The 144,179-nt window shown below is 35.9% G+C and overlaps 2 protein-coding genes and 5 long non-coding RNA genes across 8 annotated transcripts in view; 4 read left to right on the top strand and 3 right to left on the bottom strand.

Annotated features, from left to right (window-relative positions):
- The first annotated feature begins 18,586 nt into the window (after nt 1-18,586).
- Nucleotides 18,587-21,737, top strand: LOC119083044. The gene is made up of 4 exons (XM_037192666.1): nt 18,587-18,871; nt 19,007-19,136; nt 19,228-19,380; nt 21,201-21,737. The coding sequence occupies exons 1-4, from the start codon at nt 18,753-18,755 to the stop codon at nt 21,576-21,578; spliced, it is 780 nt and encodes a 259-aa protein (XP_037048561.1). The 5' UTR covers nt 18,587-18,752; the 3' UTR covers nt 21,579-21,737.
- A 12,929-nt stretch (nt 21,738-34,666) lies between these two features.
- LOC119083058 lies at nt 34,667-49,186 on the bottom strand. Its single transcript, XR_005088792.1, has 3 exons — nt 49,175-49,186; nt 48,782-48,784; nt 34,667-34,701 (listed from the first exon to the last, which is right to left on the bottom strand). It is a non-coding gene; the product is annotated as an uncharacterized LOC119083058 (long non-coding RNA).
- LOC119083057 (ALX homeobox protein 1) lies at nt 45,869-62,842 on the top strand. Of its 2 annotated transcripts, none has more exons than XM_037192679.1 (4): nt 45,869-46,824; nt 60,819-60,954; nt 61,021-61,421; nt 61,486-62,842. In XM_037192679.1, exons 1-4 carry the CDS (start codon nt 46,217-46,219, stop codon nt 61,718-61,720), a joined length of 1,380 nt encoding a protein of 459 aa, XP_037048574.1. In that variant the 5' UTR covers nt 45,869-46,216; the 3' UTR covers nt 61,721-62,842. The 2 variants fall into 2 exon arrangements, with proteins under 2 accessions (XP_037048574.1, XP_037048573.1); XM_037192678.1 differs by having other exon boundaries at nt 61,477-62,842.
- Nucleotides 62,843-86,867: 24,025 nt separating this feature from the next.
- LOC119083040 lies at nt 86,868-107,433 on the bottom strand. The gene is made up of 3 exons (XR_005088785.1): nt 107,236-107,433; nt 94,990-94,992; nt 86,868-86,880 (listed from the first exon to the last, which is right to left on the bottom strand). It is a non-coding gene; the product is annotated as an uncharacterized LOC119083040 (long non-coding RNA).
- On the top strand, nt 89,484-114,247 carry LOC119083042. The gene is made up of 3 exons (XR_005088787.1): nt 89,484-89,727; nt 108,965-108,972; nt 114,237-114,247. It is a non-coding gene; the product is annotated as an uncharacterized LOC119083042 (long non-coding RNA).
- A 1,338-nt stretch (nt 114,248-115,585) lies between these two features.
- On the top strand, nt 115,586-117,074 carry LOC119083041. Its single transcript, XR_005088786.1, has 2 exons — nt 115,586-116,487; nt 116,558-117,074. It is a non-coding gene; the product is annotated as an uncharacterized LOC119083041 (long non-coding RNA).
- A 23,988-nt stretch (nt 117,075-141,062) lies between these two features.
- LOC119083045 overlaps nt 141,063-144,179 on the bottom strand; it is an 11,787-nt gene continuing 8,670 nt past the window's right edge. Inside the window, exon 3 of the long non-coding RNA XR_005088788.1 lies at nt 141,063-141,351. This is a non-coding gene — a long non-coding RNA (uncharacterized LOC119083045). The remainder of the gene's footprint in view (nt 141,352-144,179) is intronic.

The following is a 144,179-nucleotide window of genomic DNA, read 5'->3' as shown; positions in this document are numbered from 1 at the left end:
GATATTATTTTAGAAACCCAACATTTTTTGCCAACTTTCTATTAGGTATTCAATTATCTCTCAAATGAAACAAAAACTAGCAAAATCGGATGAGATTTACTCGATTTATGTGCAAAAAGCACTTAAAGCCGAGTAGCGGCCTTAGTCCAAGGGCCCAAATTTGAAACTTTTTTCGCCACGTGCTTTTCGGTATTCAATTACCTTCCATAAAAAACTAAATCTAGCAAAATCGGATGAGATTTACTCGATTTATGTGCAAAAAACACTTAGGGCCGAGTAGCGGCCTTAGTCCAAGGGCCCAAATTTGAAACTTTTTTCGCCACGTTCTTTTCGGTATTCAATTACCTTCCATAAAAAACTAAATCTAGCAAAATCGGATGAGATTTACTCGATTTATGTGCAAAAAACCCTTAGGGCCGAGTAGCGACCTTAGTCCAAGGGCCCAAATTTGAAACTTTTTTCGCCACGTTATTTTCGGTATTCAATTCCCTTCCATAAAAAACTAAATCTGGCAAAATCGGATGAGATTTACTCGATTTATGTGCAAAAAACACTTAGGGCCGAGTGACGACCTTTGAACCCTCCCAACAAGCTCGAGTTGCATCTTACCCAAAAACAATGTTCAGCAACTTTGTTCTACTCGTCAATACCTTTCATTTGATATATCACAAGCAGCTATTGCGTGATTGCGTCACAGACGGACGGACGGACATTTTTAGCCCCGTACGAAGTACTGGGGGCTTATAAGATTAATATGCCGTTTGTAACACGTCGAATTGGAAGCAGACAGTAAGGGCAAAGCATTTGGTTATGTTAATAGATGACGAATCCGCAATAAAAAAAATGTCCGTCCGTCCGTCCGTCCGTCTGTGACCCCTCTAGCTTGAGCAAATCACAACCTTTTTTCAAAATTCTTTTTTTCCCCGATTGGTATCGACAAAAGTAAGGTCAAGTTCGAAAATGGGCATGGTAGGGTCGGCCCTTCCAGAGCTAGGGCCCTATAGGTGTTTTTCAGTCTTTCGACGATATCTACCGAAATACGCACGCAATAGCTGCTCTTGATATATATTAAATGAAAGGTATTGACGAGTAGAAGTTGCTGAACATTGTTTTTGGGTGAGATCCAACGTGGGCTTGTTGGGAGAGCTCAAAGGTCGTTACTCGGCCCTAAGTGTTTTTTGCACATAAATCGAGTAAATCTCATCCGATTTTGCTAGTTTTTGTTTCATTTGAGAGATAATTGAATGCCGAATAGAATGATGGCAAAAAAAGTTTCAAATTTGGGCCCTTGGACTAAGGCCGCTACTCGGCCCTAAGTATTTTTTGCACATAAATCGAGTAAATCTCATCCGATTTTGCTAGTTTTTGTTTCATTTGAGAGGTAATTGAATACCCAATGGAAACATGGCAAAAAATTTTGGGTTTCTAAAATAATGTCGTAAATAGTTGGTTTCATTTGAGAGGTACTTCGTACGGGCTTTCGTAATTGCGCTATGCGCAATTTAAAAAATGAACACTTTTAGTAAATTTGACCATGCCCAACTTGATTTGCATTTTGGTAACAGACGCATTAGAGGGTTGTAGACGTATTAGGGTTCCGACGTATTACGGCTACGGACGTATTATGGTTACGGACGAAATAGGATTACGGGTCGTACGGGGCTAAGTCGCAGCAAACGCTCCGACTGTTCTGATGCCTTGTTTTTATTGCGGATTCGTCATCTATTAACATAATCAAATGCTTTGCCCTTACTGTCTGCTTCCAATTCGACGAGTTACAAACGGCATATTAATCTTATAAGCCCCCAGTACTTCGTACGGGGCTAAAAACACAATAAAACGAGTATGTGTGTACTGAAAACTTTGACAAATACTCTTGCAATCAATTAAGCCTCGTTAAGATCAATTTAAATCCCGCATGTTTTTCAACATATATCTGTGTATACATCCACAGTTCGAACAATGTCATACACCATTTATTTATGTATACACATTTAATATAGAATTGAGTTGCAAGTACACCATTCTGTGTGAACGGCATACACAGAGTGCCAGTATAATATAATATCTCAAAAGCAAAACCATGAGAATCAATGAGAAAATCCATTCATAGGTTTGTTGAATAAATACATAATTCCATCCAAACAAAATTGCTTAGAATCATCACTTCTGAACAAATTATCGAGCAATTCATGTTTTGTTGCTATATACGATTGTGACGTGCATTTTATTGAGCTGTGCAGTTGGACAGCGTTCCATAATAACGTTTTGGTTCGAAGATTTTTTTCCCTGTTCTTTCAAGAAATCACTTGCAACATATAGCAAGTTGTAAACGAAAATGAATCCAATGAATGGGAAAAATGCATTCAGCAAAGAGAATTGTTTAGGGGTTGATGGATTGGTTCAAGTTTGTGTTTGTATAGTTTCACCTTTACCATAGAACGGAAATATCCACGTGGAAAAAAATTGGTTAAAATATAAAATCATTTACTGTTTGAGAGAGAATGACCGAAATACATTATTGCATCAAAAGGAGTTCCTGAATCGGTGGTGGAAAACATAATTTTCCCTCTATTTATTGCGAAAACCGTTGTCAGAAGACTGCGATATGTTTTGGAATGCAATTATCTACTTCGATGTCAACACCAATACGGCAACGCCAGTTCTACGTTCTTTATTCACGAACAATGTCACGATCAATTGGATTCTTTCTCTTTCTCTCTCACCAAAACAGCTCATCAGCTTGGTCGTACAAAATAAAATTCTTTCCAAGAGCTCGTTCAGCAACGATTTTTTCTTCACTCAGTGAAGATTTGACGATTCGTTTAATGTTACACTGACAGTTGTCTGACGTCTGCCTTTCAGATACGTTAGTGAAAGTTACGAGTTAATTAGACCCGTACGAAGTACTGGGGTCTTATAGGTTTACGCATACGTTTGTAACACGTCGAATTGGACTACCTGAGTAAGGGGAAACCTATTGTGGTTGTCTAGAGATGCCAAATCCGCGAGAAAAAAAATGTCCGTCTGTCTGTCCGTCTGTCTGTCTGCACGATAACTTGAGTAAAACGCATCCGATTTTGAAAATTCTTTTTTTTCCCGTTTGGTAATGTCAAAAGACAGGCTAAGTTCGAAGATGAGTGATTTTGGATCGACCCCTCCCGAGCTGTGGCCCAATAAGTGCTTTACGGTTTTTCGAAGATATCTCCGGGCATTTAAACGTTAAACTTGTAAGTGATACGTCAAATAAAAGGTATTTACAATACCGATCGACAAAAAAAAAAGTTTATGGAAATCGGATGACCGACTCGTGAGTTAGACCCCTTGGTGTGGAACAGGCACAGGGCGGCAAGCAGTTTTTGCTTGTAGGTCGGCCACATTTGAACATATTTCGTCTGTTTTAGCTTTATTAGATAGGTATTGACCGTACCAATCAGGGAAAATTTTATGAAATTATGTTCTCCGGAGCGTGAGCTAGGTCTCTTGGAGTGAGCTCTTATCTGGCTACTCGGAAGTACAGTGAACGTGGTGTATTTTGACAATATCTCGAGTAAATTTTGACCGAATTTCATGAATTTTTTTTTGTTTGAAAGGTATTAACGAATGTAAAGCGTCGGTACTATTTCCGGTCTCCTAACAAAATGGCTGTCGGCGGCCATATTGGATTTTAGTAAAACGATATAAAGTGGGAAAAATGATGCTTAGAGAGTTTCTGTTAACATGGAAATAATGTGTTAAGTGTGAGGAGTTTCAGGGATTCCATATATGGACATCTATATATACCTATATACAGATATATTGAGCTTTATACAGGCATATAGAGCTATATAATAGCATATTCCTCTGTGAAATGTTTATTTACAGTGAAATATAGGTAAATATAGCGGTATATAGCTGTTTAAATAGGAATTTATGAAATTTGACTTCGTACGGGGCTGTCTATATTGCCTCCGGCAATTTAATTGTATATGATAACAAGGCAAAGAGTGGATAATGTAAGTGATTTAAAAGGAAGAATAGTTTTTCAGCAGAGAAGAAAATGAAGTAAGAGAAATGAAGAGTTTCACATTAAAGGCTTTTGATACGAATAGGTGTTTCGTACGGGTCGGCGTTAGCTATGTTTTTATGTTTATGTTTACATTCCCACAGAGGGATTCTTTTGAATTTCGACTGACCGAAATCGGCGGGACTTTTTTATATATGCCTAGTTAGGCCTTGGTGCCTAGGCCCCAAAACAAGTCTCAGATTTTTTGATCTTCCATACCTGGCTGGTGGTAATCGGCCAAAAGTCGAAAAATGGGGTTTCGTAGTCCGGATTTCATTTCCGTAAGGAGGCGAGGACACGAGCCTGTATGGGTTCGTTGGAAAGCTGAGGTCGAGTACTCTCGGGGCAAATATTAATTTCAAAAAATTGTATGATAAACGGCCGAATGACTTCCGAAAAATTTCTCAGAATCGATGTAACGTAGGTGACCTTTGACGAGGGCTGTGACCTCCACCTCACTAATGCAATTATTTGATTAAATTATTATTTTTAGCCCCGTACGAAGTACTGGGGGCTTATAAGATTAATATGCCGTTTGTAACACGTCGAATTGGAAGCAGACAGTAAGGGCAAAGCATTTGGTTATGTTCATAGACTGCGAATCCGCAATAAAAAAAATGTCCGTCCGTCCGTCCGTCCATCCGTCCGTCTGTGACCCCTCTAGCTTGAGTAAATCACAATCTTTTTTCAAAATTCTTTTTTTCCCCGATTGGTATCGACAAAAGTAAGGTCAAGTTCGAAAATGGGCATGGTAATGTCGGCCCTTCCAGATCTAGGGCCCTATAGGTGTTTTTCAGTCTTTCGACGATATCTACCGAAATACGCACGCAATGGCTGCTTGTGATATATCAAATGAAAGGTATTGACGAGTAGAACATTGCTGAACATTGTTTTTGGGTAAGATGCAACGTGGGCTTGTTGGGAGGGCTCAAAGGTCGGTACTCGGCCCTAAGTGTTTTTTGCACATAAATCGAGTAAATCTCATTCGATTTTGCTAGATTTAGTTTTTTATGGAAGGTAATTGAATACCGAAAAGAACGTGTGGAAAAAAGTTTCAAATTTGGGCCCTTGGACTAAGGCCGCTACTCGGCCCTAAGTATTTTTTGCACATAAATCGAATAAATCTCATCCGATTTTGCTAGTTTTTGTTTCATTTGATAGATAATTGAATGCCGAATAGAATTATGGCAAAAAAAGTCTCAAATTTGGGCCCTTGGACTAAGGCCGCTACTCGGCCTTAAGTGTTTTTTGCACATAAATCGAGTAAATCTCATCCGATTTTGCTAGTTTTTGTTTCATTTGAGAGATAATTTAATGCCGAATAGAATGATGGCAAAAAAAGTTTTAAATTTGGGGCCTTGGACTAAGGCCGCTATTCGGCTCTAAGTGTTTTTTGCACATAAATCGAGTAAATATCATCCGATTTTGCTAATTTTTGTTTTATTTGAGTGGTAATTGAATACCCAAAGGAAAATTGGCAAAAAATTTTGGGTTTCTAAAATAATGTCGTAAATTGTTGGTTTTATTTGAGAGGTACTTCGTACGGGCTTTCGTAATTGCGCTATGCGCAATTTTAAAAATGAGCACTTTCAGTAAATTTGACCATGCCCAACTTGACTTGCATTCTGGTAACAGACGCATTAGAGGGTTGTAGACGTATTAGGGTTCCGGGCGTATTACGGCTACGGACGTATTTTGGTTACGGACGAAATAGATTACGGGTCGTACGGGGCTAAGTCGCAGCAAACGCTCCGACTGTTCTGATGCCTTGTTTTAGAATGAGGACCTAAACTTTACAGCGATACTCACTTGCGTCGTTAACTTCCCTTAACGGATAAGCTTACTAGACCGAAAGTGGAGAGGAACAGGACTTATATACAAAATGAAGAGAAAGGAGGTGCCACAAACAACCGACAACAGAACTGTTTTGTTTCTTAGAAATTTATTTGACCATGACGAACATCATTCATCCATCATATCATTCGACGCAATGAAAAGTCAGAAAAAAATATTTTCAATATCTCCAGTGCGCTTTTCTAAGATCGACCATCCAGTTCGACCATTTCTTTGATCATCTGAATTGCATCAGGCGTCTCCTCATATGCCTCGTAAATTGAACGGTTAACTGGGCATGATTTTCACTTCCTTAACTGTACCGATACGCTGTCATTGCGTCCAAATAGTCTTACGGATCGATGAGACCGGGCCAAATGTCCTTATTCCCCATCTGGCCGAAGTCGAACAGTTGCTTCATCTGTTTGAGCAACGTTTCGATCAAAGGATTCTGATTTTTACTGATCAACAGATCCTTTCGCTTCGCCACAATGTTGCCGTCGATAGCTTCTTTGCGGATGCGATCGGCTAGTTCCGTAGGACGCGATACTTGGCCGTACATAAAAAACGAATGTTGCAGCGTTCGTAGGTCCTGTAAAAATTTCGTTTTGACCAGCATCAATGCTACAGCATATTCTAAGTAAGCATTGTAAATAGCCAGTTCCGAAACGTCGGCATCTGTAACATCGGGAAATGATTGATCCATGTCATCCCAATATTAATCATCACTTGTATCGATAGTTGCGTGCCATTTCATGAAATCGTAACACTCCTGATCGTTTCCCTGTCGTATGAATAGTGCTTTGCGACAAAATCGCAACATTTCCAGTGCATTATCCAGTGCAGCTTTGACAGCATCGTAGGTCTTGATTTTAACCAAATAGTTGACGAGAAGATATCTTGTTCGCATAAAATTGCAGCTCGTATCCAAGATTTCCAAAAGCGCCCACTCCCGTTTCGAACACATTCGCCGGCAACATGAAATTTGGTGGTTCTGCACGCAAAAACCTCTCTTCCATTTGATGGACGTTTCTGGCATTTTGCACTTGGATGCACTTCAACAACAATATAGCAACCCCCGACTCGTACAGGATTGCTTTTAGCACAACATCTGTTTCATGTAAATCCGTTTCTATGAAAATGTTCTGTTAGGTTGTTCTTGAACTGTCGACGCTGGCATATCGATTCATCAAATGATCCACAATAACCGAAATGGCAGCCAATTTTTTAACAAACTAAAATTCAAACCACAACACATCCATTGTAAATTCACTTCATCGAAGTTTCATGACATTTGGGTAACATTTCACGACCAAAATACATCGTGAGAAGTCTAACCTCACAGTTACACCTGTCATCGTTAACTGAACGAAACTGAGTGAAGCAAAAATCGTTCCTGAACGAGCTCCACAATATTCTCATAAACTTGAAGATGTTGAAACGGAAATACCATTTTTCGTCGCCCAACCATTTCAATATGTATGATACAGACCCGCCTTACACGCCGAAATCTATCACGATATACATTGACAAATGTGACTGCAAAAACTGAAATGCAAAGTGTGTACGGAAGCTCCATTGATTAGAGCATCACCCCTGGCATTTTGTTTGATCGAAATCCGTCGCGTAAAAAATTTCATTTTTCTGAATAAGGCGGTTGTCAAACTCATGTGACTTATACTCGATATACGGAATATACGAAGATATACTCGATATACTGGATATACTCAAAATATACACGATATACTGGATATACTCAGCATATTAAAAATGACGGGAAGAGCCCTATTTAATTATTAAAGTGACAAAAACGAGCGCTATTATATTCCCAGATTCAAAAAAAAACTTTTTCAATAACAAAATAGCAAACAAAATTCTCTACTCTACCAAACCGGGCGGCAGCGTTGCGGTAGGTGTGTAGTTTAAATGTACATCAAAAAAAAAATCTCGCTTGTTTCAAATTTCACACAATGTATGAGCACGTTTCAATCTGTTTGGCTGTTTAAATTTTTTAAAACACTTTGGGGACTTTTCGATGTTGATCGATCGTATACCAATTTAAAAGTTAGAAAGGATATGCTTGTCGCATTGAACGGTTTTACACACACGCTGTACAATTTTTAGACCCGTACGAAGTACTGGGGTCTTATAGGTTTACGCATACGTTTGTAACACATCGAATTGGACTCCCTGAGTAGATTAAGGGGAAACCTATTGTGAATGTCCACAGATGCCAAATCGACTGTCCGTCTGTCCGCACGATAACTCAAAGTATATAATGTAAGTCCACAGTTACACACGGATCCAAACTTTCAGGTGAATTTTAGTTCCGTCATGTTGCACACTTATTGAATTCGTTTGCGTCAAGTTGCATCTAGTGGTGAATTTGGAACGATTTAGCGGCGTTCTGTTAAGTTAACAACAAACGAAAATGAATTCACCAGAAAGTTTGGATTTGTAATTTCTCTGATCCGCTGAAAGTCTGCGATAACTTGAGTAATACACATCTGATTTCTAAAATTCTTTTTGGCCCCGCTTGGGAGTAACGTCAAAAGATGATAAGTTCGAAGATGGAAGATTTTGGGTCGACCCCTCCCGACCTGTGGCCCAATAAGTTCTTTAGGGTTTTTCGAAGATATCTCCGGACATTTAAACGCTACACTCGTAAATGATGCATCAAATGAAAGATATTTACAATAGATCATTTTCATTATACGGTACTTGTCAACGTAACTCCACTTAATTTTTCGTCAAGTAGTCCTTAACCTCAATCAATTGACGTTAACTGCGTTCAATTTACTGATTTTTATATGAAAATCGTTCGTTCAATTCGTTCGATATTTTTCGACATGTCTGACAGTTGGGATCGTGTCTGACGCTTACAAGGTCATGAAAATGATCTATACCGATCGGCAAAAAAAAAGTTTGTAGAAATCGGATTATCAACTCGTGCGTTAGAGCCCTTGGTGTGAACCAGGTACATGGTGCCAAGCAGTTTTTGCTTGTAGGTCGGCCAAATTTGAACAGATTTCGACTGTTTTTGCTTTATCAGATACCAATCAGGGGAAAATTTGAATTTTGGATTACCGGAGCGTGAGCTAGGTCCCTTGGAGTCAGCTCATGACCGTCCGTACATTGAACGTTGTGTACGAATTTCATGGATTTTTGTTTGCTTGAAAGGTATTAATAAATGTGAATCTTCAGTACTATTTCCGGTCTCCTAACAAAATGGCTGCCGTCGGCCATCTTGGTTTTTAATAAAAGTGTGGAAAATAATACTTAGAGAGTTTCAGTTAACAGAGAAGTAATTAGTTACGTGTGTGTATTGTGTAAGGTGCTTCAGGCATTCCATATATGGACATATGTAATAGGGTCGATCGATTTTTGAAAAATTTCAAGTCGTGCTTCTTGACCCGGTATTCGGTCAAAATAACCCCACCAAAATAACGAATTGTAGTAATAACTAATGTCAAAAAAATTATTGGAAAAATGACGAGATGACCAGTATATCTACTAAATTCGAGGATATCGACAGAATTCGAGGATATCGTTTATATTCGAGTCTATCGATAGTATTCGAGTCTATCGACTATATTCGAGGATATCGACTATATTCGAGGATATGACTATATTCTAGTGTATCGACAGAATTCGAGGATATCGTTTATATTCGAGTCTATCGATAGTATTCGAGTCTATCGACTATATTCGAGGATATCGACTATATTCGAGGATATGACTATATTCTAGTGTATCGACAGAATTCGAGGATAACGACTATATTCGAGGATATCGACTATATTCGAGTATATCGACTATATTCGAGGATATCGACTATATTCGAGGATATCGACTATATTCGAGGATATCGACTATATTCGAGGATATCGACTATATTCGAGGTTATCGACTATATTCGATTATATCGACTATATTCGAGTATATCAACTATGAGATGACCAGTATATCGACAAAATTCGAGGATATCGACAGAATTCTAGGATATCGACTATATTTGAGTCTATCGATAGTATTCGAGTCTATCGACTATATTCGAGGATATTGATTATATTAGAGGATATCGACTATATTCGATTATATCGACTATATTCGAGGATATCGACTATATTAGAGGATATCGACTTAATTCGAGTATATCGACTATATTCGAGGATATCGACTATATTCGAGGATATCGACTATATTCGATTATATCGACTATATTCGAGGATATCGACTATATTAGAGGATATAGACTATATTTGAGGATATCGACTATATTCGAGGATATCGACTATATTCGAGGATATCGACTATATTCGAGGATATCGACTATATTCGAGGATATCGACTATATTCGAGGATATCGACTATATTCGAGGATATCGACTATATTCGAGGATATCGACTATATTCGAGGATATTGACTATATTCGAGGATATCGACTATATTCGAGGATATCGACTATATTCGAGGATATCGACTATATTCGAGGATATCGACTATATTCGAGGATATCGACTATATTCGAGGATATCGACTATATTCGAGGATATCGACTATATTCGAGGATATCGACTATATTCGAGGATATCGACTATATTCGAGGATATCGACTATATTCGAGGATATCGACTATATTCGAGGATATCGACTATATTCGAGGATATCGACTATATTCGAGGATATCTACTATATACGAGTTCGACTGTAATTGGAAGATATAAAAATTGTGGCTAGAACTTGTACAGAATTCAATAAGTACAACATCGCAAATGCAAATACAATTATTATTTTTAGGGAAGTTAGCGCCGCAGGCCTAAAAAAAAAAGCAGGGTCGAGGGGCTGCAGCCCCCGCATAGGGGGTCTAAGGGCGGAGCCCCTAGCGGGGTCTAAGGGGCGGAGCCCCTAGCGGGGTTTGGGGCAGAGCCCCATTAACGTCTGCAAAGTATGAAAAAGCTCGCCGCTTTTAAATTATAAGAAAACGAGTTCGAGACTGACCCTAAATATTATGGGTAATTATCAGTGTTTTGTCCTCTTTTTTTTCACCGGGGTTATTTTGGTAGTAGTTATTTTGTCTCGTCGATATTTTATTGGGGTTATTTTAACCTAGAGCTATATTTAGCTATATTGAGCTATATACAGGCATACAGAGATATTTTCAGCGATATAATAGTAAAATGTTTATTTATAGTGAAATATAGGTAAATATGGTGTTATATAGCGGTTCATATAGGAATTTATTAAATTTGCCTCCGGCAATTTATTTGTACATGATAACAAGGAAAAGAGTGTGTAAATGATTTAAAGGGCAAATAGGTTTTCATCAGATGAGAAAATGAAGTGAGTTTCGTACGGGTCGGCGTTAGCTTATGTTTTTTGTTTGTTTCTTGTTGTATAACACTAAAACGAGGTAAAACTTGATCAGGGAAGTATTACATGTAATGTGGCTTGAACGAGTTTGAATGACTTCTGAATGTTATTGATAACAACAATACATCATTCTGTTCGGCTTATTAACTTTTGAGGCGATAGGATTTTTTGTTGCCGTGCCATTCGAAATAAATCCAATGATTTCTCATGCAAAGTAGAATCATTTCCATATAATGACATGAAGGACGTGAGTTAATCAACGGAAGAATGGAAAGATTTAGCTTGGTTCAGTGTGTACATCGCTCTTAACCTCTCACAAATACGACGAGCATATCACGAGTGAAATAATTGGATCTATCACTGCTTTCGAACCAATTTCTTTTAACGGATTCCATTATTTCATTAGTTTACATGCTTGCGGGTTGAAAATCGTGCATTACATAAACTACACGAACTTTCGACGGCCTTAGCAAAATACTATGCATAGAGAGTAAAATGAAAAGTCAAGTCACGGTTGCATGTCATTATGGACCACGGCTCAGCCTCGTAACCTTGACTTTTCACTTTTCCTCGCTAGTTCTGTAAATGCCTATTGCTTTTGTTACTATATAACCGATGAGAAGGCATAACTAATCTGTCTATAGCAATATTATAAAACCAACACAACCGAGTAAAGACGACCGTTCTTGATCGAGAACGTCATGAAAGTTTGATAAGTTCGATAAGATTGACAAGATCACAATCACCTTATCACCTTGTCAAAATCCTGAAGTTCTGCGACTGGGAAGATGCTTGACCATGCGAAGTGAAGTAATTGCATGAATCAACCAACTACCACCCCAAAAGACCCAAAAGGTTAGGAAGGAACTAAGAAAAACGGTAAAAACTCCACCAAAACCTGGAGTTGTATAAGTGGGAGCGGTGGATGAGGAAACGTTTTTCGACAGTTAATCCCTATTCTCTTTTTCAACTCTATTCTCTGCTGTAAGACCTATAGTGTAAGTGCAGGATGATGAGCTAGAACTCAATTCCTTTGGCAAGTTTGATCCTCTCGACGAACTCTGAAATCCCTGCTGCCCGACAAAAGCTGTGCAACACGAACGCATAGTTATCGAGGTAGAAAGAATCTGAGAATTCATTCGCTGATATCTCGGAATTTTACAAACAAACTTTTTTCAGAACACACATTTCAGAAGACCAGGTATCTCTTGATCTACCTAATTTACCTAATATCTGAAATTCAGATAAAGTTCAGCCTTGAGTTCAGCTAATTCTAGTTAGATTTCGGGTTTCCCAGATATACCTAAAATCTGACCTGATCACCTGATCTCTGATTTTCAGGTAACAATTTTCTATTCAGGTCGACCTAACCTGTCAAAACATATGATTGCCCTCCAATAGATTTCTTTCGATGTGAACAGTAATGACGCGTTTACATTAGCATGCAAATGTAAAGTTACAAATCAATTTTGTTGTTCATAAGCCTTTACTTGCTACACAACAATGCAATGTCATTTTGTGAGACAAGTCAAGTCGAAAGGTTTAATTCAAATTGTCAACTTGTTCCGAATGCACATAATCGTTTATATTAGGTTGTTGTTTCAGTGCATTTATTAGTCATCATGAACCGAAGCGATAGCGGAGGTTCGTGACGCTAGTCGACTCCCTAAGAAAAGAAAACAACCAACGGGAGACTAAGGAACCTATATATAGGCGAACATTTTAACTTTTTCATACTGAACCAAATAAAAAAAAATTATGTTAAAACGAAAGTGCTCGTCAAACGAGTTCAACGAGCTATAGATCATTAAAAACGGTGGTCCACATCCGGAGAAAACACCACTTGAAAACCACTTGAAATGAGGCATCTTCACACATTTTCAGCACATTCTCCATATTCGAGTTAATAGAAATGTTTCATGTGGGTTTGATATACGTATCGAACCACTACATCTGTTTGCGAAAACTGCGCTGGCACTTTTGCTAAAACTTATATTAATTCAATCTTAACACTTTTTCATCGGCAAATGAATAAATTTTATTGAAGTTTTTTACTTAATTTCTGTAAATTTAATTAAAACATTTTCATGCAAAAAACCAAAAAACACACTTAAAACACACTTAAATGAAAGCCATTATTTCATTCATATGACAAAAATATGACAGCTACATTTCTATTATAATGATTGTGCAGAGGTATTAGACAGAGTAGACGAATCGTTTCGCGCTACTCTTGAAGTTATTACGAACACGAAACTCGGAGATGTTTCCTGGCATCTCTCCCTCTTTCTTTCGGTGGTCTTGGAATTAGGAAATCCTCAGAGTTGGCCTATCCTGCATACTTGTCGTCTATCCATCAGTCTTCGAAATTGTCGGATGAGATCCTAAGCAGGTTTGGTTTGAAAGTGTTGAACGATAACGTTTTGTCGGTCTTACGAAGTCTTCCTTCGGAATACTCTTTGTTAGGTGAAAAAGATAAGAGTATTCAAAAGAAATGGGACTTAATAGGTGTGCGAAAGGTTTTTGACGGGTTATTGGCTTCCAGTTCTCCAGTGGATCGTGCTAGGTTGCTTGCATCATCAACAAAAGAATCTTCAAAGTGGTTGCAAGTAGTACCTTCAAGTAATCTGGGGCTACTTTTAGACAATAATGCGGCAAGAATAGCCGTAGCACTTAGGTTGGGCTGCAAAATATGTGAAGAACACCGTTGTGTTTGTGGGAAACTGGTCGACGAATATGGTCGTCATGGGCTGTCTTGTAAGAATAGTAAGGGATGGGTTCCGGGACACGATGATATCAACAATATATTCTCACATGCTTTTTCTTCAGCCGGTATCCCTAATGTTTTACAACCGCCAGGAATTTCGAGAGACGATGGAAAAAGGCCAGACGGAATGACGTTAATACCGTGGAGTAGAGGAAAATCACTGATATGGGACGTGACCGTTCGAGATACTTTAGCTCAGTCTTACTTATCTATTTCGACAACTAAAGCTGGAGCTGTGGCTGATCAGGCAGAGCGTAGGAAACATAATCATTACGTCAGTCTGAAAGAGAATCACTTGTTTAAGCCAATAGCATTCGAAAGTTTAGGTAGTTGTGGTCAAGAGACAAAAGCTTTTCTCGTAAGTTTAGGAAAGATGATGAAGAAGACTTCGGGAGAGAAGAAGTCTTTAGATTACTTGCTTCAGAAGGTTTCCATATCAATACAGAGACGCAATGCGGCTTGTATATTAGGAACTTTTGAAAAGAGAGTTGATGATTTTTATTTGCTCTAGCTATAATTTCTTTTTGTTTTGTCTGGAAACATACTAATCATTTTGTTTTCTTTTTCATGTTTTTCGGTAATTAACTCGAGCACAAGATATTAAATTCAATGATCGATGACGACGTCAAACAAACATTCGAATCAATAACCAATTGCCGTTTGAACGATGAGAAATGGTCCAAGGTTTCAATGCCGATTCGCTTTGGAGGAATGGGAATTAGAAAATGTGAGGACATTGCACTTCCTGCATTTTTGAGCTCAATTAATTCAGTTATTAATCTCGTCACACTCATGTTGCCAAATATATCCGATGAGACAATGATAGCCGATTATACCGACGCTCTAAATGAATGGTCGCTAGTGTCCGAATCACTTCCAGATGTAAAGATTTATCAAAATGAATGGGATGATTTACTTATGTCAGACAAAATGGAATCATTCAATTTTCAATCGAATAAAGACAAGGCAAGACACCTAGCATCTTTACACAACGAGTCAAATGCATGGCTGTCAGCTTTACCTTCCAAATTCGTTGGCACGTTTTTGGACAACAACACGTTCCGAATCTCTACAGCTCTTCGTATCGGTTCCGATATTTGTAAAACACACAAATGCATTTGTGGTGATATAGTATCAACCGATGGAACACAAGGACTAAGCTGTTCAAAAAGGGCAGGCCGTCTACCTCTTCATGCAGATCTGAACACAATCATACAAAACGCTCTCCATTCGGCTATCATTCCTTCGAGAAAAGAACCACCAGGAATGTTTCGTGATGATGGGAAGAGAGTTGACGGAGTAACCCTTGTGCCATGGAGTCGTGGTCAAATGCTCGTTTGGGATGCTACATGTTCCGACACACTTGCACCATCTTATTTGAATATGTCATCTTCTAAAAGTGGGTCGGTCGCAGAATTAGCAGCAAAAAATAAACATCGAAAATACAAAGGACTACTGGAGCAGAACTTCTTGATCCTTCCATTTGCTGTGGAAACTTTGGGGGTATGGTGTTTAGAGACGATAGATTTTATCAACAAACTAGGCAAAAAAATATCACAAGCAACGGGAGAAAGAAAATCAAAGACGTATCTAAAACAACGGATAAGTTTAGCCATTCAAAGAAACAATGCTGCGAGTGTAATGGCTACATTCGATACGTCGGAAAATATGAACGAGATATTTTATATTTTGTAAACGCTTTATTTCTTGTAAAAAAAAAACGTTTTGTAATAATAAAAAAATTTTATATGTAGTGGTAGCAACAAAAAAAAAATGCAATGAAGAACTTTTATTCAATCAATACTCGTTACTTTTACTTAGTTTTTTTTTTCTAGATTTATTTTAATTATTTAAATGAAATGTTTTGTAATGAAACTTAATTGTAATATTTAATTATATTTTTTTCGGAGTTTTAGTGCGGGAGAAAACGCTTTCTCCGACAATAAAAAAAACTTAAAAAAAAAAAAATTGTGTAGTAGATCAGTGTTGCCGTGCTTCATTTAAAATGTGCGCGAAATTATGAATTTGAAAAATTTGTTTGTTTGCAAAATTTTTTAGATCATTTTGGAATTTCAGGTTTCAATGTGGAATTTGTTTTAGGGTTAGAATGTCCAACAAAATGGTGGAAAGCAGCCATCTTGGAAATTCTTTGAATTTTTTGTATTTATGCCTATATGGCACATACCTAGTTGCAGTAAATTGATAATCATAGAGTTTCGTTGACGGATAACTTTTTCCGGCATTTCAAGATAACAGCGGCCATCTTGAAATTTCGTATTTTTGAGATATTTTCGGCTATACAGAGTTGGGAAAAGTAACGCTTGTACAGTTTCGTTGACGGAAGACTTTTTTCGATATTTCAAGATCATGGCGGCCTTCTTGAAATTTCGTATTTTTGAGATATTTCCTGTTGTACGGCATGTAGAGAGTTAGAATAAAGTGTCACTTGTACAGTTTCGTTGACGGTAAACTTTTATCGACATTTCAAGAATACGGCGGTTATCTTGAAATTTCATATTTTTGAAATATTTTCGGCGATACTGCATATTCAACTTAAGAAAACACAATTTTAGATCATTTATCAGAGTTTTAATGTCCATCGACGCATTAAGTGATTTCCAGTGTTTGATAACTTGGCGCAAAATATCATAAGTGGAAACAACTTAATTGACTAGGAACATCGATGACTGTTAAAATTCGAAAATGTCTCAAAATGTTCCGAACCAAAAAAATCCCACTGTAATTGTACGGTATGTAGAGTAGACTTGGGATAAATTGTCACTTGTAGAGCTTGCTTAACTCTATGTATTACCCAAAACTTCCAAAACAACTGATATCCCACAAAAACCTCAAAGAGGAAAAGGTGACGCTAGTGTAGTAAAAATTAAACTTCCAAAACATTTGATAACAGTTTTGGTGACGCATTCTGCGCCTTAACTTAATCAATTTTTACCAAGAAAATTTTAACAAGAAAATATGTCAACGAGAAGTTTACTGATGAGATTTTACAACGAAAGCTTCACAAAAAAAATGCGTCACAAAGTGGCAGGTGATTATTGTCGTATGAGGGGTTTCCTCAGCATCTGCCACTTGTGACGCATTTTTTTGTAAAGCTTTCGCTGTAAAATCTCATCGGTAAACTTCTCGTTGACATATTTTCTTGTTAAAATTTTCTTGGTAAAAATTGATTACGTTGAGGCGCAGAATGCGTCACCAAAACCAATATCAAATGTTTTGGAAGTTTAATTTTTACCACACTAGCGTCACCTTTTTCTCTTTGAGGTTTTTGTGGGATTAGTATTTCTAACAATTTTTTTTTTCTTAATAGCGGAAGATGGGGTCTGAGGCCTAATGGTATTTTATGCTAAAAGAGCTGTAAATGGTAAATGTTTCGAGGCGAAGCCGAGAACCTTATTTTTCATTTCGAGAACATAAATTGTCCGTAACAGTTCTTGTAGCATAAGTAGTAGTAGTATTTGTCAGCAAATTTTCTGTAGCTGAGTATGGCGCTGTTGTAGTTTTCAGGATAAAACTTCAAGAAATGAACGTATTCAGCTATGAAAACAAGGATGTCTCATTTGTAGTTTTTAGGATATAGTAGTACGTCGTCCCATGCCCTTGTAACAACGCATCTGCGTTTCTTTCCTGATACATATTTTGCTTTAAAAACATGGCGAAAAAGTTGACTTTTGTTGCAACTATCGCTACATCACGGAAAATCCCAATATACGTGTGAGATCTATATTATAAGTTACACAGCCTTTATCGAAATCTACAGATTTTCCGTGAGTGATGTTTCTTCGGCTGTAGCTACGTGGTCACATTGTCGAGGGAAGCCATTCCAACACAAATTAGCTTAGAATTAGTCCCTCTATCCGTGGCGATAACAATCTGTATTCAAATTTACTCGTCGGTTCCGCACGGCCATGAGTGCCGGTTCTCCGAAACGGCTGGATAGATCCGCGAACTGAATGTGGTTCCCTATAGTACTCGAGTCCCTCAATAAGAATAAGAAAAAAAAAAATCAGAGGTGGTGTCGCGACTTTATTTAAATTTTGTTCAACCCCACCGTGGAAGCCGAGGTCAATAAGCACACGAAAATGAGACTTTTCAACTTTTTATCCCGAGCTATGTAATGTCATTACTAATAGATCTTACAAGCTGAGGGCGTTGAAAGTGGTGCCTGAAACATGAAAACTAGTTTTCAACGCATGTAAAATACTATTTTATCCGTGTGTGGTGTGAATAACCGGTTTTATACAAGTAACATCAATTTTTACACCATCTTTCAAAACCAAAACAAAGTGTCAGTTGCAAGGAGAACTCTTGATCACTCGATGGGATTAAATAAGGTTATTCTCGCCGCACGCGCACAGATTCTGATGTTCTGTACACCTCGCATTAAAAAAAAAATTATTTCATGTGACCCAACAATCCCCTAAAGAAACAAACGAAATAATCTTGCAACTCTAAAGAAGTTGTTTTTTATAGATACTTAAATCGAGAAAAAAAATTGTTAATCCAAGTATATTTGTCTTGATAATTGGCAAATAATATCATTTTATACGCGCGTACAGAGAGAGAATTGATGTGGTATACACATCAGAGAATTAAGAAAATGGTATTGGTATGGATCAAGGCTTATTAAAACAATGTGAGCGATTTGCTCAGATTTTAAATCTGAATGAAAGTGTTGCGTGAATATTTACTTTTTTTTTATCTCCGACTCGTGAATGTTTTTACCTGTTTGTATACAATTGCAATTACATAACAACGACAAAATGTTTTGGGTCTTGATAGTTTTGGTTGTGCTTAGCGAATATAGTTGGTCTCAGCAGTTAGTGGACTATGAGTGAGTGTGACTATACAATTTTCAATTTAATTTTCTTTGGTGAAAACTTTTTGTGTGGTTCGGAAAAAGGGATTAAATTTTACCAAGAATAGTCTCCCATTTCTGGTGCTTGAATGCATAAAATAAACTTTTCAGTGAAGACGATAAACAACCGACAAATATCAATGAAAGCTTTGACGTTGCCCTTGAAGAACTTTGGCCGCTGGTAATTAAAAATGGATTGGATAAGACCATAATTCCCGACATATCCGAAGGATTTTCTTATGTGTGATACAAATTTTCCTCTTTTTTTTAATGCATTTTACACCAAACCAAGCCGTAAGAGTGAATTGTGATTTTTAAACTTGTTTTTGTAGAGGCCTTTGTTCATAAATTACAATGCCGGAGTTCTGCTAAGTAATGGAATGGTTTGGAATATCCGAAAGGTTGTACGGTATGGTGATGTATTCATGATATTGGATAATAAATCCCTTCGGCTGGGTGGAAGTGTTCTAATCGATAAAGTTGATGTAAGTCTGTTGTTGTTTTGTTTTTTATATTCATTAGTTTCACACTAAGGACATAATTCCATAAATTTCGGTCCGCTCGGGTCTGACGCCTAATGGAAAAATATTGATTTTTGACATGAAAATAGAATCGGAAAAATGAGCACGGAATTAATGACTGTTCCCTCACAAAAAAAAATCGCCACCGAATTCTCTAGATAACATTCCATTTATGTTCGTATGACCCTTGAAGCAAAAATAAATATTACTTTGAATCCAAAGTTAATTAAAGCTGTAGCGGTGAACGAGATTTGGTTAAGGAAATGTAGTTTTATTATACGAATTGTTTAACGATTTTGTTTTTGGTATATACGTATACGTAACCGGTATTGCTTGAACTTAACCTTGAACTTTTTTTTCTTCTTTTAACGTTTTGTATTTTGCATAATGTGAATTTAATTCAAATTCGTAATTGAAAGACTTTGAATGTTGACAATTACTGTGAGAGGAATGTGAGAGGACGTTTGTTTTTCTGATAATTATTTTTGATTGATTGGTTTTTGGGACATGATTTGTTGTTGGTGATACTTGACACCCGAGAGACCATTCACAAAGTATACGTTCTCTATATGAGGTGGAGGAGTCAGAGTCAGACAAAACTGTAATGATCATAAATTTTCACAAAAATAGGAAAATCCATTTTTGTGCAGCGGTAAGGAACGGTCTGAAGGTCGTTTTGCATAATATTTTATTACAATGAAATTAATTGCTTTGTTTTTCCGCTCAAAAATTACGAACGCGCTGAGGGGGTAGGAGTCCGTAAAAAGCTTTGGAACCTTTTCGAAATTCAAAGATCCAAAATCATACAACGTTTTATGGAATTCAGTGAGTGAATTCGATATTTACGCCGACTGTGTTCAATGTCACATGAACATATTTTATCGCACTAGTGCGTTAAAAAGGATTTGCAGCGTTTTCATTGCATTGACTGAACAAATATTTTATCAATTGTCAAACCGAGGCGACGCCGATTCGTGTTTCACAAACAACTATTATGTAACAGATGCATCTACAGTTCCCATCTACAGTTGCATACGAGTGGGTCAGAAAACAGTGTTTTCGAAAGTGCGTGCACTATTTGAATGAACCTTTGATGAATTCTACCTACTATACACAATTCCGCATCTGTTGAATCAAAGTATTTCAATGATGAATATGTTACTTCATACTTCCGTAAATACGTATTCGTTCACACATCACTAACGATAACTGGATAGTTACTTTATATACGTGCACTGTGCACGTAACCAAGCGAGTCTTTTTCTGTCAACCATTAGAGGTTAATATGACCTCCTGAGATACGGATGTATAGATGTCACTACCTGGTTGTTATACGTCCGTTGCTAGTTTAGTTTACTAATAATTTGCATTTCGCAACAGCTTCTCGCTTCGCTCGTTGCAAATTTAATTTGTTTTGGGTGTTATCCGCGCATGGATGTATACCATATGACAAATCTGCTAGATGGTAGATGGTATAGTACTGCTCCTAGCATTTTGTCAGACGTCAAAAAGTCTTCAAATTTTCATACATGTATGGACGTGTGCACTTGTATGTGTTGTTGGTTTTTAACTGACACGAAGAAAGCATGACTACTGTCTGCACGAAAGAAATGCACAGACTTATTCTGGTACATACCATCAGCATCCAAATATTTTTTATGCTAATGCTAGAAGCAGTGCTAGATGGTAATTACTTTAACGGTATAAGGATAACTGTTACACGAAGAGGACACAGTAACGGAAGAAAGATTATCTTAATGGGTCTCTTATTACTTCAATTTTAGTTCAGCTACGACTTCAATGCACGTGTTATGGGACTGGGCGCTACTGGTACGGTTATCGGAACCGTCACCGATACCATAGTAACGGGCGAATTTTCCATTAATTTAAATGACACGAATGTCATTCTGAACGATATGCAAATTACGTCATTCGGTGATATTGCCGTGCAACTCAAAAGTAATGTGGTTCTGCGCTGGATGTCCGAACCGTTCCTCCGGACCATTACCCGTTTGTTTCAGTCTCGTATTACGACAACGGTATCCGATGGTGTGCGAGATTATACGAGAAAGCTGTTGAATGATATCAACGACAATGACCGATTGAATATTAAAAAATATTTCCACAGCATCATCCCCATATTGAATACGAAAGATCGATGAATTGGGTCGACCGTTGCAGACATTTTTATAACATAAATCGGGGGTCGTATTTCTTCTTCGGAAGCAAGGGTGTAATTGTTATGTTGTGAGGAAAATAATATGAAAAAAAAAAACATTTTTTTTGTCATTTCTTTTTAACCAATAAAGCCATATTAAGAAAACGAGGCTTTCTTCTTTCTTCTACAACAACATCACTACCAATACCCTCTCCAGCAACAAAACTACTTTTATTAAGGTGGTGAAAGAATCAAGTAGCCTTTGGAATTTACATGTACATCATAGTCAAGTCAGTCAAAATGTAGAATAGTGTTTGTAGTGGTTTGTAGAATACAAAGAAATAAGGTGTGAATTTGACACAGAGAGCTGAGAGTTTGTTTGCTAGAGAGTGTATTTTGTCACTACCCTCCAACTCCAAAATAATATGACTACTTGAACTTAGAAGCAAAAATTTTCCCAGTGATTTTGGAAAAATATAACAAATTTAAGAGAGGAAGAGAGAGAGGGGAGCCAGAAAAATGGCCGATGCTAATGGCACGCGCGTGCGAATAGTGTATAATAGACTATTTGCACGCGCGTGCAGACGGTATTAGAATTCTAGTTTATTTTGCATATACAATGTGTTGCAGCACAGCACTGCTACTAGCATGAACAGTGTTCATTGAACACTCATTCTTCCAACGACAAAAAGCCTTCAAATTTTCAAATATATCTATTGCTTGTGTTCTGCTGCAGAAAGTACTCTATTTTACATGAAAATATTTTTCCGGTGTTTTTTAGTTGTGTGACATATTGTGAAGTTTCAGTACCCTATTCAGAGTACGACTCACGCTTGAAGTGCGTTGATGTGTTGTGCGTTTTTATTTACACTCCAAATATTTCTTATTTTCATTCTAGTAGCAGAGTTGTGGTTGTAAACGCACGTTAAAACTTTGTTTTCGAACAATTGTCCCTATGTTGCAGTCACAGATGGTGCAAAGTTCGGAGCAATTCTGAAGATGTAGTATTCAGTTATATTTGGCATTACCTGAGTAGGGGGAAACCTTACGTGGTTGTCCAGAGATGCGAAATCAACGAGAAAATAGTTCCTTCTGTAATGTTTGTCACCGCTCTAACTTGAGTAAATCGATTCAGATTTTGATAAACTGTTTTGCTCCGGTTTCGTAATCGTAAAATTAGAGCTATTATGGGGGACTGGTTTTTCGCATATAAATCTTCGGAGCTATGCAACCAACGGCATCGTTAGGCACAACTGACGAAATCTATACCTCCCCTAACAGGGGAAAAAATTGTCAATATCGGATGATGGGATCGGAAATTAGGGTTGCTTTTTTTTGCTTCTATCTTGTGTAAACATCTGATTTTCGTGAATTTTTTATTTTAGTTTAAAAGGTATGTATGACTGTAAAGCAAAGGTATTGTTTTTAGAGCACTAATAAAATAGCTGCCGCCATATTGGATTTTAGTGTTTTTGCCCACTTCTTTGAGTCATTTTCAAGCGATTTTCATTAATTATTTAGAGATGCAGTTTTACATTGTACTATTGTAATATGATTTGATTGAAGCTTTGACACTGATAGGTGTTTCATACGGGTCGACGTAGCTTATGTTTTTGTAAAAATAGTTACTACGTGACTTTGTTTTCTTTTGTAGAAGGATTCAGTAGTTGTATCACGGTCATTTTGTAAAAGGAGTCATTAGATGACTTAGCTTTATTATGTAAAACGGATCAGTAATTGTGTCTCAGTCATATTGTGAAAGGAGTTACTTTTGACTTCGGTTTATTTTGTAAAGGGAATCACTAGGTGACTTCGTTCTCTTTTGTAGGAGGAATCAGTGGCTGTGTCTCGGTCATTTTGTAAAAGGAGTCACTAGATGACTTCGTTTTGTTTTGTAAAAGGGATCAGTAGTTGTGTCTTAGACATATTGTAAACGAAGTCACTGTTGACTTCGTTTCGTTTTGTAAAAGGAATCATTAGGTGACTTCATTGTTTTTTGTATGGGGGAATCATTAGTTGTAACTCGGTCATTTTGTAAAAGGAGTCACTAGATGACTTCGTTTTATTTTGTAGAAGGGATCAGTAGTTATATCTCGGCCATTTTGTAAAAGGAATCACTATTTGACTTCGATTTGTTTTGTGAGCGCGTGCAATTAGTCCATTATACACTAATCGCACGCGCGTGCGAAAAGTCTATTAAACACTAATCGCACGCGCGTGCACTTCGCAGAAAAATTACCAATTTTACCATTACATGATAATTTGACTCTGCGGAAATAAAGACGCTTGATGACACCGATTCGACGCGACAGACCTCTAGTTCCTCCCATGTCAGAAACTGGTCTAAAGTAAGACCTTGGAATATACATATCCGAAGTAACGCCAGCCGTTAGAGGAAATTTACCCCAAAAATATGTGGAAATCAGCTTTAACCGACTGCAGATACACGTATTCATTGTAAGAAATGCTTCAAATAACTTAAACCACTTATTTATGAAGAATGGATAACAAATTCCGCTCATCCTAAAGGAACGGGCACTTGAAGGCAGATGATAAATTGAAAATTTTGTCGTAGAAAAAAACAAAATGTCTTAACAGATACTTGTTGTGAGGATGGTATTGCAAGTTTGGTATCGTTGTAAAGCTTAGACTGCAGGCTGATCAGGCATTATTGTTTTGTTGCAAGAAGGGTCTACCTGTTTTTCAAATATTGTACAATTCAGACAAATTTTGTAACAATCATTCACGGTGTGCAATAGAGCAACCAATCCTCTACCAATATCGCCATTCAAAGAGTTTCAAACTCTCTTCATCTTGGACATATCACCATTTAAAAATGTCGAATTTTCAACTTTAGCTGGCTGTAGCTACGTGGTCTTAGGTTGTCGAGGGAAGCCATTTCAACACGAATTGGCTTAGAATTAGTCCCTCTATCCGTTGCGAACAATCTGTATTCAAATTGACTTGTCGGTCCCGCACGGCCATGAGTGCCGGTTCTCCGATACGGCTGGATGGATCCGTGAACTGAATGAAGTTCCTCATAGTACCCGAGTCCCTCAATAAGAACATGAAGAAAAATGAGAGGTGGTGTCGCGACGCTATTTAAGTTTTGTTCAACCCAACCGTATCTTGCTGTAATCATGTTCGGAGCGATAGCGGAGGACTTGACGCAGCCTAACTTCCAAAAAAAGAACGAAGAAAATTTTTGAGACGCGGCAACTATGTATAGGCGAGATTTCTACTTTCGCCAAAATGCCCAGTATCGTAACCAAATTATTTTTAAAACATTCTCATTGGAAGTAATGAGCTATCACATGCCTACCAAAGTGCTCGGGAACCGGAGATATTGCGTTTTCCAAGTCGTCATATTCAGTACAAATCCATGAAAAATGGCATTCTCCAAACAATCAAAATCTTTCAACTCACTCTGTATGTTTCTGTCCATCTATCTATCGATGGTCGATCGGAAAATTCGCAGCCAATCTTCATGAAACTTTGCAGCAACCTTAGTCAGGCCATTAGAACTTAAGTTTCATTCATCATTATCCCAGGAAAAATCAGAATTTTCAAGAATTAATTAATTAATTTTCGGAACAATTTCTCTCATATAAAAATGTACAGCCATTTTGTGTTGATAGTGTTGTGATGATATAGTGTTGTTATGATTGTTGTGAAGTTGGTTGTAATTCGGTCGAAATTTCAAAATTCAAAGTTTATGAACATTACGGTTTACATGGTGGGCAATTTGAAAAATTTGGGCACTTTTGGGGTATGTTGTGTAGCTGGAAATATTTGGTTACTTTCAGGGTATATTGGGCAGCTGGAAAAATTTGGTCACACTCAGTGTATGTTGGGCAGCTGGAAATATTTGGTCACTTTCGGGTAGCTGATTTTCGTCAAATTTTCGAACTTCGTCAAATTTTCGAATTTCGACAAATTTTCAAATTTTCAAATTTCGTCAAATTTTCGATTTTCGTCAAATTTTTGATTTTCGTCAAATTTTCGATTTTCGTCAAATTTTCGATTTTCGTCAAATTTTCGAATATCGTCAAATTTTTTAATTAGAACTGTTAAATTTTTAATTAGAACTGTTCTAAAAAGCAGTGTTGACTACACTTCTAAGACGACTGATATCACAGCAAAAATCTCTTCGAGAAAAGCTCGACGCAGTCTTTGATGTACAATTTCTAAAATGAATGATATCGCTAGATTTGACGCTTTCAGCTTCGTTTCGCAAAAATTAAATTTTACACCCAATTAGTTCAAACAAGCTGGCTTAGTTTTTCTCATCATCTGTCAAAAAATTTTTACAAAAAAAATTTGACTGGAAACAACCAAAATTTTACCAAACAAGGCATCAGAACAGTCGGAGCGTTTGCTGCGACTTAGCCCCGTACGACCCGTAATCCTATTTCGTCCGTAACCATAATACGTCCGTAGCCGTAATACGCCCGGAACCCTAATACGACCCTCTAATGCGTCTGTTACCAAAATGCAAGTCAAGTTGGGCATGGTCAAATTTACTGAAAGTGTTCATTTTTAAAATTGCGCAGAGCGCAATTACGAAAGCCCGTACGAAGTACCTCTCAAATAAAACCAACAATTTACGGCATTATTTTAGAAACCCAAAATTTTTTGCCTACTTTCTATTAGGTATTCAATTATCTCTCAAATGAAACAAAAACTAGCAAAATTGGATGAGATTTACTCGATTTGTGTGCAAAAAACACTTAGGGCCGAGTGGCGGCCTTAGTCCAAGGGCCCAAATTTGAAACTTTTTTTGCCATCATTCTATTTGGCATTCAATTATCTCTCAAATGAAACAAAAACAAGCAAAATCGGATGAGATTTACTCGATTTATGTGCAAAAAACACTTAGGGCCGAGTAACGACCTTTGAGCCCTCCCAACAAGCCCGCGTTGCATCTTACCCAAAAACAAAGTTCAGCAATTTTGTTCTACTCGTCAATACCTTTCATTTGATATATCACAAGCAGCTATTGCGTGCGTATTTCGGTAGATATCGTCGAAAGACTGAAAAACACCTATAGGGCCCTAGCTCTGGAAGGGCCGACCCTACCATGCCCATTTTCGAACTTGACCTTACTTTTGTCGATACCAATCGGGGAAAAAAAGAATTTCGAAAAAAGGTTGTGATTTGCTCAAGCTAGAGGGGTCACAGACGGACGGACGGACGGACATTTTTTTTATTGCGGATTCGTCATCTATTAACATAACCAAATGCTTTGCCCTTACTGTCTGCTTCCAATTCGACGTGTTACAAACGGCATATTAATCTTATAAGCCCCCAGTACTTCGTACGGGGCTAAAAATCTGCGTCGCATGTGGCAGATAAATTTTCTTGCTGGTCTGTTGCTGATAATCTGCTACTTTGCGACGCAGATTTTTTTAGGGAAAGTTTCCAGTCAATTTTTTTTTGGTAAAAATTATTTGGCAGATGGTGAGGAAAACTTATCCAGCTTGTTTGAACTAATTGGATGTAGAATTTAATTTTTGCGTAACGAAGCTGAAAGCGTCAAATCTAGCGATATCATTCATTCTAGAAATTGTACCTCAAAGACTGCGTCACACTTTTCCCGAAGAGATTTTGTTGGGATCGTATATTCGCAGTGTAAAATAAAAGACTTCCCTACAGATCAAAGTGACAGACAAGAACTTACATAAAGACAACAGAACAAGCCTAAATCAAACGTCCATACGACCAGTACAAATTACAATTCCAAGATAATAATAACTGAATTACACTTGGGGAAGGCGAACACACTCAGATTTAGTTATTTGCTAATTTACCTTACAACCTGGAACGCAGCATTTCATATCCATTGTTTCAAATTGAAAACAATTGTTCGATTGATTTCTGAGGTTAAATTATTTTCCATACCAAATTTTGCCAGAAAATTGTATTAATTTGTTGTAACAGTACAAAGCTTGTTAAACAACGTTGTCAATGCTATGGTTACAGTGTTACCGTTACACTAACAGCCAGTGGATGATTTAGATAGAAATGTCACTTGTAACGAACTTACTGTCAAATTTCAACTCTCGCTCCAAAGACAAAAGAATTGCATTGAGATCCATTTCGCTCAAATAAATTTTATTGCTCGGTCAGACTTCACACTCAATCATATCCGCATCCGATTTTGTATTTTCCGTATTCAAACGTTATTGATAAAATCATCAAAACAATTCTCGTACAATGCGTGTACAATGGCCTTTGCGTTGATTTTGTGTAAATATTTTACATCGCATTTTACATTCATTGCACCATGCACCACTTGTAAATCCAATTGGAAAACGTAAATTTATCACTTCATTTCTAAAACTGAATCGACGAAATTTAAATGAAAATCTCTAATCGAAATGTGTGTATATTCGTTCAATTGAACACTCTCGTCGAATAGGGCGGAATGAATGTATATATGGGGAAATGTAACAGCAGATACTTAAGTTAAAATAAATATTATTTCTGTGAAATTATGCAATACAAAGTGATTTTCAAGTCTTTGTCTACCGATAATGAACTGGAAAATGATATTACAATCCAAGTAAAACTGGAGTAGTCACTCGAAACCGACTTGACATTTAAGAGTGATTCCCCTACGAGACAGAAGGACGGCAACATTGAGGTTCGATAACAATTTCAACTAAAATATAACCTACACTGTTCAAAGTACTAAATATATTTGAATGTGATCATGTCCGGAGCGATAGCGGAGGACTTGACGCAGTCTAAGTTCCAAAAAAAGAACGAAATTTTTTTTTTGAGACGCGGCAACTATATTTAGCCGAACATTTCAGTTTCTACCATTTGGTTTATATCACCACAAAACATATTCTCTCATATTCTCGCTTCAAATACGAGCAAAACGAGCTATCTCTCGACTATGTAGGTTTAAAATTGCCGGAGATACATCGTTTTGAAATTGGTCACTTTTCATACAACGACCACGATAGAAGTTTATGACTCCATACAATCTTTTGCAAATGGTTCAGCATCTGGAATAGACGGAATACGACTTCAACATTTGAAGGATTTGATTGCAACATCCAACAGTGACGCTGCTCCAAAGTAATTACAATCAATAACGAACCTGATGCTATCAGGAAAAGTTATATCATCGATTTGTCCAATCATTTACGGAGCAACATTATGTGCACTATCAAGGAAGTGCGGTGGACTGAGACCGATCGCTGTTGGTTCTGCCTATCGAAGACTGGCTGCGAAATTAGCATGCAAGCTTGTTCGAAATGAAAGCGGTGACTATCTCCGACCAACACAGATAGATGTCAATACTCCTGGCGGGTGCGAAGCAGCAGTGCACGCGACCAGAACGTATTTGCTGCTGAACAGGAATTCAAGTAAGATTTTATTGAAAATCGATTTTGAAAACGCTTTTAATTCCGTAGAAAGAGACGTAATGCTCAATGAAATCAAAAAGCACACACCCAGCATTTACCCTTTCATGTGGCAGTGCTACTCGAAACCTTCATTCTTGTTCTTCGGAAACGATATCATTACATCACAAGTAGGTGCTCAGCAAGGAGACCCGTGCGGTCCGTTGGCATTTAGCTTGAGCATACAACCAATCATCGAAGGAATGGCTTCAGAGTTGAATTTATGGTATCTGGACGACAACACTTTGTGTGGAGAACCAGAATTAGTTTTGTCAGACCTCAGCAAACTCATAATCGAATGCAAAAAAATCGGCCTGAATGTGAATCCATCAAAATGCGAATTGTTCTTCTGTTCGACACCGGAGGACTCAATAATAGCGAATTTCAACGAAGTAACACCAGGAATAAAAATCGTAACTGAAGATCTGGAATTACTTGGAGCACCTCTGACAGAAACTGCAACGAGAAGAATTCTGGCGAAAAAGAAAATTGAGTTGTCGACATTGATTGAACGTCTCAGTAATTTGAAACATCACGTCGCTTTCTATATCCTGAAACACTGATTCACGATACCGAAATTAACGTACTTACTGAGAACAAGCTGCTGTTTCAATTTTGAAGAACATCTTTATGACATGGACAATATGATTAAGCTTGCTTTAGAAAAATCAATAAATTCTTGTCTAAATGATGAACAGTGGACAATTGCTAGTCTTCCAATACAAAATGGAGGCCTTGGGATCAGAAAAATCAAAGATATCGCACTACCAGCATTTCTAGCTTCCGTCAATTCGGTGGCCGAACTCGTCAACATGATGTTTCCACAAATTTCGGATGAGTCGGTCATTGCAAGTTACACGGATAGCTTACGCTTGTGGTCAGCGATATATGACAAAAACTTACCAGAAAACAAAATGATCCAAAAAGCATGGGACATCATCTCCATTGAAAAAATCGTGAATTCATTAACGCTGTCAACAGAAAAACAAAAAGCACGATACAACGCTTTAATTGCAAAGGAATCTAGTGCCTGGTTAACCGTACTGCCATCACGACAAATTGGAAGTTTACTCGACAACAATACTTTTCGTATCTCGGTTGCGTTGCGTTTAGGATGTGACATTTGCATACCACACAAATGCAAATGTAGAGCCCAAGTAGACAAGAATGGAATTCACGGCCTGTCCTGTAAATTTAGTGCTGGAAGACACGCCTGTCACAGCGACATGAACAACATTTTGTGCAGAGGTCTTCGGTCAGCCAATATCCCAGCAAGACTCGAACCGCAAATTTTCAGAGACAGTGGAAAAAGAGCAGATGGCGTTACTTTGGTCCCATGGTACAATGGTAAAATGCTCGTATGGGATACCAATCGGGAAAAAAAAGAATTTTGAAAAAAGGTTGTGATTTGCTCAAGCTAGAGGGGTCACGGACGGACGGACGGACCTTTTTTAGCCCCGTACGAAGTCATCTGGCAAAATCGGATGAGATTTACTCGATTTATGTGGAAAAAACTCTTAGGGCCGAGTAACGACCTTTGAGCCCTACCAACAAGCTCGCGTTGCATCCTACACAAAAACAATGTTCAGCAACTTTGTTCTACTCGTCAATACCTTTCATTTGATATATCACAAGCATCTATTGCGTGCGTATTTCGGTAGATATCGTCGAAAGACTGAAAAACACCTATAGGGCCCTAGCTCTGGAAGGGCCGACCCTACCATGCCCATTTTCGAACTTGACCTTACTTTTGTCGATACCAATCGGGGAAAAAAAGAATTTTGAAAAAAGGTTGTGATTTGCTCAAGCTAGAGGGGTCACGGACGGACGGACGGACGGACGGACATTTTTTTTATTGCGGATTCGTAGTCTATGAACATAACCAAATGCTTTGCCCTTACTGTCTGCTTCCAATTCGACGTGTTACAAACGGCATATTAATCTTATCAGCCCCCAGTACTTCGTACGGGGCTAAAAATAATTTAAAAAATCGGGGCAGATTCGTTTGAGCTAGAGTGATTAAGGAAAGCACTAATATTTTTTTTGGGTTATGAGAGATAGAGAGTTACTTTCTTCGGCAAAGTCTCAGAGTTTTACGAGTAGAACATAGGGGCATATGTAAAAAATGTCGAAAGTTAGAAATGGGTGGGTCAATTAGGGTTTTAGAGTTATTTTGTGAATGGTGGCAGATAGAGAGTTGCTTTCTTCGGCAAAGTCTCAGAGTTTTACGAGTAGAACAGACTGGTATATGTGAAAAATGTCGAAAGTAAGAAAAGGTTGGGTCAATTAGGGTTTTAGAGTTATTTTGTGAATGGTGGCAGATAGAGAGTTACTTTCTTCGGCAAAGTCTCAGAGTTTTACGAGTAGACCAGACTGGTATATGTGAAAAATGTCGAAAGTTAGAAATGAGTGGGTCAATTAGGGTTTTAGAGCTATTTCTTGAGTTGTTGCAGTTAGATAGTTGCTTTCTTCGTCAAATTTTCGATTTTCGTCAAATTTTCAAATTTTGTCAAATTTTCAAATTTCGTCAAATTTTCAAATTTTCAAATTTCGCCAAATTTTCGAATTTCTGTTATAAACTGTTATAAAAAGCAGTGTTGACTAAACTTCTAAAACGACTGATATCCCAACAAAAATCTCTTCGAGAAAAGTGTGACGCAGTCTTTGAAATACAATTTCTAAAATGAATGATATCGCTAGAATTGACGCTTTCAACTTCGTTACGCAAAAATTTAATTTTACACCCAATTAGTTCAAACAAGCTGGCTTAGTTTTTCTCAACTGCGTCACACTTTTCTCGAAGAGATTTTTGTTGGGATGTATGTGTTCCGTGAAAACCATAATGTGAAGGTTGATGAAATTTACGTATAACTTTTGTGGACCTATGGGACAAGTGGGTTGGCCTGTAGAGGCGCCACATTTTTTTCATAGTACTTCATTCTCAGCGGCTTATTTTCATGTGAACCAACCGAACCAACTTCACATTTGTCATTACAGAACAGATGTCACCATGGTTCACATGAAAATAAGCGCAGTGACAGCAGTAATTTTATGACAGAATGTACTAGAATCTGCGAAAACTCTATTACATTTCTTCTTAGTTTCTAAACATAATTCCCCTATATAGGGAAATGCTGTTCGTATATATATTTTTTTTTTTGTTCGTATATTGTATATTTCGTCATAAGATTACTGATGTCAGCGCTCCATTTTTTTGTGAACCAACTATGACATTTCATGGAAATTTACCAGAGAGAAAATTTATTTTTGCTTCACGAGTGGGGACCGAACCCACAATCTGGACATCTTCTTTTCAAACCTAATTTTGAACCGTTCTTTCAAATACTATGCCACAGCTCATATCGTGTGTTACACGAAAGCTGATCAATTGTCAAACTTTCTTCAAGACAACACATACTAACATGTAACGCTGTCGCTTTCCGTGTATACGTACATTTTCAAATTTAATTTCACTCCAATACGATTTACGGTTTCTGATAATTATTGTGCCAGATCTAGTTACTTTAACTAACCATTAGTCAAAATACCAGAGAGAAGTTATATCACATGAAAATATAGTGCAAAGAATACTATATATGAGTCCGTGTCGTGATGATGTTTTTATGTGCAATGAATGGAAGTAATTGGATTGAAGTTGTATTTTCCTTAACAGCATAACTTTCAAATTTTGCGCGTTTTCCATATAAGTGTGGTGCGTGACCTGCGTGAATTTATACATCAAATCGGAGAGATTTCACACCGCAACAAATCGTTAAATCTGTTACTTCATTTATGTAAATTCAATTGCCTTACATTTGATAAAAACTCTAACAACTCAATATATTTTAGTCGTAAAGGTCCTATTCGCCAATTGTGCGAGTCTTCAGCTGATAATACTTCGGCTATTCGAACATTGTGCGAATAGCCAAAGTACTATAAAGTGGATATTCACCGAGGGGCAAACCACTAAAAAGAGTTGGATGCGAAAAAAATAGTTATCGGAGTTGCACGCCTAAAATCTGAAATGAGTTGCAAAAGAGTTGCAAAAGAGTTGCATTCGAGTCGAGAATAAAAAAAAGAGTTGCACGTGGAAGAAATGAATTCTAATGTTTCTCAAGCGATAACTTGACCTACAAATGGTGAACACTATTCACTGAACAATGAACCACTTTATTATATTGGTAAAAGAGCGGAAAAATAGAGATACGATCCATCAGAATAATAAGTAGGATGGCATAGGGATGGCAACAATATTTTTCATTAAATTCTATTTATAAAAAAATTAAATATTTCTTTCAATGGTCTATTGAAATTGCACACTCTTTTTGAAATTCTCTGTTAACACTTTATGGGGCCGTCAATGCAGAGCGTCATAATCAATGCAGAGCTTCAGCCGCACCGCGACTAATAATTAAATTAAATTATTCCACCCTATACACAACGCTGAAATCTAACAGGATAAATGACATTACACCATTTCGATTGCATCTCTAAATTACATCACATCACATTCATATAAAATACACCCATCAGTTTAGCTACACAATCCAATCAACAAACAACCAAATTCAATTACATAAATATGCAATTAAATGATTGGCTGTACAAATTAATCGTTACAAAATAAACGATCGAGATTATTGTTCTGAGTGGTATATTAAACGTTCAAACAAAACGAGAGAAAAAAAAACTTGAAATCGGAAAAGATTAAATTTCACTTTTAAATTTAAAACAATTGAAAACAATAATAAATAATCTCTCGCACACATATCTATCACTCCTCGCTCGTCTATCCCAGCTCCATTTATTAATAATGTGCAGTGCAATAACCAAACCTATGAACCGATTCGATGATATGCGGTGTCGTATATATGGTGTGGCTGCGAAAGAGTAAATTATCTTTTAACGAACTTCTAACAAAGTACTAATTTAAGTTGATAAAAATGTTAAACCAAAAGTGAGTGAATTTGTTAATGCAATTACCCGAATTAAGTCAATGTTATTGTACATACCCGCACAACATTTCCTGCTACGTCGCCTTTCGTTAACATGCTGACACCAAATAATCTTAAATTTCTTGTTCGCGTAATAGTCGAAATAAATTTGGAGATTGAAAATCCCACATCCTTAGTGGATGTTTTGGTGTGGAGCTGCTTCCAATGGTAACGGAAAACCTCTTTTGCCTTTGAGTATTAGGGGTGTTAGGTCAAATCGACCGATTTTCAAAGTGAAACTTTTTTCGTTAGGACAATCCAAACTGACAAAAATATTTCGTGCTCTTCAAACTACTATTTCTATTGGAGTTTGGAGTCCATTTGTGCTATATTTCATTTTTAATTGCTTGGCGATATTGGCTTTGTATTAGTTTCGAAATGTACTAGATTTATATACTAGAATAACATACTTTAGTACACCTGAGGGAGCTGCGGGAAAAGTAGGAAAATATGCAGTTTTGCTTGCTTTCTCGCCTATAGCTACCGTTGTACAAACCCGATTTAATGAAAAAAACATTCTGTTTCGTCTCGGCAATACCTTTTGTTGTACACATCGCACACCATTTTTGAGCGCAAACATCCAGTGCCATCATATCTATCATATAATAGCAAAAATCGTGTGCGATATGTCAAATGTAAGGTATTGACGAGACGAATCTGATATTCAATTTTTTTTAAATCCAACTTGTCGATCAGTAGCTATTGGTGAGAAAGCAGGCTAGTTTTGCTTGTTTTTCATTAATATATAAAAGATATGCTGGCTTTGGATGTTTTCGCTCAAAAATGGTGTGCGATATGTGAAACGAAAGGTATTGACGAGACGAAACAGAAAGTAAGTAAGCAAAACTGGCTAGTTATCAGGCGACTCATCAGTAATCAGAGATTATTTTTGGGAAAATAGTTCTCCAAATTTTCTCCTTTTTCCTAAGAATTTGTAATTTGTAAGCTGACAACACCATAGATCATTGTCAAAAAGTATTTCTCTCCTCAAATAAGCGTCAATTTTATCCAGCTAACCTCAAAAAATTTTATAGAAATTTTTAGAAATTTGAGGTTAGCCTCATGAAAATGGCAATTTGTTTGACATCTCAAATGATACTGACAATGATCTCTTAGCGAAGGTGGCCTCAGAGTCATCCGTTTTCATTCCGCTCTGCTTCCGTGTACGTGACAGTTGGCATTGCATACAATAGAGCATATTGTTTGAAATGACAATTGTCACGTTCACAGAACGGAATGAAAACGAATGACTGTGAGGCCACCTCTTTAGACAGAGAAATCTTATCTTATCTTTGCTTTTTCATAGAAAATTGACGCCATCTGTGGGACGTGCCAATAGATTATGATTTCACAGTCTCAAGGTAAAATCGTAGAATTGTTGACCGGGTTGTCGTTCGTTCGTTTCAAATCAAATCGAATCATTTCAGAGTAAATTGTTAATCTTTGTCAATTTCATTAACAAAATTGTGGTTCCGTCTATTAAGATTGTAACAGGCAACGCTCAATTACTCGTTATAATCATCTTGCCAAGCATTAAAGTGTCGATTATGAAATTAGCTTCCCCAAAATAGACAACCACAACTGCTCTAATTTACGCAACCCATAATTTACTAGGTCCCACCTTTTGGGCGTTCTGGTCCCTTGACTGATAATTTTTCCAAAATAATTAATCAATTAAAGTGAAAGCAAAATAAAATTATCGAGTCTCATTTTTTGTCAATTGAATGACAATTGTCAAAAACCAGACTAGATCATTTCATTTTGCTTTTACCTTATATTACACACTATTATAATCAAGGTTCTGAAAGATTGTTTTTGTGTGTCACCGCCTTCGTGATCAACTCAGGGTTGTCTTAACCTGGTTGTTTCAGAACCTTGATTATAATTATCTTAATTTATTTTAACTGATTTTTTGATCTGGGTGAGAATGAACAATTCCTGAAGTCCAAGCCTTTTTGTCACGGTATGGATGTAATAATGTAATAATGTAATATCACAATTCTCAATTTGACACATTTACTTCTACAAAAATGAAATGTTGTCACTTTGTATTAGTTCAAATTGTGCAATAATCCAATAAGACCCGAGTTGTTAACTAATGCAGTAAGATACCGCAACTCGTGTTAATTACGGCTGTCTAATATTGCAATACGATACCGCAACTCGTGTGAATTACTTCACACTCGTACGAGTTGTCTAATATTAGGTTTGGCCTAGCCGCAAACTTCTCACTCGTACGAGCTGTCTAATATTGCAATATGATACCGCAACTCGTGTGAATTACGACCCTCGCTTCGCTCGGGCTGCAACTTCAGACTCGTACGAGTTGTCTAATATTAGATTTGGCCTAGCCGCAAACTTCACACTCGTCGGAGTTGTCTAATGTTAGAATTGCTTGACTTTTGTAATACTATATGCTCACTGTATATGTAATTTCAGGTACAGTGGCCAACATTTCAAATGTCTTTTTTGTTAGGAATTTGACGTTTTCAATGAATTCCACTCAATCCACACAGCTCACACTCTGTATCAGTATGATCCGCTGTGGTTTCCAAGGCTGTATTCCACGTCGATTAAAAGAAATTTTATTAAAATCGGTTTAGAATTATTACTCAAGTTATCGTCATGAAAAAAAAGGTTACAAACAATTACGTTTTTGATAACATTTCATACAATATCGCCACAACACATTAAATTATCACAATATCAATTATCAGCGGTGTATTATCATGTATTATCAAGTATCAACAGAAATATCGTAAACACAATAAGAGCAAACAAGTTTAGAAGCCACTGGCTTACTATCCCCACTTGTCGTCAGGCAAAGAGCTGTATAAGAATCAGTATAAGAAACTCTAAATTTCTACTGAACGTCAGCCGAACGAGACTAAAAATATTTACTGGCGGAACCACGGGACACTTCGGTTTTAACAAGCACTTAACTACAATAGGAAAGAGAACTGATCCAAGCTGCGATCTGTGTGGCCATCACACGGATACAGCTGAGCACTTCCTCTGCGAATGTCCGGCTTTTATAACAAAAAGAAGGATTCACTTAGGTGGGTACACTATCAGGTATGACCTGATTAAAAACTTACATCCAAAGGACATCCTGAACTTCATTGCAAGTACAGGGAGGTTCGAACCAACAGTAAATGACTAACCCAACGTTACAGCTAGCACAATGGGCCCAAGCGGTGGCCCCCGTGCGTGTTTTACTTAGTAAAACAGCTGCATTTAATAAAAAAAAAAAATCAACAGAGTAAAATCCTGTTTTCTGGAATAGTTTCCAGAACCTTATCCCGACATAGCCCATCTTCGAACTTAACCTCAACAATCCCATTCCTCGTCGATTAAAAAAAAATCATCAAAGTCGGTTAAGAATTACTCAAGTTATCATCATGACAAAAAAAAATGGTTACAAACAATTAAGGTTTTGATAATTTTTCATACACTGTATGGTTACTAACATTTTAGGGTATTTTCTGGCGTAAGACCCTTGACTTCAGTCAAGAGGACAATATTATTATTATCAATTATTATCAGTTACTTATTTTTCTGAAATAGTTTCCAGAACCTTATACATTGCCCATCCTCGAACTTAACCTCAGAAATCCCATTCTTCTACGTTTTTAATAACATTTTATATAATATCACCACAACACATTAAATTATCATTAAATTATCATTATCACAATATCAATTATCAGCACTGTATTATCAATTACAATTATCAATAAAATCATGTTTTTCTGGTATAGTTTCCAGAACCTTATCCCGACATGGCTCATCTTCGAACTTAACCTCAAGAATTTCATTCCTCGTCGATTCAAAAAAAAAACATAGCTAACGCCGACCCGTACGAAACACCTATTCGTATCAAAAGCCTTTAATGTGAAACTCTTCATTTCTCTTACTTCATTTTCTTCTCTGCTGAAAAACTATTCTCCCTTTAAAATCACTTACATTATCCACTCTTTGCCTTGTTATCATATACAACTAAATTGCCGGAGGCAATATAGACAGCCCCGTACGAAGACAAATTTCATAAATTCCTATTTAAACAGCTATATACCGCTATATTTAACTATATTTCACTATAAATAAACATTTCACAGATAAATATATGCTATTATATAGCTCTATATGCCTGTATATAGCTCAATATAGCTGTATATAGGTATATATAGATGTCCATATATGGAATCCCTGAAACCCCTCACACTTAACACATTATTTCCATGTTAACAGAAACTCTCTAAGTATCATTTTTCCCAAGATATTTCTATTTTACTAAAATCCAATATGGCCGCCGGCAGCCATTTTGTTAGGAGACCGGAAATAGTACAGACGCTTTACATTCGTTAATACCTTTCAAACAAAAAAAAAATCATGAAATTCGGTCAAAATTTACTCGAGATATTGTCAAAATACACCACGTTCACTGTACTTCCGAGTAGCCAGATAAGAGCTCACTCCAAGAGACCTAGCTCACGCTCCGGAGAACATAATTTCATAATTTTTTTTTTCCCTGATTGGTACGGTCAATACCTATCTAATAAAGCTAAAACAGACGAAATATGTTCAAATGTGGCCGACCTACAAGCAAAAACTGCTTGCCGCCCTGTGCCTGTTCCACACCAAGGGGTCTAACTCACGAGTCGGTCATCCGATTTCCATAAACTTTTTTTTTGTCGATCGGTATTGTAAATACCTTTTATTTGACGTATCACTTACAAGTTTAACGTTTAAATGTCCGGAGATATCTTCGAAAAACCGTAAAGCACTTATTGGGCCACAGCTCGGGAGGGGTCGATCCAAAATCACTCATCTTCGAACTTAGCCTGTCTTTTGACATTACCAAACGGGAAAAAAACGAATTTTCAAAATCGGATGAGTTTTACTCAAGTTATCGTGCAGACAGACGGACAGACGGACATTTTTTTTTCCGCGGATTTGGCATCTCTAGACAACCACAATAGGTTTCCCCTTACTCAGGGAGTCCAATTCGACGTGTTACAAACGTATGCGTAAACCCATAAGACCCCAGTACTTCGTACGGGTCTAATCATCAAAATCGGTTAAGACTTACTCAAGTTATCGTCGTGACAAAACAAAATGCTTACAAACAATTAAGGTTTTATTTTTCATACACTGTATGGTTACTAACATTTTAGGGTATTTTCTGGCGTAAGACCCTTGACTTTCAGTCAAGGGAATGAGTACTAAGCAGCCTATCATCGCGTGTATTTCAATGTTGTACATGTATTATATGCGACTGCTAACAATAAACTAATATTCTATCCGAATTGATGAGATTTAAACGATAATTGGGTTCGATTAAAATGCTTGCGGTCGCCAATCACATTCATTAAAACTACACCACTAATAATCGTTGATAAATTTGTACGGAATCGAAATTGTTTACTTACTTTTCGATCATCATTTCACACACGGACTAAATTATAGGCATTATGGAATCTAATGTTATAGTTAACGTTCCATAATGTTTACGCCAGAGGAGCACAGTGTGGAACCGCGTATATAATGTGCAACAACACACACTATCGTTATCAATAAAATGTGATTAATTCGAAAATTATTATTGGTTTTCAGGAAGTAGGGTCTCTACTTCAAACATTATACCCTTATATGAATGTTGCTGTACTCATACAATCGTATCAATATTTGGTTACAATCCCCCCTTCTCCTTACCTGTGTGCAAAACATTATGTGGAACATTTATTGATTTTCCATAAAACCTTTTGCGTGAACTTAACGACTAATTGAGTGTAATGTGTGCTATTGACTGTTATTTGTTTCGGTTCCATTCTATTTATTTACAGTAGTTATAACCACCTGTAGAACGGTATGTTTTTCGGAGAAAAAAGAATAGAAATACGAGAAAGAAATTATGGGATGGAATTTTTTAGTATTTCTTTGGGTGCGCATAGGAAAGAAGAAGTTAGTTGAATTGGAAGAAGAAAGAAGTTGTAGCAATAATGATGTTACGAGTGGTTTCTATCACGTGATACCACGCGAAATCAATCAAGTCCCACCGCTTTACCGCATTGTAATTGTTAAGATCAAGATTTTTAAAGAACAGGTTAAGGCGCCAATAAAGGCGACTCACACCCAAATGTTAACACGGTTCATTGGATATTCTTTGTTAATAATGTTTAGGACATAAAACGTTCTCTTTTAAGGTTAATTCAGTCGTCACACTTCTTTCGTGATCAACTGAGATGAGTCGTAACCTGTTCTTTAATCTTGACTAAAAGGCGTACAGTACAAAAACGAGACGGGATGTTTGTAAGGACGGCTGAAAAATTGCTTTGAAATAAATTAAAAGAGTGTAAACCTCTCTCTTAATAGCCCCTTATTTTGTATGGAATGTCCATAACACAATCGCATTAATATATAGGTTCGTTCCAAATAACTTTAAACCCGAACACGAACGACGACGATTTCATCCACAGAGATGAACATAACCTAAACGTCAACATTCTTTGTAAATTTTTCGTTAAAATTATCGTCAATCGGAAAGTTGAGGTTAAGTTGTCCTCTGTGGACGAAAAACTGAAATATGAGAACTTTGGACTACTGCACCGAGAAGGCTTCTTATTAAACTATCTGACATAGTGTGACAGTGAGGACTTAATGGGGTGCTTTTCTTGTTTGATGCAAATCGCTGCGAAAACTTTTTTACTGGAAACATAACACTAATATTAAAGGTGCTTTCAGTCTAAAAAAAATTCATCCGTTTAGAAGAAAAATTCATCCGTTTACAACAAAAGTTCTTCCGTTTACGTAAACTCCGCCTACATTCTATTGTTTGAACACATCTGTCAAGTACACGGATGAACTAATCGGACGACTCTAAATTGGGCTTAAGAACACTAAAGGTTGTTTGTATAGGCAACTACCTCAAAATCAGTGTTCCCAATTCAGGTTCTTTTCCAACTTTTTAGTGGCCCGAGAAGATTGGGAAGCATATCAAGTGGAGTGTCTAAAAGCTTCTCGCAAATAAAAAAGTTTTCGTTGATGGACTGCTAAAGTGCTCATACCAATAATAGCTAAAATTATTAACTTCATACTGCATTATCGTCGAAGCAACACTGCTATACATAAGTACATTGTTATTGTTCTCTCGCTACTGCACCAGGACTCGCTCAATTTATTTTTATCGTCCTTATCGGCAACAATCTGTGCGAACACAGGTGCAACATTCCATGTATCCATTCAAAATGTAATGTGCAATATTCGATTTCAACAGACTTGGGCCATAAGCACACACGGAAAATGGTCGATATCATCGAACAAAAATTGATTTGTTTACTCGAACACTTTAAGCCAGGATTGTATGCTTGAAAATGGGACTTGTTTGTTGTGCTGTAGGAAATAGAGTAATCCGTTAGATGTATGGATTCGAACGTGCCACGTAAACATACTAACTTAAGTTTACCCAAATAGGGTTAAAGACAAAGAATGATTCGAATTGCGAATTCAAAGTGAATCAGATGCATTCACACTAGCAGAAGGCGCTGTAACTTGTATCAGTCAAAAAAAAAATTGACCCAAAAAATTTGTGAAAGAAAAGTTTACAAAAAGAAATTTGCGTCACATGTGGCAGATGATTCGGTTTTCTTCCGTTTAAATTCTTTCAGTCCATTTTTTAACCATATTCCTAACAATAGTTTCCTCAACATCTGCCACTTGTGACGCAAATTTATTTTTGTAATTTCTTTCACAAATTTTTTGGGTCAATTTTTCGTTTATAAAACTTTTGCGTACGGCGCACAATGCGTCACCCTCAGCAGTACCAGTTATTTTGTAAGTAAGATAAAGGACTTGCGTCACATTTACACTGAAAAAAAAAAGTTTTATCGACAATTGCTGTGTGCCGGATATTGGAACTGTATGCCTTATAATATAGGTAAGAGATCCATAATATTATGGCAACTGAGCCCATATTTGCTTGATATGGTTAATGTGCCTATAATATAAGCTGTATACCCATAATATGGACTAGAAACACATATTATCGGTACATTACGCATAATATAGCTGTATGCTTTATTGTGAGGGTACAGGCCCCATATTTTAGAAGTAAAAAATATAGCTGTGTGCCCCATATTGAGCAATTGTATGGGACTCATATTCATGTGAAAGGAACAAATCTTAAAGTAAGTGCGACTAAGTCTCGTACATATCTTTTCTTGACTTTTTGAAGGAAATGGAGGCTAGCTCCAGCCAACGAGGTGTTTTGGTAGTTCTTTTTGTTGATTTGATCGATTTACTGGAAAATACACCACTTCCTCGTAGTGAGCCAAAAATGTGCTAAAAATGTGCAACAGAAATGTTGGCTTTTTCTGTAAAGTCTCATGAGAGTTTTGCGAGTCGAAGTAAATAGTATTCGTTAAAAATGAAGAACAGTTAGTGAAGTAGAAGTAAAAGTGACTAAAATTCGTGAAAACCGTCGGGCACTAAGAATACATAAGATGACAGTTCCTAGTCGGTTCCTAGCTTTTTCTGAGAACGCGGCTTTTAAAAATCATAATCTTTGGCTTCGTTGGAAATTCTTTTGATATTTCTTTTCAAACTTTTTTTTTTCGCGACTTGTTTACCGCTTCATTTTGATTGTGATTTTTAGCCCCGTACGAAGTACGAAGGGGCTTATAGGATTACGATGCCGTGTGTAATTGATGGAATTCGAAGCAGACGGTGAGGGCAAAGTGTTTGCCTATGTTCATAGATAACGAATCCGCAATAAAAATTTTGTCCGTCCGTCCGTCCGTCTGTCCGTCTGTCCGTCCGTCTGTCACGTCGATATCTTGAGTAAATCAAATCCGATTTTGGGTCGACCCTTCCGGAGCTGGGGCCCAATAAGTGCCTAACTGTTTTTCGACGATATCTCCAGACATTTAATCACTACACTTGTAAGTGATACGTCAAATGAAAGGTATTTACAATACCGATCGACAAAAAGTTTATGAAAATTGGATGACCGACTCGAGAGTTAGACCCCTTGGTGTGAACTAGGTACAGGGCGGCAAGCCGTTTTTGCTTGTAGGTTGGCCAAATTTGAACGTATTTAGATGGATTTTGCTTTATTAGATAGGTATTGGTAAAAGTTTATAAGTAAGCTCTTGGAGTGAGCTTATATGTGGCTACTCGGCCGTACAGTGAAGGTCGTGTTTTTTTGTTAATATCTCGAGTAAACTTTGACCGAATTTCAAATTTTTTTCTTGTTTGAAAGGTACTAACGAATGTAAAGCAGCCGTACTACTTTCCACCTCCTAACAAAATAGCCGTCGGCCGCCATTTTGGATTTTTGTAAAATCAATATAAATCGGTGAAAATGATACTTACTTAATTTTAGGTCAATTCGAAATTTGTGTTACATTTGAAAGGAACGTCGTACGGGGCTTCGTAATTGCGGTATGCGCAATTTTTAAGACGTACACATTTTATAAGAATTTAACTTTACCGACGTTTACGGGCGCAGTAGGCTTACGGTAAGAGTAGGGCGACGAACGAACTAGGGTCACGTACGCAATAGATGTACGGGTTTGTACGGGGCTCAGTCGCAGCAAACGCTCCGACTGTTCTGACGGCTCGTATTAAATTTGCTTATCAACATACTCTTAAACCAAAATTTTTAAAAAAGAAATGTGCTACCGTTTTTTGCAAAAAACTGAAAACACTCGGTGTTCAAGATTTCGATTTGGGATCCCAGAAAAATGGTGTCAAATTTTCGGTCGTTTTTCTTTCAATTTTTAATTTTTCGGTTTTCCAAAAAAGACTTGAACAAATTTTGTTGGTTTTTCTTTCCCTCAAAACAATTAAGTTACCAACCATTTGGTTGTTTTTCACTATTTCGAAACAATTATGACAACCAAAATTATTCCATAAAATGACTAAAAATTCTGATTAGAAAAAAATTACTTCTGACACACACACACACATACAAAACACGCTGTTGAATCGAAAGCTCAGACTAATTTTCAAAAGCAAAATGAATAATAGTCTGAAACGCAAAGTTTTCGACACTTGTGTCCTTCCAGTGCTCACTTATGGAGCCTAACGTTAACTTTAACGAAAGCATCCGAAGATAAATTGAGAGTGACACAAAGAGCCATGGAACGGAGTATGCTTGGAATAACACTCAGAGACAGAATGACGAATCAATGGATTCGACAACAAGCCAGGGTCGTTGATGTCATGGAAAGAATAGCATCTCTGAAATGGAGCTGGGCGGGACATATTGCAAGAAGGACAGACGAACGTTGGACCAAAAAGATCATGAACTGGCGACCATATAAAAGACGAGCTATAGGTAGACCACCAGAGAGATGGACAAACGGAATTAAGAATATTGCAGGTACAAACTGGCAGCAAATGGCAATGGATCGTACGAAATGGAAAGAAGTTGGAGAGGCCTACATCCAGCAGTGGATAGAAACAGGCTGAAAAAGAAGAAGAAGAAGATCAATATTTCAAAGTTCAATATCTCGGCCAATTTTGAAGCTGCAGTAACGTGAGATAGCTCGTTGAACTCGTATGGATTCAAAGATTATCTAAAGGTTAAGGGTTATGGGAGTTAAGGGGGATAAATCAAAAAGTTGCTGTAAATATGCTCCGCCGGGCCAAAAAAAAAATTTAACATTTTTGGTAGTGGAAATTTGAACGCACATCAACACAGAATTCTAGGAATCAAAACATACACTTCAATAATCCAAAATTTACAGAAGGGAACCCAACAAAACCCTCAGAACTTCTGAGTCAGAAGCACTATAACTCCTTGAGTTATCGCCCTGGGAAGATAATAGACCATTAGACCATGGAACTTTACCTCTACCTGGGAGCGGTAAATAGCTGGAGAAATTATTTTGTGGCATTCTGATCGCTGAGATTCCAATTTTTTGTATCATGTCTGACGCTATTTCTCACTGTATTAATCCTCTGCCTGCTTGAAGAGGAAAAAAACTTTGTTCTCCTCAACAAACTCGACAACTTTTCTTCTAAATGCGATTGGAAAAGTGATCTGCGTGCAATCCAAAAACCATTCATATTTACCCTTCAAATTTTCCCCGGTGATTATGTGCAGAAGACCCCACAAAAAAAAATGAATTTAAAATCAGAAAGCCATGCTGGTATTTTATGCGGAAATGACTCAAATGTTATCATCAATTAAAAGTAGACAATTTCAAGAAAAACATTATGCATCCAACGTAGTACCTTCTGTCGTTGCTAAAAAAAATTCTCCTCTGTTTGTGATCGCATGCCCACACGAAAAATAAAATGGTTAAGAAGAGTCATTTAAAAACAGAGAGATAAAAAAAAGTATTGAAATGAAATAGTCCATACACGTGACCCCTATATGAACTTATGGTTTCTCATGAATGTAACGCACATTAAATATCAAAAAAATATTGTTCGTACGGTTCTGTTTGTTTGTTCGACTGAGAATATAATACGTCCTATAGTCCTATACCTACTATAGAGATTATAATAGTGGTGATCATGAAACGATAGAGAGCGATGTAAAGTAGGAATAAATGGATGAGTGAATGAATGAATGAATGGAAAACAACTCGAATACGACAACAACAAAAATAAAGAAATAAGTCCATTGTGCTGCACTTCACACACAAAACCAAAAGTATGACTCCGCCTCTCTCATCACACTGACAAAAGAGACCAGCGTGACGCTACTGACGTATAGCCATTAACAATGTCAAAAGTTCTCATAAGTACCCTTTAATCCGTCGTCTGATTGGTTGTTAGGGAGGAGTTAGACAAAGCGACTTAATTGACTATAAAATGAATAGAATTTTGAATTTACGGGTCATTTTCGAAAGTGGCGTTACTTGTTACGCGTGTTATTGTCCTGAAAAATATAAGATTTTTTTCCTGTAACTTTTCACTCCTGTTGCTCAAATTATAGCACTTTTAATATGTTGTGTGTGGTGAATGGTGGTTACTGAATTAATAATAAAAAAAAATTATTTTTATCTCGTGGATAATTGTGTTGGGTGCAATTGATTTGAAATAATAATTAAAAAAGATTAGCAATGATTTAAGTGAAAAACTGAGAATGATTCAATTAATCAATTGTTACTAATTGGATGGAGTAGAAGTGATTCGTTGATTGTTGTTTTTTTGTTGTTGTTATTGTTGCTTTTCGTTCAAAAAAATTTCCGAAAGTGAATGAACGCGTAGAGTTGATTATGGAACCGCCACCATTTGACGATCAAATATTCGGTGATTTTTCGGGACCACTCAGTCCACTGGGCCCCAAGCCATTAACCCAGAGCGGTCACAGCATACAAGTTATGCTCGGAATGTCTCAATCGTCCACATCCGATCTATGCAATCAGCGACTGCCCGAAGTTCATAACCTATTACCCGGATCGCCGAAGATCGACCACTACAAAAATATGGATTATTCCAACAGTAAAATCGATTACGGCAATAAAATCGGCTCCTATTCGCCGACGAATAAATACGATTATGTGAACGGTAAATTAGACCATTATTCGTCGTCGCCGAAAATGGAATACGGCAAACCGATGGATTACAATTCGAACGGCAAAATGGACTATTCATCGTCTCCGAGTAAAATTGATTATGAGCATAGTATTACGATGTTTCAACAGCCGTCGCAGACCATGGACTCGGTGAATGCAATGAATGGCAAGAAAAAGTCGGACGAAGCTGTGACGCCAACAACAACCACATCTGGGTCGATTAGCACCGATGCAACCAGTACGGGGACCGCTAAGAAAAATGACAAAAAGAAAGGCGATCCAAATGGCGCAAAGAAGAAGAAAACGAGGTGAGTTTTATGCTGGGTTTTTCTAGTGGAATAGAATAGGCAACATCAAATTCGGCAATTTTCTGAACGGTTCGGCAATTTTTTGAACGGTTCCTATGAAGTGGAAAATTTTGTGTTTTTTTGCGGGGAAATTTTTCATTTTTATTAAATTCTTTCGTCAAATGATTTTTTAAGTCATGCCAAAACGTGCCAAGTTTACCCTTGATTTACATAGCAATGCAAACATTTCCTTTGTCTTCAGCTCTTTTCACATTGTCTTAAACACGAGACATCGAAAACGTGTTTCGATCAAAATTCTCTGTGTTTTAGTTTCGTTAAGCATTAAAGAACAAAGAAAATTTTGGTCGAAACACGTTTTCGATTCCTTCGTGTGTTTTGAACTTTAAAATGTCAAACTTGCATTTACTGCCAAGTTTCATTGATTGATTCAATTGAATTGAGAACATTTAGCAGCAAATGCACGTTTGACATTTAAGACAATGCGAAAGGAGATGAAAACAAGAGAAGTTTTTCATTTCATTTCATTTCTTTATTTAACAAAAAAATCCAAACTGAACCTAAAAACCGCATAGCTCTAGTATGCTAATTAACAATTCAAAGGAGCTATTTTCGTAAACTTTCCATTGCTATGTAAATCAGCAGTTAAAGATGAACAAAATCAATTCTGACGAAATGTGTGAAAACTTGTGCTTTTGATCAGGAAGTTTGTTTCTGTCACTCTACGTACATCCGGAACCTCTGAATCGATTTTCACCTTTTTTCGCTGCTTTTTCGCTACTATTGATCAGAATATTTTTTCAAAACAGCTTTTTATCCAGGAGAAAGTTAGTTTCTATTTTATACACTGACGTTAACTTTTGCCGCTCAGTAAATCCTGTCGAAGTTGACTGTACTAAGGACCCATTGAAAATATATGTCATTCACTGACGTTAACATTTGCCGTTAAGTTAATACTGTCAAAGTTAAATTTGAGTGAGGCTACATTCTTCACAACCGATTTTGTTCGGGAAGAATTAACTTGTCAGTTTAAACTGACATTAGAGTTGTCAATTAGTTTGGGTTTGGATCGATAAATCGTGTTGAAATAGTGAAATGAAATAAATTTTGTTCACATCGCCATGGGAGTTGTCACAATTTAGTTTTATTAACTCACTAAGCGACAAATAAATAGATTTTCTGTACAAGCTCCAAGAGCGCGCACAAGAATTTTTTTTTCATTAACTGAAGTTAACTTGCACGGTTAAGAGTGTCAAAGTGTGAGGTTATATTTTTCACGACCCATTTTGGAGCACAGACAGAAAATTTATTTTTCCGTCGCCCAGTGAACGCGCTGAGTTAGTACAACTTTCTGATAAATAGTTAGTTAATTCTTCTCGATCAATATCAGTATGACGAGAATATAGCCTTACAGTTAATTTTGACATGTTAAGGAAGCGACAAAAGTTAAAGTGAGTGAATGATCTAGAATTCTTTTATATGTACGCGCTCAGCATTAAATCGCTCCATTCTCAAAGCATTTAAATTTACTTCCCGATTAATTTTTTATTCATTTGTTCACTTAAAATTCAAATTCTGACTTACTTACGACTTGAGTTGTCAAATAAACTTTTAGTTTCATTAACCCTGTAGGTTCACTGGGCGACGAAATAGTTATTTGTTCAACTGCGTTGTGAAAAAATAGATTTCTGTACGTGCTCCAATTCATAGACGATCTACAAAGTACGGAACCAACTGATCAATTAGTGAAAATTTTGAGAGAAATACGATTTTTAGGGTATCACAAGCCTCTGACACACACCTATCTACCCTAAAGTATGCTTTGAAATTTTGGACACTCTCTGATTTCGCTGTAGAATTGTCGACCAACATTTGTAACAAAAGAATCTTTTCGATTTTTTTTGCATATCGAAATATCTGTCTCATTGTTCGAACTATTAAAGCGAAATGCACTGACAACCAACTAAAATCCGAAACCAAACTTCATTATGCAAAAGTAGATCTCAATTTTACGCATTCTCTGGTATATAATAATCCGATTTGCAAATTATTCTGATAATATTACAACGTTACCAGGGCCGTAGCTACACAGGGTATGAGGCATGAGGGTTTGGAATTGAATACGCTAAAAAAAGACTTTTCGTCCGTGGTACGAAATGTACCATTAAATTAAATTTGTAGTCCGGGGTATTTGTACAAGGGACATTCCATCAGTAGGTGCCTTGTGCAAATACCCCGGGAATGTGAACGAATTACTGGAACTGAACAGTCAGACCGTTATCTGGCTACAGAACTTAAAGCTTTGATTACCAAAATGTTTTTGTTTGTTTTTGTTTAGCTTTGTTTTGATTACAACAGTGTGTTTGACGTGAAACGTCATTTTTTTCGACAAACTTAACAAGCTTTCTTTTTAACAGACTCTTTTTTCGGCTTGTGCCCTGAACGTTACTGAGAGAGAAAGAGAGAGTGCATGGCATAATATGCATTATTCTGTGTGCCATGAATTTTCATTCACAGAAAATAATCGGTTTTGTGTCGACAGCATGAATTTAATAATACACAACAATCAAAACGAAATATACACAAAATAGAGGAAGGGAGGTATTACAAATGTGGAAATTAAAACAAACAAACAACGAAAAAAAAACTTTGGCAAAATTTTCCGTCATAGATACTAATGAGGGTTGCATTATAACGAGAACAATTATTTTGATAATTAAAGTTTTTGCCATTTTTTTCCGTTCTTTTAATAAACTTTTGCGAAAAATTTGAAAAGTAATTTCGGTCTACTTCCACAAAGCAGCTGTCCCAATTGGGTTGGAAGTGAGACCAATACTGTACTTCTTGCGTGACAGTCACGAATTTAGCAGGCGAAAAATTATGCATTTTCCTCCGGGCATGGAAATAATGTGGGAAATTCTGATTCGGCCATCGGAAAGAAAACATTATTTCCATGCCCACTCAACAATGGAAAAAAGCCTGTACCTCAGAGGTTGTTCACCAAAAACAACTGATTTTAAAGTGAATACAAATTTTGACTCGTTGATAAAAATGTCCTTCTCCCGGTACATCCGTTGCCTTCTAACTGAGTAAAACGAACAAAGTGAATCCGAAGTATTTCTTTCAATAAATATAATCACAGAAAAAATGACGAAAGTTGTGACGGTTTATTACGGTTTTCCTTCCTTTATTTTAAAGTAATAAATGTGAACGTTTTTCAACGTCTTTCCGATTCGTTTTTGTCGGATTATACGATTTCCCCACAAAGGGAGCAATTTGTTCAATAAAAGTGGAAATGTTGTGATTTTTGAAAACTAAGAAAATTAATCGAAATTTCCGAAAACGTTGGCACGCACTCCAATCACAGGTACAAGAACAGTCCGTAATGCAGTGGCCTATACCAACATAAAAAATGGAATTTATATGAGAATTTTAGACTACTGCGTCGTGGAGGCCTTTTATTTAATTCTGTCAACGCACTCCAAGAACAGGTAACAAAATTTAAATAAGAAGCCTCTACGACGCAGTAGTCTAAAATTCTCATATAAATTCCATTTTTTTATGTTGGTATAGGCCACTGCGTTACGGACGTTCCATACAAAATAAGAGGCCAATTAACGACCGTTAACAAAATCTGTTCTTGTGCCTGTTATTGGAGTGCATTGATTCTGATCTCGTGCCTGTTCTTAAAGTGCTGTAACGTACTTATTTAGTGCGCTATGTACCTCAGTGACCTCAGGGTACATACATCAGATTTTTTTACGCTAAATACCACACACTAACGCTAAGTCCGTAGGGTAATGGCAAATGTCAACGATAAAGGCAAATTCAGTAGAGGACAGAAAATAATTAAATTTTCAATCGACGGATTTTGATAAAACACCTAGCCTGCATGTAGCGCATGATCTCAGGACTCCGGTAAAGTAATTAGTTTTTGAAACAGACTTATATTTGATAAACTCTGCTTCCACCTAATATGTATAACACACATACTAGGTGAGCCAATCTTAATAAGAAATACGATGAGGTAAAATTCACCACCATTAGTGTCGTTTTAGTGGTAGAGCTGTTTGACAAACAGTGTTTGTAAACCTAGTAGTTCCAGGTGGTATTTTTCCTCTATTCTTATATCTTCGGTGGCAAGCGGTCGATTCCATTCTTTTCATTTGTAGGGCTAGACTAAACCAATCCTACAAGATAACAAGAAAGGTTCAACCGCTGATTGTATCAGCTTCAGTGTCTGTAAAAAGAAAATGACTCTTTGTGAAACAGAAGAGTTGGAGTTTCCTATTTCTCCCAGAAGTAATCACAACGTTTTTCATGCGTGCATCATGTCCGGAGCGCTAGCGGAGGATTTGACGCAGTCTAACTTCCAAAAAAAGAACGAACAAATTTTTTTGAGACGCGGCAACTATATATAGCCGAATATTTCAGTTTCTACCCTTTGGTTTATATCACCACAAAACATATTCTATCATATTCTCGCTTCAAATACGAGCAAAACGAGCTATCACTCGACTATGTAGGTTTAAAATTGCCGGAGATACATCGTTTTGAAATTGGTCACTTTTCATAGAAAATACACCAAATTGAATTTTCCCAAACAATCAAAATCTTTCAACTTACTCTGTATGTTTCTATCTATTTATCTATCTATCTATCTATCTATCTATCTATCGACGGTCGATCTCGGAAACCAGTCAGCCAATCTCCATGAAATTTTGCAGGAGTCTCAGGGTGGGCATAAAAATGAAAATGTGATACGCCATTACACCAGGAAAAACCAGAATTTTGTTTTATTGGCCTCGAAGTGGTTTCTGAGTGTGGTTTTCGAGGGTCGGGAACGCGTTTTCGGCTGTAGCTTAGCTGTATTGAAACCTACAGAGGCGCGCGACCCATCAAATGAAAGGTATTCGTAACACGATTCGAACAAAAAAATAATTTAAAATATCGGGGCAGATTCGTTTGAGCTAGAGTGATTAGAGTGACCAAATTTTGAGCTACTCGAGCGTAGGATGAAAGGACTAATATTTTTGGGATTATGAGAGATAGAGAGTTACTTTCTTCGGCAAAGTCTCAGAGTTTTACGAGTAGAACATAGGGGCATATTTGAAAAATGTCGAAAGTTAGAAATTAGGGTTTTAGAGTTATTTTGTGAATGGTGGCAGATAGAGAGTTACTTTCTTCGGCAAAGTCTCAGAGTTTTACGAGTAGAACAGAGGGGCATTTGTGAAAAATGTCGAAAGTTAGGAATGGGTGGGTCAATTGGGGCCGTGGAGATATTTCTTGAATGGTGGAGAGAATTACTTTCTTCGTCAAATTTTCGAATTTCGCCCAATTTTCGATTTTCGTCAAATTTTCAAATTTCGTCCAATTTTCGATTTTCGTCAAATTTTCGATTTTCACACAATTTTCGATTTTCGTCAAATTTTCAAATTTCGTCCAATTTTCGATTTTCGTCAAATTTTCGATTTTCGTCAAATTTTCAAATTTCGCCAAATTTACGAATTTCTGTTATAAACTGTTATAAAAAGCAGTGTTCTAAAACTTCTAAACCGACTGATATCCCAACAAAAATCTCTTCGAGAAAAGTGTGACGCAGTCCTTGAAGTACAATTTCTAAAATAAATGATATCGCTAGAGTTGACGCTTTCAGCTTCGTTACGCAAAAATTAAATTTTACACCCAATTTTAGTTCAAACAAGCTGGCTTAGTTTTTCTCATCATCTGCCAAATAATTTTTACCAAAAAAAATTGACTGGAAACAACCAAAATTTTACCAAAAAAATCTGCGTCACAAAGTGGCAAATGTTCAGGAACAGACCAGCAAGAAAATTTATCTGCCACATGCGACGCAGATTTTTTTGGTAAAATTTTGGTTGTTTCCAGTCAAATTTTTTTTTGGTAAAAATTATTTGGCAGATGATGAGAAAAACTAAGCCAGCTTGTTTGAACTAAAATTGGGTGTAAAATTTAATTTTTGCGTAACGAAGCTGAAAGCGTCAACTCTAGCGATATCATTTATTTTAGAAATTGTACTTCAAAGACTGCGTCACACTTTTCTCGAAGAGATTTTTGTTGGGATGTTCTATTTTGCCATTTCTCACCACCAAACAAAAACATCTGTTCGCCATACCATTTTCGAAAACATAAACAAAGTGACAGTTCGAATGAGAAAAGACCTATTTTCTCCACACGGGAATGAAAGTGCTGCACACAATTTTCTCATGGCCTAGAGTCGAAAAAATAAAGTAAAACACAACGCGCTCATGAAACAACGTTTGCTAGTTTCATCATATCCTTTTTTAAGACTCTTATCGTCAAGCCGATATTGTTCCGATTTAAAAACTAATTACTGTTCCTGTTCCAGAGTGCTGCTACACTCAAAGTATATAAACATTGAAGGTATCGCAGATCATCAGGGAATAGCAAGAAATACGGATCCCGACTTTCGGGTGATTATTATGTTGCATCTCTGATGTTTGACGTAATAATGTTGTCAGAACTGCGTTGCTCAGTATAAAATTTTCTATGTTGAGTATTGCAAGGTTCTGAAAGAACAGGTTAAGACAACGCTGAGTTGATCACGAGGGCGGTGACACACAATTGCGCCAACGGCTGTGAAGTTTATATGTAAAATAAGACTTAGCAAAACAAAATTCTGAATTTTAGAGAAAAATATTTTTTTCAAGTTGATTTCTCACACTATCTGTTTATAAAATTTGGTGTCACCCGCCTTCGTGGTTGTCTTAACCTGTTCTTTCAGAACTTTGGAGTATTGAGCCGCATTAGATGCAACCTAACAAAGTGACTTTTTCTCGATTTTACTTGTGTCCAACGTTATGAAAATTATATTCACCCGAAAGTAGGGATCCGCGTGTTTTTGCGGATCTGCGGTACCTTCAGTGTTTACATACTTTGGCTACACTGAGTTTATTTGACTAAATCCATCGAGTGAAAAAATAATTATTTTTCTGTTGACATTGACTTTGTTGCAGTGAAATAGTGAATCGTAATCTATCGATTTAGTTGACATAGAGGGAAGAGAATTGATGCCGTAATCTAACTCGAGGCCGAAAACTTCAAGGCTGTATACTTTGGGGAGGTCACGCAGACCACCATTTTATTAGATACGCGGGAACACACCACTTCTGATGACTTTACATATACAAAAAATTCACCACATCATCAAGACGACGAGAATCATCGAGTAGGTGAAGTTTTGTATGAAATCGGCCATTTTATCATCAACTGTGGTGTGTAACCCGCGTATCTGTATCTGCGTGACCTCCCCAAGTATACAGCCTTGGAAAACTTTTGCTCTGGTTGGAATTTCCCATTTTCTCCCCTTGGTAAACAAAGGACGATTTAAAGTTCGCAGAACAGACAACAGCCATATCGAAAAATGGTGATGGTTAAACCCAGTAGAACTGTTTCGTCCTGAATTTCAGACAGAGGGATTCTTTTGAATTTCGACTGACTGAAATCGTCGCTATTTTTTCCGGGACTTTAAATATGCCTATTTAGATCTTGGTGCCGAGGCCCCAAAACCAGTCTCAGATATTTTTGATCTTCCATACCTGGCTGGTGGTAAGCAGAAAAAAGTCGAAAAATGGGGTTTCGTATTCCGGATTTCATTTCCGTAAGGGTTCGAGAACACGGGTGTGGAAAGCTGAAGTCCCATGAAAAATAGCGCCGAAATCAGTCGAAATTCAAAAGAATCCCCTACAGTTTTTATAAATAGAATGGCCCTTTAACCATCGATTCATTCTATTTATTGTATCATATCCACTCATGAAAAGGAAAGAAAAATACCTTAGACAAAACCACATGCAAAGACTAAGACCTCATATAGCCAGTTCATTGATAGGTATTTAATATTCATCGTGAGCATAAGATAATGTAAATAATTTGATTATTGTGTTATATCATCGGCCAATACAATATAATCCAATCAATAACGAGCATTTCCAAAATTCTAATGCAAACGAGAGAAAAGAAATGAAGGAAATTCCGTGTAACTTATAGACATCTTTCATGAATTTAGATGAGATTTTCTTTTCTTCATTTCGGTGGAAACAATGAAACAAAAGGTATTTGTATATAATATACACATCCACGTAGTTCGCTTGTATATATATTCCCAATATGTGCCCCCGACATTATACTCAACAAGTCTCAGCACATTCATACGTTTACAATAAATGATTTTTTGCTTGGTTTTCTTTTCTGTTCAATTTTTTTCTTCTTCGCGCGTTCTGAATCTATGCCTTTATTAGAGGTACAGTCTAACAAAATCTGTTATTCATTTCAATTTAGATACGAAACGATTATTTGATGATGAGGAGTACGATTTCTTGCTTCTTCTTCATTTCTTTTCTTTTTTTTTAATGAAACGTAGGAAATAATCAAATTGAATTCAGCTGTTGTTCTCCGAGTGAGAAGACGAACACGAAATACAAAATGGGTGTACAGTGTACACACAATTTACGAATTGAATTGACATAATTTTCATTGTCGTCGTATTGTAATAAGCAAGTTATATTGAGTTATTGAAATAAATCCGCGCATCACAATCGTATTTTAGTGAAAATATGTTGACTGCCATTTAGATGGCCACAAATTACGTACGCACCTGGGTGAAGGGGGTGTTGTCGAAAAGCGTATGAAAACGTGCAAGGGGTCGGAAGTTAGACCGAAAGCTTACGCACTCGTTTTATGGTATTTTTATTAATAAGCGATCTTCGTCAAAGTGTGACCGCCATAGTGGAAAAGTGCGGACAAAAGGGGGAGGGGGTCTCAAATTCCAGAAAAATCGCGAACGTCCTCTATGGACGGGCCCTGTACAACAAATGGAAAATACCAGTCAACTTCTGTGACAGTAACCCTTTCCATGCCTTGTTCGTGATCGCTTCCGTAAACCTAATATCTAGCTATCCCGAGTTCCTTTTTGTATTTTACGCTCTTATCACTTTTTTTTTCAAATCTTTTTTATTGTTTGTTAATTCGCTTTTAGCGAACTAGACGAACAATGAAGCATACGAGGGGTGTCAGTAATGGCTGCAACCTTCAATCCATCTTTTCTTTGATTGATTGATAGGCGTCAGAAAACCATAAGAGGCAAAACTTAAACATAGAGAGCTGTTACTACTTGCAGCACTTGATGTCAAAGCATTTTAAAATTTGAAATAAATATTCTGACTAAAACAAATGTTGGTCGCTTCATTTATCATCTTTCGAAATAGGCAACGTTGGACTTGTTGCTAGAGTCTTCTGGCTCTACGTACCTGATCTATCTTGAAATTCATGCCGTAAAAGTGCGCTTCAGAATTTTTGAAGAATCGATGGACGATCAAATAGCTGCCATTGATTCGGTTGTTGTGTGTTTCATCTGAATTTGCAACGTACTTACGTGTGCGTTGACACTTGACAGTAGTGCTTGAAACATGAAAAGTACTGTTTCTTTTTTTTTAAATTATCTGACTTTCTCTCTCATAGGAGCCAGCTGTCATTCACATGTTCCTTCTATATCGATGTCTGTGAAGTACCTGCGAACTTGAACCTGCGAATTCTACATTATAGTCCGGTCGTTGTGACGATAATTTTACATGAATTTTTAGTGATTTTAGAAATTGCAAAAAATTCGCAGGTTTGAAACTGCGAAATAAAAAATTCCCAGGTTTGAAACTGCGAAAAACCGTAGTGAAATTGGAATTTTTGGTAAAAAATTCATATGTTCCCAATTCGCAGGTTTCAACCTGCGAAAAACAAAAACACAAAATTTGCAGGTTTCGGCCTGAGATTGGGTGGTTTAGTTAAAATCCGCGCGTTCCAAATTCGTAGGTTCAAACCTGCGAAAAAAAATCGCAGGTTTGAACCAGCCAAAAATAATTGGGCTTCCGGAAAAAAATTGTATGTTCAAAAGTTTAATTGGGAGATTTGAAAATACATTCCATTACCGTAAAGTTCCATTCCATTACCAAAAAATTCTTCTCGAGTAAAGTCCAACGCGTATGCAAATTATGTTTGCTTCCCGGTATTTGAGTCGAAATTTTCGAAATTTCCCGGTATCCAAAAACATAAAATTAACTTCCCGCACATAAATTTCCCACTGGTTTGTTTAGCTATCTAGAGATGTGCAGGCCGAGGTATTTTCAAAGCCCGACCCGACCGGACCCGACCCGATCGCTGGTTTTCAAACCCGAACCCGATAACTTTTTAAGGCCCGAACCCGGCCCAATCCGCAATTTTTATCCTGAAGCGAAAACCCAAAATATACATTAAAATCGGAGAGTCGTTCGTTAAATTTACTTTAAAAATTACCTTTTAAGCATTTGATTCATTACACTAGTGAATGTGTACATTGTTACTTCATTTTACAGTAACCGAAAAGGGCATTCAGGGTTAGCATGTAAAAAGCTTTCATACTCTACAAAAAGTAGTTCCAGGCCAACACCTTTCAAATGATGTAAGCTTTAGTTCCTTTGTGCTCTCTTTTTCAGTTTATCAGTTTATCACGACTAAGTTAGTTAAGAGCTCTGAGAAATAAAATACATTTTTTATGATAACTTTATATAAATTCGAACTTTTTAGAAAAGTAGCTACATCTTTTGGTGCCAAAATATATAAAGTTTCGATAGCCACTCGAATTTTTCGGGTTGATGAGTTCCCTCCGAGAAAACTCAAAAGTTCAAAAAATGTGGTAAGAAATCACAAATTGATTGACTATTGACTTTTCTCACGAAATGGCTATCGAAACTTTATATATTTTGGCACCAAAAGGCGAAGCTACTTTTTTCAAAAAATTCGCATTGACACAAAGTTATTATCGAAGATGTATTTACTTCGCGGAGCAGAGTGTATCTTAAGTAGGTGATAAAGTCGTAATTGTTTTTCTCGGGCCGAGTAAAGTGTATTCTTGAAACCCGACCCGACCGAACCCGGCCCGAATCGTTGACTTTGAAACCCGGACCCGATGAATTCTTGAGACCCGAGCCCGAACCCGGTCGGGTCGGGTTGGGTCGGGTCGGATCGTTGTGTCTCGGGCGGCCCGCACGTCTCTAGCTATCATTCGATTTACCGGTTTCCAATTTTTTTTCCTAAAAATTTTCCGGTATCCTGTGGTCCAAAGTTTACAGCCTTGGTAATATCAAGTCTTCGTCGAAGAAAAACATGTTTTCGGTAGATAAATTGCTTGAATACTTTCATTATATGGTCAACCAAAAAGTGGAGTCTGATGATGATGAGATGGAATGTTAAGTTGATGATTTGATGAGATGAACAGATATTTTCTTATCACAGGTCAACTTTGACATAAAAACTGTAATAAAATATTACAAACTTTGCGTTTACTGTAATTGACCATTTACATGGTCTCTCCTGTAATTTACTATTAATTCGTAAGCGCGAGCTCGAAAAATTTAAAAACATGACATTTTGAATGAAGTAAGATGATGGCATATGTTATTACTTCGCTTCAGGGTTGTATTACATATGAGGACATTCTTATTGAAATTAAGCGAACATGATTTTGATGATGTTATCACTCACTGTTCACGTTCCTCGGGTATCTCCCGACTTCCCAGTATAGCCAGTGCGGCAGTGTATCAAGTGTTTAATAGCATATTATAATCATATTTTCTACGTTAGCCACTTACCGGAAGAGTTTTTACAAGTCCTACCATTGTAATTTTTTTTAAACACTCTCCAAAAGTTAGAAATTTTTTCCCCCAAAATAGCTACTGCACCAAATACAGAAAAATTGAGAAATTTTTAAAAGGTCAACATATGCGTCCTCAACACCACTGCCAACCACCATAATTTCAGATAAATGCGTTACGCATTGTCGGTGATATGCAACAAATCTATTTTGGTCACCCTAGTGCAGACCATTTTTTCATGATTTCTGGCGTGAAAACATAATTACTTCGAGGATTTATGAAAATAAGCATATTTGGGTGTACCACGTACCACTCCTGATAGGTGTTTTAGGGTTTTTCGAAGATATCTACGGCAATTTAAACGCTACACTTGTAAGTGATACGTCAAATGAAAGGTATTTACAATAACAATCGACAAAAAAAAGTTTATGGAAATTGGATGACCGACTCGTGAGTTAGACCCCATGATGTGAACCAGGTACAGGGCGGGAAGCAGTTTTTGTTTGTAGGTCGGCCAAATTGGAACGGATTTCAAATATGTTTGATTTACTAGATAGGTATTTAAGGTACCAATCAAGGAAAAAAAAAGTTTATGAAATTTGGTTAACTGGAGCGTAAGCTACGTCCCTTGGAGTGAGCTCATATCCGGCTACACGGCAGTACAGTGAACGTGATGTATTTCGACAATATCTCGAGTAAATTTTGACCGAATTTCATGAAATTTTTTTTTTGTTTGAAAGGTATTAACGAATGTAAATCGTCAAAACTACTTCCGGTCTCCTAACAAAATGGGCATATTGGATTTTAGTAAAAGTGATGTATCTTGGGGAAAATGGTACAGAGAGAGTTTTTGTTAACAGAAAAGTAATTGGTTATGTGTGTGGGGTGTTTCAGGCATTACATATATCACTCATATGGACATGATAGAAAAAGTTTCAAATTTGGGCTCCTAAAATTACTTCGAAAATTTTTGTTTTATTTGAGAGGTACTTCGCACTGGCTTTCGTCATTGCGCTATGTGCAATTTTTAAGATGAAGATGAATACTTTCATTAAAATTGCACGTGCCGCACTTGGGCTAGGTGGGAAGCATTATGGTAACGGGCTCATCGGGTTATAGCTGTATTATAGTTGTGGACGTATTAGGGCTTCGGAAAAATTAGGATCACGGACGAATTGGGGCTACGGATACACCAGGGTCACGTACGTATATGTTTACGGGTCGTACGGGGCTCAGTCGCAGCAAACGCTCCGACTGTTCTGGCGGCTTGTTTTTTTTTGAAATTACTCAGGAGGGTTCCCTGATTCAATTACTGTATACTCTAAAAAAATCGCCGATGGCTTGTTTTTAAGTTGTTCGAAGTTTTGGCAAATTGGCTCTTAAATATTATAAATCGAAACAAAAAGCCTCAAAGTTGATCACAAAATTACGATTTTGAAAGAGAACATTCTGAGTAATAAAGATTTTATAACTTATCAAATTTTTGTGCCGGCTTAACATGTCCTCTCTGGACCTAGAAATATATAACAATGAGGCTACCAAAAAGGTTGTCAATGTTTAAAAAAGTTTCAATCCAGACCTTCCAACTTCGCTTTTGGTCCTGCGATGGTCTTTTGGCAGGTATAAAACTGCGACTTTGTATTTTTTTCCGCAGGTTTAAACCAACGAATTTTTTTTCGCTGGTTTGAACCTGCAAATTAATCCAAATGTGTGAACGAACGAATTTTTTCCGAAGGTTTAAAACTACGATTTTTTGACTAAACCTCCCAATTTCCATTTTGAACCTGCGATTTTTTAACCAAAGCTCACAATTTTCATTTGGAACCTGCGAATTTTTAACCAGACCTTCCAACTTCGCTTTTGGTTCTGCGTTGGTTTTTTGGCAGGTTTGAAGCTGCGAATTTGAGCTTGTGAATTTTTTTTCGCAGGTTTGAACCTGCGAATTTTTTTTTCGCAGGTTCAAACCTGCGAATTCTCGAAACTTTCATCAGTAGAAAGTCATGTAAAATGATCGTCACAACGACTGGACTATAATGTAGAATTCGCAGGTTCAAGTTCGCAGGTACTTCACACACATTCTATATCGCCACAGGCGTACCAACTTAACATTTCTCTATTCTGCACTGAAAACCGTTTATTGAAATATTTTTGAAATATTTCCGGTGTTTTGTGCCCTTTTGCAATGCTGACGTGATCTGGTTTTTTCGGGTCCGACCTGCTGTCATCTCGGTGTGTTTCGGTGTGAGAGAGACACCCAAACACACCGACGTTGCCAGTATTCGCTGCTGGATGAATTTTTTCGACGTTTTGCAATTTCATAAATTTAATAATTTTCAGGACGACATTTACTGCATACCAATTGGAAGAACTTGAACGGGCATTCGAACGCGCCCCATATCCAGATGTCTTTGCTCGTGAAGAATTGGCACTGAAGCTTAATCTAAGTGAAGCACGCGTACAAGTTTGGTTCCAGGTCAGTTAAATTTTCGGTGAAGAAAAATTTATCGTTCGATTGATCAATTTCCATTTTATCGAACAGAATCGCCGGGCGAAATGGCGAAAACGGGAGCCGCCACGAAAAAACGGTTATGTTGGCCCGAATAGTCAAGCAGCCAATTTAGGCACCGCACTCGGTCCACCATTTGCCACATTTTCACAAAATTCAACCGTCAGCCCGCCGGGAAGTGTAGACAGTTGGACGAGTTATCAACCGCCGTACGAGTTAAGTTCCCATTTCAATTTACTGTCACCGACAGCCAGCCCATACGGGACATTTTCGGGCCAATACAGTCCGTATGTGCATGAGAGTCAACTGTTTCCGGTGCGTCAACATTTCGAATACGGCAGTCCACCGCGAGGTGCTGGCAATGGTGATATTGATGACAAAGCCGAACACTATGCGACGATCGACGACAAATTTGACAATCATTGCACGGACGGGTTAGTAATGCACACAAAAAATGGGCGCCATTCGGTCGCATTAATTCGCTCTTAGTATTTACAGAGTTCCGAATGGGAAATACTTGGACGAGGCTAAGTACATGCATTCGACGGTGGCTGCGTTAGACGAACCGAAATACAACAGTTGCCACTTGGACGACCAGACCATCAAACAACAATACTCGTCGAATATATCCGTTGGTGGCTGTCATCCGGATGAGTGCGACAACAATATGACGGTTATCAAATCGGAAGATGTGGTCACACAGAGCTATGTGCTGCCGCCTTTTTTGCATTAAAGCATAGACTGTCGTCGGTTAAGGCTGCACAGTCTAAATCATTCGGAAATTTATTTGAGAGATGAGAATAATGACGACCTAGAATCAAACGATTGGGAAGTTGTGCATATACAAGTCAGAGACGTTGTGTTGAGGACACGGAGAATACAGGTGAGATCAGCGACAGTTTTCATCATCATTTCTCCGATAAAATTAGGACGATAGATCGTCACAAACAATGTAAATTTTGTGCTTTATTGTGCCTGGAAAAAGCAATAACAAAATCCAAAGTCTTGCCAAATGTTGAATTAAGTGAAATTTAGACAAAGTTGTTTTTTATATATATTATATACCATACACATCCTAGACTCTCGATATAACGAATTAGGTTTAAGTTTGGATTTGTGTCGTAAACGGTGAACGTTATGCATTCCATATGTGCCTTATACATTTTTGAAGTGAAATACGGAGCCAGGGAGCTTGAACTTCGGCTTGAACGCAATTCAAACTGGGGAAGATGCTCCAGACGCAGGTGTCACGTGACTCTGTGGGACTGGTGGTTTTAGGTTTTTCGTGTATTGATTCTGGTATCGAAAGTTGTGGAACTAATTCTTTTTTGAGTCCGGTATGCGGCAAGACCTGGGGATTCAAGAGTTGCCAAAGATGTCGGAACTTTTTTTGACAGTTGGTAAGATTTGTACTGCTAAAAGCACCTACACCTACACATTAAAACACGTAAAAAGGACATCAGCTAAAAATGGTGACAAAGTCTTAACTTTCAATCCCAGAATCAATTCAAAATGATCTTAAGAGCAATGGACCCTTAACAAATTCGTAGCCTAGATTTAGTCGGACAAATATTCGTTTTTTCATGATTTCTCTGAACCAAAATCTTTTTTTTTTAAAAGTAAAACGAACCATTAAAGCACCCAAAAATGTGTTACTTTTAAAGGAAAAATTGGTTTGTGAGTTATAACCTAACCTAGTTGGAGAAACCTGCGCAGATTACATACGTTTACACAATCTGTAAAGGTTTCTCTAAGTGGCATAACAAGTGGGCCTTTATGGTCTTACTTTTTCAAAAAACGATTTTGGTTCAGAGAAATCATAAAAAAATGAATATTTTTTCGCCTAATTGTAGGCTACAAATTTGCAAAGGGTCCATTGCTCTTAAGAGTTATCGGTGCTTATTTCATTTTTGATGATATCTTTTCATCAGAATCCTTTTCGAAAAATGTGCGACCGCAATAACGACTACGAATGTGCTAGCTTTGAGTAAAAATTAGTTTTGGTCGAAGAGAAGTTTTAACGAATTTTTTCAGTCTCAGTTTTCTCAGAACAGGTTAAACTGCTACAACCGAATCTATTTTCTGTTGAAAAATAACACATTCGTGGTCATTATTGCGGTCCTATATTTTTGAAACAGAATTCTGATGGAAATGCATCATCAAAAGTAAACTAATATTTAAAAAAACGCCCAAATGTATTCTTCTCAGCAAAGCTCCGATGCTTCTTAACACCTCGAATCCCAAAGAATGACACAAGGGTCTGGACTAAAGAAGCGGGTGGATCGGCACGCATCGAACGATTATATCGGCGCCTTTTCCCGTGTTCAGATTTTGTTTGCGCTCAGTCTCGTCAAATCTCTTGACTCCGATATTTCTTTCTGTTCGAACATTTCGTTTTTGTAAATAAATTTTTAAATAAAACTTTTACCAATTAGAATATGTTTCCTTCAACTGTTGTGCCATTAATACAATAAAATGTGTAAATAATAAGGAACTTAGAATACAACAAACACATTGAATTGAATGATAAGAAATGTTAAATTATTAAATTGTTAAGACTATGTTTGTCTCCTCTCTATGATCATCGATAATTACATTTTGCATTTTAACCAGAGGAACGAATAATTTTGTATATTATAAGATGCGGAATAGTGAAATGGGAGCGAATACATAAATTAAATTTATAGAAATAATGCTTTTTGGTTTTGAACTTTCTGACTGACTGAGATAACTAACTGAACCTCATTCTGTCCCATAAGTAAGAGCTGCGGAAATACAGATGGCCAAACAAGTCAAATTTTTAATGAGTGATAGCTCGTTGGATTCGTCAACAATTTAACAATTTATTTAGCATTAATTAGACTATGTAAACGAAATGCCAAGAGGAAGATATATCAGAAGGTATTTCCATATAAACAAGGCATCAGAACAGTCGGAGCGTTTGCTGCGACTTAGCCCCGTACGACCCGTAATCCTATTTCGTCCGTAACCATAATACGTCCTTAGCCGTAATACGCCCGGAACCCTAATACGTCTACAACCCTCTAATGCGTCTGTTACCAAGATGCAAGTCAAGTTGGGCATGGTCAAATTTACTGAAAGTGTTCATTTTTAAAATTGCGCATAGCGCAATTACGAAAGCCCGTACGAAGTACCTCTCAAATAAAACCAACAATTTACGATATTATTTTAGAAACCCAAAATTTTTTGCCAACTTTCCATTGGGTATTCAATTACCTCCCAAATGAAACAAAAACTAGCAAAATCGGATGAGACTTACTCGATTTATGTGCAAAAAACACTTAGGGCCGAGTAGCGGCCTTAGTCCAAGGACTAAAATTTAATACTTTTTTTGCCATCATTCTATTCGGCATTCAATTATCTCTCACATGAAACAAAAACTAGCAAAATCGGATGAGAATTACTCGATTTGTGTGCAAAAAGCACTTAGGGCCGAAAAGCGGCCTTAGCCCAAGGGACCAAATTTGAAACTTTTTTCGCCACGTTCTTTTCGGTATTCAATTACCTTCCATAAAAAACTAAATCTAGCAAAATTGGATGAGATTTACTCGATTTATGTGCAAAAAACACTTAGGGCCGAGTAGCGGCCTTAGTCCAAGGGACCAAATTTGAAACTTTTTTCGACACGTTCTTTTCGGTATTCAATTACCTTCCATAAAAAACTAAATCTAGCAAAATCGGATGAGATTTACTCGATTTATGTGCAAAAAACACTTAGGGCCGAGTAGCGGCCTTAGTCCAAGGGCCCAAATTTGAAACTTTTTTTGCCATCATTCTATTCGGCATTCAATTATCTCTCAAATGAAACAATCTTCAATTCCAGCAAGCACGTATCCTACCCCGTCGGGCACTGTGCACTTTGATAGGCACTGTGGTCCCGGAACGTGCAGAAATGTGCGGGTCAGAGCTCGGGGATTACCGGGGGCGAGCAAAGTAAAGCTTTCATACTCACCAACCCGCAGTACCAAGCGTGTTGTTTTAATGCTAAAAACCTTCAAACGAAGCCACAACGAACTATACATTGCCACATATAATGCCAGAACATTGTCGTCAAGACAAAAAATGCAAGAAATGGAAGAAGAACTAGAAAAGATAAAATGGGATGTGGTGGGAGTGAGCGAAGTGAGAAAACCTGGAGAGGAATGCCTGAAATTACAATCAGGGCATACATTCTTCTATCGAGGAAGTGACAGTCAGATGCTGATGCACGGTGTCGGATTGTTCATACATAAACAATGGTCGGATCGCATAACTCACACGAAAAGCATATCTGATCGAGTGATATACGTAAGCCTGAAGATAAATAACAGATACAGTGTCAAATTAATTCAGGTTTACGCACCCACGTCCACCCATGATGACGAAGAAGTAGAAAGATTCTATGAAGATGTCGAGAAAGCTCTGGACGAAAACCCATCACATTACCAATATCTAATCGGTGATTTCAATGCGAAGCTGGGAAAACGAGAAGAAGACTCTCAAGTTTCTATTGGTAGTTTTAGCAACGACCAAAGAAATGAGCGTGGAAATACTCTACTCACCTTCCTACAGCAACACAATTTGTACGCAATGAATTCATTTTTTGCCGGAAAGCCTCAACGGAAATGGACTTGGGCTAGTGCAGATGGTGTAACGAAAAATGAGATCGATTACATCATAACTGGCTGTAAGTCAACCGTTAAGAACGTTACGGTCCTAAACAATTTTTCAACCGGTAGTGATCACCGAATGGTTCGTGCAAGAGTCACGTTAAATACCAGATTTCAAAGATCACAACTAGTTCAAAAAAGTGAAAGGATTGACGTACAAAGGCTTTACACACAAAATGAAGAATTTGCTGCGAAAATGACTGCCGAATTAGATAACGTCAACAATCAATGTGAAACATTGGACGAATTGAATACCAAAATCGTCGATACAATAATGGGTTTCATGAAATCCAAATGCAAATCCGTCCAAGGGAAAGAATCAAAACTCGGCAGAGAAACATTAGACTTCCAATGGGAAGAAGTACCAGAAGCCTGGGAAAATGCGGTAATTACATTGCTGCATAAAAAAGGAGACATAACTGTTGATGAAGTCAAGGCCGCAGTAGCCGAGATGAAAAACAAAAAGTCTCCCGGAGAAGATGGTGTTCCAGTGGAAGCCATTAAACTGGGTGGAGACTCCTTATTAAAGGCAATCACGGCTTTGTTTAATCAATGTCTCCAATGGGAAGAAGTACCAGAAGCCTGGGAAAATGCGGTAATTACATTGCTGCATAAAAAAGGAGACATAACAAAGCTGGAAATCATTACGAAGAGGAACACTAACAAGTTCGACTTCTACCAACCTGTTGAACAAGCTGCTTTCAGATCTGGTTTCAGCACAAACGACCATTTGCAGGTGATGAGAACGCTTATTGAGAAGTGTCGTGAATACAACATCGACATAGTCTTGCTATTCATAGACTTCGTAAAGGCTTTCGATTCAGTGGAAACATGGTCGATATTGGACGCATTAGACGAATGTAGAGTAGACTCAAGGTACTCCAACACAATTCGATATGTGTACAAAAATGCTACTTCATGTATAAAACTTCATAAGAGCACGGAGAAATTCAGAATCGGCCGAGGTGTAAGGCAGGGTAAGACACTATTTCACCGAAATTATTCACGGCGATTCTGCAGAGTGTTTTTAGGAAGTTAAACTGGAGTAAAATGGGAATAAAGATAAATGGAGAGTACCTGAGCAATCTCCGCTTCGCTGATGACATTGTACCGATAGCAGCGAATATAGGTCAGGCTCAGCTTATGCTACAACAGTTAATTGAAGAGAGTTGTTAGAACAATCATACTCAATAAGAGATTCAATAACTTTATCTGATTTGTAGCGATAAACAAGCCTCTACCCCTATCGCTTAATGCAACATTTTTATGGATCTTTTAATATGAGAGTATTACTTTCAGAGTAAACCACCTCTCGTAGTTTTTGATGGATTGCTAACCGAAATACATGACTGGTTCCAAATTTTAGGAATAAACTAGCTCAAAATTGTTGATCAGTTGAAAATTAAAAATATTCTTCAGATATGCTAGAGCCCTCACAGTCCCTCTATCCTTTATCTCTACGGCTAGATTAGAACACAATACTACCAAGTCGTAACTTATTAGATATGGAATAACTTCATCCGCTAAGCGACACAAATTCGTTCTGTAGTTTTAGAAGTACTAGAACAATCATAACTTAGTTTATGTCAAAGTTTTAAGAGTCATATTGCCCTGAAATCTTGGCGACATTCGTACAACATTCCAAAAATTAAAATAATTTTTTCTTGAGTTATTGGTTACCCTCTGACATGTCTTTACTTTTGAACGCTTTTCACAGAAAATAATTTTTTTCGAAAAATGAAAGATACGTGTTTGCTATCACTCATTAAAATCGGAGACCGCTTGTTCCATAATCGCCCGAAGTCTTGGCGATATGACTCTTAAAACTTTGACTTTGGTCTTAGTTTTCGAGAGGAGAAACTGTTCAAATAAAATAAATATCGTAGTTGCTCTTGAAATAATGTTGAAAAATACCTCAGAGACAACGATGGATTCACGTCATAGACTTGAAATCTGATCATCAGATATCTTGAAAATTTCCAATGGAACAGTTGATGGGTGATAACTCGAATAACTTTGCTCGTTCAAGATCCCTAGACTTGAGGTCGGATTCAATTGTCAGCCCTAAATGAGCCCTAAACGTGAAGCTATGATTTAATTAAGAAACACATTGTATATCAACAAAACGCCCATTATGACATGCTTTTTTTCTTAATCAACGGATAACTTTGGTCACTGAGCGGCTCCAAACTCTGGACCGGTTTCAATCATCAGCCCTAAATGATCCCTAAACGGTAGACTATAATTTTAGTCAGACGCTTTTTGAATATCGTTGAAAGAGCTAATATGACATGTTTGTGTTTAGAGAAAGCTGAATATCATTGGCGGGATAGCAGCCCTAAACTCAGGATTGGCTTCAATTGTCAGCCCTAAACTAGCCCCAAACGTTAATATATACTTTCAACTAGGAACACTATGAATAACATCCAAAACTGCCAATATGACGTGTTTTTTCGAGAAAAAATTGAATAACTATGGTATTTGAGCAGCCGTAAACTCGGGACCGGTTTCAATCGTCAGCCCTAAACTAGCCCCAAATCATAGATTGAGTGGAAAGTCAAAAACCTATTCAGTTTATGACAAAACACTTAAGTGACATGCTTGAAAACTTCAAAACGGTATAACTCACGTAAATCGACAGCCCTAAACTCGGGACCGGTTTTATTCGTCAGCCCTAAACGAGCCCTTTAAAATGAGCCATAACTCGACACAGCCCTAAATGGTGGCGGTGCCAGCAACATGTACCTACTTTGTGACGCAAAATTTAAAAAAATTGAAAATTGTTTAAAATTTAGAAATTTTTTTAAAATTTTGAAAAAATTTTCAAATTTTGGAAAATTTGCAAAAATTTAAAAAAAAATTAAAATTTTAGCTATATACTAACTATATAGGTCAATAAAGCTATATATAGGTCAATATAGCTATATACTAACTATATATAGGTCAATGTAACTATATATGTCAATATAGCTATATACTAAATATATTCACCGAAAGTGACCAAATTTTTCCCGCTGCCCAACATACACCAAAAGTGACCAAATTTTTCCCGCTGCCCAACATACACCGAAATTGACTAAATTTTTCCAGCTGCCCAACCATACCACACAATTTCCAACAAGAAACACATCCCAAAACAACACACATGGCCATCAATTTCATGTGCCAAAATATACAAAACACACACACACACACATATACAAATTGGCTTTTATATGACATTTGTATGGAGACTTTGGGGAGCTCCAGCTCCCAAGATATGGGTTTTTTCCAACTTTTGAAAATTCCATTCTTATTTTTGGGCCATTATTAGCCTATAACCAAAATTTCAGGAAAATCTATAGAAACGTTTAGGAGTTCCTGGATCCTGGAACTAACTAACTAACTAACTAACTAACTAACGTAGGCGATTTCAGTTATCTGAAAATTCGAAATTTTGCTTATTTTCATACAAACATCAATATTTCGAAGTTCAATATCTCGGCCAATTTCGAAGCTGTAGTAACGTGTGATAGCTCGTTGAACTCGTATTGATGCCCAGATTCCAAATATCTAAGTTTTAGGGTCGTTGGAGTTAAGGGGGAGAAGTAAAAAAGTTGCTGTAAATATGCTCCGCCGTCCTCAAAAAAATTTTGTTAAAACATTTTTGGTAGTGGACCTGCGTCACGCCCGCTAACTAACGTGCGGGCATGATTAACGTCAAGCTAAGATTGTACTATTCATACCATAAAAGATGTTTTTTGAAAAGAAAAAAAAAACCCCGAGAAAATTTTTTGATATTACTAACACTGGATTGATATATTCGCGACATAGCCGAGCGTTTTTCTATTGATAAGGTAAAAGAATAGAAGACGATAAAAAATGACTGCTGTATAGTGCCGTTCCAGACACTGTTCCAGAAGTTAAGCCCCCAGAAAGTAGGAAAAAACTTGCATTTTGGCACCAACTTTTTTTCCAAGACTTCTGTACGCTTGCAGCACAAAAGTACTGGGTTGATTTACATGTGGAAAGTTAGTGGGTATGCCAGCTACAAGACCCCATACTTAGTTCCGTGGAACATCGATGCTGTAGGTAAGGCGGACGCCCAGAACATCTACTATATACAGAACTCTCTCGTATATACACGCACCAAGCAGTGCGTGTACTCTACCTGCAGGTCTTTCCAAGGCCGACATTCGTACAACGTTACAATAATTTAAAATAATTTTTTCTTGAGTTATTGTCGAAAAACTGTTTTCGGAACTCTCTGACATGTCTTTACTTTTGATCACTTTTCACAGAAAATAATTCTTTCTCGAAAAAGTGAAGGATACGTCTCTTCTTCTTCTTCTTTTTCAGCCTGTTTCTATCCACTGCTGGATGTAGGCCTCTCCAACTTCTTTCCATTTCGTACGATCCATTGCCATTTGCTCCCAGTTTGTACCTGCAATATTCTTAATTCCGTTTGTCCATCTCTCTGGTGGTCTACCTATAGCTCGTCTTTTATATGGTCGCCAGTTCATGATCTTTTTGGTCCAACGTTCGTCTGTCCTTCTTGCAATATGTCCCGCCCAGCTCCATTTCAGAGATGCTATTCTTTCCATGACATCAACGACCCTGGTTTGTTGTCGAATCCATTGATTCGTCATTCTGTCTCTGAGTGTTATTCCAAGCATACTCCGTTCCATATATCTAGGACATAAACTGAAGTTAGGTCTCGACAACCAGACTGCAGAAATAAGACGTAGGATTGGTCTTGCATGGGCAGCGTTCGGAAAACTCAGACTAATTTTCAAAAGCAAAATGAATAATAGTCTGAAACGCAAAGTTTTCGACACTTGTGTCCTTCCAGTGCTCACTTATGGAGCGGAAACGTTAACTTTAACGAAAGCATCCGAAGATAAATTGAGAGGGACACAAAGAGCCATGGAACGGAGTATGCTTGGAATAACACTCAGAGACAGAATGACGAATCAATGGATTCGACAACAAGCCAGGGTCGTTGATGTCATGGAAAGAATAGCATCTCTGAAATGGAGCTGGGCGGGACATATTGCAAGAAGGACAGACGAACGTTGGACCAAAAAGATCATGAACTGGCGACCATATAAAAGACGAGCTATAGGTAGACCACCAGAGAGATGGACAAACGGAATTAAGAATATTGCAGGTACAAACTGGCAGCAAATGGCAATGGATCGTACGAAATGGAAAGAAGTTGGAGAGGCCTACATCCAGCAGTGGATAGAAACAGGCTGAAAAAGAAGAAGAAGAAGAGACGTATCCTTCACTTTTTCGAGAAAGAATTATTTTCTGTGAAAAGTGATCAAAAGTAAAGACATGTCAGAGAGTTCCGAAAACAGTTTTTCGACAATAACTCAAGAAAAAATTATTTTAAATTATTGTAACGTTGTACGAATGTCGGCCTTGGAAAGACCTGCAGGTAGAGTACACGCACTGCTTGGTGCGTGTATATACGAGAGAGTTCTGTATATAGTAGATGTTCTGGGCGTCCGCCTTACCTACAGCATCGATGTTCCACGGAACTAAGTATGGGGTCTTGTAGCTGGCATACCCACTAACTTTCCACATGTAAATCAACCCAGTACTTTTGTGCTGCAAGCGTACAGAAGTCTTGGAAAAAAAGTTGGTGCCAAAATGCAAGTTTTTTCCTACTTTCTGGGGCTTAACTTCTGGAACAGTGTCTGGAACGGCACTATACAGCAGTCATTTTTTATCGTCTTCTATTCTTTTACCTTAGCAATAGAAAAACGCTCGGCTATGTCGCGAATATATCAATCCAGTGTTAGTAATATCAAAAAATTTTCTCGGTTTTTTTTTTTCTTTTCAAAAAACATCTTTTATGGTATGAATAGTACAATCTTAGCTTGACGTTAATCATGCCCGCACGTTAGTTAGCGGGCGTGACGCAGGTCCACTACCAAAAATGTTTTAACAAAATTTTTTTGAGGACGGCGGAGCATATTTACAGCAACTTTTTTACTTCTCCCCCTTCACTCCAACGACCCTAAAACTTAGATATTTGGAATCTGGGCATCAATACGAGTTCAACGAGCTATCACACGTTACTACAGCTTCAAAATTGGCCGAGATATTGAACTTCGAAATATTGATGTTTGTATGAAAATAAGCAAAATTTCGAATTTTCAGATAACTGAAATCGCCTACGTTCGTTAGTTAGATAGTTAGTTAGTTCCAGGATCCAGGAACTCCTAAACGTTTCTATAGATTTTCCTGAAATTTTGGTTATAGGCTAATAATGGCCCAAAAATAAGAATGGAATTTTCAAAAGTTGGAAAAACCCATATCTTGGGAGCTGGAGCTCCCCAAAGTCTCCATACAAATGCCATATAAAAGCCAATTTGTATATGTGTGTGTGTGTGTTTTGTATATTTTGGCACATGAAATTGATGGCCATGTGTGTTGTTTTGGGATGTGTTTCTTGTTGGAAATTGTGTGGTATGGTTGGGCAGCTGGAAAAATTTAGTCAATTTCGGTGTATGTTGGGCAGCGGGAAAAATTTGGTCACTTTTGGTGTATGTTGGGCAGCGGGAAAAATTTGGTCACTTTCGGTGAATATATTTAGTATATAGCTATATTGACATATATAGTTACATTGACCTATATATAGTTAGTATATAGCTATATTGACCTATATATAGCTATATTGACCTATATAGTTAGTATATAGCTAAAATTTTAATTTTTTTTTAAATTTTTGCAAATTTTCCAAAATTTGAAATTTTTTTCAAAATTTTAAAAAAAATTCTAAATTTTAAACAATTTTCAAAATTTTTCAAAATTTTCAAAATTTTCAAAATTTTAAAAATTTTCAAATTTTTTAAATTTTGCGTCACAAAGTAGGTACATGTTGCTGGCACCGCCACCATTTAGGGCTGTGTCGAGTTATGGCTCATTTTAAAGGGCTCGTTTAGGGCTGACGAATAAAACCGGTCCCGAGTTTAGGGCTGTCGATTTACGTGAGTTATACCGTTTTGAAGTTTTCAAGCATGTCACTTAAGTGTTTTGTCATAAACTGAATAGGTTTTTGACTTTCCACTCAATCTATGATTTGGGGCTAGTTTAGGGCTGACGATTGAAACTTTAACAAAAGCATCCGAAGATAAATTGAGAGTGACACAAAGAGCCATGGAACGGAGTATGCTTGGAATAACACTCAGAGACAGAATGACGAATCAATGGATTCGACAACAAACCAGGGTCGTTGATGTCATGGAAAGAATAGCATCTCTGAAATGGAGCTGGGCGGGACATATTGCAAGAAGGACAGACGAACGTTGGACCAAAAAGATCATGAACTGGCGACCATATAAAAGACGAGCTATAGGTAGACCACCAGAGAGATGGACAAACGGAATTAAGAATATTGCAGGTACAAACTGGCAGCAAATGGCAATGGATCGTACGAAATGGAAAGAAGTTGGAGAGGCCTACATCCAGCAGTGGATAGAAACAGGCTGAAAAAGAAGAAGAAGAAGAAGAAGATTGAAACCGGTCCCGAGTTTAGGGCTGCTCAAATACCATAGTTATTCAATTTTTTCTTGAAAAAACATGTCATATTGGCAGTTTTGGATGTTATTCATAGTGTTCCTAGTTGAAAGTATATATTAACGTTTGGGGCTAGTTTAGGGCTGACAATTGAAGCCAATCCTGAGTTTAGGGCTGCTATCCCGCCAATGATATTCAGCTTTCTCTAAACACAAACATGTCATATTAGCTCTTTCAACGATATTCAAAAAGCGTCTGACTAAAATTATAGTCTATCGTTTAGGGATCATTTAGGGCTGATGATTGAAACCGGTCCAGAGTTTGGAGCCGCTCAGTGACCAAAGTTATCCGATGATTAAGAAAAAAAGCATGTCATAATGGGCGTTTTGTTGATATACAATGTGTTTCTTAATTAAATCATAGCTTCACGTTTAGGGATTATTTAGGGCTGACAATTGAATCCGACCTCAAGTCTAGGGATCTTGAACGAGCAAAGTTATTCGAGTTATCACCCATCAACTGTTCCATTGGAAATTTTCAAGATATTTGATGATCAGATTTCAAGTCTATGACGTGAATCCATCGTTGTCTCTGAGGTATTTTTCAACATTATTTCAAGAGCAACTACGGTATTAATTTTATTTGAACAGTTTCTCCTCTCGAAAACTAAGACCAAAGTCAAAGTTTTAAGAGTCATATCGCCAAGACTTCGGGCGATTATGGAACAAGCGGTCTCCGATTTTAATGAGTGATAGCTCATTGGATTCGTCTTTCAATTCTAGCAAACACGTATCTTTCATTTTTCGAAAAAAATTATTTTCTGTGAAAAGCGTTCAAAAGTAAAGACATGTCAGAGGGTAACCAATAACTCAAGAAAAAAATATTTTAATTTTTGGAATGTTGTACGAATGTCGCCAAGATTTCAGGGCAATATGACTCTTAAAACTTTGACATAAACTAAGTTATGATTGTTCTAGTACTTCTAAAACTACAGAACGAATTTGTGTCGCTTAGCGGATGAAGTTATTCCATATCTAATAAGTTACGACTTGGTAGTATTGTGTTCTAATCTAGCCGTAGAGATAAAGGAGAGAGGGACTGTGAGGGCTCTAGCATAGCTGAAGAATATTTTTAATTTTCAACTGATCAACAATTTTGAGCTAGTTTATTCCTAAAATTTGGAACCAGTCATGTATTTAGGTTAGCAATCCATCAAAAACTACGAGAGGTGGTTTACTCTGAAAGTAATACTCTCATATTAAAAGATCCATAAAAATGTTGCATTAAGCGATAGGGGTAGAGGCTTGTTTATCGCTACAAATCAGATAAAGTTATTGAATCTCTTATTGAGTATGATTGTTCTAACAATGCTAAAATGCACTTAAGACTAGAGAATAGCACTGCCTTTGGTCTTAGTTTTCGAGAGGAGAAACTGTTCAAATAAAATTAATACCGTAGTTGCTCTTGAAATAATGTTGAAAAATACCTCAGAGACAACGATGGATTCACGTCATAGACTTGAAATCTGATCATCAGATATCTTGAAAATTGAACAGTTGATGGGTGATAACTCGAATAACTTTGCTCGTTCAAGATCCCTAGACTTGAGGTCGGATTCAATTGTCAGCCCTAAATGAGCCCTAAACGTGAAGCTATGATTTAATTAAGAAACACATTGTATATCAACAAAACGCCCATTATGACATGCTTTTTTTCTTAATCATCTGATAACTTTGGTCACTGAGCGGCTCCAAACTCTGGACCGGTTTCAATCATCAGCCCTAAATGATCCCTAAACGATAGACTATAATTTTAGTCAGACGCTTTTTGAATATCGTTGAAAGAGCTAATATGACATGTTTGTGTTTAGAGAAAGCTGAATATCATTGGCGGGATAGCAGCCCTAAACTCAGGATTGGCTTCAATTGTCAGCCCTAAACTAGCCCCAAACGTTAATATATACTTTCAACTAGGAACACTATGAATAACATCCAAAACTGCCAATATGACATGTTTTTTCGAGAAAAAATTGAATAACTATGGTATTTGAGCAGCCCTAAACTCGGGACCGGTTTCAATCGTCAGCCCTAAACTAGCCCCAAATCATAGATTGAGTGGAAAGTCAAAAACCTATTCAGTTTATAACAAAACACTTAAGTGACATGCTTGAAAACTTCAAAACGGTATAACTCACGTAAATCGACAGCCCTAAACTCGGGACCGGTTTTATTCGTCAGCCCTAAACGAGCCCTTTAAAATGAGCCATAACTCGACACAGCCCTAAATGGTGGCGGTGCCAGCGACATGTACCTTCACAAAAAGGCAGATGATTCGGACGTATTAGGACGTATTCTTGCCTATTTTAAAAAAATTCTTAAAAGTACTTTCCTCAACATCTGCCACTTGTGACGCAAATTTTTTTTGGTAAAATTTTGTTTCTAGAATTTCTTTGGTCAAATTTTTGCTGTTACAGTTTTTGCGTACAAGCGGAGAATGCGTCACCTCCAGCGATATCAGTTGTTTTGGAAGTATGCACAGGGACTTGCGTCACTTTTACTCTTTTGATTGTTTTTGACTGATTTATTACTACTGATGAAGTGTACTAATTTCTTTACGAATGCATCGAAATTAGTAAAACGTGAGCGGGTTGACGATCCATTGACCGGGCCCAAATGAAGTGTTCGGATTCCTCATTACGTTAATTCGTGTGGTTTGAGTCGGTTCAGCCTCCTTACTTCGCTTGTGATGTCGAGCAGGAGAGAGAATGGCTTCTATGTTGGTGTGGTTTAACAGTCTCGTTTCGTGCTTGATGACATATTCTCGAATTACTTCGGCTACCCATTTTATTTCTAGATCTCTGTGTATTTCTTTGTTCGTCACAAAACGGTATGCGTTGGTGATAATTCGTAGAAATTTGTTTTGGCATGTTTGGATGACTTCGATGTTTGATTTTTTAGCGCAGCCCCAGAGTGCTGCACCGTACATCCAGATCGGTGCTAATATTGATTTGTAGATCAATCTCTTGCAATACAGGTTCAGTTGTGAGTTGTATCCAACTAGCCAGTACATTTGTCTTGATTTCAGTTTAATTTGTTGAGCTTTCTGTTTCACATGATGTTTCCAGTTTAATTTGTTGTCCAAATTTAGTCCCAGATATTTTGCTGACTCTGCCTGTGGAACTGGATTTCCATTTAGGAAGATGCGGAGATTGCTATTTATGTGACGCAATGCGAAAGTGACGTGATTAGATTTTGACTCATTGAGTTTTATTTTCCAATCGATGGTCCACTGATTTATTTTATCTAATGATTCTTGCAGTTTTTTAACAGCCTCACTATGATGATCCGTTGCCATAATCGCTGTGTCATCAGCGAATGTGCCAATGAAAGAGTTCTCTGAGACGGGTATGTCGGCAGTGTATATCGTGTATAGGAGAGGAGCTAGTACGCTTCCTTGTGGTACACCTGCCATGATTGGATAGTAGTTGGAATAAGTTTCTTCGTCTTTCACTCGGAATTTCCTTTCCGACGTATATGATTCAAGCAATTTACAGTAGTTTTCTGGAAGTATTTTGCTCAATTTGTAAATGAGTCCTTCGTGCCATACTTTATCAAATGCCTGTGATACATCTAGAAATGCTGCTGGGCAGTATTCCTTATTTTCGAACGCTCGTTCAATTGTAGTAGTCAATCTATGAATTTGCTCTATTGTTGAATGTTTGTTTCTAAACCCAAATTGGAAATCAGGGATTTTCACAAGAGATTTTATACGTTTGATCAGTAGTTTCTCGAAAATTTTTGAGATTGTTGGTAGGAGTGAAATTGGTCGGGGGGTTTTAGTCAAAAAAAAGTGTTAGCGTACAGCACATGACCTCAGGAGTCCGGAACAGTAATTAGTTTTACCGCATACGCGGTGTGATTCCCCGAAAAAATTATTCATCTAGGATATATAAACAAACATTATACTTCTGTAAATTGTCAAAGTGTCATTCGCATATCTTGTTGTCTCGTTTTCGCTTATGCGATAAAAAAGAATATGCACGTATGACAAGCCGTCTCGGCAAGCCTCGACCGCTTTGTCATACGTGCACAATATTTATTTCAATTGGACCAATATTTGCTACGCGACAGGAGTTTGGAAATTCGTTTGCTCCCACTTGATTATATTGTTTTTTCAAACTCCTGACGCGTAGCAAATATTGGTCCAATTGAAAAATTATTTACTGTTCCAGGGGTCATGTGCTATACGGTAACACTTTATTTGACTAAAATCCTCCGAGAAAATTTTTCGAATTTTTCTCTTGAAATTACTAACATTGTATCTGTTGTAACGATCTATACTCGCGACATAGCGTTTTTCTATTAATAAAAAATACCTGCCGTAGTACCGTTCCAGACGCTGTTCCAGCAGTTGGGCCCCCAGAAAGTAGGAAAAAACTTGCATTTTGGCACCAACTTTTTTTCCAGACTTCTGTAGGCTTGCAGCACAAAATTTCTGGGTTCATTTATATGTCGAACGATGGTGGGTGAGGCCAGATATAGCGCCCCATACTCAGTTCCGTGGAACATAGAAGCTACAGGGAAGGCGGACTCTCCGGACATTCACTATATTTTTAGTCATAACTCTCGTGTATGTACTCGCACAGCCAGTGCGTATACTCTACAGTTATGTTAGTTATTGTTCTTAAATACTATAATAAGAGAGTATATAGTACGGAGGTACGTTACATGTAGGTCTTTCCAAGGCCGACATTCGTACAACGTTAGAATAATTTAAAATAATTTTTTCTTGAGTTATTGCCGAAGAACTGTTTTCGGAACCCTCTGTCATGTCTTTACTTTTGAACGCTTTTCACAGAAAATAAATTTCTTTTCGAAAAAGTGTAGGATACGTGTTTTCTCGAATTGAAAGACGAATCCAACGAGCTATCACTCATTAAAATCGGAGCCCGCTTATTCCCCAATCGCCTGAAGTCTTGGCGATATCACTCTTCAGAGTTGATGCAGGCGACGGTTCTTACAAGAATAAATCTAATTAAAAAAAAGGTTCAAATGTTCGAAAATAATGGCAACATATTATTCGGTTTTTGTTATAATAAAAACAAATCCTCTGCGAGCTCTCCGAATTATTCACATTTTCTTTTGTTGCCGCTGAAAGTCATTACTTTCATCAGCATCAGCTTATACATTCGAAATTGACACAACCAAAATATTCAGAAATTATCTATTTGTTTCGTAAAAAGTTTTATTACAAAAAAATATGTCAAACTTGTCAAACTTTCCGATGTTCAGTCGCTCTACTCCAGTTCTGTCGTTTCTTCGTTAAGTCCCAGTACAAATAACTGATCAATAGCGCTGCATTTTTCAATCATTTTGCAAAGTGTCGATGCAAAGTGTGTACTGTGTAGGGTAGACGTACTAATCACCGGACGATTAATTTTTTTGTAGACTTCGTGCACGTATTATACAAGCACAAGCTATTATTTTGGATAGTTTGTATTTTCGGCGTCGGGGAATCTCGCACAGTGCGAAATTCCCCTCTATAAGGGAATCTTGCACACGTGTGCGAGTTTATGGAACTGGTGTGCGAGATTATGGAACTGGTGTGCGATTTTATGGAACTGGTGTGCGAGTTTATGGAACTGGTGTGCGAGTTAATAGAACTGGTGTTCGAGTTAATAGAACTGGTGTGCGAGTTAATAGAACTGGTGTGCGAGTTAATAGAACTGGTGTGCGAGTTTATAGAACTGGTGTGTGAGTTTATAGAACTCGTGTGCGAACTATCTGGACGATAGTGCAACCTTCGTGTTGAATGCACAATACACCTAGACGACTGTGCAACCTTCATGTTGAATGCACAATACACATAGACGATTGTGCAACCTTCGTGTTGGATGCACAGTACATCTAGACGTTTGTGCAACTTTCCTGTTGAATGCACAATACACCTAGACGATTGTGCAGCCTTCGTGTTGGATGCACAATATATTAAGATGTATTGTGCATTCAACGCGAAGGTTTTACAATCGTTTGAGAACAGTGAAAACACGTCCTTACTGCTTGAAGGCAGATTTATTATTATTTCTTTATTATTCTTTATTCTTTAATTATTAATCTTAACTATATTAGTATATGGAGAGAGCGGTGCACTCATTCTCTCATTTACAGCTATGTTAGTTATTGTTCTTAAATACTATAATAAGAGAGTATATAGTACGGAGGTACGTTACACCACCGACCTTTTTTTTTAAAAAAAAAAAGATAATAATAATAATAAAAAAATTTCATATTTAAGAAAACTAATACTATGATAACATATTTTCTCCTTATCTTTTTTTTATTTTTTTTTTAATAATTATAAAATAAAATTCAAACATTTGCCAAGAATTTTCAATTTATCTTTATAAATTAATTTTTCTTTGTTCGTTTTTCAATAATTGTTGATCAATAATTACTGCATTTGGTCCTTGAATTTCTTTTACTTTGAATGGTCCAACATACATAGGATCAAATTTATGACGTTCTTCGTTTTCAATTAAAACTAAGTCATCAATATTTATAGGTAATGGTCTTGCTGTTTTATCATATCTTGTTTTTCTATCGGTTTTAAATTTTTGTAAACAGTTTCTTGCAAGTGCATTAGCATATTGTAAGCGATATTATAATAATCATCATAATTGTACACTGGATCTATGTTATCTGAATTCAAAAATTCGTGATTTGGTGGCAATTTACCAAAAATTAAAGTGAATGGACTATAGCCATAGAGAGATGTGGAAGGTGTCGTGTTAAAACAATAAGTAAAGTAACTTAGCCATTGATCCCAATCGGTTTTATTTTGATCAATATAAGAACGTACGTATTCATTGAATGTACGGTGTGATCTTTCGACTGTACATATGCTTCTGGAATGGTACGGTGTGGATGTAGTTCTTGATATATCGAATAATTTACATAGTTCATTCAAAATTTCATTTACATATTCTGAACCTCTATCTGAACACAAAACTTTCATGGGTCCGTAAATTAGTATCATATTTTCAAAGATTGCTTTTGCTATAGTGACTGCAGATTTATTTGGAATTGGAATTGAAACAAAATATCTGGTTAAACCACATACTAATGTTACTGCATAAATATTACCTTTATCGCTTTTAATAAACGGTCCTATTGTATCTACAAAAACAACATCAAACGCTTTCATTGGCGTTTCTGTAATTTGTAATTCTTCTTTGTTTTTAAAGAAAACTTTATTTTTCTGGCAATTTTCGCAATTTTTAATGAAGTTATCTATATCATTAGTCATATTTTTCCAGTAATAATACATTTTCAATTTCAAATATAATCTTTTTTTACCGCAGTGTCCTCCAGTGCCTATATTCGCGAAAATATTTTCTTAATTTTCTCAAATTTTCACAAATTTCATATATATATATTAACTGGGATATGCGAATCTCTAAATTCTGAACACGAATGAAGAAATCAAAATGTTTTTGGAAAGTACAGGGTGGGTATTTTTCATGAAATCTTCGATTTCGCTGTTTTCTTTCCTGTTTTTTCAAATTTTTTTCGTAGACTTACTAATTATTTGATGGATATTTAGGAAATGCGGTCTTTCGAACCTTTTTTCTTATTCGTAGTTGTATGAATGCCAAATATTGTAAGATCCGTTCAAATGCTGACGAAAATAAATAACTTTTCTTATTCTAACTGAAAAGTGCCCAGCTCACCTACCAAAAGAGGTTCACGTTGGTTTAAAACGCACGAAAACCGCTTGTAAACCTATTGCTACGTTGTTTAAATATGGTGCATACGTGCAATTTGATACGTCAAGATATTCATGCTCTTTGTTTTATACATATGACCAAATTATGTGATTAGGAGCGAATTGAAACAAAAAACGATTACGGCCTCGTACTCGTATCAAACAAATATATACATTTATATCCCGATACGACGAAGAGAAACTAGTTCTGAGTTACATTTGTTTCTGTTTCGATAAAGTGCTACGATTTTCAGTTTTCAATATTACTATCCTATTACTTGCATCCATCATTGTAATTTATGCAACAAGTTGCGAAAAGTAGTTGTTTTTGTCACTAGATGTGATGTTATCAGACGAGCGTAGCAAGTTTGATAACAACATCGTGTGACAAAAACAACCACTTTCGCAACGTGTTGCATACAACGTTTTATGCAATTTTGTCGCAAAATCACTTTTTCATGTATTATTTCAAGGTATATTGATTTACTTTTTATCACTAGTGACAAAAAGTTATATGGAAGTCCTTTTTGTCACTAGTGATAAAAAGTAAATCAATATACCTTGAAATAATACATGAAAAAGTGAACATTTTGCGACGGAATTGCATAAAAGTATTTTTAATCGGTTGATTTCAAATCTTGTACTTCAATTTTTTTAACATGCATTTTACTACTGAAATAGTAAAATCATACTACACAGAGCTTCGATAACAGATGAATATAATGAAAATAATGGGGAACTATAAATTGGACAAATTATTTTTAATTGTTGTTAAACATCATAATAAGCAAAAACTGCTCCAAAATGGCTGATCTATATTTTCAGCCAAAGATGTCAATACCCATGTAATTCTTGTTGCAGACAACCCTACATCTACTTTGATAGTCCATACGAAAATCGATTACGGTGGCCTTTGCGAGTTGCTTTTTTTACTTCTGTGACGAAAGAAAAACCTCCAAGTCGGTAGTACTGACTCAGTGGAATAATGCGTTGCGTCAAATTAGTTTAAAAAACGATTATTTAGCAAAAAAAAAAAAAAACAAACGACAGCATTTACTAAATATCCACAAATAATTAGTAATGTGCGTTTTTTAATTAGCGAATTCAAACGCCAAAACATCATAGACTGGGAAGCACTTAATTGACTGGGAACATGGATGACTTTTAAAACTCTGATAAATCGAAAATTGTGTTTTTTAAAGATGAACAAACTGTAAGTCTAATAAAAAAAAATTGAAAAAAAACGAGAAAAGCAACGATATAGAAAATTTTATGAAAAAATAAGTAATTTTCTTTAATTTTCCCAAATTTCATAAATTTTCACAAATTTCATAGACTTTCACAAATTTTCGTGAATTTTCATAAATTTTCTCAAATTTTCACAATTTTCATGAATTTTCTCAAATTTTCACAATTTTCTTGAAATATTTTCGCGAATATAGGCACTGGTGTCCTCTGACCACTGGATCATTGTGATATTTTTTTAATAATTCGTATTGTTCATTGGAATCTGTAATTATTTGTATTTTGGGTAACAACCCAATTGATATTTTCTTTAAAAATTTATTCCCTAAGGATTTAAATTCGTTTGTTGTTATTTTTTAAAATAGTTCATCGTACCCTTAGGAGACGTGTTGTTTTAATACAACAATTTCAATTTTGTACTGAAATACAACAAAAATGCAACAATGCAACACTTTTGGTCTACCGTTAGTTATCATAGAGTTAATGCAATTACTAAATTTTTGGAATTTATTTTATTCATTTCATGTTCTACATTAATAACACTTGGCCTAAGTCGAGGGTGTTCTGTTCATACACAAAATTCTTCATATTTATTATACGTTTCTATTCATTTTTCTTGTTTATAACATATTTTGGTGACTTCAAATTCAAGTCAAATTTAATTATCGGGTAATTTTCTACTTCGGCTGGATTAATTATTTCATAGACTGGTACGTACCTTACTTCTTTATCATTATTATTTTCATCAATACTGAAACTATCAGCTTTTTGTTCATTATTGTTCACATCTTGAACATGTCGTCGCTTTTCGTCATAATTGTCATAGTCATTGTGTTTGTTTTTATTTTTCTTTAGTTCGTCTCGCTTGCGAGATTGAAATTCTTCTTTAATTTTACGAGTTTCACTCCTAGTTTGAACTCTTCTTACAAAATCGCTTTCACTTTAAGAATTCTCTCTAATATCCTTAAAATCTATATGTGATAACGCGTCCGCTATTACGTTGTCCTTACCCTTAATATGTTCTATGCTAAAATCGTATTCTTCTAAATCTAAACGCATTCTCATCAGCTTTGATGATGGGTCCTTCATTGAATAAAGATGGACTAAAGAACGGTGATCGCTTTAACTAACTAACTCTAACTAAAATTTTTTTCCAAAAATATAAGGACGGAAATGCTTTATAGCCCAATGAATGGCAGTCAATTCTTGCAATGGAGTAGATTTATTGCGTTCCCCAGGCGTGAATGCGTAAGCAATTGGTAATTGTATTCCATCATAATCTTGGGAAAGTACGACCCCACAAGCAATTTTGCTTGCATCAGTTGTTACGCAAAAAGGCTTCGCGATGTCGGGATACTTCAAAATTGGTGGATTAATTAAAGAATTTTTTAAATGTTGAAAAGCTGTTTCACACTCATTGCTCCAAGTGAATTTAACATTTTTCTTATTCAATTTAGTTAGATGTGATGAATAATGCGCGAAATGCTATATAAATCGTCTGTAATAATTACAAAATTGAACAAATCTATGAGCTTCTGCTCCATTAGTGGGTCTCGGGTAATTTAAAATTTTGTCATATTTGGATTCATCGGGAGAAATACCATGCTCAGTACATTTATGACCTAAATAAGTTACTTCGGCTTGGACAAATTCACATTTATCGGGACTCAGTTTTAGGTTAACTTTACGACAAATATCAAACACTTGCTTCAAATTTTTAATCATTTGCTGTTCTGAAATAGCTATCGGAATTAAATCATCCATATAAATGAATCCATGGTTAGGTGGCAATCCTGAAAAAGCTATTGTCATCATTCTCTGGAATGAATTTGGACCTATTTTAAGACCAAAAGGTATTGAATTGAATCTAAATGAACCTTTGTCAGTAGAAAAAGATGTAATGTCTTTAGAGTCTTCGTCCAATGGGATTTGATGAAAACCATTTAGGAAATCAATACAAGAAAATATGCGCGCTCGTCCCAACTGATCCAATATATCATCTATTCTAGGCAGTGGGAATGTGTCTGATACAAGTTTTTTTTATTTATAGCTCTATAATCTACACAAAATCTCCATCTTTTCTCAAGACTGTTTGGAAGTGATTTCTTCGGTACTAACAGAATTGGACTGTTATATTCAGAACGAAAGGTCTATCGTTCCATTTCTCTGCATATTGTCTACTATTTTATCAATTTCTTATTTATGAGCATAGGGAATGCGATAATTCTTAATATATACAGGAATGTCATCTTTTAATCGTAGTTTCTGTTTGTAAAAATTATTCATACTAATTCTATCTGTCGCTAAGGCAAATAAATCTAAATATTGCTTACATAAAGCATATTCTGGAAAATTCTTTTGAAGTTTCTTTAAAATTAAATCTTTATTCGTATGTTCATGAATACTAGTATCAAAAACATCATAGTCAGAAAGATTTTCTACTTTTATATTTGCATCTTTAATAACTATATTCTCATCATTAGTGTTCAATATTCTGACATAAGTATTGTAATTATCCACTATTGTTCGTTCTATAAAAACACCGGGTTGAATTTCCTGATTTGGAATAACCTTATCGTCGTCACCTGCATTTAAAATTATTCGTCTAATAACTTCACAACGCGCTGGTATTCCTAAAGCATTCATATAATAACACGTATCTTCAGATGGTTGATCGTGAATTGGAATTATCAACTTTTCATGAAAATCATTTCTTCGGATGGTAAGCCTCCATTTAAAGAAATCTAACTTACATCTAAACTTACGTACAAAATCCAATCCTATTATACCATCGGCTGGTATTGGAAAATGATCATCTACTACATGGAAAGAGTGATTCAATGTGCAACCATCAATCACTACATCAGTTTTTGTCAATCCTAATGTCTGTATATAGCCTTTCTTAATACCTGATATAAAACTAATCGTACTGAAGTCAATGAAAAAATCATTAAACATTGAGTTGCGGTTTACAAGCGAAATAGTTGCTCATGTATGTATTAAAAAAATGAGGGTTCTTTTGGACATTTGACATGTCAATCTAATAAAACATCCCAATTTAAGTCTCATACTGTAAACTCTCGACAAAATTAGTTCCGTTGGTTCGCTTGGGTAGTGTTGCATCTGTCCCCCAGCACTACCATCTGAGGATTCGGTCCGTTTCCCTGATCGGATACGTACCTAACCATCGCCCTGTCGTCATTGTTAGAACCATTGTATCCTCCCCTACGATAACCGCCTCTATTTCCTCTATTTCCTCCCCGATTATAATAAGAATTATTGTACGAACCATTGTACCTACCACGACTATTGTAACCGCCTCTATAGTTCTTTCTATTGTGACCGGAATTGGAGTTAAAGTTATTCGAATTGAAGTTATTGAAATTTCCTCGTCTGTTAAATCGTCCTGTATTACGACTATCATTCAAATACATCACCGAACTATGCGAAGTAGACTCGTTGCTAGTGCTAACAAATTTCGCAACGGCGTCATTTACACTCTCAAATTTTCCTGCTTCCATAACTAGCTTAACTTTATCGGATGAGGCATTATGCTTCATAGCTATAACAGATTGCTGTGTAGTATATTTACTAGCTAAAGCGGGAGTCAGTCCTTCGGAAATGAAAGCTGATTCTAAGGATTCTGCTAATTCTTCAATCTCTTTCGTGTATTTGTTCGCAGACTTATCCTTTTGCTAAACATTATGGATTTTTGCAATCAACGATTCAGAGGTCTCTCCTTTTATAGTAATTTTGAGCATGTCAATAACGTTTTGAATCGTGTCGTCGCTGGCAAGAAGGCATGACCTAGCTTTCCCTGTAAACTTAGATTTAATTTGCTTAACAGCAATAACTTCATGGGTCCCTACACTCTCAGCTAGCAATTCTAAAGAATCAATAGAAGTTTGTAATTTATCAGAACTTCCATCATACGCGGGTATAATTCTTGACGCTAGCGTCATAAATTCAGAAGGTGTCGTCATATTAACGTTATTGTTATTAGCGTTTCCGTTATTCTGATTGTCTTGGTCGTTGTCTTCCATATGAAATATATTTGTCAGTAAGTCATCTTCAGGGTTATCAAAAAAATCGTTCAAATTATTTTCGTTCTCTACGTCATCATCGTCAGTTCTTGTCTCTGTTGTCAAGAGCCTTATGTCTACTCGCTGAAATAATTTATGGTCAGAAAACACATAGCTTAATCTAAGTCTTTTCAAACATTTAATAAACTTTTGACGAACCCTTTGTGTCGTTAATATGTACGTTTCTTTCAAGTCTTCCTCTTCTTGTGTCAAATTGATCACTTGCGTAGTCACATAATCTATAAAAGTATTATACGCCTGGAATTGTTTTATATTGAGCTAAAGTCTGAAGATTATTACTTAGTTGCTTTTTATCAATACGTTTAGCTACCAAATTAAAAGCATCAATTGCGTCTTTTAACCTCATAAGTAAGCATGTGAGTTAATGAAACATTTAGTAAGTTCACTAGAGTTCAAGCTACGTTACACCTTATTTTATATCATTATAATTCGCAATCATCTTCAAAAAAAAATATTCAATTACATTTTCACAACAAAATATTTGTTTTAATTTAATTTGTCATCACTTTTAATATTTTATCTTCTCTGCTTCGAAGAAATGTTTTTTATTTCAAGAATAAAATTTCAATTCTAACCTGTGTGAATCGCTTCTGCTATATTTTCTCAGCGTCGAGTTGTTTATTGTAATACGATCGGATGAATTCCACAACAGCTTGGCTTTGTTTTCCTTATCTTCGTTCGTTAAATTCTAAACAGCTTGGCTTGGCTTGGTTGTCGTTACATTGAGTGTTGTACGCGAAACCATTTTTTAGCCCCGTACGAAGCACTGGGGGCTTATAAGATTAATATGCCGTTTGTAACACGTCGAATTGGAAGCAGACAGTAAGGGCAAAGCATTTGGTTATGTTAATAGATGACGAATCCGCAATAAAAAAAATGTCCGTCCGTCCGTCTGTGACCCCTCTAGCTTGAGCAAATCACAACCTTTTCTCAAAATTCTTTTTTTCGCAATCGACAAAAGTAAGGTCAAGTTCGAAAATGGGCATGGTAGGGCCTGCCCTTCGAGAGCTAGTGCCCTATAGGTGTTTTTCAGTCTTTCGACGATATCTACCGAAATAAGCACGCAATAGCTGCTTGTGATATATCAAATGAAAGGTATTGACGAGTAGAACAAAGTTGCTGAACATTGTTTTTGGGTAAGATGCAACGCGGGATTGTTGGGAGGGCTCAAAGGTCGTTACTCGGCCCTAAGTGTTTTTTGCGCATAAATCGAGTAAATCTCATCCGATTTTGCTAGATTTAGTTTTTTATGGAAGGGAATTGAATACCGAAAATAACGTGGCTAAAAAAGTTTCAAATTTGGGCCCTTGGACTAAGGCCGCTACTCGGCCCTAAGGGTTTTTTGCACATAAATCGAGTAAATCTCATCCGATTTTGCTAGCTTTTGTTTCATTTGAGAGATAATTGAATACCCAATAGAAAGTTGGCAAAAAATGTTGGGTTTCTAAAATAATATCGTAAATTGTTGGTTTTATTTGAGAGGTACTTCGTACGGGCTTTCGTAATTGCGCTATGCGCAATTTTAAAAATGAACACTTTCAGTAAATTTGACCATGCCTAACTTGACTTGCATTTTGGTAACAGACGTATTAGAGGGTCGTATTAGGGTTCCGGGCTATTACGGCTACGGACGTATTATGGTTACGGACGAAATAGGATTACGGGTCGTACGGGGCTAAGTCGCAGCAAACGCTCTGACTGTTCTGATGCCTTGTTTTCATTGAACTTGTGTCAGTTATTTTGTAATTAATTTTTTTTTCACAGGATAGTTAAATTTTAATTTTTAGTATTGTCTTTATAGTTTCATTTTTGACATAAGTGCATGTGAATTTTGTCCCTTTTTGTTTAAACTGATGCCAAATTTATACGAGATTTTAATCGTTCTGCCCGTTTAATTGACTCTTTATGCCACTTGTACACTTTTATGATAGCGTTAATCACAAGCACAGTTAAGATTAGTACCAAAATAATGGCTACGTTTTGTTTGTGCTCCTCAATTGTTTCAATTATTTCCATATTATTCACGTTAGCGTTAGAATTTGTTCCAGTTACAGTAGCAGTTGCGAATTGGTTTTATCAATTTTGTTAACTTTCACTTTTTCTCAGTTAAAAAAAAAACACAAATTCTTCACTCTATTCAGTCACTCTATTCAGTCCTGTCACGGTCGCCATTTGAGAATAGTGAAAACACGTCCTTACTGCTTGAAGGCAGATTTATTATTATTTCTTTATTGTTCTTCATTCTTTAATTATTAATCTTAACTATATTAGTATATGGAGAGAACGGTGCACTCATTCTCTCATTTACAGCTATGTTAGTTATTGTTCTTAAATACTATAATGTGAGCAGTCTTTTTTTGCGCATTTTCCTTTAATAAATTTAGTTTTAGCAAAAAAAAAAAAACTATAATAAGAGAGTGAGAGATTGAAAGATATAAAATAGTACGGAGGTACGTTACAATAGTCTATTTGTATTGTACATTCAACAGGAAAGTTGCACAATCGTCTAGGTGTATTGTGCATCCAACAGGAAGGTTACACAATCGTCTAGGTGTATTGTGCATCCAACAGGAAGGTTGCACAATCGTCTAGGTGTATTGTGCATCCAACAGGAAGGTTGCACAATCGTCTAGGTGTATTGTGCATTCAACAGGAAGGTTGCACAATCGTCTAGATGTATTGTGCATTCAACAGGAAGGTTGCACTATGGATCTGGACGATTGTGCAATTTTCCTGTTAGATGCACAATATATTGTGTTACCTATAACACTTATAACATTGTAAAACCTTCGTGTTGGATGCACAGTACACCTAGACGTTTGTGCAACCTTCCTGTTCGATGCCAAATACACCTAGACGATTGTGCAACCTTCCTGTTCAACTCGCACACGAGTTATATAAAGTCACACACGAGTTATATAAAGTCGCACACGAGTTATATAAAGTCGCACACAAGTTCTATAAACTCGCACACAAGTTCTATAAACTCGCACACGAGTTCTATAAACTCGCACACGAGTTCTATAAACTCGCACACGAGTTCTATAAGCTCGCACACGAGTTCTATAAACTCGCACACACAATATAATTCCCCGTACTCGTATTTTCTTCACGACCCAAATTTAGATCGTTTTATTTACACTAATTAAACTATTTATTTCTGAATTAACTTCATAAAAAAATTAGTTTTGGTTGTAGTCGTTCGACCAGCTCTGAGAAAAGTGATCAGTTTAACGAAATTTTTTGTAAACTGTTCAATTTTCTCAGAGCTGGCCAATCTGCTGCAGCCAAATTTATTTTTTATTGAACGCTAATACATTCGTGGTGGTAATTGCGGTTTTATATTTTTGAAAAAGTATTCTTGTGGAAAGACATCATCAAAAGTAGACTAAAATCCACTTTTTAAAAAACGCCCAATTGTATGCTTTTCAGCAAAGCACCGATGTCTCGTAATAAAATAAGAAAATTAAATAAGGTATTCGACCAAGAGTTGAGGGAATCGAAAAATATTCAATGAAGAATGTGACACACCTCTAACGCATGGTTTTCTCGTAAAGATCCTAAACAGAGGTTACTTCCGCACTAATTTATTTCACTGGAAAGGCACGCACAAAAGCACTAAAGCGTTTCCGTTAAAACGTAATTTTTAAGATGAGGTGTCATACATACCCCGTCGGGCACTGTGCACTTTGATAGGCACTGTGGTCCCGGAACGTGCAGAAATGTGCGGGTCAGAGCTCGGGGATTACCGGGGGCGAGCAAAGTAAAACTTTCATACTCACCAACCCGCAGTAGCAAGCGTGGTGTTTTAATGCTAAAAACCTTCAAACGAAGCCACAACGAATTATACATTGCCACATATAATGCCAGAACATTGTCGTCAAGACAAAAGATGCAAGAAATGGAAGAAGAGCTAGAAAAGATAAAATGGGATGTGGTGAGAGTGAGCGAAGTGAGAAAACCTGGAGAGGAATGCCTGAAATTACAATCAGGGCATACATTCTTCTATCGAGGAAGTGACAGTCAGATGCTGATGCACGGTGTCGGATTGTTCATAAACAAGCGGTGGTCGGATCGCATAACTCACACGAAAAGCATATCCGATCGAGTGATATACGTAAGCCTGAAGATAAACAACAGATACAGTGTCAAATTAATTCAGGTTTACGCACCCACGTCCACCCATGATGACGAAGAAGTAGAAAGATTCTATGAAGATGTCGAAAAAGCTCTGGACGAAAACCCACCACATTACCAATATCTAATCGGTGATTTCAATGCGAAGCTGGGAAAACGAGAAGAAGACTCCGAAGTTTCTATTGGTAGTTTTAGCAACGACCAAAGAAATGAGTGTGGAAATATTTTACTCAACTTCCTACAGCAACACAATTTGTATGCAATGAATTCATTTTTTGCAGGAAAGCCTCAACGGAAATGGACTTGGGCTAGTGCAGATGGTGTAACGAAAAATGAGATCGATTACATCAAAACTGGCTGTAAGTCAACCGTTAAGAACGTTACGGTCCTAAACAATTTTTCAACCGGTAGTGATCACCGAATGGTTCGTGCAAGAGTCACGTTAAATACCAGATTTCAAAGATCACAACTAGTTCAAAAAAGTGAAAGGATTGACGTACAACGGCTTTACACACAAAATGAAGAATTTACTACGAAAATGACTGCCGAATTAGATAACGTCAACAATCAATGTGAAACATTGGACGAATTGAATTCCAAAATAGTCGATACAATAATGGGTTTCATGAAATCCAAATGCAAATCCATAATGGGTTTCATGAAATCCAAATGCAAATCCGTCCAAGGGAAAGAATCAAAACTCAGCAGAGAAACATTAGACCTGATCGCAAGCAGAGCAGAGCTGGTAAAAAACGGAGGACGAGATTCGGTGGAATACCGGAACTTGTCTAAAAGTATCAACAAAGCAAGAAGATCAGATGAAAGAAAATATAATGTCCAATAGACAATCTGCATGAGTTTTTGAAACTATTTTATTCTGATAGTTTAGGTCTCAAAACCCATAGATACGAAGTGTTATAGCTCAATGATGTTAACTAATATTTTTAATTAGCTGTTAAAGTTTTCGCGAGTCACTGACGTCATCATTTTCGCAAAGTTGTAGTTGGATTTGTTTGAAAGTGTTAGTGGACATGAATAAGTTATAGTTGGGTACCTCAAACGGTACATATTTTCATATGACTTAGTCACATCTGCCTTTTTGATATACAATGTTTCACTATGAAATATCAAATATTAACAATATTAAGTAAAACATCAAAAAAAATTAAATTTTTAACTCAAATTTCCCTTTTTTTTAATCAAAAAAATATTCGACCTGTAACACTTGACTAAAATGAAATATGTTAAAATCAGTACCACCAACGTAACACAAAAAAACGAAAACTTAAACAAAATGTCACCGAAATACTGTTTTGTGCTTTCATGCAGATATAATTCAAATAAAAATCCAGATAAACTTTTTTTAACGTGCCGAGAAATGTATCTACAAGAACAAATTGGTGTATTTCAGTTGGACGCAATGTAAAAAGTATGGGTATTAACTCAAGGGCCTATTGCTGCGAAGATCATTTCAATGTAAAAACATAACCTCAAGTCTCATCGATCAACACGAAAAGATTATTAAATCCTTTTGTCCCTTACAGATCGATGAAGACCTCGAGGATAATCCAGATCCATCATCGAAATCCAAACTCAAAAATGGTGTCATTCCGTGCTTAAAACGTCTGGACAATCTTTCACCCAACATTGTTTCATTCACGTCGTTCGTTTCAAAAAGCAATGGATCGATTCATTCTAAAAGTCCGGAAGGTGTGATTTTTGCATTTTCCAGCCTTGAGTTTCCAATCTTGTGTTCACTGAGTTTGCTATGAAATCCATAAACATTTCAAAATCTACTTCTGATAAATTGTTGCACGTTGCTCATTTTTAAAAACGATTACACAACCGGCATTAAGTAATTTTACACATTTACTTGACATTCGTTTGTTTACTTTTTGATTTTTAAAGTTGGTAGACTGATAAACTAAGAAAGAATGACGTCATTGATGATTTACCGATGTGTTAGTGGATATATTACAAATAAATGCTCGTTAGAGTATGACGTCACACTTTACTCCTTTAGTAATCTTTTTAATTAATTTAAAAAAAATAGAAGCAATATTTTGATTATGCGTAATGGTGAGTGTTATTTATTTCTATGTTAGTTTTCGTCTAAAAATGGTTTGAAGTGATTCTATAAATATAATAATAAATATAAATATAATGGCTCAAAACATAATTGAAGCTAACTGCAATATGAAAGTCCTACGGAGAAAAATGACAAACGCCAAAAAAGAAATCTTCAAATTACGAGACAAAACAAATGCGATATTAAACATAGCAACAGAATTTTATGAGAATTTGTTTTCTTCAGCAAGACAGAGCCCAACGGAAGAAACCGAAGATAGACCAATAATAAGAAACGTGGGATCGGAGGATATGCCCGACATAACTGTTGATGAAGTCAAGGCCGCAGTAGCCGAGATGAAAAACAAAAAGTCTCCCGGAGAAGATGGTGTTCCAGTGGAAGCCATTAAACTGGTTGGGGACTCCTTATTAAAGGCAATCACGGCTTTGTTTAATCAATGTCTCCAATGGGAAGAAGTACCAGAAGCCTGGGAAAATGCGGTAATTACATTGCTGCATAAAAAAGGAGACATGCTGCTTTCAGATCTGGTTTCAGCACAAACGACCATTTGCAGGTGATGAGAACGCTTATTGAGAAGTGTCGTGAATACAACATCGACATAGTCTTGCTATTCATAGACTTCGAAAAAGCTTTCGATTCAGTGGAAACATGGTCGATATTGGACGCATTAGACGAATGTAGAGTAGACTCAAGGTACTCCAACACAATTCGATATGTGTACAAAAATGCTACTTCATGTATAAAACTTCATAAGAGCACGGAGAAATTCAGAATTGGCCGAGGTGTAAGGCAGGGTGACACTATTTCACCGAAATTATTCACGGCGATTCTGCAGAGTATTTTTAAGAAGTTAAACTGGAGTAAAATGGGAATAAAGATAAATGGAGAGTACCTGAGCAATCTCCGCTTCGCTGATGACATTGTACCGATAGCAGCGAATCTAGGTCAGGCTCAGCTTATGCTACAACAGTTAAGTGAAGAGGCAAGCAAAGTTGGCCTCAAGATGAACTTATCGAAAACAAAAGTCATGACCAACATCGGGGACGATAGAGAAATCAAAATTGGTGACACTGTCATTGAACGAGTCGACAGCTATGTATATCTAGGACATAAACTGAAGTTAGGTCTGGACAACCAAACTTCGGAAATAAGACGTAGGATTGGTCTTGCATGGGCAGCGTTCGGAAAACTCAGACTCATTTTCAAAAGCAAAATGAATAATAGTCCGAAACGCAAAGTTTTCGACACTTGTGTCCTTCCAGTGCTCACTTATGGAGCGGAAACGTTAACTTTAACGAAAGCATCCGAAGATAAATTGAGAGTGACACAAAGAGCCATGGAACGGAGTATGCTTGGAATAACACTCAGAGACAGAATGACGAATCAATGGATTCGACAACAAACCAGGGTCGTTGATGTCATGGAAAGAATAGCATCTCTGAAATGGAGCTGGGCGGGACATATTGCAAGAAGGACAGACGAACGTTGGACCAAAAAGATCATGAACTGGCGACCATATAAAAGACGAGCTATAGGTAGACCACCAGAGAGATGGACAAACGGAATTGAGAATATTGCAGGTATACAAACTGGCAGCAAATGGCAATGGATCGTACGAAATGGAAAGAAGTTGGAGAGGCCTACATTCAGCAGTGGATAGAAACAGGCTGAAAAAGAAGAAGAAGAAGAAGAAGTCATACATAAATTGCACACTCACCAAATTCGAAATTTCAAACCCTCCTCCTCTCGCGTCCTCCAAAATGAGTGATTGCGTAATTTGTGAATGGCCCCTTACGACCGTTATTTTATTTCTACTGTGCCATCTCTTCTGCAACTCACTTCACACCAAACGACAATTTTGTTTGTTTACATGATAAGCCAAAATAAATTTTTCACCATTTTCGTGACTTTGACGAATATTTCGTTGTTCCATTGTATTGTATTTGTTGTTCCATTGATCTCGAGGGATCACTGACTTCAAAATAATCCCATAATAATGCCAAATAATCCCTGGAAGTAGCTGACCCCTCGATTGATGTTTATCAAAGCACTACAATAACATGCACAAGAACAGATTTTTAGACCCGTACGAAGTACTGGGGTCTTATAAGTTTACGCATACGTTTGTAACACGTCGAAATGGACTCCCTGAGTAAGGGGAACCTATTGTGGTTGTCTAGAGATGCCAAATCAGTGAAAAAAAAAATGTCCGTCTGTCCGTCTGTCTGTCTGCACGATAACTTGAGTAAAACGCATCCGATTTTGAAAATTCTTTTTTTTTCCCGTTTGGTAATGTCAAAAGACAGGCTAAGTTCGAAGATGAGTGATTTTGGATCGACCCCACCCGAGCTGTGGCCCAATAAGTGCTTTACGGTTTTTCAAAGATATCTCCGGACATTTAAACGTTACACTTGTAAGTGATACGTCAAATAAAAGGTATTTACAATGCCGATCGACAAAAAGAAGTTTTTGGAAATCGGATGACCGACTCGTGAGTTAGACCCCTTGGTGTGAAACAGGCACTGGGCGACAAGCAGTTTTAGCTTGTAGGTCGGCCACATTTGAACATATTTCGTATGTTTTAGCTTTATTAGATAGGTATTGACCGTACCAATCAGAGAAAAAAAAGTTTTTGAAATTATTTTCTCCGGAGCGTGAGCTAGGTCTCTTGGAGTGAGCTCTTATCTGGCTACTCGGCAGTACAGTGAACGTGGAGTATTTTGTCAATATCTCGAGTAAATTTTGACCGAATTTCATGATTTTTTTTTTGTTTGAAAGGTATTAACGAATGTAAAGCGTCGGTAAAATTTCCTAACAAAATGGCTGCCGGTGGCCATATTGGATTTTATTAAAAGTTATATATCTTGGGAAAAATGGTACTTAGAGAGTTTCTGTTAACATGTAAATAATTTGTTATGTGTGTGGCGTTTCAGGGATTCCATGTATGGACAGCTATATTGAGCTATATACAGGCATATAGAGCTACATAATAGCATATTCCTCTGTGAAATGTTTATTTATAGTGAAATATAGGTAAATATAGCGGTATATAGCTGTTGAAATAGGAATTTATGAAAGTTGACTTCGTACGGGGCTGTCTATATTGCCTCCGGCAATTTATTTGTATATGATAACAAGGCAAAGAGTGGATAATGTAAATGATTTTAAAGGGCGAATAGCTTTTCAGTAGAGAAGAGTATGAAGTAAGAGAAATAAAGAGTTTCACATTAAAGACTTTTGATACGAATAGGTGTTTCGTACGGGTCGGCGTTAGCTATGTTTTTGACGGTATTTGATATGGTACGACTTCGAGTTCCACATTTCAAACAGACCAAACTTGACCTGTGGAGTCGAAATAGGCTTCGAAATAGGAAACCATGCGCGATCTATTGACTGACGTCAGTTTCACATTTAAAACAGAACCCTCGACAGAACCCCACCACTACTGTTCTACTCGATCAATTATTCTCAATTTCAAACTTGACCTGCAAAACCGAGATGCGCTTCTGTTGAAACCAAATTTGTTGAAATTGGTTCAAAAATACACACTCTATCGTGCTCACACACAAGCATTTGTTTGTTTTCCATTTTCTATTATTATTTTTTTTTAGTTAAGTCAAGTATTAGAAAAGGTTTTTGTCTAGTTTTCCTTTCGCCCTCTCGCTCGTCAGTCGCCATTTATATAAATAACTAACACATTAACGCTGATCATTTGAAAGGTAATTTTATGTGCTTTTGGGCCAAATAGGGTCTTATGGGGTTTGGATGCATATGCGATGAAATATGGGCAGTTAAACATTTCAAACCCTATTTGGCCCAAAAGCACATAAAATTACCTTTCAAATGATACCCCACACCACCATGTACGGCTCGTGTAACTAGAGAAATATTGGTAAGAAAAGTGCAAGTTTTCGGTTGAAAACTTCAACTGCACATATTTCAGTGTGGATTAATTTTAAAACCAATGAGTCTCTATTCGGCTCAATAGTACATGTGGGTACCTTTCTAATGACACCCCACACGACATTGTACGGCTCGTGTACCCGGGGAAATTTTGGTAAGAAAAGTGCAAGTTTTCGGTTTTTGATCACCTTTCACCAGTCACAAAAGCTTCGAAGAATTTGTTTGAAAGTGGTTTTGGGTTCTAGGGTCGAAGTCCTTTCTAGGCACATATAAAAAAGTCCACTGGAAAATGCGTCCGATTTCGGTAGGCTGTTTTTCAAAAGAATCCCTCTTAAACAACTAGAACGATTTCTTTTTGTTATTTCCAGAGTTTGAAGATGAGCAATCAAGCAACTAATGCGGCTGCTCTGTTCAGTTATTATAATTTAGAATGATATGTATCAAATTTTCCCACTGGGATTTCTCTTTTCGTGCATATAATGACATTTGCTCAACTTTATGACACATCTGAGCTGTCAACACTAATCCATTTTGTATTTTTGTTGTGTTTATTCATCTACTTTTAAGTACATCTTGATAAAATTGTGCGGAAAATACGGGGTCACCGTTCACACTTGCGATAATTTACATTTTCGTATGGGTTCGCAAGTCAAAAACATTACGTAATTGTTTGGAGATTGTTATTTTGCCCGAGCTATAAGAAACAAGAATAGACCGGCTAAAGCCTGGTGAGGTCTTTTGTCTTTTTCATAATATTCGAATATTAGCAATTGATAGAAATGTTATTAGTAACCATTGACTAAATGCATCAGTCGGTGCGCAGCTCCCGAATAGTAAACGTCTCTGCTGATAATTATTCTGCTCTCCACGGTGGGGCTGAACGAACTTTAAATAAACATGTCGACTTCCATCTCGGTTCTTTTCATAGCTGAGTTAGGGGAGGCGTGTACTATCCAACGGCACATGTTGCGGGCGCAACCGCTGAGCCGTTTCTGAGAACTAGGAATATCGTCGCCTGGCTCCGCGGAAGTTGCTGGACTAGTGTTTGAAACTGGAATTGGTAGAGGGACAAATTCTGAGAACAACCATGTAAAAATTATTGCTCTCGGTCATTTGGTCGCAGAGCAATAGAAGCTTCTTCTTCTTTTTCAGCCTGTTTCTATCCACTGCTGGATGTAGGCCTCTCCAACTTCTTTCCATTTCGTACGATCCATTGCCATTTGCTGCCAGTTTGTACCTGCAATATTCTTAATTCCGTTTGTCCTTCTCTCTGGTGGTCTACCTATAGCTCGTCTTTTATATGGTCGCCAGTTCATGATCTTTTTGGTCCAACGTTCGTCTATCCTTCTTGCAATATGTCCCGCCCAGCTCCATTTCAGAGATGCTATTCTTTACATGACATCAACGACCCTGGTTTGTTGTCGAATCCATTGATTCGTCATTCTGTCTCTGAGTGTTATTCCAAGCATACTCCGTTCCATGGCTCTTTGTGTCACTCTCAATTTATCTTCGGATGCTTTTGTTAAAGTTAACGTTTCCGCTCCATAAGTGAAGGACACAAGTGTCGAAAACTTTGCGTTTCAGACTATTATTCATTTTGCTTTTGAAAATGAGTCTGAGTTTTCCGAACGCTGCCCATGCAAGACCAATCCTACGTCTTATTTCCGAAGTTTGGTTGTCCAGACCTAATTTCAGTTTATGTCCTAGATATACATAGCTGTCGACTCGTTCAATGACAGTGTCACCAATTTTGATCTCTCTATCGTCCCCGATGTTGGTCATGACTTTTGTTTTCGATAAGTTCATCTTGAGGCCAACTTTGCTTGCCTCTTCACTTAACTGTTGTAGCATAAGCTGAGCCTGACCTAGATTCGCTGCTAGCGGTACAATGTCATCAGCGAAGCGGAGATTGCTCAGGTACTCTCCATTTATCTTTATTCCCATTTTACTCCAGTTTAACTTCCTAAAAATACTCTGCAGAATCGCCGTGAATAATTTCGGTGAAATAGTGTCACCCTGCCTTACACCTCGGCCGAGTCTGAATTTCTCCGTGCTCTTATGAAGTTTTATACATGAAGTAGCATTTTTGTACACATATCGAATTGTGTTGGAGTACCTTGAGTCTACTCTACATTCGTCTAATGCGTCCAATATCGACCATGTTTCCACTGAATCGAAAGCTTTTTCGAAGTCTATGAATAGCAAGACTATGTCGATGTTGTATTCACGACACTTCTCAATAAGCGTTCTCATCACCTGCAAATGGTCGTTTGTGCTGAAACCAGATCTGAAAGCAGCTTGTTCAACAGGTTGGTAGAAGTCGAACTTGTTAGTGTTCCTCTTCGTAATGATTTTCATAAACAACTTGTAGAGTGTTGACAATAGGCTTATGGGCCGGTAATTTTCCAGCTTTGTTATGTCTCCTTTTTTATGCAGCAATGTAATTACTTCTGGTACTTCTTCCCCTTGGAGACATTGATTAAACAAAGCCGTGATTGCCTTTAATAAGGAGTCTCCACCCAGTTTAATGGCTTCCACTGGAACACCATCTTCTCCGGGAGACTTTTTGTTTTTCATCTCGGCTACTGCGGCCTTGACTTCATCAACAGTTATGTCGGGCATATCCTCCGATCCCACGTTTCTTATTATTGGTCTATCTTCGGTTTCTTCCGTTGGACTCTGTCTTGCTGAAGAAAACAAATTCTCAAAAAATTCTGTTGCAATGTTTAATATCGCATTTCGATCCGTTTGGATCGTTCCTGTTTTGTCTCGTAATTTGAAGATTTCTTTTTTGGCGTTTGTCATTTTTCTCCGTAGGACTTTCATATTGCAGTTAGCTTCAATTATGTTTTGAGCCAATTGGACATTATATTTTCTTTCATCTGATCTCCTTGCTTTGTTGATACTTTTAGACAAGTTCCGGTATTCCACCGAATCTCGCCCTCCGTTTTTTACCAACTCTGCTCTGCTTGCGATCAGGTCTAATGTTTCTCTGCTGAGTTTTGATTCTTTCCCTTGGACGGATTTGCATTTGGATTTCATGAAACCCATTATTGTATCGACGATTTTGGTATTCAATTCGTCCAATGTTTCACATTGATTGTTGACGTTATCTAATTCGGCAGTCATTTTCGTAGCAAATTCTTCATTTTGTGTGTAAAGCCGTTGTACGTCAATCCTTTCACTTTTTTGAACTAGTTGTGATCTTTGAAATCTGGTATTTAACGTGACTCTTGCACGAACAAACACCGCCAAAGACTGTCCCAAGCCAGTTTGAAAAAGAGTGGAGGGAATGAAGTTTAACGAGGACGTAGCAGTAGATAAGATATGATTAGATAGATCAATCTTAAGGCTGAATGAATCGTGAGCTGGAAGCCGAAAGAATTGGGGTTAAGGGACCAACGTTGAGGCGAAACAACACGATCAGGAAGCCCAAGGATAGAACGATCCCAGAATTCTTATTAGCTACTAGGTTAAGCTTTAGAAGGACGTCCTTTAAAAGACGCCAATAACCTTTTGCTCAGATAGGTTCAAAAGAAATTTTTCAATAGAAGCTGAAAGTCGAAAATTCCACCTCTTCAAGGGGTGATGATTCCTCGACGAAGTTCTCGATCCATCACTTTAATAGCGTTTCTAGACAAAGTTAATGTGCTGTTTCGAATGGCAATAAAGGTAATTGAATTTAGAATAACTGCAAAAACCTATCTTCTGTGTCAAATTAATGATTTAAGTTTGAGTTTGTCAATTTTTACTAATAATAAAGGTACTTCACAATTTTCCTTCAAATTGCTCTTTCTCTTCGAAAATCAAGTTTTGTGACCTAAAATTGGTATGGTCAGAAAGGTAATTGAATTTAGAATAACTGCAAAAACCTATCTTCTGTGTCAAATTAATGAAATAAGTTTGAGTTTGTCAATTTTTACTAATAATAAAGGTACTTCACAATTTTCCTTTAAATTGCTCTTTCTCTTCGAAAATCAAGTCTTGTGATCTAAAATTGGTATAGTCAGAAATGTAATTGAATTTAGAATTTAATAAGCGAAACTTGTAGAACTGCAAAAACCTATCTTCTGTGTCAAATCAATGAAATAAGTTTGAGTTTGTCAATTTTTACTAATAATAAAGGTACTTCACAATTTTCCTTTAAATTGCTCTTTCTCTTCGAAAATCAAGTCTTGTGATCTAAAATTGGTATGGTCAGAAAGGTAATTGAATTTAGAATTTAATAAGCGAAACTTGTAAAACAGCAAAAACCTATCTTCTGTGTCACATCAATGAAATAAGTTGGAGTTTGTCAATTTTTACTAATAATGAAGGTACTTCACAATTTGCCTTTAAATTGCTCTTTCTCTTCGAAAATGAAGTCTTGTGATCTAAAATTGGTATGGTCAGAAACGTAATTGAATTTAGAATTAAATAAACAAAGCTTGTAGAACTGCAACAACCTATCTTCTGTGTCAAATCAATGAAATAAGTTTGATTTGTCAATTTTTACTAATAATAAAGATACTTCACAATTTTCCTTTAAATTGCTCTTTCTCTTCGAAAATGAAGTCTTGTGATCTAAAATTGATATGGTCAGAAAGGTAATTGAATTTAGAATTTAATAAGCGAAACTTGTAGAACTACAGAAACCTATCTTCTGTGTCAAATCAATGAAATAAGTTTGAGTTTGTCAATTTTTACTAATAATAAAGGTACTTCACAATTTTCCTTTAAATTGCTCGTTCTCTTCGAAAAATAAAGTCTTGTGATCTAAAATTGGTATGGTCAGAAAGGTAATTGAATTTAGAATTTAATAAGCGAAACTTGTAGAATTACAGAAACCTATCTTCTGTGTCAAATCAATGAAATAAGTTTGAGTTTGTCAATTTTTACTAATAATAAAGGTACTTCACAATTTTTCTTTAAATTGCTCTTTCTCTTCGAAAATGAAGTCTTGTGATCTAAAATTGGTATGGTCAGAAAGGTAATTGAATTTAGAATTTAATAAGCGAAACTTGTAGAACTACAGAAACCTATCTTCTGTGTCAAATCAATGAAATAAGTTTGAGTTTGTCAATTTTTACTAATAATAAAGGTACTTCACAATTTTCCTTTAAATTGCTCTTTCTCTTCGAAATGAAGTCTTGTGATCTAAAATTGGTATGGTCAGAAACGTAATTGAATTTAGAATTAAATAAACAAAGCTTGTAGAACTGCAACAACCTATCTTCTGTGTCAAATCAATGAAATAAGTTTGATTTGTCAATTTTTACTAATAATAAAGGTACTTCACAATTTTCCTTTAAATTGCTCTTTCTCTTCGAAAATGAAGTCTTGTGATCTAAAATTGGTATGGTCAGAAAGGTAATTGAATTTAGAATTTAATAAGCGAAACTTGTAGAACTACAGAAACCTATCTTCTGTGTCAAATCAATGAAATAAGTTTGAGTTTGTCAATTTTTACTAATAATAAAGGTACTTCACAATTTTCCTTTAAATTGCTCTTTCTCTTCGAAAAATAAAGTCTTGTGATCTAAAATTGGTATGGTCAGAAAGGTAATTGAATTTAGAATTTAATAAGCGAAACTTGTAGAATTACAGAAACCTATCTTCTGTGTCAAATCAATGAAATAAGTTTGAGTTTGTCAATTTTTACTAATAATAAAGGTACTTCACAATTTTCCTTCAAATTGCTCTTTCTCTTCGAAAATGAAGTTTTGTGATCTAAAATTGGTATGGTCAGAAAGGTAATTGAATTTAGAATTTAATAAGCGAAACTTGTAGAACTACAGAAACCTATCTTCTGTGTCAAATCAATGAAATAAGTTTGAGTTTGTCAATTTTTACTAATAATAAAGGTACTTCACAATTTTCCTTTAAATTGCTCTTTCTCTTCGAAAGTGAAGTCTTGTGATCTAAAATTGGTATGGTCAGAAAGGTAATTGAATTTAGAATTTAATAAGCGAAACTTGTAGAACTACAGAAACCTATCTTCTGTGTCAAATCAATGAAATAAGTTTGAGTTTGTCAATTTTTACTAATAATAAAGGTACTTCACAATTTTCCTTTAAATTGCTCTTTCTCTTCGAAAATGAAGTCTTGTGATCTAAAATTGGTATGGTCAGAAACGTAATTGAATTTAGAATTAAATAAACAAAGCTTGTAGAACTGCAACAACCTATCTTCTGTGTCAAATCAATGAAATAAGTTTGATTTGTCAATTTTTACTAATAATAAAGGTACTTCACAATTTTCCTTTAAATTGCTCTTTCTCTTCGAAAAATAAAGTCTTGTGATCTAAAATTGGTATGGTCAGAAAGGTAATTGAATTTAGAATTTAATAAGCGAAACTTGTAGAACTACAGAAACCTATCTTCTGTGTCAAATCAATGAAATAAGTTTGAGTTTGTCAATTTTTACTAATAATAAAGGTACTTCACAATTTTCCTTCAAATTGCTCTTTCTCTTCGAAAATGAAGTTTTGTGATCTAAAATTGGTATGGTCAGAAAGGTAATTGAATTTAGAATTTAATAAGCGAAACTTGTAGAACTACAGAAACCTATCTTCTGTGTCAAATCAATGAAATAAGTTTGAGTTTGTCAATTTTTACTAATAATAAAGGTACTTCACAATTTTCCTTTAAATTGCTCTTTCTCTTCGAAAGTGTAGTCTTGTGATCTAAAATTGGTATGGTCAGAAAGGTAATTGAATTTAGAATTTAATAAGCGAAACTTGTAGAACTACAGAAACCTATCTTCTGTGTCAAATCAATGAAATAAGTTTGAGTTTGTCAATTTTTACTAATAATAAAGGTACTTCACAATTTTCCTTTAAATTGCTCTTTCTCTTCGAAAATGAAGTCTTGTGATCTAAAATTGGTATGGTCAGAAAGGTAATTGAATTTAGAATTTAATAAGCGAAACTTGTAGAACTACAGAAACCTATCTTCTGTGTCAAATCAATGAAATAAGTTTGAGTTTGTCAATTTTTACTAATAATAAAGGTACTTCACAATTTTCCTTTAAATTGCTCTTTCTCTTCGAAAAATAAAGTCTTGTGATCTAAAATTGGTATGGTCAGAAAGGTAATTGAATTTAGAATTTAATAAGCGAAACTTGTAGAATTACAGAAACCTATCTTCTGTGTCAAATCAATGAAATAAGTTTGAGTTTGTCAATTTTTACTAATAATAAAGGTACTTCACAATTTTCCTTTAAATTGCTCTTTCTCTTCGAAAGTGAAGTCTTGTGATCTAAAATTGGTATGGTCAGAAAGCTAATTGAATTTAGAATTTAATAAGCGAAACTTGTAGAACTACAGAAACCTATCTTCTGTGTCAAATCAATGAAATAAGTTTGAGTTTGTCAATTTTTACTAATAATAAAGGTACTTCACAATTTTCCTTTAAATTGCTCTTTCTCTTCGAAAGTGAAGTCTTGTGATCTAAAATTGGTATGGTCAGAAAGGTAATTGAATTTAGAATTTAATAAGCGAAACTTGTAGAATTACAGAAACCTATCTTCTGTGTCAAATCAATGAAATAAGTTTGAGTTTGTCAATTTTTACTAATAATAAAGGTACTTCACAATTTTCCTTCAAATTGCTCTTTCTCTTCGAAAATGAAGTTTTGTGATCTAAAATTGGTATGGTCAGAAAGGTAATTGAATTTAGAATTTAATAAGCGAAACTTGTAGAACTACAGAAACCTATCTTCTGTGTCAAATCAATGAAATAAGTTTGAGTTTGTCAATTTTTACTAATAATAAAGGTACTTCACAATTTTCCTTTAAATTGCTCTTTCTCTTCGAAAGTGAAGTCTTGTGATCTAAAATTGGTATGGTCAGAAAGCTAATTGAATTTAGAATTTAATAAGCGAAACTTGTAGAACTACAGAAACCTATCTTCTGTGTCAAATCAATGAAATAAGTTTGAGTTTGTCAATTTTTACTAATAATAAAGGTACTTCACAATTTTCCTTCAAATTGCTCTTTCTCTTCGAAAATGAAGTTTTGTGATCTAAAATTGGTATGGTCAGAAAGGTAATTGAATTTAGAATTTAATAAGCGAAACTTGTAGAACTACAGAAACCTATCTTCTGTGTCAAATCAATGAAATAAGTTTGAGTTTGTCAATTTTTACTAATAATAAAGGTACTTCACAATTTTCCTTCAAATTGCTCTTTCTCTTCGAAAATGAAGTTTTGTGATCTAAAATTGGTATGGTCAGAAAGGTAATTGAATTTAGAATTTAATAAGCGAAACTTGTAGAACTACAGAAACCTATCTTCTGTGTCAAATCAATGAAATAAGTTTGAGTTTGTCAATTTTTACTAATAATAAAGGTACTTCACAATTTTTCTTTAAATTGCTCTTTCTCTTCGAAAATGAAGTCTTGTGATCTAAAATTGGTATGGTCAGAAAGGTAATTGAATTTAGAATATAATAAGCGAAACTTGTAGAACTACAGAAACCTATCTTCTGTGTCAAATCAATGAAATAAGTTTGAGTTTGTAAATTTTTACTAATAATGAAGGTACTTCACAATTTGCCTTTAAATTGCTCTTTCTCTTCGAAAATGAAGTTTTGTGATCTAAAATTGGTATGGTCAGAAAGGTAATTGAATTTAGAATTTAATAAGCGAAACTTGTAGAACTACAGAAACCTATCTTCTGTGTCAAATCAATGAAATAAGTTTGAGTTTGTCAATTTTTACTAATAATAAAGGTACTTCACAATTTTCCTTTAAATTGCTCGTTCTCTTCGAAAATGAAGTCTTGTGATCTAAAATTGGTATGGTCAGAAAGGTAATTGAATTTAGAATTTAATAAGCGAAACTTGTAGAACTACAGAAACCTATCTTCTGTGTCAAATCAATGAAATAAGTTTGAGTTTGTCAATTTTTACTAATAATAAAGGTACTTCACAATTTTCCTTTAAATTGCTCTTTCTCTTCGAAAGTGAAGTCTTGTGATCTAAAATTGGTATGGTCAGAAAGCTAATTGAATTTAGAATAGCAAAATAGCAAACGGCAACTAAAGTTGCAAATTGTAACAACGGTTAAATTATAGAGTTGGAAACTTAGTTGTATCACATTATATCTAAGCTTAATCAACAGTTGAAACGCTTTCAGTTGTAAACCAGTTGTATTACTTCATATCAAAGATTAATCAATAGTTGAAGTGGAAGTTAAAGTAAGGTTAAATCGCTTAACATCAAAGGTTTATCGACAGTTGCAATTGATGTTGCAAAAACGGTTTACTCACTTCACATCAAAGGTTGATAGACAGTTGCAATTGACGTTGTACAAACGGTTCAATCACTTACCATCAAAGGTTGATCGACAGTTGCGATTGAAGTTGTAAATACGGTTAAATCGCTTAACATCAGATATTGATCGACAGTTGTAATTGAAGTAGTGAAAACGGGTCAATCACTTCACAGCAAAGGTAGATCGACAGTTGCAATTGAAGTTGTAAATACGGTTAAATCGCTTAACATCAGATATTGATCGACAGTTGCAATTGAAGTAGTGAAAATGGGTCAATCACTTCACAGCAAAGGTTGATCGACAGTTGCAATTGGAGTTGTAAAAACAGTTCAATTACTTACCATCAAAGGTTGAAAGAAGAAGAAGAAGAAGAAGAAAGGTTGATCGACAGTTGCAATTGAAGTTGTAAATACGGTTAAACCACTTCACAGCAAAGGTTGATAGACAGTTGCAATTGACGTTGTAAAAACGGTTAAATCACTTATCATCAAAGGTTGATCAACAGTTGCAATAGAAGTTGTAAATACGGAATTGTTACTAAAAATCGAAGGTTGATCGACAGTTGCAAATTGCAACTTGCAATAAAAGTTGTAAATACGGTTTTATCACTTATGTAAAGTTTGGGGAGGTCAAACAGATTGCTATTATATTAGATATAGGGGAACACACACACACACCTCTTCTAATGATTTTACTTATAAAAAATGACCACATATGTATCGTTTCGACGATAATCATCACGTGGTGAATTTTTAGTATGAAAATCCGCTATAGTATCACCCGTATTGTATAGATCATTCAAACGATGTCACATTTTACATTCTATCGTTAGGTCTGGTGATTGTGCTTTCGACCATCTGTAAACTTTGGGGTCAGATCGACGAGAGAATGTAAAATGCGATATCGTTTGAATGATCTGGCCAAGTGACCCTTAGAAAATGGGGGTTGTAAATAATTTAGGAAATATCTAGCAACCCCTGTCACATTTTTGTCGTAATAAGGGTATCGAGCCAAAATACACATTTTTCTGCGGAAAACTCGAGATAACATCATGGAAACATTACGATTTCCAATAACAACTATCCGTCAGGTGGACAACTTAGAACATTCCTTAAGAGGAGGAGAGAATGTTCGAAAGCAATTGGTAAGAGAAAAAGAAATTTCAGTTCAAAGATTTGCAAAGTGACATCGTACCATTCATACTTATGTAGGAAAACGTAATCAATTTACTCAACGGCGACAACCCTTTGAAGCTTCTAAATGCTATCATGACATTTATTTTCGCTCCCCGAATTCTCGTTCATTTTTCTTGGCATGGCTCACTGATAAAAAAAAGCCTTCAAAGAGCTGGTGATCACAGATATCATTATACGTTGTATTCGTGGACGATTTCCGAATTACAAAAACACGGATTTGAAGCAGATCATTTCCCACTACTTTTCGGTACGGAAATAAATCTTAAAATGTGTTTGATTAAGATCCGACGTGTGGGAGACTACAATAACCATTAAAACGTCAAAAATTTCTTAGATTTTTTTGTTTCTTATTTTCTTGCTCCGTTTTTAAGAAGCTAACGCTACAGTCTGGGAATTATAAGAAGTAACAATTATAATCCAATCGACGCTATTCATTCCACATGCATTACCAACGTTACGACATTTACGTATGTATATGTATTATAACATGTAAATCGCATGCGGATTGAATAACCTCGATTGGATTGTAATTGTTGAAGATGTAACTTCGTATAATTCTCCCACCGTATTTTCTATGCAGCACCTATTGTGCTTCGAGATTCCTTTAGCTCGGAATCTCAAGATGTTTCATGTTTTCTTGGATTCTTGACATCAACAGAACCAGCCATTTTAAAGACAAAGAATTTTCTTCTGTAAATAGCGACTAAGGAAAAGAAATGTTGTCATTTATGACTAACGTATTTGATCGAGTGTTACAGTAGCGAAAACCCGACCGTGAGTTGCTTATGGAACATTCAAAAAAATAGCACAATTAACGGTTCTTAACGGTTTGTGTTACGATGCAACGTTTCTCTTACACCTATCGGTACAGTGACTTAATGAAATACCACCAACCAGTATCACCATAACGCAATTCCCGATTTTCTGAAAACATTGAATTTAAATCCAAAAAATCATTTCAAACATTTTTATTTGATTATTTAAGATGCCAAAGAATGAATCTTTAATACAAATTACTCCTTTTGTAAATGGGTTTCACACAATAACAATAGTATTTTGATTCTCCAACCCTTTGACAGAGTTATCTTAAACATTCGACAAACTTTCTTCAATCAATTTAGTACCAAAAATGTCATTTCATTTTATTTATTATTCAAAAAAATATATCATAGACTACGCATATACATCATTCCATTATTTTCAATAACTTCAACGTCGTCGTATGGAGATGTATATGGTCTCCATACGACAACAGAAAAATATTAACCTAATTCTATTCGGTTTTATTTTGATAGCATTTATTTTGATACTACATGTATTCATGGTACATTTTAGCAAATTACAAAAAAAAATCATCTTTTTATAAGGATGAGTTTAAATGCTTGCGACTCACACACTTGTTGACGTTTGCGACACACACATTTGTTTATGTTTGCGTAGATAGTGGTACACTCACATGTTATATTCGTTTGATGACATTTCTGTTTCTGTTTTCATTTTGTTCGAAGAATTTTGACTTTGAGTGCAAATATTGAATAAGTTAAGAGGAAACATCAATTATTATTTGTGTGGTCTTTGGCGAGCTAAATCCTCCGAAAGAATCCAAATTTTAACAAACACTTTGATTGAGATAAGTGAAAAAACCATACTTCATCGGCATGTAATAATGCTGTGTAAACAAAGTGAAATAATGAAAAATGTATGACTGTTTCAGTTCTAGAACTCATATCAATCAGAATCGGATCAATATTTTCGGAATAAGATGATGCCTGTTCAAAACGTAAAAGTAAGAAGCAGTTTCCATAGAATCTGTACAAAAAACCATATCAGAAATGCGACCTTTATGCCGTAAAGCTATGTACTGCTATGAACCGAAGAGAAAGTGATCCACAAAACACGCAGGACCATGCCTTGAGGTGAATTTATTGTAAATTTACACGAAAGTTGCGCCTCGAATATCCGTGATCCGCTGAGCGTTTGCTTCGCATTCTCTTTGATACGCTTTGCTTGGCTATTTTTCTGACAAAGTCTTAAACTCGACTTTGACTATCTGCGTACTATGTCATTGGCCGCCAATTTTAGATTATTTTGTATTTATCACTTCAAAGTCAAGAGAGTTTTATATAGTGTAGAAGTTAACGACCAACGTTTTACAACTTTTACAATTTTTCTCATTCACAAACTAATTGTTCAACGCGCTTTAAGGGCTTTAGTTGTTAGTCAATAAGGAATAAAGCTCCCCTTATAGCACGTTGTACAATAAGTTTACGAATGAGTAAAGTCAAAAATTAAGTTGTCAACGTTGGTCGTTAATTTCTAGACTAATATTGTGTATTGAATAGAAGCTGCAGCGAGTTGCAGTCCACTACATGTGGCAATAATTGCTAGCAGGGGGTGGTAAAAAGTAAAATAATCTCTTCGACATATATATAAAAGCGAATTGTAAACAGTTTATTGTGTATAATGGAGTAAGGGGAAAAAGACGGATGTTTCTTCGTCCATTTCAATCCGATACAACTTACAAAACATGTCGTCTAAAGTAATGGATGAGGATATCGAAATAAGCTTAGACTTATATATAAACAAATTTCTTGATTCCATCGGCAGTTCATAGAAATTTTCCTGGTATTTGCTAACAAGAATGGCACCTTCAAACACAACCGAATTTTCGTTTTGATGTATTGTGTCAACCATGAAAATTTCAAGTTTCTTCGTAAGCAGCCATCGATTTTTTTCAGATGAATCCAATCGAATGTCCTTAAGACGCAGAATATTTTTTTGTAAGGATTCGGATGCAACTTTTTGTTTTTCTTCGTATTCACGGATTTTTTTCACACGCATCTCTTTCAGCAATTCTTTTGATAACTTGCTGTAATGGCAAATGACCTCCTCTAACCAAACTTTTTAAAAAACCCAAATTACTCTCGCCAGGAAACGCAGAGTACTCATCAAATACACCAAAGCGTTCTACATCGTCCGTTACGTGTATCACCGAGTGGATACTGTGCGTAGAATTCTCATTTCCGTAAATATCTCCAAATCTTTTTGAAAATGATCGAAATAGACGTTTCGCAACAGGTAAATATTTTAACAATGGTTTGCTGCAACATATTGTCACTGCGCAGTGAAGTGCTAAGAAATGGTTATACATTTCGTCAGTAAGGAACCCGCGTAGCGCCACTGGACCGGTTTTTAGCAGAAATGTGCGAAATTCAGTGGCTTTCCAGAAACTTAAGCAATTCAGTGATCTGTTGGTTCTACCAATTTCGGACGGCTTCGTACCACCGGCTTGTATATGCCTTTCGGAAATTCCCGAAACATCTTTAGAAGATAGTTTCAAATTACTACATCCATTGACCCATAACAACAAAAGCCGCTTCATACAGCCGTACAATATGAGGTGTAGGTACTCCAACGGGATGTCATGAATCATATCTATCGGCAGTTCTTCTAGCGGAGAGTCGTCGTGGTGGTGTTGCTCGTTTACTTGGTTTCGGAAGGACTCGTCTGTTCTAAGTGGAGCACGAGTTCCGATTAAACAAACATGTCCTGCACTTTTTTTTTGTTTTGAAACTGTTGCTTTGACTTTGCATAAATATTCTCCTTCTTCCTCGCATCGTTCGCAAGAAAAATAGCCGTTGTGCCCAATGATGCATTTTAAGAATGCCCGTGCAGGAGCGTCTAATATAAATTTGTCGATTCGAATTTTCAAAATTTTGGTGTGTCCACTCTGCACAACAGTTAACCCATTTGCTAACAACCCATGCATTTCGTTTAGAAGTGGTCGGACGAATATTTCGGCACTATCGGGTTTCGACGATCCTTTAAACAATTGTACGAAGAACGATTTCATATCGACTCCTTTGATACTACACTGAACAGGCCAGAACTCAGATTTCGAACTTTTATAAATTGGGGTGCCATCGATATGAATAGTGAGCTCAAGTAAATCCGAACAGTTGTGCTTTTTGGACAATTCGATTAATTTACTCTTAAGTCCACCGTACCAACATTCGCCAGACCCCATTTTGAACACATCGACTTTTTTTGGTGTTTTCAGAAGTGTTCTTGCGTCCACTGGCAAGGAAGGGTGACCATTTGACTTCAAAATTTTCAAGAGTTCGCTCAGGGCAAATAACCGAATATTGTTATCAATCGCCCACTTTCGTAGTTTATAGTCTATAGTTTTGATGTAAGCAAAAACGTCAAATCCGAACTCGAAAACTTCGCTCAATTCTGCTAAATCCTGTAGCTCTAAATCATCGATTTGCGAATCGTCCAAAGGAGTACAATTTTGAGGTTCTGATAACATAATTACTATTAAGAACAATTCCTCAGAAAGGAGTATAAATGATCCTTCTTAAGGAGTTTTATTTGTTACACTACCTTCACAATCATTGGTATCAAATTCACTCATACAGTCGGAGTCATCTCTTTCACTTATAAACTCGGAGTCGCTCAGCATATAAAAATCAGTATCGGATGCTTCCATTTCAAAATCGGTTTCTGCATGTGGAGCCATCATATTTGACTGTTGCGTGAAGGTTTTTTTTTTATTAGGAAGTGGTTTCATTAAAACAATTAAAAGAACATTTATTTTTACTATGTAAGTGAAATAATGCAAACTACCCGATTTTTCTAAGTACTAACGAATCAAATTCACTTATCGGTGCTAGATTTTTAGCCTAACAAAAATTCATAAAATAATAATCTAGACATTCATTTGTTAAATAAATTTTGTGTGCAATCATTTACAAATCACAACAGCTCCTAAAACACGTCAAGTTTTACTTATATTACGATGCAATACAAAAATTTCTTCGATTAGCGTACCTCTGAATAGCTCAATGCAATATTCTCTGCCATTTGAATTTCATCTATTTTCGCTTTAAGCTTTCGTTGAAAGGTTCTCTTTGATGTTAACATAATGATAGTTTTGTTTGTTTCGATGATTAGATAATTGAAATACTTGAATGGTTTGATATTTCACGCAAGGAGACATTAGGAGTACTCTGATTCAACTCTACTATGCATTAAAAAACCTCGTTTAGTGTTTTTGAATAAATTTTTTGATTCGGGATTGCCGAATGTTATTTATTTCCTACCAAATATTTCGACCTCAGTTCGAGGACATTATCTATGGCTGAAACATTTTTTCACGAATTCGATTACAAATCTCCAAACTCGTTTAGTGTTTCACATTGAAACGTTCACTAATGAGTTACATTTGTTAAGATTTCTTAATATTTATTGAAACATTAAAAACTCTTTTTTTAATGAGAGCTGAAAAAATTCTAAAAAATGACGAAAAATTCAGAAATTTATACCTGAGAATTATTCTTATTTTGGAATAAAAATTCGCAAAAAAAGCCCTAAAGTGGCAAAATCTCGTACTTCAATTGTCGATGGATCTCTTAATTTCTGCTAAAAATAGCTACGCTGAAAAACCTAGCTATGTTTATATTTCATTTCATTTGTTTCTGATAAAAGTAACCTAATACAATGAGCGCCAGTATGCGTTAACAATTCAAAGGCAGTAGAAACATACTGACCACTCCATGTGAGTATGGCGCTTTTCTCAATCCGAATTGCAAAACATTTATTTTTGCAAAGTTGTAGTTTTCCCCTTACTTTTACTTTCGCAAACAAGAAAAAACGAAGAATGAAAAGCAAAACTTGTATTAGATGACCATCTTTGTGACGGGTCAAGTCTGGTCCCTTAAGGTGGTCAATGTAGGCGAATTTGACTGTAATTTTAAGCGCCTCTACAAAGAAAAATAAGTTGGCTGAGATTTTCCTGACGTAGTGAAAATCATTCGAAAAAAAATCTTCACAACTTCAAGCGAAAATTTAAAATGTCGTCTCCTCAAGCTGAAGCAGAGATCGAGCTGTACTGTATAGCTGAAACGATTGAAAATGCACAATTGATGGTCACTGCATCTCCAGAATTATGGGTTAATGGTAACATTCTCCTTTGGCCACCCGGAGAGGTCGATAGAAGTAAGCCGACTCCCCCACAGTCGGACTGGACGCCAACAATGTGCAGGATCTTAAAAAGCTCAATAGGTAAAACCGATTTTTTATCATAATGTGCTAAAATACCATCAACATCAACACTGGTATCTAAATGAATGCTATCAAAGAAATTGTGTAAAAACTAATAGTGGATATTGAGATCATTGACGATACACTCCTTCATACAACTTTTATTTAAAAAAAAAAAAAACAAAAAGCGCTGTTTTATGGGAAAATATATGTAAGAGTTCTAATTGCAGAGTCTGCGCTGCACTAAATAATTGATTTGCTAAAAAATGTTTTAAACTTGAAAGTGAATTTGCGAAATCTTGAGCAACTCAATGAAACTGTTGCTTTATTCTGAAGAATTTGTGTAATCAATTCGACGCGATTTTCGACCCGTTTATGTGTAGTCGCTTGAACAAAAAATTATAAAATGTTGACCACAAGCAATCCAATTATCTGTCTACACTATTATTACAGAGACGGCTCAAATTTCGAATAATTTCAAAATTTGGCAAGTTCACTGTTCAGATTAAAAATAAATTAAATTTACCACTTCAGTCGAAACTATTTCGTGAAAACTTTCGGCTAATAAAAACACTTTTGGGAGAGAAGCAGAAGCAAATTCAACTCACGATTCCTATCCAAACTTTAGTCGCAACATATGAATGTTTCGTTGATCTATGTGCGCTGATATTTACGTTATTTCTTAGTCGCAACAGAGTAAAATCACTTGATCTTTGACCCCTTACTTATCATTTGTTTAGCGACTTTCAAAGAAGCTTTAGAGTTTGAAAAGATGTATTCTAAACATCGGAATTCGGACTCGTTTCGAGAATTTGAGGCCCGTAAACAACTTAAACGGAAGCATCCCATTAATGAAAATGAGAACTTGAAGTCAGATTTGATAGACATGAGTTCATTGGTCAATAAAATTAACAATGAAAATGGTAATATTGAAAAACAGTTATAATTCTGCTATTAACATGGAAACATTTAGCTTCCAAACCGAAAAATGTTGAGCTAAAAGCAAAAGGCAATAAATACCATAGCCTGTGTCTGGATAAGGATAAAGCCAAATTGAGCACGCGAGGTATATTTTTTTATTTAAACAAAAAAACTTATCAACATTTCCTTCAAATTTTAAGAGCCAAATAAAAACAAATTTGGTATACCACCACGGTCAAATGTTCGTGTAAAGCCCAAAAGTAGTTATTTTAAATTAGTAATGAGGTCGCTTCAACTCTAAATGATAAATTTGTTTAAGATCCTGCATTAGAAAAAGGCGGAGTGGTGAATGAGGTTAAAAAGCCTCGTTATGAGAATTATCTCAAATCAGGAAGTAGTTTTCAATCTCAACAGTTTCGTAAAATTCTTTTTGATTGTAAAATTCTTAGAAATAAACACCGCTTCCGCCGCTGGCAAAAAGAAAATTTCACCACCCCCTCTCATAAAAATGAACCAAGCTAAAGTAAGCTCAACTATCACGAAGGAGCAATACTTAATCGAAAATGCGCTTACTGAAAATGGCGAGTATTTATTTTTGAAAATAAACGTAGTTTGTTCATAGTTTCGTTTAATAGAATTCAATTCAAAAGCTTATACTATCGATAAATCATCCACTCCAATCAATGAAGAAGTCGACCTAGCACCCCTTGACGACCAAAATAATGTATCAGAAGACGATCAGGTGAAAAACATCTATTCTGCCTTAAATTCAGGATCATTCGAGGCTAAGAAGAAAATACTTAATCCGGTTCGAAAACCCAAATTATTCACGGCGATTCTGCAGAGTATTTTTAGGAAGTTAAACTGGAGTAAAATGGGATTAAAGATAAATGGAGAGTACCTGAGCAATCTCCGCTTCGCTGATGACATTGTACCGATAGCAGCGAATCTAGGTCAGGCTCAGCTTATGCTACAACAGTTAAGTGAAGAGGCGAGCAAAGTTGGCCTCAAGATGAACTTATCGAAAACAAAAGTCATGACCAACATCGGGGACGATAGAGAAATCAAAATTGGTGACACTGTCATTGAACGAGTCGACAGCTATGTATATCTAGGACATAAACTGAAGTTAGGTCTGGACAACCAAACTGCAGAAATAAGACGTAGGATTGGTCTTGCATGGGCAGCGTTCGGAAAACTCAGACTAATTTTCAAAAGCAAAATGAATAATAGTCTGAAACGCAAAGTTTTCGACACTTGTGTCCTTCCAGTGCTCACTTATGGAGCGGAAACGTTAACTTTAACAAAAGCATCCGAAGATAAATTGAGAGTGACACAAAGAGCCATGGAACGGAGTATGCTTGGAATAACACTCAGAGACAGAATGACGAATCAATGGATTCGACAACAAACCAGGGTCGTTGATGTCATGGAAAGAATAGCATCTCTGAAATGGAGCTGGGCGGGACATATTGCAAGAAGGACAGACGAACGTTGGACCAAAAAGATCATGAACTGGCGACCATATAAAAGACGAGCTATAGGTAGACCACCAGAGAGATGGACAAACGGAATTAAGAATATTGCAGGTACAAACTGGCAGCAAATGGCAATGGATCGTACGAAATGGAAAGAAGTTGGAGAGGCCTACATCCAGCAGTGGATAGAAACAGGCTGAAAAAGAAGAAGAAGAAGAAGAAAACCCAAAAGTAATGGGACCCTAATACCAATTTTACGAGTTTCTTTAACCATTTTCTTACATAGAAGATGAACACAAGCATAGCGAATTTGGTACTGGCATATTTGGTGAAGACGTGACAAACCCTTCAATTAAAAAACATTCTGGTTTAAATGTCATCGAGGACATTGTAATCCGACCAGCAAGTGTGACGATGCCTCCACCTGTTGGGAATGATCAAATCAGTAAAGAAGCTTTCGTTTTCCGTAGTTGTTGACGTAGATTTTCACTTATAATTATGGGTTAATTGAGAGTCGTTTTTCGCGTTAAATTATAACTTTAAACGAAAATCATCAGCCTAGCTAAATTGGTCTGAGAATGAAATCTTTAGCAAAATAATTTCACTACGCAACACAGGACTTGTGCACGGATGGTGGCATTGAGTCGCCGACAGTAATTTAAAAAAAAGGAAAAGCTAAATTACACGGTGTAGATAAATTTAGTCTCAGAGAGATGAGTCGATTATCAGAATTTGTCTGGTCTATACCAAAGCGAAACCGAAAATTTCGAACAGTCCATACAAACCAATTTTTTTTGCTACTACACTATTACCCACTATGTCAATTCCACTCGTGCACATTCCAAAAGTTGAAAATGTTGCCGTCTTTACCAGAAAAAACTAATTCAATTCATTTTGTGTTAGGTGAGATCGCTTCAGCAATTGTGTCGGGTCTAAATGATATTAAGAATATCTTCAAACAGTCGGAGCAAAGACGTATGAATTATGAAGCACGTATGCAGACCCAATGGGAAGTTTTTGTTAAGAAAGTGTCGCTCAACCAAGGACAAAATGACGATGTAGGCGAGTCGTTAGATGTGAACGAAGATTTTGATGAACTCGACAAAAACTTCCCCGTAAAACGTCAACCGTCTGTTGAGCAATTAGATTGGTACATCGAGAGAGATCTACCTTTCAAACGTAGAATGGTACGAACTATTCAAATTATTGTACGGTTGCTCGAAGTATCGAACTATTGTTTTGCTTTTTTTTTTCAAGAAAAACCGAATCGATTTGCTTGGTGGTAGAGATGAAAAAGATTCAATTCGCCGGAAAATGAAGTACTTAATCGCTGACACTGCATTAGAACATTACACATGGAGGGGCACTGCAGACAAAAAACCGTTCCTCAAACTTACGTTTCTGAATGACTTGATTTTTAAAAGTGTTCGCTCGCAATACCCCAAGTATACCCTCAAGCAGTACAGCACTTATATGGTTGAGTGGTTGAAACATGCAAAAACCCGACAACGGAAAGTTGTCTACCAATATCCAAACGCACGAAAAGAAGACGATGAAGATTTCCATCATTCAGATGATGACGGATTCGATCCACAATATTGAGCCTTCATTTATCAAAAACTCTATTCCGTTCTTTTGTTTTTTTTTTAAATTATTTTTATCTCATTGAAACCCACCGATATGAAAACTTTTTAAGTGCATAGGAATGGTGGCGTAATTCCATTTTTTCTTCATCTCTTATTTGTTCATTAAACATTATCTGCGTATGTCTGAATCAAGTCTTTCATTACAAGATATCTGGATCTGGGTTTCTTCTGTGATATGAGTATGCCGCCGTTAAGAAGGATGCAGGAAAATATCTTCGATAGCGTGTATACTCCATCGGTAATCCATCTCAATAGATTTGCTGATAGTATTTTGGATTGGTTTTAATCGAAAGATGTGTGAAAGTTGTTCTTGGAAATATTACCTAATTAAGGTAGTTCAAATTAAAATAATCAAAACGCGACTCTTTACATAACCGTTGTACAACTGTTGAGGTAGAAGTAGTAAACTGTTAAAACAGCTTCAAGCAATCATCGTGCAAGGGCTGTTGCGAATGTAAATCATCTATTGAGAAAATCCTTAGTAACAACGGTAATACAACTGTTAAAGTGATCGTATTGCAACAGTTAATGTAAGAGTTGTTTAACTGTTGGGGCAACCGTAGTGCGACTGTTCGGGATACCAAACCACAACTGATTAAAATAGTAATTCAACTGTTGAAATAATCTGAGCATATGGTAGTGCAACTGTTAAACGAACCGTAATGCAACTGTTAAAGGAACCGTAATGCAACTGTTAACGCGATCATAGTGTAACAGTTAACGCGACCGTAGTGCAACAGTTAATACGACCGCAGTGCAACAGTTAACGCGATCTTAGTACAACAATTAAAGAAACCTTAGTGCAACTGTTAAAGAGAGCGTATTGCATTAGTTGAGCCGAAAGTTGTTTAACCGTATTGATACTGTTTGGACTTCCAAACTACAACTGTTTTAAAAATCGTCATAACTGTAGGGCAATGGTAAAGCTACCGTAGTGTTACAGTTAAAACGATCGTAATGGAACTGTTAAAACAACTACAGTTCAACTGTTGAAGCAATTGTAGTTCAACTGTTAAAGCGACCGTAGTGCAATATTTAAAGCGCCCGTAGTTTAACTGTTTAAACAGCTTTAATACATCTGTTGAGACAATCACTGTTCGACTGTAAAGGAAACGGTTCTACAACAATTTATGCAACTGTTAGTACATCATTAATAAAACTGTTGAATTAGCTGCAGCAGAACTATCAACGCAACTGTTATCTTCTTCTTCTTCTTCTTTTTCAGCCTGTTTCTATCCACTGCTGGATGTAGGCCTCTCCAACTTCTTTCCATTTCGTACGATCCATTGCCATTTGCTGCCAGTTTGTACCTGCAATATTCTTAATTCCGTTTGTCCATCTCTCTGGTGGTCTACCTATAGCTCGTCTTTTATATGGTCGCCAGTTCATGATCTTTTTGGTCCAACGTTCGTCTGTCCTTCTTGCAATATGTCCCGCCCAGCTCCATTTCAGAGATGCTATTCTTTCCATGACATCAACGACCCTGGTTTGTTGTCTAATCCATTGATTCGTCATTCTGTCTCTGAGTGTTATTCCAAGCATACTCCGTTCCATGGCTCTTTGTGTCACTCTCAATTTATCTTCGGATGCTTTTGTTAAAGTTAACGTTTCCGCTCCATAAGTGAGCACTGGAAGGACACAAGTGTCGAAAACTTTGCGTTTTAGACTATTATTCATTTTGCTTTTGAAAATTAGTTTGAGTTTTCCGAACGCTGCCCATGCAAGACCAATCCTACGTCTTATTTCTGCAGTTTGGTTGTCCAGACCTAACTTCAGTTTATGTCCTAGATATACATAGCTGTCGACTCGTTCAATGACAGTGTCACCAATTTTGATTTCTCTATCTTCCCCGATGTTGGTCATGACTTTTGTTTTCGATAAGTTCATCTTGAGGCCAACTTTGCTCGCCTCTTCACTTAACTGTTGTAGCATAAGCTGAGCCTGACCTAGATTCGCTGCTATCGGTACAATGTCATCAGCGAAGCGGAGATTGCTCAGGTACTCTCCATTTATCTTTATTCCCATTTTACTCCAGTTTAACTTCCTAAAAATACTCTGCAGAATCGCCGTGAATAATTTCGGTGAAATGGTGTCACCCTGCCTTACACCTCGGCCAATTCTGAATTTTTCCGTGCTCTTATGAAGTTTTATACATGAAGTAGCATTTTTGTACACATATCGAATTGTGTTGGAGTACCTTGAGTCTACTCTACATTCGTCTAATGCGTCCAACTGTTATGCGACTCTTAATATAACCGGAGTACTATTTTTGAATTACCTAATTTGTACAACTCGGCAAACACTTTCAAACAACCATAAAACTAAGTATAAGTAACCGTTTCGTTTTTGGTTGAACAATATTACCATAATTTATATCTGGTAAAACAACTGAAATATAAAATATTTTTGTTATTTCTGCAGAAACCTATCTTCTGTGTCAAATCAATGAAATAAGTTTGAGTTTGTAAATTTTTACTAATAATGAAGGTACTTCACAATTTGCCTTTAAATTGCTCTTTCTCTTCGAAAATGAAGTTTTGTGATCTAAAATTGGTATGGTCAGAAAGGTAATTGAATTTAGAATTTAATAAGCGAAACTTGTAGAACTACAGAAACCTATCTTCTGTGTCAAATCAATGAAATAAGTTTGAGTTTGTCAATTTTTACTAATAATAAAGGTACTTCACAATTTTCCTTTAAATTGCTCGTTCTCTTCGAAAATGAAGTCTTGTGATCTAAAATTGGTATGGTCAGAAAGGTAATTGAATTTAGAATATAATAAGCGAAACTTGTAGAACTACAGAAACCTATCTTCTGTGTCAAATCAATGAAATAAGTTTGAGCTTGTCAATTTTTACTAATAATAAAGGTACTTCACAATTTTCCTTTAAATTGCTCTTTCTTTTCGAAAATGAAGTCTTGTGATCTAAAATTGGTATGGTCAGAAAGGTAATTGAATTTAGAATATAATAAGCGAAACTTGTAGAACTACAGAAACCTATCTTCTGTGTCAAATCAATGAAATAAGTTTGAGTTTGTCAATTTTTACTAATAATAAAGGTACTTCACAATTTTCCTTTAAATTGCTCTTTCTCTTCGAAAGTGAAGTCTTGTGATCTAAAATTGGTATGGTCAGAAAGCTAATTGAATTTAGAATTTAATAAGCGAAACTTGTAGAACTACAGAAACCTATCTTCTGTGTCAAATCAATGAAATAAGTTTGAGTTTGTAAATTTTTACTAATAATGAAGGTACTTCACAATTTGCCTTTAAATTGCTCTTTCTCTTCGAAAGTGAAGTCTTGTGATCTAAAATTGGTATGGTCAGAAAGCTAATTGAATTTAGAATTTAATAAGCGAAACTTGTAGAACTACAGAAACCTATCTTCTGTGTCAAATCAATGAAATAAGTTTGAGTTTGTAAATTTTTACTAATAATGAAGGTACTTCACAATTTGCCTTTAAATTGCTCTTTCTCTTCGAAAATGAAGTTTTGTGATCTAAAATTGGTATGGTCAGAAAGGTAATTGAATTTAGAATTTAATAAGCGAAACTTGTAGAACTACAGAAACCTATCTTCTGTGTCAAATCAATGAAATAAGTTTGAGTTTGTCAATTTTTACTAATAATAAAGGTACTTCACAATTTTCCTTTAAATTGCTCTTTCTCTTCGAAAATGAAGTCTTGTGATCTAAAATTGGTATGGTCAGAAAGGTAATTGAATTTAGAATTTAATAAGCGAAACTTGTAGAACTACAGAAACCTATCTTCTGTGTCAAATCAATGAAATAAGTTTGAGTTTGTCAATTTTTACTAATAATAAAGGTACTTCACAATTTTCCTTTAAATTGCTCTTTCTCTTCGAAAATGAAGTCTTGTGATCTAAAATTGGTATGGTCAGAAAGGTAATTGAATTTAGAATTTAATAAGCGAAACTTGTAGAACTACAGAAACCTATCTTCTGTGTCAAATCAATGAAATAAGTTTGAGTTTGTCAATTTTTACTAATAATAAAGGTACTTCACAATTTTCCTTTAAATTGCTCTTTCTCTTCGAAAGTGAAGTCTTGTGATCTAAAATTGGTATGGTCAGAAAGCTAATTGAATTTAGAATTTAATAAGCGAAACTTGTAGAACTACAGAAACCTATCTTCTGTGTCAAATCAATGAAATAAGTTTGAGTTTGTAAATTTTTACTAATAATGAAGGTACTTCACAATTTGCCTTTAAATTGCTCTTTCTCTTCGAAAATGAAGTTTTGTGATCTAAAATTGGTATGGTCAGAAAGGTAATTGAATTTAGAATTTAATAAGCGAAACTTGTAGAACTGCAGAAACCTATGTTCTGTGTCAAATCAATGAAATAAGTTTGAGTTTGTCAATTTTTACTAATAATAAAGGTACTTCACAATTTTTCTTTAAATTGCTCGTTCTCTTCGAAAATGAAGTCTTGTGATCTAAAATTGGTATGGTCAGAAAGGTAATTGAATTTAGAATATAATAAGCGAAACTTGTAGAACTACAGAAACCTATCTTCTGTGTCAAATCAATGAAATAAGTTTGAGTTTGTCAATTTTTACTAATAATAAAGGTACTTCACAATTTGCCTTTAAATTGCTCTTTCTCTTCGAAAATGAAGTTTTGTGATCTAAAATTGGTATGGTCAGAAAGGTAATTGAATTTAGAATTTAATAAGCGAAACTTGTAGAACTACAGAAACCTATCTTCTGTGTCAAATCAATGAAATAAGTTTGAGTTTGTCAATTTTTACTAATAATAAAGGTACTTCACAATTTTCCTTTAAATTGCTCTTTCTCTTCGAAAATGAAGTCTTGTGATCTAAAATTGGTATGGTCAGAAAGGTAATTGAATTTAGAATTTAATAAGCGAAACTTGTAGAACTACAGAAACCTATCTTCTGTGTCAAATCAATGAAATAAGTTTGAGTTTGTCAATTTTTACTAATAATAAAGGTACTTCACAATTTTCCTTTAAATTGCTCTTTCTCTTCGAAAATGAAGTCTTGTGATCTAAAATTGGTATGGTCAGAAAGGTAATTGAATTTAGAATTTAATAAGCGAAACTTGTAGAACTACAGAAACCTATCTTCTGTGTCAAATCAATGAAATAAGTTTGAGTTTGTCAATTTTTACTAATAATAAAGGTACTTCACAATTTTCCTTTAAATTGCTCGTTCTCTTCGAAAATGAAGTCTTGTGATCTAAAATTGGTATGGTCAGAAAGCTAATTGAATTTAGAATTTAATAAGCGAAACTTGTAGAACTACAGAAACCTATCTTCTGTGTCAAATCAATGAAATAAGTTTGAGTTTGTAAATTTTTACTAATAATGAAGGTACTTCACAATTTGCCTTTAAATTGCTCTTTCTCTTCGAAAATGAAGTTTTGTGATCTAAAATTGGTATGGTCAGAAAGGTAATTGAATTTAGAATTTAATAAGCGAAACTTGTAGAACTGCAGAAACCTATGTTCTGTGTCAAATCAATGAAATAAGTTTGAGTTTGTCAATTTTTACTAATAATAAAGGTACTTCACAATTTTCCTTTAAATTGCTCGTTCTCTTCGAAAATGAAGTCTTGTGATCTAAAATTGGTATGGTCAGAAAGGTAATTGAATTTAGAATATAATAAGCGAAACTTGTAGAACTACAGAAACCTATCTTCTGTGTCAAATCAATGAAATAAGTTTGAGTTTGTCAATTTTTACTAATAATAAAGGTACTTCACAATTTTCCTTTAAATTGCTTGTTCTCTTCGAAAATGAAGTCTTGTGATCTAAAATTGGTATGGTCAGAAAGGTAATTGAATTTAGAATATAATAAGCGAAACTTGTAGAACTACAGAAACCTATCTTCTGTGTCAAATCAATGAAATAAGTTTGAGCTTGTCAATTTTTACTAATAATAAAGGTACTTCACAATTTTCCTTTAAATTGCTCTTTCTCTTCGAAAATGAAGTCTTGTGATCTAAAATTGGTATGGTCAGAAAGCTAATTGAATTTAGAATTTAATAAGCGAAACTTGTAGAACTACAGAAACCTATCTTCTGTGTCAAATCAATGAAATAAGTTTGAGTTTGTAAATTTTTACTAATAATGAAGGTACTTCACAATTTGCCTTTAAATTGCTCTTTCTCTTCGAAAGTGAAGTCTTGTGATCTAAAATTGGTATGGTCAGAAAGCTAATTGAATTTAGAATTTAAAAGGCGAAACTTGTAGAACTACAGAAACCTATCTTCTGTGTCAAATCAATGAAATAAGTTTGAGCTTGTCAATTTTTACTAATAATAAAGGTACTTTACAATTTTCCTTTAAATTGCTCTTTCTCTTCGAAAATGAAGTCTTGTGATCTAAAATTGGTATGGTCAGAAAGGTAATTGAATTTAGAATTTAAAAGGCGAAACTTGTAGAACTACAGAAACCTATCTTCTGTGTCAAATCAATGAAATAAGTTTGAGCTTGTCAATTTTTACTAATAATAAAGGTACTTCACAATTTTCCTTTAAATTGCTCTTTCTCTTCGAAAATGAAGTCTTGTGATCTAAAATTGGTATGGTCAGAAAGGTAATTGAATTTAGAATTTAATAAGCGAAACTTGTAGAACTACAGAAACCTATCTTCTGTGTCAAATCAATGAAATAAGTTTGAGTTTGTCAATTTCTACTAATAATAAAGGTACTTTACAATTTTCCTTTAAATTGCTCGTTCTCTTCGAAAATGAAGTCTTGTGATCTAAAATTGGTATGGTCAGAAAGGTAATTGAATTTAGAATTTAATAAGCGAAACTTGTAGAACTACAGAAACCTATCTTCTGTGTCAAATCAATGAAATAAGTTTGAGCTTGTCAATTTTTACTAATAATAAAGGTACTTCACAATTTTCCTTTAAATTGCTCTTTCTCTTCGAAAATGAAGTCTTGTGATCTAAAATTGGTATGGTCAGAAAGGTAATTGAATTTAGAATTTAATAAGCGAAACTTGTAGAACTACAGAAACCTATCTTCTGTGTCAAATCAATGAAATAAGTTTGAGTTTGTCAATTTTTACTAATAATAAAGGTACTTCACAATTTTCCTTTAAATTTGCTCTTTCTCTTCGAAAATGAAGTCTTGTGATCTAAAATTGGTATGGTCAGAAAGGTAATTGAATTTAGAATTTAAAAGGCGAAACTTGTAGAACTACAGAAACCTATCTTCTGTGTCAAATCAATGAAATAAGTTTGAGTTTGTCAATTTTTACTAATAATAAAGGTACTTCACAATTTTTCTTTAAATTGCTCTTTCTCTTCGAAAATCAAGTCTTGTGATCTAAAATTGGTATGGTCAGAAAGGTAATTGAATTTAGAATTTAATAAGCGAAACTTGTAGAACTGCAAAAACCTATCATCTGTGTCAAATCAATGAAATAAGTTGGAGTTTGTCAATTTTTACTAATAATGAAGGTACTTCACAATTTGCCTTTAAATTGCTCTTTCTCTTCGAAAATGAAGTCTTGTGATCTAAAATTGGTATGGTCAGAAAGGTAATTGAATTTAGAATTTAATAAACGAAGCTTGTAGAACTGCAAAAACCTATCTTCTGTGTCAAATCAATGAAATAAGTTTGATTTGTCAATTTTTACTAATAATAAAGGTACTTCACAATTTTCCTTCAAATTGCTCTTTCTCTTCGAAAATGAAGTTTTGTGATCTAAAATTGGTATGGTCAGAAAGGTAATTGAATTTAGAATTTAATAAGCGAAACTTGTAAAACAGCAAAAACCTATCTTCTGTGTCAAATCAATGAAATAAGTTGGAGTTTGTCAATTTTTACTAATAACACTAGTTGACAACCGAATTCAAGTAAACAGTAGCTCATAAAGTAATACTTGCGTGTCATAAAGTATGACATCAGAATTCTGGATTCATTTATCAAACAGTCGTAAGACGTCTACATAGGTCAGGAGACCTTAATCTTTGACTAATATATTCCTTGAATAATCTCAAGCTTACCATTGAGAATGTGGTGAAGTCATTACTTCGCGCAAGTGAAGTACTTGATTAAGTTAAGCTTGGGCTTGTGAGCATTTACTTAAGAACTGAGAGCATCTACTTATCCAATGAAATATGTAACGGAATATTTATTTAAACATGCAGAATTTGCTTAGCTTTGATTTAGCACTCACACAGACGGAATTATGAAAACCGTAACATTTTCGGTTTTGTATTTTTTCGGTGAATGTGTCCGTAAAGAAACAAAGGTAAATTTTTTTTATGCAATGACCCCTGAACGTTGTATCGGAACGTAATAAGATTATGTGTGGCGATGTTAATGAAAGAGAAATTTGTTAGTGTTGAATTTGGATGCATGTGAAGTGAGCCTGCCACAACGAAAGCAAGTCATTGTATTTGGAAGATCGAATTTGTTGATCGAATAACACAAGTACAGTTACTTTGGAACACATTAAAACAACAAAAATATTTGAGAAGAATTTACTGCACAAAGTTAGCTGTTCAAAAAATTCATCGTATCACAGTGCAGTTGGGCTAAAATTAAAAAAAAAAAAACAAATTACTCGTCGGCATTTAAAATGTTCGACACATTCAGAGACGAAATGTCGAACACCACCGGAGTGTCGGATGCATTTGCGATGTCCAGTTCCAACTTCTGTTGCTGCAGCTCCAATATTTTAATTTGGCGCAACAAAACGACGCGTTGAAGCTGCTGGTTAAGCAAATTCTCCGTTTCGCTGGTCTCAAGTAGCTTCAGCATGTCCGTTGTTGTTGGAGCGCCGTCGTCTTCAGGCGTGGATTTTTCCTCGTGGTTTGTAACAATTGACTGCGTAGCATCTCGCAGCTCATCATCGTCATCACAGTCGTCTTTGCCCTTCGACAAGATTGACAAGATTTGGCTCGCTGCTTTAAATTATTTATCTTCTTCAGAAGTGCTGAATTGCTTAACGTTTTGCCAGATTTTTGAGCCCATTTTTGACCGAATTGAGCCAGTGCGTCCTCCTTTTTCTTTCTTAAGGACGGAGCCTGAGATTTTTCTAGTATTTCCTTGTGTTCCTCAATCAGAAGAACAAAGTGCAAATTCTCATCGAATGGAGCGGTCATTTTACACAATCACACCAAAAGTTATTTCAATTTGCAAAGGACGAAGCGCTGAGCGTGGTTTCTTACTCAACTTCATAAAACAAACTAATTTGAATGACTTGACCGATTTGATCTATGTATACAATCGGGTCAAACGGTTTGAGCTGATCAAAATTATCACGGCGCTGCTCCTAGCATGAACAGGAATTGTATTGAGATACTAATAAAACCACAGTAGATTCTTTCGCAAAAATTTAAGACTTGTTTTCGTAGTATGAGTCTACACAAAATAAATCATAGGTTCACATAAAAAGGCTACAAATTAAAAAATTGTCAAAGTTAGTTCGTGCTATAAGCAGTGCCACGGTAACAAATTGAGTGTATCGGCCGTCATTATGCCCGCACGTTAGTAAGCGGGCGTGACGCAAGTCCACTACCAAAAATGTTTTACAAAAAAATTTTTGAGGACGGCGGAGCATATTGACAGCAACTTTTTGAATTCTAACATTTAAACAAAGGAACAGAACTGGTTAATCACAATAGAATGTTGTTGTAACATACATTTTTGTATAATACAGGATTTTAAACGAAACATAAGACCTACATTTCTATTAAAAACTCATTTCTACACCATATGAATTGTGTGTCTGGCTGTGTTTTTTTTATTTCATGTCAGGGGCTAACTCAATACTTTTAAGAGTCCCGCTCAGTGATCAACGAAGTCGTCGAAATATTTTTTAATTGAAATCATCATTATCATGAAACAATTGAATATGACCAAAACGGTTTACAGAAGTTATTGTGCGTCAAAATGTATTCGAATTAAATCTAAGATGTATGCATCTGGATACATAAAATAGTTTTGTAATTTATTGTGTATTTATATCAAAGTTTACAATATAAAATCGAAGTTTAGGCTAATTTTTTGGTGCATTTATTGGTCGCGAAATTAGACTTGCGTTTGAAGCTAGCGTTGGGAACATCTCTGCATAAAAACCAGCAATAGTCCCCCATCATTGATTCGTCCCAACGGCCCTGGTATCTGTGCTCCATAATTGCTATATCCTGATGAAATCGTTCTCCTTGCTCGTCGCTTACGTCGCCCAAGTTATCTGCAAAAAAATCTAAATGTGAGTCCAGCAGGTGTATTTTCAAGTTCATAAGACATCCCATTTTCTGGAAACTGGACAACATTGTGGAAACCAACGACTTGTAGTTATTTGCTCTGTTATTTCCCAAAAACCCGGTGACAACATTCTTAAAGCTTTTCCAAGCTTTCTTTTCGATCATGTTCAAGAGCTTTTCGAATTTTTCATCTTTCATTAATTTTCTTATTTGTGGTCCAACCAGTACCCCTTCCTTCAATTTGGCCAATGAAAGTTTAGGAAAAACTTCCTCGTGTAGGTAAATAAACGGTTTACTGTCAACATTGAGCTTTTTGATGAATTGTTTGATCAATCCGAGCTTTATGTGGAGTGGTGGTAATAGAATCTTTTTCGGATCAACCAAAGGTATGTCTTCCACATTTGCTTTTCCCGGCTCAAACTTGACTCTCGGCGGCCACTTTTTGACTTTATAGTGCTGATCTCTCGCTCGTGAATCCCAAAGGCAGAGAAAGCACATATATTTCGTGTAACCAGTTTGCATTCCAAGTAGAAGTGCTACCACTTTAAGATCAGCACATATTGATCACTGGTAGTCACTGTATCTTATTTCACTCAAAATTCCTTGCAGGCTTTCACGGTTCTCCTTTAAATCCACAGCATGTCCGACTGGAATTGATGGCCTCTCGTTTCCGTTATGAAGAAGAACTGCTTTCAAGCTGTCCTTTGATCCATCGATAAACAACCGCCAATCTTTTACAATGTGCGCAATCCCCAACGTCTCCATAAGTCCGTCGATATTCTTGCAAAAACAAATTGGACCGTTTTTCTCAAAAAGTATGGAGAATTTCTAATGCCGTTTTCGATAGACCGTCACTTTCGTTCCATTTTCTAACAGTTTCTTTTGTAACAATCTCGATGCAAGAAGCTCAGATCTTTCTTTCGTTAGACCCAAATCACGAATTAGGTCATTGAGTTCATTTTGATTGAACAATACCGGTTGGTCTTCACTGATATAATCTGGATCAGCAGCATCTTCAAAGGTTTCTTCAGCTGCTGACTCTACATCGCTTTCTTCACATGGTGATATATTTGGAGGAATAGGAATGGGACAGTCATCTCCATGTACAATAGGTCTGATGGCTGAAGAACAAGCTGGATATACAATTTTGTTCTTAGTTTTTGCTGAAAATCCAAACACATTGGTACAACAGAAGTAGCAGTCGTCATCGTGATTTGTAGGTTCTTTCCATTTCATAGGCCTTCCAAACGGCAAACAAGAACGGCTACCTTTCCACCAGGTACATAGATTCACTTCACATGATTTGCAAATGATGTGAGGCACCCAATCTTTGTCCTGATTTTCAATGGATTTGCTGAAATATGCTGAATACCAAATCTTTACGTTCTCTGATATAGAATTTCGTTGAAAACTAGGACAAAACTGTCCACAAACGTAACAAAATACATCTGCAGAGTTTTTGCAGTTGTCTGTATATTTATCCATGTTCGTGAATGCGTCGGCTCGAAGTGTCCACAAACTTAATTTTTTAATTTGAATTAGGAATATTGACTGAATTACTCAGAAAATAGCGGCTTTTGTCCGATAAACTTAAGTTCACAAAGCTTTTGCTCAACTTCATCGAAGTAAATGCTTGCCTTCGATTGAGAATTTGCTTCACTTAGTTTGAGCTCATGCTTTGCTTCTTCTTATACTCATTCTTATGTTCTAGATTCAAAATACAAGGAGAAAATTTATAGGTCTAGGAACGGATCCTGACGTCCTACTAGGATTTTTATTAGATTTTTGGAATCCCTACATAAAACTTGTCATTCTTCATGTCCTATTTTTTTCGCTAACGAGAACCCGTCGGCTAGTGTAATGAAGGTACTTCACAATTTTCCTTTAAATTGCTCTTTCTCTTCGAAAATGAAGTCTTGTGATCTAAAATTGGTATGGTCAGAAAGGTAATTGAATTTAGAATTTAATAAACGAAACTTGTAGAACTACTGAAACCTATCTTCTGTGTCAAATCAATGAAATAAGTTTGAGTTTGTCAATTTTTACTAATAATAAAGGTACTTCACAATTTTCCTTTAAATTGCTCCTTCTCTTCGAAAATGAAGTCTTGTGATCTAACGTTGGTATGGTCAGAAAGGTAATTGAATTTAGAATTTAAGAAGCGAAACTTGTAGAACTGCAAAAACCTAATAATAAAGGTACTTCACAATTTTCCTTTAAATTGCTCTTTCTCTTCGAAAATGAAGTCTTGTGATCTAAAATTGGTATGGTCGGAAAGGTAATTGAATTTAGAATTTAGTAACTGCAAACACCTATCTTCTATGTCAAATTAATGAAATAAGTTTGAGTTTGTCAATTTTTACTAATAATAAAGGTATTTCACAATTTTCCTTTAAATTGCTCTTTCTCTTCGAAAATGAAGTCTTGTGATCTAAAATTGGTATGGTCAGAAAGGTAATTGAATTTAGAATTTAATAAGCGAAACTTGTAGAACTACAGAAACCTATCTTCTATGTCAAATTAATGAAATAAGTTTGAGTTTGTCAATTTTTACTAATAATAAAGGTACTTCACAATTTTCCTTTAAATTGCTCTTTCTCTTCGAAAATGAAGTCTTGTGATCTAAAATTGGTATGGTCAGAAAGGTAATTGAATTTAGAATTTAAGAAGCGAAACTTGTAGAACTGCAAAAACCTAATAATAAAGGTACTTCACAATTTTCCTTTAAATTGCTCTTTCTCTTCGAAAATGAAGTCTTGTGATCTAAAATTGGTATGGTCGGAAAGGTAATTGAATTTAGAATTTAGTAACTGCAAACACCTATCTTCTATGTCAAATTAATGAAATAAGTTTGAGTTTGTCAATTTTTACTAATAATAAAGGTATTTCACAATTTTCCTTTAAATTGCTCTTTCTCTTCGAAAATGAAGTCTTGTGATCTAAAATTGGTATGGTCAGAAAGGTAATTGAATTTAGAATTTAATAAGCGAAACTTGTAGAACTACAGAAACCTATCTTCTGTGTCAAATCAATGAAATAAGTTTGAGTTTGTCAATTTTTACTAATAATAAAGGTACTTCACAATTTTCCTTTAAATTGCTCTTTCTCTTCGAAAATGAAGTCTTGTGATCTAAAATTGGTATGGTCAGAAAGGTAATTGAATTTAGAATTTAATAAGCGAAACTTGTAGAACTACAGAAACCTATCTTCTATGTCAAATTAATGAAATAAGTTTGAGTTTGTCAATTTTTACTAATAATAAAGGTATTTCACAATTTTCCTTTAAATTGCTCTTTCTCTTCGAAAATGAAGTCTTGTGATCTAAAATTGGTATGGTCAGAAAGGTAATTGAATTTAGAATTTAATAAACGAAGCTTGTAGAACTGCAAAAACCTATCTTCTGTGTCAAATCAATGAAATAAGTTTGATTTGTCAATTTTTACTAATAATAAAGGTACTTCACAATTTTCCTTTAAATTGCTCTTTCTCTTCGAAAATGAAGTCTTGTGATCTAAAATTGGTATGGTCAGAAAGGTAATTGAATTTAGAATTTAATAAGCGAAACTTGTAGAACTACAGAAACCTATCTTCTATGTCAAATTAATGAAATAAGTTTGAGTTTGTCAATTTTTACTAATAATAAAGGTACTTCACAATTTTCCTTTAAATTGCTCTTTCTCTTCGAAAATGAAGTCTTGTGATCTAAAATTGGTATGGTCAGAAAGGTAATTGAATTTAGAATTTAAGAAGCGAAACTTGTAGAACTGCAAAAACCTAATAATAAAGGTACTTCACAATTTTCCTTTAAATTGCTCTTTCTCTTCGAAAATGAAGTCTTGTGATCTAAAATTGGTATGGTCGGAAAGGTAATTGAATTTAGAATTTAGTAACTGCAAACACCTATCTTCTATGTCAAATTAATGAAATAAGTTTGAGTTTGTCAATTTTTACTAATAATAAAGGTATTTCACAATTTTCCTTTAAATTGCTCTTTCTCTTCGAAAATGAAGTCTTGTGATCTAAAATTGGTATGGTCAGAAAGGTAATTGAATTTAGAATTTAATAAGCGAAACTTGTAGAACTACAGAAACCTATCTTCTGTGTCAAATCAATGAAATAAGTTTGAGTTTGTCAATTTTTACTAATAATAAAGGTACTTCACAATTTTCCTTAAATTGCTCTTTCTCTTCGAAAATGAAGTCTTGTGATCTAAAATTGGTATGGTCAGAAAGGTAATTGAATTTAGAATTTAATAAGCGAAACTTGTAGAACTACAGAAACCTATCTTCTATGTCAAATTAATGAAATAAGTTTGAGTTTGTCAATTTTTACTAATAATAAAGGTATTTCACAATTTTCCTTTAAATTGCTCTTTCTCTTCGAAAATGAAGTCTTGTGATCTAAAATTGGTATGGTCAGAAAGGTAATTGAATTTAGAATTTAATAAACGAAGCTTGTAGAACTGCAAAAACCTATCTTCTGTGTCAAATCAATGAAATAAGTTTGATTTGTCAATTTTTACTAATAATAAAGGTACTTCACAATTTTCCTTTAAATTGCTCTTTCTCTTCGAAAATGAAGTCTTGTGATCTAAAATTGGTATGGTCAGAAAGGTAATTGAATTTAGAATTTAATAAGCGAAACTTGTAGAACTACAGAAACCTATCTTCTGTGTCAAATCAATGAAATAAGTTTGAGTTTGTCAATTTTTACTAATAATAAAGGTACTTCACAATTTTCCTTTAAATTGCTCTTTCTCTTCGAAAATGAAGTCTTGTGATCTAAAATTGGTATGGTCAGAAAGGTAATTGAATTTAGAATTTAATAAGCGAAACTTGTAGAACTACAGAAACCTATCTTCTGTGTCAAATCAATGAAATAAGTTTGAGTTTGTCAATTTTTACTAATAATAAAGGTACTTCACAATTTTCCTTTAAATTGCTCTTTCTCTTCGAAAATGAAGTCTTGTGATCTAAAATTGGTATGGTCAGAAAGGTAATTGAATTTAGAATTTAAAAGGCGAAACTTGTAGAACTACAGAAACCTATCTTCTGTGTCAAATCAATGAAATAAGTTTGAGTTTGTCAATTTTTACTAATAATAAAGGTACTTCACAATTTTTCTTTAAATTGCTCTTTCTCTTCGAAAATCAAGTCTTGTGATCTAAAATTGGTATGGTCAGAAAGGTAATTGAATTTAGAATTTAATAAACGAAACTTGTAGAACTACAGAAACCTATCTTCTATGTCAAATTAATGAAATAAGTTTGAGTTTGTCAATTTTTACTAATAATAAAGGTACTTCACAATTTTCCTTTAAATTGCTCCTTCTCTTCGAAAATGAAGTCTTGTGATCTAACGTTGGTATGGTCAGAAAGGTAATTGAATTTAGAATTTAAGAAGCGAAACTTGTAGAACTGCAAAAACCTAATAATAAAGGTACTTCACAATTTTCCTTTAAATTGCTCTTTCTCTTCGAAAATGAAGTCTTGTGATCTAAAATTGGTATGGTCGGAAAGGTAATTGAATTTAGAATTTAGTAACTGCAAACACCTATCTTCTATGTCAAATTAATGAAATAAGTTTGAGTTTGTCAATTTTTACTAATAATAAAGGTATTTCACAATTTTCCTTTAAATTGCTCTTTCTCTTCGAAAATGAAGTCTTGTGATCTAAAATTGGTATGGTCAGAAAGGTAATTGAATTTAGAATTTAATAAACGAAGCTTGTAGAACTGCAAAAACCTATCTTCTGTGTCAAATCAATGAAATAAGTTTGATTTGTCAATTTTTACTAATAATAAAGGTACTTCACAATTTTCCTTTAAATTGCTCTTTCTCTTTGAAAATGAAGTCTTGTGATCTAAAATTGGTATGGTCAGAAAGGTAATTGAATTTAGAATTTAATAAGCGAAACTTGTAGAACTACAGAAACCTATCTTCTGTGTCAAATCAATGAAATAAGTTTGAGTTTGTCAATTTTTACTAATAATAAAGGTACTTCACAATTTTCCTTTAAATTGCTCTTTCTCTTCGAAAATGAAGTCTTGTGATCTAAAATTGGTATGGTCAGAAAGGTAATTGAATTTAGAATTTAAAAGGCGAAACTTGTAGAACTACAGAAACCTATCTTCTGTGTCAAATCAATGAAATAAGTTTGAGTTTGTCAATTTTTACTAATAATAAAGGTACTTCACAATTTTTCTTTAAATTGCTCTTTCTCTTCGAAAATCAAGTCTTGTGATCTAAAATTGGTATGGTCAGAAAGGTAATTGAATTTAGAATTTAATAAACGAAACTTGTAGAACTACAGAAACCTATCTTCTATGTCAAATTAATGAAATAAGTTTGAGTTTGTCAATTTTTACTAATAATAAAGGTACTTCACAATTTTCCTTTAAATTGCTCCTTCTCTTCGAAAATGAAGTCTTGTGATCTAACGTTGGTATGGTCAGAAAGGTAATTGAATTTAGAATTTAAGAAGCGAAACTTGTAGAACTGCAAAAACCTAATAATAAAGGTACTTCACAATTTTCCTTTAAATTGCTCTTTCTCTTCGAAAATGAAGTCTTGTGATCTAAAATTGGTATGGTCGGAAAGGTAATTGAATTTAGAATTTAGTAACTGCAAACACCTATCTTCTATGTCAAATTAATGAAATAAGTTTGAGTTTGTCAATTTTTACTAATAATAAAGGTATTTCACAATTTTCCTTTAAATTGCTCTTTCTCTTCGAAAATGAAGTCTTGTGATCTAAAATTGGTATGGTCAGAAAGGTAATTGAATTTAGAATTTAATAAACGAAGCTTGTAGAACTGCAAAAACCTATCTTCTGTGTCAAATCAATGAAATAAGTTTGATTTGTCAATTTTTACTAATAATAAAGGTACTTCACAATTTTCCTTTAAATTGCTCTTTCTCTTTGAAAATGAAGTCTTGTGATCTAAAATTGGTATGGTCAGAAAGGTAATTGAATTTAGAATTTAATAAGCGAAACTTGTAGAACTACAGAAACCTATCTTCTGTGTCAAATCAATGAAATAAGTTTGAGTTTGTCAATTTTTACTAATAATAAAGGTACTTCACAATTTTTCTTTAAATTGCTCTTTCTCTTCGAAAATCAAGTCTTGTGATCTAAAATTGGTATGGTCAGAAAGGTAATTGAATTTAGAATTTAATAAGGGAAACTCGTAAAACTGTAAAAACCTATCTTCTGTGTCAAATCAATGAAATAAGTTTGAGTTTGTCCATTTTTACAAATAATAAAGGTACTTCACAATTTTCCTTTAAATTGCTCTTTCTCTTCGAAAATCAAGTCGTGTGATCTAAAATTGGTATGGTCAGAAAGGTAATTGAATTTAGAATTTATTAAGCGAAACTTGTAGAACTGCAAAAACCTATCTTCTGTGTCAAATCAATGAAATAAGTTGGAGTTGGTCAATTTTTACTAATAATGAAGGTACTTCACAATTTGCCTTTAAATTGCTCTTTCTCTTCGAAAATGAAGTTTTGTGATCTAAAATTGGTATGGTCAGAAAGGTAATTGAATTTAGAATTTAATAAGCGAAACTTGTAGAAATGCAAAAACCTATCTTCTGTGTCAAATTAATGAAATAAGTTTGAGTTTGTCAATTTTTACTAATAATAAACGTACTTCACAATTTTCCTTTAAATTGCTCTTTCTCTTCGAAAATTAAGTCTTGTGATCTAAAATTGGTATGGTCAGAAAGGTAATTGAATTTAGAATTTAGTAGGCGAAACTTGTAGAACTGCAAAAACCTATCTTCTGTGTCAAATCAATGAAATAAGTTTGAGTTTGTCAATTTTTACTAATAATAAAGGTACTTCACAATTTTCCTTTGAATTGCTCTTTCTCTTCGAAAATGAAGTCTTGTGATCTAAAATTGGTATGGTCAGAAAGGTAATTGAATTTAGAATTTAATAAGCGAAACTTGTAGAACTACAGAAACCTATCTTCTGTGTCAAATCAATGAAATAAGTTTGAGTTTGTCAATTTTTACTAATAATAAAGGTACTTCACAATTTTCCTTTAAATTGCTCTTTCTCTTCGAAAATGAAGTCTTGTGATCTAAAATTGGTATGGTCAGAAAGGTAATTGAATTTAGAATTTAATAAGCGAAACTTGTAGAACTACAGAAACCTATCTTCTGTGTCAAATCAATGAAATAAGTTTGAGTTTGTCAATTTTTACTAATAATAAAGGTACTTCACAATTTTTCTTTAAATTGCTCTTTCTCTTCGAAAATCAAGTCTTGTGATCTAAAATTGGTATGGTCAGAAAGGTAGTTGAATTTAGAATTTAATAAGGGAAACTCGTAAAACTGTAAAAACCTATCTTCTGTGTCAAATCAATGAAATAAGTTTGAGTTTGTCCATTTTTACAAATAATAAAGGTACTTCACAATTTTCCTTAAAATTGCTCTTTCTTTTCGAAAATCAAGTCGTGTGATCTAAAATTGGTATGGTCAGAAAGGTAATTGAATTTAGAATTTATTAAGCGAAACTTGTAGAACTGCAAAAACCTATCTTCTGTGTCAAATCAATGAAATAAGTTGGAGTTGGTCAATTTTTACTAATAATGAAGGTACTTCACAATTTGCCTTTAAATTGCTCTTTCTCTTCGAAAATGAAGTTTTGTGATCTAAAATTGGTATGGTCAGAAAGGTAATTGAATTTAGAATTTAATAAGCGAAACTTGTAGAAATGCAAAAACCTATCTTCTGTGTCAAATTAATGAAATAAGTTTGAGTTTGTCAATTTTTACTAATAATAAACGTACTTCACAATTTTCCTTTAAATTGCTCTTTCTCTTCGAAAATTAAGTCTTGTGATCTAAAATTGGTATGGTCAGAAAGGTAATTGAATTTAGAATTTAGTAGGCGAAACTTGTAGAACTGCAAAAACCTATCTTCTGTGTCAAATCAATGAAATAAGTTTGAGTTTGTCAATTTTTACTAATAATAAAGGTACTTCACAATTTTCCTTTAAATTGCTCTTTCTCTTCGAAAATGAAGTCTTGTGATCTAAAATTGGTATGGTCAGAAAGGTAATTGAATTTAGAATTTAATAAGCGAAACTTGTAGAACTACAGAAACCTATCTTCTGTTGCAAATCAATGAAATAAGTTTGAGTTTGTCAATTTTTACTAATAATAAAGGTACTTCACAATTTTTCTTTAAATTGCTCTTTCTCTTCGAAAATCAAGTCTTGTGATCTAAAATTGGTATGGTCAGAAAGGTAATTGAATTTAGAATTTAATAAGGGAAACTCGTACAACTGTAAAAACCTATCTTCTGTGTCAAATCAATGAAATAAGTTTGAGTTTGTCCATTTTTACAAATAATAAAGGTACTTCACAATTTTCCTTTAAATTGCTCTTTCTCTTCGAAAATCAAGTCGTGTGATCTAAAATTGGTATGGTCAGAAAGGTAATTGAATTTAGAATTTATTAAGCGAAACTTGTAGAACTGCAAAAACCTATCTTCTGTGTCAAATCAATGAAATAAGTTGGAGTTGGTCAATTTTTACTAATAATGAAGGTACTTCACAATTTGCCTTTAAATTGCTCTTTCTCTTCGAAAATGAAGTTTTGTGATCTAAAATTGGTATGGTCAGAAAGGTAATTGAATTTAGAATTTAATAAGCGAAACTTGTAGAAATGCAAAAACCTATCTTCTGTGTCAAATTAATGAAATAAGTTTGAGTTTGTCAATTTTTACTAATAATAAACGTACTTCACAATTTTCCTTTAAATTGCTCTTTCTCTTCGAAAATGAAGTTTTGTGATCTAAAATTGGTATTGTCAGAAAGGTAATTGAATTTAGAATTTAATAAGCGAAACTTGTAGAAATGCAAAAACCTATCTTCTGTGTCAAATTAATGAAATAAGTTTGAGTTTGTCAATTTTTACTAATAATAAACGTACTTCACAATTTGCCTTTAAATTGCTCTTTCTCTTCGAAAATGAAGTTTTGTGATCTAAAATTGGTATGGTCAGAAAGGTAATTGAATTTAGAATTTAGTAGGCGAAACTTGTAGAACTGCAAAAACCTATCTTCTGTGTCAAATCAATGAAATAAGTTTGAGTTTGTCAATTTTTACTAATAATAAAGGTACTTCACAATTTTCCTTTAAATTGCTCTTTCTCTTCGAAAATGAAGTCTTGTGATCTAAAATTGGTATGGTCAGAAAGGTAATTGAATTTAGAATTCAATAACTGCAAACACCTATCTTCTATGTCAAATTAATGAAATAAGTTTGAGTTTGTCAATTTTTACTAATAATTAAGGTACTTCACAATTTTCCTTTAAATTGCTCTTTCTCTTCGAAAATGAAGTCTTGTGATCTAAAATTGGTATGGTCAAAAAGGTTATTGAATTTAGAATTTAATAAGTGAAACTTGTAGAACTGCAAAAACCTATCTTCTGTGTCAAATCAATGAAATAAGTTTGAGTTTGTCAATTTTTACTAATAATAAAGGTACTTCACAATTTTCCTTTAAAATGCTCTTTCTCTTCGAAAATGAAAGGTACATGTCGCTGGCACCGCCACCATTTAGTGCTGTGTCGAGTTATGGCTCATTGTAAAGGGCTCGTTTAGGGCTGACGAATAAAACCGGTCCCGAGTTTAGGGCTGTCGATTTACGTGAGTTATACCGTTTTGAAGTTTTCAAGCATGTCACTTAAGTGTTTTGTCATAAACTGAATAGGTTTTTGACTTTCCACTCAATCTATGATTTGGGGCTAGTTTAGGGCTGACGATTGAAACCGGTCCCGAGTTTAGGGCTGCTCAAATACCTCAGTTTTTCAATTTTTTCTCGAAAAAACATGTCATATTGGCAGTTTTGGATGTTATTCATAGTGTTCCTAGTTGAAAGTATATATTAACGTTTGGGGCTAGTTTAGGGCTGACAATTGAAGCCAATCCTGAGTTTAGGGCTGCTATCCCGCCAATGATATTAAGCTTTCTCTAAACACAAACATGTCATATTAGCTCTTTCAACGATATTCAAAAAGCGTCTGACTAAAATTATAGTCTATCGTTTAGGGCTCATTTAGGGCTGATGATTGAAACCGGTCCAGAGTTTGGAGCCGCTCAGTGACCAAAGTTATCCGATGATTAAGAAAAAAAGCATGTCATAATGGGCGTTTTGTTGATATACAATGTGTTTCTTAATTAAATCATACCTTCACGTTTAGGGCTCATTTAGGGCTGACAATTGAATCCGACCTCAATAGGTCTAGGTCTAGGGATCTTGAACGAGCAAAGTTATTCGAGTTATCACCCATCAACTGTTCCATTGGAAATTTTCAAGATATCTGATGATCAGATTTCAAGTCTATGACGTGAATCCATCGTTGTCTCTGAGGTATTTTTCTACATTATTTCAAGACCAACTACGATATTTATTTTATTTGAACAGTTTCTCCTCTCGAAAACTAAGACCAAAGGCAGTGCTATTCTCTAGTCTTAAGTGCATTTTAGCATTGTTAGAACAATCATACTCAATAAGAGATTCAATAACTTTATCTGATTTGTAGCGATAAACAAGCCTCTACTTCTTCTTCTTCTTCTTCTTCTTTTTCAGCCTGTTTCTATCCACTGCTGGATGTAGGCCTCTCCAACTTCTTTCCATTTCGTACGATCCATTGCCATTTGCTGCCAGTTTGTACCTGCAATATTCTTAATTCCGTTTGTCCATCTCTCTGGTGGTCTACCTATAGCTCGTCTTTTATATGGTCGCCAGTTCATGATCTTTTTGGTCCAACGTTCGTCTGTCCTTCTTGCAATATGTCCCGCCCAGCTCCATTTCAGAGATGCTATTCTTTCCATGACATCAACGACCCTGGTTTGTTGTCGAATCCATTGATTCGTCATTCTGTCTCTGAGTGTTATTCCGAGCATACTCCGTTCCATGGCTCTTTGTGTCACTCTCAATTTATCTTCGGATGCTTTTGTTAAAGTTAACGTTTCCGCTCCATAAGTGAGCACTGGAAGGACACAAGTGTCGAAAACTTTGCGTTTCAGACTATTATTCATTTTGCTTTTGAAAATTAGTCTGAGTTTTCTAAACGCTGCCCATGCAAGACCAATCCTACGTCTTATTTCCGCAGTTTGGTTACAGCACCGAAACCGGACATGGCTGAAACTTCCATTCCCAATCCTGAGAATGAGAAGGCGGTCTCCTCTGGGAATAGGTCGCTTAAACTGGACGGTGGCAAAAAGAGGTCGACGAGGGCTAGTCGCAAGACTGGAACCGTCAGAACCAATTTGCCTACCGGAAGGTTCACACCGAAAAAGGGCTCTTCGACAACGAAGGGACCTTCTTCGGGAAATACCGCCCATTAAGAGGCTGGGTCGAATAATTTTAATGTAACCATCTCAATGTCGAAATGGCTAATCGAGATATCGAATTTGCACAAATTAACTTGCACCATTGCAAAGCTGCCACGGCTAACCTTTGTCGCGACATAGCAATGGAGCACACAAGTGTAGTGTTTATCCAAGAACCTTGGACAAATAAATCTATGGTGATGGGCTTCGGCCATCACAGAAATAGAGTCTTCATCGCAGGCAATGGTGGGAGAACGAGGGCGGCTATCTACGTGGCCCCCAAGTTTCAAGCCATGCTAATGCGACAGTTTTCGGACGAGGACACGGCAGTAGTAAGAATATCACGAGATGCTAATTCGCATCATACGGTCTGGGGAAGCACAAACATAAATCCCAGAGGCTCTCTATTGCTACAGTTCATAGCTGGTGCGGACCTCGATATTTTGAATAGGTAAATCACGGTAAATCACGGTAAATCACGGTAAATCACAGTAAATCAAGTAAATTCAAAATGAAGTTTCTACTAAATTTGAATCTATTTACTTCAATTTGTATTAGTTCATGAAATTTATCCTATATGTTTACGGCCACGATACTTCGAAATGTAATCCAGTGACAATTAAAAAATTTTCAAACATTTTTCAAAATTTTTTGTGATTTACCGTGATTTACTTGATTTACTGATTTACTAGTGATTACCCCCTTGCAAAAAATGGCATTGTTACAAAAAAAATTTAAAAAAATCTCTCCAAATTCCATGAAATTTTAACTGTATGTATGAAATGCGAATCAAACCATATAGCCAAAATTTCATGCAATTCTGAGACAAAAAATTTTTAATTTTACTTTTTTGGCCATACATTATGACCAAAAAATGGCATTGTTACAAAAAATTTAAAAAAATTCTCTCCAAATTCCATGAAATTTTAACGAAGTGACTATTTGCACTTAAGTGCAAATAGTCTTTTTTTACACTATTTGCACTTAAGTGTAATTAGTGTTTTAATAAGTGCAAACAGTGTAAAAGAAGACTATTTGCACTAAAATTCATCGATTGTTCATCTTGTTCTTGGATCAAAATTTTAATTTGATAACTGGGTCTCAAGGCGATATTTTCATGAAGGCGACATCCACTTCTTCATTTAATCTTATTGTAAAGAGGTTACAAGAGCTTACATAGCCTCTTCTTTGCTATTCGCACACTGTAAGGTAAAAAACATGAATCCAGATATTATTTTTAGGACAGAATTCGCTCAGAAACTGAAAATATATGGAGAGATGATGATATAAATGACCAGAAAATGATCTTGTCAGAAAAATTACGTAATGGTAGCTTTCGAAACCAAATATTATTAATGTATTCATTCAGTCTTTATATCAGAATATTAATTAGATCAAATAGTCAGCTTATATTAACCTTTTATGAATCGTATGGTTGAGGTGTTTGTTTTGTTCCTAATTCATCCTTCTACAGATTGTGTGAGGGAGGAGTTTTCTTTAATACAACTAAATTCATCCTTCTACAAACTTTGCAATAAAAGAGTTTTGTTTGGTCTTACCGAATTCGTCCTTCTCCATCCACATGCTGAGTAAGGGTGTAGTTTGGTTTGTTATAACTGAATTCAGCCTTGTACAAACTGTTAAGGAAGGATTTTGGCTTGTTCCTACTGAATTCACCCTTCTACAAACTTTGCAATGAAAGAGTTTTGTTTGGTCCTACCGAATTCGTCCTTCTCCATCTACATACTGCGTAGGGATGTTGTTTGGTTTGTTCCAACTGAATTCATCCTTCTACAAACTGTTAAGAAAGGATTTTGGCTTGTTCCTACTGAATTCATCCTTCTACAAATTGTATTAGGAAGGTGTCTGAGAGATGAGCGGGCCGCCCGAAATACATCGGCCCGACCCGACCCGACCCGGCCCGATCGGGTTCGGGTCCGGGTTTTGAAAATTCATTCGGGCCGGGTCGGGTCGGGTTTTGAAAACAAAAATTCGGGCCGGCCCGACTTAGAAATACAAATTTAAAGTAAGCCAATAAAAGCCTATAAAGCATGAAACACTAACTTATTTTATTATTTTACTTCGCGTATAAGATTATTGCAAAGCTTTTATGCGTAGAAAATGATTTTTCATTAAATTTCTTATAGTAAAAAAAACTCGGGTCACGTCAAGCCGATGATTTTTTCGGGTCGGGTTGGGTCGGGCCGCAAAGAGAAAAGTCTCGGGTCGGGTCGGGCTCGGGTTCAAAAAATTGGATCGGGCCGGGTCGGGTCGGGTATTGAAAAAACGTCGGCCCGCTCATCTCTAGTCTGTTTGATCAACTGAAATCATCCTTCTACAAATTGAAGCGGATATTCCAGCTAATTTGTGACTTTTCGAAATATTTTCACCAAATGTTAACAGATTTCGGTTTTTTTCCCTGAAAGCTGTTGGCCAGACGCGTAGTGTTAGGTCAGTGGCCCAAATTCTCAGGGAGATACCACCATTAAAGTGTGTGCATTTTTTTAGCTAATTTGTGAAAAGACGCGTAGTTTGACACCAATATGAGGTCATTATAGGCATAAAGTCTCGGGGAGATATGACCAAAAAATGTTTGTTTCGTTTTAGCTAAATTTCGCCATTTCGAGATGTTCCCACTAAATCTCTAACGATGCCGAAATTACTACATTGAAAAGTTACTGCATATTACGTCACGAAAAGAATAGCTTTGGGTTGATCAGGTTGGGTGAGTGAAGTAAGTGAAAGCAGCTTCCCAGTGGTGATAAGTGACGTCCTCGAATTTTACCTAGCCGATGTTATCTCGAAAAATTTTGTAACAATTTTTTTTACAGTGAACGACATCTCAAATGTCCCACTGTCATTTTTTTCAGAGAATGTCATTGTGAATTTGCAATGACACAATAAAATTCTCAGAAAAATTTGACAGTGAGACATTTGAGATGTCGTTCACTGTAAACGGTTTTGAGCCAATATTTTGACATTAGGTTATTTTGTTCGACCTTGACAAAAGGCTACTTCCTCAAAAAGTGCGAATAGTGAAGAAGAGGCACAATGTGCGAATAGTCTCTTTCGGTCATGTGCAATGTGCATTAATAAGTTGATTTTTTTCCCATACTTAAATTGAAGTTAATTATAATGTTCTAATACACTATTTGCACTTAAGTTAAATTAGGAAAAAGACTATTTGACCTTCCAGAGGTTAGCACACGCTATGGAACACGATTTTGCGCAGCGCACTTAAGTACAAATAGTGTATTACAAGATTAATTGCACTTAAATGCAAATAGTGTATTAGAAGACTAATTGCACTTAAGTGCAAATAGTGTAAAAGAAGACTAATTGCACTTAAGTGCAAATAGCACGCGCCGACCAAAAAATGATTGATTCGTGGAGGGTGTCTTCAACGCCCAGTCTCGGACCATAGGACGATAAAGTTCAGACTGAGAAGTGGGGCAGTGAAAGTGGTGAAATATAGGAATCCTAGGCGGACAAACTGGGAACAATATAGGGGATTTTTGAGGCAACACGTAGAGGATAAACTGGAAAGAGGGATGCCGAGATCCTCGGCAGAGTTGAACGAAGCTGTGAACAGCATTACGTGGTTGCTGACGGAAGCCTATGAAAGCTCGTGCCCAGAAAGCAAAGAAGTCAGGAAAAAGGACGGCAAGCTCTGGAGCGCTGAGATTGAGAAACTCAGGATTTCTGCGCGGAGAGCGTGAAATAGAGCAATGAGGACAAATCAGCACGTCGAATGGGCTGCGTACAAGGCGGCTCAAAAGGCTTTCAGAAAGGCTGTTCGAACGAGGGCCAGGGAGGCATGGAGGAGATTCTGAGCTCCTTGAGGAAACCCGACGGTACGTTCACGGAAAGTGGAGAAGATACGGCAGAACATCTGCTTCAAACCCACTTCTCTGGCTGTGGAGATGATAAAGTCGAGCCCAGGCCGCAAGATCGTTTTCCTCCATCGGAAGAAGATTGGGCACTGGCTAGACGAATCGACACTAAGGACAGGTTGAAGTGGGCGATAGGTAAATTTAAGCCGTACAAGTCAGCGGGAAACGACGGTATTTTCCCGGCTCTACTGAAGGAGAGTGGAGAAATACTGTTGGAACCGCTGTGTGATGTGTTACGGAGCTCCTTGGCACTCAGTCATACACCGGCCGAGTGGGAAAGAGTGAAGGTAACATTTTTTCCTAAACCGGGAAAACCATCTCACTGTGGAGCTAAAGACTTCAGACCAATCAGTCTCACATCTTTCGTCCAAAAAACGTTGGAGAGGCTGATCGATTTTTATATCAGGGATGAAGTGCTGAAGCGATACCCGCTGCACATCAACCAGCATGCCTACCAGGCAGGTAAGTCAACGGACTCTGCGTTGCACAAACTGGTAGCAAAAGTGGAACAGTCGCTCGTAATTGGCGAAGTGGCCCTGGTATGTTTCATGGACATCGAAGGGGCCTTCGACAACACGGGCTTTGACATTATCCGCCGAGCGCTGGAGGAAAGGGGAGTCGGACGTACGGTTGTGAGATGGGTCAGTAACATGCTCAGAGACAGGTCGGTGGAGGCCGATGTGTGTGGTCAGAAGACCAATCTCTGGGTAGTAAAAGGATGTCCGCAAGGCGGTATCCTTTCACCGATCCTATGGTGTATGGTAGTGGACTATCTCA

Source organism: Bradysia coprophila, unplaced genomic scaffold, assembly GCF_014529535.1.
Source record: "Bradysia coprophila strain Holo2 unplaced genomic scaffold, BU_Bcop_v1 contig_538, whole genome shotgun sequence".
In the NCBI taxonomy this organism is placed as follows: Eukaryota; Metazoa; Arthropoda; class Insecta; order Diptera; family Sciaridae; genus Bradysia; species Bradysia coprophila.
The sequence above is the reverse complement of the archived record's forward strand: the minus strand, read 5'-3'. Positions and strand labels throughout refer to the sequence as shown.

Bases quoted from the DNA above. Each gene is read 5' to 3' on its own strand.
- LOC119083044 (XM_037192666.1), top strand. From the start codon at position 18,753: ATGTTTTTACCTGTTTGTATACAATTGCAATTACATAACAACGACAAA. The intron at 18,872-19,006 runs GTGAGTGTGACT...TAAACTTTTCAG, and splicing joins CAGCAGTTAGTGGACTATGA to TGAAGACGATAAACAACCGA. The intron at 19,137-19,227 runs GTGTGATACAAA...TTGTTTTTGTAG, and splicing joins TATCCGAAGGATTTTCTTAT to AGGCCTTTGTTCATAAATTA.
- LOC119083057 (XM_037192678.1), top strand. From the start codon at position 46,217: ATGGAACCGCCACCATTTGACGATCAAATATTCGGTGATTTTTCGGGA. The intron at 46,825-60,818 runs GTGAGTTTTATG...AATAATTTTCAG, and splicing joins GCAAAGAAGAAGAAAACGAG to GACGACATTTACTGCATACC. The intron at 61,422-61,476 runs GTTAGTAATGCA...ATTCGCTCTTAG, and splicing joins GACAATCATTGCACGGACGG to TATTTACAGAGTTCCGAATG.